This window comes from Heterodontus francisci, chromosome 40, assembly GCF_036365525.1.
Source record: "Heterodontus francisci isolate sHetFra1 chromosome 40, sHetFra1.hap1, whole genome shotgun sequence".
NCBI classification, from domain to species: Eukaryota; Metazoa; Chordata; class Chondrichthyes; order Heterodontiformes; family Heterodontidae; genus Heterodontus; species Heterodontus francisci.
The window spans coordinates 17175500-17319678 of record NC_090410.1 but is presented as its reverse complement, the minus strand read 5'-3'; the positions used below and the strand labels follow the sequence as shown (position 1 = coordinate 17319678).

Below are 144179 nucleotides of genomic sequence, written 5' to 3'. Positions count from 1 at the left end.
TCATCAGATCAAATGCGTCAGAGACAGCAGAGTTTCGGATGACCTCAAGTTTATGTAGGGAGGAAAATGGGGGGGGGGGGGGGGAGGGGCGGTGCGGTGGGTGAGCAGAAGAGCATTGGAATGATCGAAACTAGGGTTATCAAAGACATAGAAGAGAGCTTCAACAGCAGATGAGCTGAAGCAGGGACTGAGTCGGACAGTGTTACGGAGGTGAAAGTAGACAATGGAACAGATATGATATAGTATACCCTATGATATAGTGTAATCTATAACATAATATAATCTATGATATAGTGTAATCTATGTTAGAGGGATTGGTGCTGGGAGATGTACTGAGTGAAGTGTCCCGAGGATCGGTGCTGGGGTGATGTACTGACTCAGTTTGTGAGGGCCACACTCTTAGCTAGTTGCCCGTTTCTCTGATTTAAGTTTCCATTCAAGAACACCTTTTCAAATAGCTGAATCATCCTTGGAGGACAGAGATAAGGGGCCAGATTCTGTTGTCGAAATAACTGCGAGGCTCATGGTGTCAACATAATTTATGTGCTAATGCTTCAGAGCAGATGTCAGATGTGTAATTAACCGTGAATATTCGAAAGTTGCTGTCCAAGATGCACTCACTGTTCCACCCCCATTAGCTTCATGAAAATGGCATCTCGCTATCTGCCTCACCAGTGACTTGCATTGAACGCCGTGAAGTTTCTGTATTGATGTAATAGACACGGACTAAATTCGCATAGATATTTAGGGCTAGTAATTAGTAGCATGATAACTGTTAGTTACGGTCAGTCAACCCCTCTAGCATTGAAAATTAACTAACACAAGCATGGAGTCTCATTCCTTCAGCATTTGAAATTTTCTTTTTTTGTACATTTTTCTTACTGTTCCTTTGTCTTTTTTTCTCTATCCAATTTTTCTTTTCGTCTCTTTACTCCTCTTTCTGCACCTGATTTGACTCCAATTCACCCTCCTTCTACTTCACTGTGCTGTTTGTTTCTCAATCCATTTATCTCATTGGTTAAGGAGAGACACTGTTTTTCCAGTTGTCCACTGAAGTTCTAGATTCCCCGTTGCCCTTGCCACACTATTATCAGCTCCCACTTACAGCAAGTTATGGGGGTGGGGGGGGTGTAGGAAAAAGTCTAACTAATGGCAGATGCCATGAAATGCCTTGGTCCAGCACAGCCTGGCCCAATCAAGTGGCTTTGGTGCTCTTGACATATTGTGAGTGGTGAAAACTGAGCCAATCTCTTTCTCCACAGGGACGGGACTCATCTCTGTCTGTTGGGCTACCAAATGGAATTGAGAAACTACCAGAGAGAACCCCACGACCAGACAGACCAAGAGCGAGGGACAGACCTAAGCCCAGGAGGAGACCTCGACCGAAGGATCCAAACCAGCCAGTTGGAGAAGCTCGTCGGTCCCGCTCCGCACCATCTCCCCAGAACAGCGCTGCAGTACCAGCGCCGATAACACACACTGCAGAGCAGGAGGGGATCCTAGCTCGTAAACATGAACTGGAGGCTCCCAATAAAAAATCATCCAGCAGGTATTGTCAGTGTTGCACAGTCTGAACTCAAGATTACTGTCTGTGTCGCACAGTCTGAACTCGAGATTACTGTCTGTGTCACACAGTCTGAACTCCAGATTAATGTCAGTTTTGCACAGTCTGAACTCTAGATTAATGTCTGTGTCACACAGTCTGAACTCGAGATTACTGTCTGTGTCGCACAGTCTGAACTCCAGATTAATGTCAGTTTTGCACAGTCTGAACTCTAGATTAATGTCTGTGTCACACAGTCTGAACTCGAGATTACTGTCTGTGTTGCACAGTCTGAACTCCTGGTTATTGTCTGTGACAACTAGACACACAGAAGTTGGGTGAAACTGTCACTTCTGGGAATAGTTACTCAATATTGGTAATGCTGTAGTAAGGGGATTCCAAATAATGGCCAAAGTTCCGAGACCTGCCACTTGACCCCATAAAAGCTTAAGAAACTCCATCTGATTCCTAGTTATCATAGAATCATAGAGTAATACAGCACAGAAGGAGGCCATTTGGCCAATCATGCCTGTGCTGGCTCCTTGAAAGAGCTATCCAGTTAGTACCACTCCCCTGCTCCTTCCCCATAGCCTTGCAAATTTGTACCCTTCAAGTATTTATTCAGTTCCAGTTTGAAAAGTATTATTGAATCAGATTCCACCAGCCTTTCAGGCCGTGCATTCCAGATCACAACAAGTGTGTAAAAAAAATGTTTCCTCACGTCGCCTCTGGTTCTTTTGCCAATCACCCTAAATCTGCGCGATGTGGTTACCAACCCTTCTGCTGCTGGAAACAGTTTCTCCTTATTTGCTCTATTAAAACCCTGAAAGATTTTGAACACCTCAGCCAAATCTCCTTCTTTTTGGGCACTCCATGACCCACAGAGGGGGCCCCTCTGGCAGCAATGGCTGCCCCCGCGGTAATGGTGCTGCCTGCCCTTCATGGCCAGCATTTATTGCCCATCCATAATTGCCCTTGAGAAGATGGTGGTGAGTCGCCTTCTGGAAATGCTGAAGTCTGGGTGGCCTAGGTACATCCACAGTGCTGTTAGGGAGGGAGGTCCAGGGTTTTTGACTCAGTGACAGTGAAGGTGCGGTGATATAATTTCCAAGTCAGGATGAAGAACCTGCGGGTGGTGGTGTTCCCATGCACCTGCTGCCCTTGTCTTCTAAGTGGTAGAGGTTGTGGGTTTGGAAGGTGCTGTCGAAGCAGGCATGGCAAATTGCTGCCATGCATCGTGTAGGTAGTACACAATGCTGACATGATGCTCTGATGGAGGAGGGAGTGACTATTTCGGGTGGTGGATGGGGTGCCAATCAAGCAGGCTGCTTTGTCCTGGATGGTGTCGAGCTTCTTGAGTGTTGTTGGAGCTGCACCCATCCAGTTGAGTGGACAGTACCCCATCACACTCCTGGCTTGTGCCTTGTGGATGGTGGACAAGCTTTGGGGAGTCAGGAAGTTAATTACTCACTGCAGAATTCCCAACCTCTGACCTGCTTTTGCAGCCACAGTATTTATATGGCTGGTCCAGTTAGGTTTCTGGTCAATGGTGACCCCCAGGATGTTGATGGTGGGGGATTCAGCAATGTTAATGCCGTTGAATGTCAAGGGAAGATGGTTAGACTCTCTTTTATTGGAGATGATCATTGCCTGTTGTTTCACAGGCTGTAATATACTCCCAGTACAGTAACCTCCTGCTGTTTGACTGGTTGTAATATACTTCCAGTACAGTAACCTCCTGCTGTTTGACTGGTTGTAATATACTTCCAGTACAGTAACCTCCTGTTGTTTGACTGGTTGTAATATACTCCCAGTACAGTAACCTCCTGCTGTTTGACTGGTTGTAATATGCTTCCAGTACAGTAACCTCCTGTTGTTTGACTGGTTGTAATATACTCCCAGTACAGTAACCTCCTGCTGTTTGACTGGTTGTAATATACTCCCAGTACAGTAACCTCCTGCTGTTTGACTGGTTGTAATATACTTCCAGTACAGTAACCTCCTGCTGTTTGACTGGTTGTAATATACTTCCAGTACAGTAACCTCCTGTTGTTTGACTGGTTGTAATATACTCCCAGTACAGTAACCTCCTGCTGTTTGACTGGTTGTAATATACTTCCAGTACAGTAACCTCCTGCTGTTTGACTGGTTGTAATATACTTCCAGTACAGTAACCTCCTGCTGTTTGACTGGTTGTAATATGCTTCCAGTACAGTAACCTCCTGTTGTTTGACTGGTTGTAATATACTCCCAGTACAGTAACCTCCTGCTGTTTGACTGGTTGTAATATGCTTCCAGTACAGTAACCTCCTGTTGTTTGACTGGTTGTAATATACTCCCAGTACAGTAACCTCCTGCTGTTTGACTGGTTGTAATATGCTTCCAGTACAGTAACCTCCTGCTGTTTGACTGGTTGTAATATACTTCCAGTACAGTAACCTCCTGTTGTTTGACTGGTTGTAATATACTCCCAGTACAGTAACCTCCTGCTGTTTGACTGGTTGTAATATACTTCCAGTACAGTAACCTCCTGCTGTTTGACTGGTTGTAATATACTTCCAGTACAGTAACCTCCTGCTGTTTGACTGGTTGTAATATGCTTCCAGTACAGTAACCTCCTGTTGTTTGACTGGTTGTAATATACTCCCAGTACAGTAACCTCCTGCTGTTTGACTGGTTGTAATATGCTTCCAGTACAGTAACCTCCTGTTGTTTGACTGGTTGTAATATACTCCCAGTACAGTAACCTCCTGCTGTTTGACTGGTTGTAATATGCTTCCAGTACAGTAACCTCCTGCTGTTTGACTGGTTGTAATATACTTCCAGTACAGTAACCTCCTGCTGTTTCTGTCTTGGCCCCACACCCATGTTCTGCCCATATAATGGAATCTTTTATTAAAACTGTCATCCCTACCCCCAATGTTTCCAGTCTACTGTCCTGAACATTTTGTAACCAATATTGTGCTTGCAGCCCTTGCCTAGGCCTGCCCTAATCTCTCTCTTAGTCTCAGTCAGTGTTATATCTTTACCATCATACCAATTCATAACTGGTTTTCTCACAATACTGTGCAGCTACATACATGAAGTGCAAATCTCTCTATACTTGTCAAATTTGTTCATTTTAATCCCTCCTCCTAATGACTTATTATCATTTTCTCTCTCTAATCTTTCTAACTCTTCTTGGCCCTTTCCTTTCTCTTTTTGCTTTCTTCTGTCCTCTTTCATTTCAGTTTAGAGCTTGTCTGTGTCAGGATGTGCTTGTACGTTTGGGGCATGTATGTTTGTTTGTATATATGTATGTTAGCGTGTTGTTATGGCCAAGGTGAGGAGGGGGGGGGGGGGTCACAGGCTTCCCTCTTGTCCTTCCTCTTATTTGACCACAACAGGGTTTATCCTTTTAAACAGTGGTTGTGCTTACCTTTACCCCCACCAGATCATTACCCAGGAGCAGGTCGACCCCATCCACAGGTAGACTAGGGACAATCCCCACGGTCACCAGTCCTGAAACTAGGTTGCACTCCAAGTGCCCCGGTGTAAAGGTATGGGCATACACTGCCCTCTGATACCATTCACGAACTGTAGCATTCACTGCACTCTCTGGGGTAAAGGTCAGGTCTTTTCCCAGCAGAAGGGATTTGATGGCCCCTGTATCCCTGCGTATAACTATGGGCTTGCTTGCCCCACTCAAGGGGTATGGGGTCACTTTTCCTTGGGATACAAAATCCTGGTAACCTTCAGGGATTTTGTTAAATTTACCCGCACTCAGAGTGGGAGATTTATTGGGTCTTACTGCCACAGTTAAAGCCACAGCCTACTCTTCTGTGCTTTCTATCAGGGCCCCTTCTCCTGCACTGGTTGGGTGTGCCCTGATTAATCCTACAAGTTTTCCCCGTAATTTCGAGTGGTCAACTTGAAGGTGCCCTGCCTTGTTACAGTGGAAACACACAGATCTTCAGGTGTCACTCCTGCTCTTAGTACCGTCTTTTTTGGCTTAAGGAGGGCCCCCTGTCTGTCCAGATTTCTGTTCTCACCCTCCCACCTTTTATCCTTTTTGAGTTTGTGGGGGTGATTCAGGAAGGGTTTCCCTTGGGGTAAGGGCTTGTGTACAGGGGTAAATTCATCAGCCAGAATTGTGGCCTGCCTGGCTCTTTGAACCTTTTGTTCCTCTATGTGAGTTTTAATAGAAAGGGGAAATGAGTTTTAAACTCCCCAAGAAGGATCACCCCTCTGAGGTTTTCATATCTGGGCTGTATCTTAAGTGCCCTTATCCGCTGGTCAAAAGCAAGCTACTTAACTCTTTCAAACTCAAGGTAGGTTTGGTCAGGCTGCTTTTGGAGGGCTGGGAATTTCTGGCAGTACACTTCCGGTACTCTGTGCCCAGGTTAGTGTTTTTAGTCATCTCATAATCTGATGAATTTTCTTCTGGCAATAGTGAATAAACCTCGTGGGCTTTTCCTGTTAGCTTGCTTTGTAACAACTGAGTCTAGCTCTCTGCTGGCCATTTCAGCTGTCTTGCAAGCTTTTCAAAAGTGATTTAAAATGCTTCCACATTCCCTTCATTGAACTTTGGAATCAACTAGGAGAACTTCAAGGGCTGAGCAAACGGTCCTGAGCTAGGGGTAGCTTCCTCACTAGCCATGCCTTCACTGGGTGTATTGGGTCTCCCCCTAGTTAATTCAAGCTGCCTTAGTTCTCTTTCCTTCTTCTCCTTCTAGAAGGCTCTCTCTTTTTCCCTTTCTTCCCTTTCTTTTTCCCTTTCTTGACACTTTCTCTGCTCTTTCTCTCTCTGGAATTCTAATTGTAGTCTCCTCTGTTCTAATTGTGTTTGGTTGACCACAAGTCTTAGGATTTCGGATTTCTTAGCTTTTTAATGGAAAGTAATCCCAAACTGCCTAGATACATTCCTCAACTTTTCAATACGTAGGGCCTTTAACCTATCCCAAGTTACTTCACCCTAGTTTAGGAGGGTACTGGCCTTGAATGTGGACATGTTGGTACTCTAGCAGTGGAAAACTGCAAAAAAACCTGTACTGAAGTTTTAAAATTTTTTACTAGGGGTCAGTTTGGTTTCCCACTCCCTGTTTGTTGTTGGCTTACGATCACGGACAAGAGTCCCCAAATTTCTGTTCCAACCAAGGTGAGTGGGGGCGGGGGGTGGGGGGGGGGGGCGTCACAGTCGCCCCTCTTGCCCTTCCTCTTATTTGACCACAACAGGGTTTATTCCTTTTAAACAGTGGTTGTGCTTACCACCTCAGTGAGTTTACCTTTAATGTGATCATGAAAGATCCACTGGCAGGACCGTATCACAAAGTCCTGGAAACAGACAACATCACCAGCATCGAGACCATCCTCCTGCAAAGCCAACTGCATTGGGCGGGTCATGTGGCCCGGATGGGCGACAGTTGCCTGCCCAAGATTGTGTTGTATGGAGAGCTGACCACAGGTAAAAGGAACAGAGGGGCCCCATGCAGACGTTTCAAGGACTTCCTGAAGAAGTCCCTTTCTGTGTGCTACATTGATCATCGGCAGTGGAAAGCGCAGGCCATCGATCATGATGCCTGGAGATACTACATCATGAGGGCTACAGACTGAAGAACCAGCATGAAAGGGAAAAGGAGGAGGATAGATCCAGTTGCCCCCAGCAGCGACTACACCTTCACTTGCACCCCCTGTGGGAGAATCTGGTCGTGACAGATAAGCCTGACTAGCCACCAGCGGGCCTGCAACCGATGAGTACAACCTTCCCAAAATCGTCATCCACGAAGAAATGCCCAGAGAGAGAGATCGTAAAAGAACCAGTCGGTTCTTGAGGTTTTCTTGAGTTTAAACAAGAAAGAGGTAAGTTTATTATACTTAACCATCTAAACCCGATTTAAAAATAATAAAAAATATGCTGCACATTCACACGAGAATCACACACACACACACAGATTACAACGTGGAAAGTAGGCTTTTTGGTTGGATTAAAGTCCAGAATAAATAAAAGTTAAATACCCAATCTGAGGTTGGATGATTCGGTGGCCTTCCGGCTGGAGTTATATTCTTGAAGTTTTTGACTGGTCAAAGTGCACTTTGTGACTGGCCCACCTTACTCAGGGTTTTCTTGGAGGCAGTCTTGTAGGTGGCTCTCTTCCCCTGATCTCTGTAGCAATCTATAGGCTTGCAGGGTCCACTGTCACAGACCGTTTTCAAACTTGATGATTTCTAGAAAGAGAGAGAAAGGGCGGCACACAGCCTTCTCTGCTGCTGCACACTCAGTTACTGTTTGTCTCTTGTCTGTGTAACAAAACTCCCAGTTTTTTCAGAGATGGGCAGATGGTCACATGACTGCCTCAGGCTATTCTCTGGAAGCTTCTGATGTGGTACAAGGTTCAGAATTTGGGCGGCACAGTGGCGCAGTGGTTAGCACTGCAGCCTGACAGCTCCAGCGACCCGGGTTCAGTTCTGGGTACTGCCTGTGCGGAGTTTGCAAGTTCTCCCTGTGACCGCGTGGGTTTCCGCCCGGTGCTCCAGTTTCCTCCCACAGCCAAAGACTTGCAGGTTGATAGGTAAATTGGCCATTGTAAATTGCCCCTAGTGTAGGTAGGTGGTAGGGGAATTGAGGGGATGTGGTAGGAATATGGGATTAATGTAGGATTAGTATAAATGGGTGGTTAATGGTCGGCACAGACTCGGTGGGCCAAAGGGCCTGTTTCAGTGCTGTATCTCTAAGTATAAATATTATTGGCTCCACAGGCTCCAGGATGCCAAACTTTATACTTGGACTGGTTTGCTCTCTAAAAGTCAATGTGTCAGGATTGCTCTGACTGCTGTGTTAATGAAGCAATCATAGGTAATTCAATTACTTAAAGCAAGTAAAACCATTGTTCTGGGTCCATGGCTTCTCAGACATCTGGCTGCAGTTGGGCCTTGGAATCTGCAAAGGTGTTTGAAATGCAAATTGCAGAGGCCATCTTGGCTGCCAGTTTTTTTTTAAAGTTAACTGTAGGATTTCGCCTTTAAAAGTCCATTGTAAGTTTCCAGCCCATGAATTAATATTTCTCATTTGGTAAATCATGTTTTCTTGACACTGTATGTATGTTTGTGTTCCTCTGTGTTTGGGTGCATGAATATATACATCTTATTTGACAATGGCTTTCTAATACAATTTTAAAAAATGAGTGAGCAAACGTCTTATGGGTTGATTTTTCTCTGAGATGCCCTGACTGTGCTGTGTCTCAGTGTCATCCTCTGCAGGCAATTTTAATAACTGTTCCTTCTGTTGCCACTCAGGTCCTGGGTTAATGTATACTGCGTGGTTAGTAAAGGAGATCTGGGGTTTTATAAAGATGCCAAGAGCCATAAAGCAGGAGCAACTTATAACGGAGAGCCACTCATCACCCTGAGCGACTCCACCTGTGAAATCGCCAGCAATTATAAAAAGAAGAAGTTTGTATTTAAAATCCGGTGAGTGGGTCAAAACAGATGTAGCCGAGTTTGATAGGTTTCAGATTAAAGTTTTGTTTGCAACAGGTTTACCTGTCTACGTCTTGTGTTAAAAGAAACCTGACCGGGAGTAAGGATTCATTCAGCAGCTTTTCAGTTCAACATGGCTGCTGTAACTTGCATTCGGGAGGTTAGCCCAGCTGCTCATTCTCCATCCTCACCAGTGCACATTCATTTCTATTTGCACATTGAAAATTTTGGAATTTAATAATTGATGCATTGATGATGGAAGTTGACCAATGCTGCAAAGCAACTTCAAAACAAGGTTCAGCCAAACACATATCTTACATCGCAACTACAAATATTCCCCACCCGTTAACTGCAATGACCAAAATAATCAGTGCTTGGAATCAACATTGAATTAGTGCAGCTAGCAGGAGAGAATGCTGAGCATTTCAAGAAATAGTTTTATTCCATATTTGATCTGAGCCATTTCTTGTTCTTTTTAACACTTTTCTTTTTCATTGTGACAGGATGAGTGACGGCAGTGAGTACCTGTTCCAGGCCAAGGACGAGGTGAGCTTTGCACTGTCAATGTCAGGGCTGGGGTCAAGGCAGCAACAGAATGGAGCAATAAAATACTGTGAAAAAACATCAGAACAGATGAATGGGGTGCCCCAGGGATCAGTGTGGGGGAGGTGTACTGAGTGGAGTGTCTCAGGGATTGACGCTGGGAGGTGTACTGAGTGGAGTGTCCCAGGGGACTGGTGCTAGGGGTGTTATACTGAGTGGAGTGTTGATCCCAGCTGGACTGCATTTAGCCTCAACGCCTCCAATTATTATCCAATGGTGTGTGGACACTGCGTGGCGTCAGCTTGGCGGAAATGCCCCAATTATCATATAGGTTGCTTAGAGTGACAGCAGAGTCTCACACGTGTACGATGGTCACTGCAAAAAAACCACAGGTGCAGGGAAGAAGCACCGGTGGAAAAAGTGGAGGCCATAATTGAGTCACTGACAGTACAGAGATGGAAATATCCAGTGGTAGTTCTGGAGACATTGGGCAACCACATTGGGCTATCTCTGGACAATTAAGTAGTCGACATAACATATAAATTGCATGACAAACCTGTTATTTTTAGATGATGGTTTAATAAAATATATTAGATGTGTTTCAATGATTGCAATTGTCGCCTCGTCAATGTTCTCCATTTTAGGAGGAGATGAACAATTGGATCAAGACTGTTTCCACGGCCATCACAGAGCATGCACAAATTGCTCAGCAAACTGGCCAGATCCCCCTTACTACCTCCTCGACTGATGAAGGAAATCCTAAACGGGACAGTGAGCGAAGGTTCAGTCTCTTTGGGAAGAAGAAATGAGGACAAAAGATGCCATTGTCTTTCTGTTGTGCAGATTGGATCCTTGCAATCGGATACTTGGACGGATTCTCACTTGGTGATGTAGAAATTGTTTCATCTTGAACCTGAACAACTAATATTTTTAATTTTACAATTTAAACCAATGTTGGACAATTGGAGGTTTGTGATGATTTTCTATTAAAATACAGTTCAGCTTTTGTTATATGTTCATGAATCCAATTGGCTGTTGGCTGGAATTCTCTGACCTAATGGTGTGGGACCAAGATCTGTTTGGATGTTTTAAGTCCAACACATTGTCAGATTGTTGGGTTTTGGGTTGAGTTGCCTCCTATTCCCCAGTTCCAAATCTGTGTATTTGACTCCCATATGTTCAGCTTCATTCTAATTTAAGGATAAGTGTTATATGAAAAATGTCCACATGCATCAGCTCATTTTCTGTTTATTGAAGAAATGGCACTGTCATATCTTTCAGTTTTAATCTTCTTTACAAATACAAGCCCTCTGAGATAACACAATGCAATTTAACATCCATACAAAGCATCGTTGGAGATAAGTATTTAATAGGTACTGTTGTTAACTGGAATCTCTGCACAACATTGAAATGTAAAGTAACTATTTTTAAATGTGTTGTGACAGCTGATATCCCTTCACAGGACAATCGAATTTTTAGTATTTTACCAAAATGCCCATGGTCTTCCTGAAAGAATTAAAGTTGTAAGTCGAAGGACTAATGTCATGTTGAGGGGCTTTGGCTGAAGGAAGGGAACAATGCTTTATACTTAACTCAAACCATGTGGTCTGCACTGACATCCCTCAGAGTTGCTTTTTTTTGAAAAGAGAAAAAAGATATTCTAAATATTTGGCTAAGAATGCAGTGGCATCACATCTCATTACATGGAAGTACAAAGAAGTTGCAAAATTGCAACAAGTCATTTGGCCCAATCAGTTCGTGTCAACATTTACCCCCCCCCCTCCCCCTCCAAATGAGCAAATTGTCCTAACTACAGGTGCCTGCCCAGTCCCCTTCTTCATCCACCTATTGATACTGCGTAAACCAAGAAGGTGGAGAGTAAGCAAAACACTAAAATGATTTACAACAATCAATCTGACATTTGTCTGTCCCCAATGTAATCATTTTAGTTTCGTGATAAAGGGGAACAATGTCCTCACTCAAACCCATCTCCATCGATGGGGAAGTAAGTAGGGAAAATGATTGAGAGTGAGAGGCGAAGTTTCCTCTGGCATCTATTTCAAGGCAAAAGGCAGATCAAGAAGGAGCACGCATTCCTGAACCCTGCCTCTTGCCCCATTTGTGTTTCCTGTTCTGCAATCAGAGGTCACGTGCTAAAACTGCCCATGAAACTGGGCAGCCTGTATAGCAAGGGGACCTTTCCCATCCTCAGTAAAGAGATGAGCACCAACATGTACAGAGCATGAGGAGTGATGTTTGGCCACAGAGATGAACAATGTTTTAAAGTTTCTCGTTGTGGCAGAGCAGGACTGGCGGCAGAAACTGAGAATTTTGTGCACCCACCATCCCCTTAGGACTAAAGAACATTGCATTTAGAGGACGTAGAAGGCTGGATTCCAAGGAACTGTGTAGGGGTTAGGACCCTTACCCCACCATGACCTTCCCCACCACCCTTCCCCCAACCCACCCTTACCCTGCCAGCTGAATATAAAGGCCCTGTCTGAACTATCTGCATCTTGTAGAGCAGTAGTTACACTAAGTCAATTTATTGGAAAGGCAATGATGGACCCGTGTATTGAACAGTTGGAGGGTCTACAGCTATGCTGCAGCACAGGAATTGTGTTGAAAGTGGCCGTCAAGATTCTAATCACCTTGAATGTTTGACCCTTTCAAGGAATCGGCTTCCAGTGCTTTGCTTGGTGAAATGGGTGATTGATGCCCAAAATCAAACACTGTCTTCACCTTGTTGCAGGGATATAGGGTGCAACAGGTCCAAGCCTACACTTCTAAATAGCAGGATTCCCAAAAGGCCAAGGTGTCCTTGATAGTGCCTATGTAACCGTCCTGCTCCCACAGGCAGGGATGAACCATACATGAACTGCAAGAGCTTCTACTCAATTGACATTTATCTCATGCACTGGATGCTTTAATTTAATGCCTGACTCCTGGTCCTATCTTGCCACCATTGTTTATGGATTCCTACCAATTGGGCATTGGCTCCTGAGCTGCTAGGATACCCAATACTGCCGGCTCGTGAGCTGTCTATGGTGTCTCCGCACCAGCCCAGCACAGGTACGATCAGGCCCTTGACTCCACGAGATGCACCAGAGGAAGCATGAGGATTCCAGAGGATGAATTCTTCAGCATAACCTACCACAAGGGTCCTGGATCAGCACCGTCTGCTCTGTGAGACTTGTGAGAACAACTGTGTTATCTTATTGGGAGTCTTCAACCGCCTATGAAGTGTGAAACCCAAGTGGGTTAGAGTCAGCGTTAGTAAATGGAAAGCACAGTTGCCGCAAGGCTCAGTGCAGCAAGGAAGCTATGTGAAGCAGTGCTTATGCTGCCCTGACCCAGACAATACATAAGAAATAGTGCCATGGCACCCTGATGAATAGTGACCATAGAATCTTTAATATAATCTGAGATTCAGAAGTATCAAAGACAGGGACAAGTTATATGGCCTGCAATTCCTTTCCATTTTCAGTCTTTCTGGACCCTATATTGAGGGCAAATTATGGAAGAAGCCATTTCTGCTGGTTTTCCAGCCTGATTCCACGCACCCGAGTTTCCGATTGTCTTCTGGATCTTTCTGTGATCCGCCACCAAGACTCATTTAAATATATCCAAAAGAGGGCTAGTTTGTTTTTGCTGAAATTTACGGTTACACTCATAATGCACCGTGCGAACTTTGAACAACCTGGCGAGGTTTGCAGGAGCGAAAAGTTCCGAAGCTTTGAATGAGCTTTCAGAAAGTGTGTTTTGCTGCTTTTTTCATAGACAGCGTGAGACTTGCCTTGAACTGCCTGTGGGACTGTGACACCTGTACTGAGAAGTACTGAGAACCATGTTAGGGATTCCCATTGCAGCATGCTATAGACAGAGTGAAATGATCTCACAATTAACCACAACAACTAGCATTTATATAGTGCCTTTAAACTGGCAAAACTGAACAGATCAGGTCAAAGCTCTGCTGTATTCAGTCGCAAATTAAACAACTAACAGGAGGAGGTGGCTCCATGAGCATCAGCAATGGTCAAGCCCAGCACATGAATGCAAAAGACAAGGCTGGAGTGGTGGCGAGTTGATGCTTCTTCTCGGCCTCCTCCTGAGGTCCCCACCTCACAGCTGTCAGACCTCAGCCAATTCGATTACCTCCGCATGATATCAAGAAATGGCTGAGTGCACTGGATACAGCAAAGGCTACGGGCCCTGATAGCATCCCGGCTGTAGTGCTGAAAGACTTGAGCTTCAGAAATAGCCGCACCTCTAGCTAAGCTAAGCTGTTCCTGTGCAGATACAACATCAGCATCTACATGACAAAGTGGAAAATTGTCCAGGTATGCCCTGTCCACAAAAAGGTCTAACCCAGCTAGTTACCACCCCATCAGTCTACTCACAACTGTTACCAAAGTGATGGAAGTTGTTATCCACAGTGCTATCAACTGACACTTACACACCAATAACCTGCCAGGATCACTGGGCTCCAGGCTTCAATATAACCTCTGTTCAAACATGGACAAAAGAGCTGAAGTCCAGAGGTGAGGTGAGAGTGACTGCCCTTGACATCAAGGCAGGATGTGACCGAGTGTGGCATTTAGGAGCTCTAGCAAAATTGAAGTCAATTTGGGAATCGGGGAATACTCTATACTAGCACAAAGGAAGATGGTTGTGGTTGTTCAAGGCCAATCATCTCAGTCCCAGGACATCACTGCAGGAGTTCCTCAGGATATTGTCCTAGGCCTAACCATCTTCAGCTGCTTGATCAATGACCTTCTCTCCATCATAAGGTCAGAAGTGGGGATGTTTGCTGATGATTGCAGTGTTCAGTACCATTTGCAACTCCTCAGATAATGAAGCAGTCCGTGCCCACTTGCAGCAAGACCTGGTCAATATCCAGGCTTGGGTTGATAAGTAGCAAGTAACATTCATACTACACAAGTGTCAGACAATGGCCATTTCCAACAAGAGAAATTCTAACCACTTCCCATAACATTCAACAGCATTACCATCGCCAAAGCCTGCCCCACCATCAACATCCTTGGGGCGGTGGGGTGAGGGTTCACCATTGACCAGAAGTTAAACTGGACCAGCCACAGAAAAAGAAACCTAGAAAATGCTGAAAATACTCATCAGGTCAGACTGCATCTGTGGAGGGAGAAACAGGTTGATGACCTTGCGTCATAAATACTGTGGCTACCCCAGCGCAGATCAGAGGCTGGATATTCTCCGGTTCGTGATTCACTTCCTGTCTCCCCATAGACTTTCCACCACCTATCAGGCACAAATCATGAGTTTGATGGAATAATTTCCACTGACCTGAATGGGTGCAGCTGGAACAACATTCGAGAAGCTCGATAATATCGAGGACAAAATTGTCCACTTGATTAGCACCCCATCCACCACATTATACAACCACCCCAACGTAACTGCAGAGTTTACAGCAGGAATGCTCCAAGGCTGCTTTGCTAGCACCTCCTAAACCTGTGAGAACCAGGAAGGAAAAGGTCATCAGGCACATGTGAACAGTGTCAGCTTCATGTTCTCCTCCAGGTCACCCATCATCCTGACTTCAACACATATTGGAGCCTCTTTGTTGTTGTTGGGTCAGAATTCCCTACCTAACATCATTGGGGGAGTACCTTCACCATACAGACTGCAATTGTCCAAGAAGAAGGCTTACCACCAACTTCTTGAGGACAACTAGGGATGGGCAATAAATTCTGATCATGCCAGTCACGCATACATCCTGTAGATTAAAAAATAAGATGAGTAAACAATTCATTGGACCTTCGAAAAAAAGATGGGCCTATTCATAATGAACCAAACAATCATTTGCCTCATTAGTAATTCCTGAAGTCTATTAATGCTGTTTCAAGCTTTTCACCTTCTACTGTTCTGTCCACCCTTTCAGCCATTTATCTGAGATGTTGATAATACCAAAATCTTACTGGCGATATATCCCTTGTACTGTAACCCAATAATACCAAAATTCTCACTGTAGAGCCCTCTATCCCCAGTACTGTACTTGAAAAATAACAAGATTCTCACTGTATATCTCTCGTCCAGTAATGCACCCCAATAAGTCCAATATTCTCTCTATAGATTCCTCTTTCTGCAGCAGTGTATCCCAATATTACTCTATATTCACCAGTTCCCAGTACTGTACCCCAATTATTCTCACTGTATATCCATCTGTCCCCAGTACTGTATCCCAATAATCACATTTGCAAAGTAAATCCCACTGTCCCCAGTACTATACCCAAATAATACCAATATTCTTACTGTATATCCTCTAACCCCAGTACTGTACCCCAATAATTTCAATATTCTCACTGTGTATCTCTCTATTCCCAGTACTTTAACCCAATAGTAATAATCTCACTGTATTCCTCCCGCACCAGTACTGTACCCAAATATCACAAATATACATGCAGTATGTTCCTCTATTTCCATTATTATACCGCAATCATAACAATATCCTCTGTGTATTTCCCTCTATCACTGTTCTGTATGACAATATTAGCATATTCTCACTCAATATCCCTTTATCCTCAATATCAAATTCCAATAATACCAATATTCAGAAATAGGAGCAGGAATATATTATTCACTCAGTCAAACCTGCTCCACCATTCACTAAGATCATGGCTGATCTGATTGTGGTCTTAACTCCACTTTCCTGTCTGTTCCGCATAACCCTTGATTCACTTGTAGATCAAAAATCTGTCTAACTCAGCCTTGAATATATTCAATGACCCAGCCTCCATTGTTCTCCCAAAGATTAACGACCCTCTGAGAGAAGAAATTCCTCCTAACCTCTGACTTAAAAGGGAGACCCTTTATTTTGAAACTTTGCCCCCAAGTTCTAGATTCCTCCATGAAATTCCATTATCCCAGTTCTGTACCCCAAAATGACTAATATACTCGGTAATCTCTCCTCCTCTAGTGTGTACCCCAATAATACCAGTATTCTCGCTATATATCTCCCAATCAAAATTCACTATTCCAATTATACCAATATTCTGATTGTACATACCTCTAGTCCCATTTCTAAGCCCCAGTAACAACAATATTCGCATGGTATATCCCAAATGCCCCATCGGAATAATAGATATTCTCACTGTGTATCTCTCTATCCCAGTAATAGACTCAAATAATCTCACTGTATGTCTCTCTATCATCATTACTGCCCCCCAATAAAGTCTCACTGTGTATATTACTAATATTCTCACTCTCGCCCCTGTATTATACCCAAAAATACCAATATTCCAAAATATATATCACACAATTTCCCAGCACTGTATCCCAATAACAGTGTTCTTATTGGATTTCTGTCTATCCCCAGCTCTATACCCCAGTAATACCAATATTGTCACTATAGATCTCCCTAATACCTATTGTATCCCAATAACACCAATATTCTCATCGTATATTCCCTCCCTCCGGGACAGTAGCCCAATAATGTCAATATTCTCACTGGATATCTTTCTGTCCCCATACTGTACTATCAATAATACAAATATTCTTGCCAATGCTGCATCGCAATACTGTATCACACTAACGCCAATATTTGTATTGGAGGGGCCTGTCATGGAAATGGGATTGTGGAGGTCGGTGAGCATTGGGGAAGGGTGCATTTGGGAGAGGGTGAATATTGGGCAAGGTGCTGTGTCAGGATAGCTTGCATGTCAGGTCAGGGAGACATGTCAGGTTATGGGCCATTTCAGGGGACGAGGCATGTCAGGGCAGGCCATGTCAGGGCCGAGACATGTCTAGGGAGGGGGCATGTTAGAGAGGGGTGTGCTGTGGTGGGGACCTTGTTGGGAGAGGGAGGGTGTTGGGGGGTGGGGGGCGTCGAGGGAGGGGTTGTGTGTCGGGGAGGGTGCATGTAGGGGAGAGGGTGAAAGGGGAAGAGGCATGATGGGGTGGGAGCATGATGCAGGTAGGGGTAGGTCAGGGGAGGGAGGGTGTTGAAGAGGGTGCATGTTGGGGAAGGGCTAAAAGGGGAGGAGGTGTGACAGGGCGGTGACATGTTGGTGAGGGGTTATGTTGGAGAGGAGTATATTAGGGGAGGGGTGCGTCAGGGAAGGGAATGTATTGGGGGAGGAGGCATGTTGGGGCAGTGTCATGTTGGGGGAGCGTGGGTGTCAGAGAGGAATCTGTTGGTGTAGGGGCCATGTGAGGTGACTCAGAGAGGGGTGTATCAGTGTAAGCAGGGTAGTCAAGGTAGGAAGTGTGACAGGGCAAGGGCAGGGAGTGTGTTAGGTGAGAGGGCTTGTCAGGGCGGGGGCGTTTTGGGGGAAGGTGCAGGTTGGGGGAGGGGAGGGTTGATGAGGTGGGTGTTGGGGAGGGTCTTCGCCAAGACCTCAGAGGAACATGCCAGGTCAGTCCCTATGAGGCATTCTGAAGAACCCAAACCTATCCTAGAATGAGGTACTTGAACTTCGGGAACCCATTTCCTTCTTAACATGATACCCCAATGTTGCCCTTGTAGTAAACAGAGAATTGCAACAGACTTCAGGAGGACATAGAATCATTGAATATGAAATATTAAAGTATAAAAGATGGGGATGGCCATTCAGCCCATTGAGTCAGCAACAGCTCCTTCGAAGAGTAATTCAGTTAGCCCAAGCCCCTGCTCTTTCCCATGGATCTGAAATATTTCTCCCTCAAGTGTTTATCAAATTTCCTTTCAAAAGCTACAATTGAGTCTGAGGCCAGAATCTTCCCAGTCCCGCAGAAGGAGGCTTGCAGGAGGAACCGGTGGAATGGGAGGACGTTGGATCGGTGGGCCGACGAGTTCCCACCTCTGGCCAATCTTGCCGAAGACAGGGTGGAAGTGGCAAGGACTGTCCGCCTGGCAGGGGCACAGCCAATCTGTCTAATTAAGTACCCAATTGGGGGCAGATTGGGGACGCCAACTCCTGGCAGTGGATGGGCCCCCCCCCCCCCTCACCCGCTGGAGGCAACTTGCCAGCAGTAGGCCAGGGAGCTCCCGAGGCCTCTTTTAGTTTCCCCTCCTCCCACGGGAGGCACAGCTGCCAGACTTTATTTAAATAAAGTACAAACCTCTTTAGCGGGCACCTCAGGATCGAGGCACCCACGTGGTCTCCAACCTGTTGTGGCAGCGCCCATGTCTGCCGGTGGAGCTGCTGTCCCACCGAGGCCTGCAGGCACCCTGATCAGGAATCTGCCGGTCGTTGTTAATTGAACAGCGAATGCGGAGGCTACCAGATAGGAGGCTGCCTCCCATAAGACCACGCCGGTGGATGTGCTGCCAGCAACTGTGGGGTCGGGACCCGGAAATTGTCCCAACAAGCAATTATTTTTAAAGGGAATATGATCCTGCCTGAGTCTCAGGCATGGCTCAATTGGTAGCTCTCTCGTCTCTGAGTCAGATGATTGTGGGTTCAAGTCCCACTCCAAGACTTGCGTGCAAGAATCACAAAGCTGACACTCCAGTACAGTACTGAGAGGGTGCTGCACGGTCAGGGGTCCCACCTTTCGGATGAGATGCTAAACCGAGGCCCTAGCTGCCCCCTCAGGTGGACATAAAAGATTCAATGGCACTATTTCAAAGGAGAGCAGTGCAGTTATTCCCAATGTCCTGCTAATATTTGTCCCTCAATCAACATCACAAAAAACAGATTATCTGGTCATTATCACACTGCTGTTTGTGGGAGCTTGCTGTGTGCAAATTGGCTGCTGTGTTTCCTTCATTACAACAGTGACTACACATCAAAAGTCCTTCATTGGCTGTAAAGCGCTTTGGGACGCACTGTAGTTGTGAAAGATGCTATATAAATAAAAGTCTTTTTTTTGTACCCACCACCTTATTAGGCAGTGCTTTCCAAATCCTAACCATTCTTTACATAAAACAGTTTTTCCTCAAGTCGCCTCTGGTTCTTTTGTCAATCACCTTAAATCAGTGTGGTCACGTTATCGGTCATTCAATCACTGGAAACAGTTTCCCTTCATTTACTCTAGATCTGTCTAGATCTTTCATGAATTTAAACATCTCTATCAAATCTCCTCTTAGCCTTTTCTGCTGTAAGGAGAACAAGCCCAGCTTCGCTTGTCTCTCCACGTACCTTCAAAACCTTCATCCCTGGAACCATTCTGGTAATTCTCTTCTGTATCCCCTCCAAATCCTTCACGTTCTTCCTGAAGAGTGTTGCCCAGAATTCAAGACAATATTCCAGCTGAGGGTGAACTAATGTTTTAAATAGGTTTAGCATAACTTCCTGCCTTTTGTACTCTATGCCTCTATTTATAAAGGCCGGGATCCCATATACTTTACTAACTGCTTTGTTAACCTGTCCTGCCACCTCCAAAGATTTGTGCAAAAACACTGCCAGCTCTCTCTGTTCTTGCACCACCTTTAAAATTGTACTATTTAGCTGGTGTTGTCTTTCCTCATTCTTCCTACTTCACACTGTTCTGCGTTGGACTTCACCTGCCGTGTTTCTGTCCATTCCACCAGCCTGTCTGTGTGCTCTTGAAGTCTACCACTATCTTCCTCACTGTTTACTACACTTCCAAGTTTCATGTCATCCGCAAGTTTTGAAATTGTGCCAAGTCCAAGTCATTCAGGTATATTAAAAACAGCACTAGTCCTTGTACAGTAGTCCAGTAACCTGTCTCTAGATGCAGAAATCAACAAGTGCATGGGAAAGGCTTCCACTGCTATGTCCAGACTGACCAAGAGAGTGTGGGAAAATGGCGCACTGACACGGAACACAAAAGTCCGAGTGTATCAGGCCTGTGTCCTCAGTACCTTGCTCTATGGCAGCGAGGCCTGGACAACGTGTGTCAGCCAAGAGCGACGTCTCAATTCATTCCATCTTCGCTGCCTCCGGAGAATACTTGGCATCAGGTGGCAGGACCGTATCTCCAACACAGAAGTCCTCGAGGCGGCCAACATCCCCAGCTTGTACACACTACTGAGTCAGCGGCGCTTGAGATGGCTTGGCCATGTGAGCCGCATGGAAGATGGCAGGATCCCCAAAGACAACTTGTACAGCGAGCTCGCCACTGGTATCAGACCCACCGGCCGTCCATGTCTCCGCTTTAAAGACGTCTGCAAACGCGACATGAAATCCTGTGACATTGATCACAAGTCGTGGGAGTCAGTTGCCAGCGTTCGCCAGAGCTGGCGGGCAGCCATAAAGACGGGGCTAAAATGTGGCGAGTCGAAGAGACTTAGTAGTTGGCAGGAGACAGAGGCGCAAGGGGAGAGCCAACTGTGCAACAGCCCCGACAAACAAATTTCTCTGCAGCACCTGTGGAAGAGCCTGTCACTCTAGAATTGGCCTTTATAGCCACTCCAGGCGCTGCTTCACAAACCACTGACCACCTCCAGGCGCGTATCCATTGTCTCTCGAGATAAGGAGGCCCAAAAGAAGTCCTTGTACTGAACTCCGAGGAACACCACAACATACCTCAAGACTGGTGAAATGAGCAGACACATGACAGATGAGATTTCGCACAGAGAAGTTTGAAGCAATACATTTTGAAAGGAAGAATGAAAAGAACCAATGTAAACTAAATGGTACAATTTTGAAGGAGTGCAGGAACACAGAGATACCTGGGGCGGGGTGGTGGAGTATTTGCATAAATCTTTGAAGGTGGTGGGACAAGTTGAGAAGATTGTTAAAAAGCACTAAAATGAAAGCAAAATACTGCGGATGCTGGAAATCTGAAATAAAAACAAGAAATGCTGGAAATACTCAGCAGTTCTGGCAGCATCTGTGGAGAGAGAAGCAGAGTTAACGTTTCAGGTCAGTGACTCTTCTTCAGAACTGGCAAATATTAGAAATGTAAAAGGTTATAAGCAAGTAAAGCGGGGGTGGGGCAAGAGATAATAAAGGAGAAGATGTAGATAGGACAAGGTCACAGAATAGCTGATCAGAAGGTCGTGGAGCAAAGGCAAACAATATTGTTAATGGTGTGTTGAAAGACAAAGCATTAGTACAGAAAGGGTGTTAACGGACTGAAAATTGAACAGCCGTAAGTACAAACATGAAAAAAAAAGTGGGTAAGCAAACTGAACAAACTAAGATGAAGTAAAATAAAATAAACACAAAAACAAATTTTAAAAAGGAAAAAGAAAAAAATAACTAAACATAAAAGTAAAATGGGTGGGCTAATCATGCTCTGAAATGATTAAACTCAATGTTCAGTCTGGCAGGCTGTAGTGTGCCTAATCGGTAAATGAGATGCTGTTCCTCGAGCTTGTGTTGATGTTCACTGGAACACTACAGCAATCCCAGGACAGAGATGAGAGCAGGGGGGAGTGTTGAAATGGCAAGCAACTGGAAGCTCGGGGTCCTGCTTGCGGACTGAGCGGAGGTGTTCCGCAAAAGGGTCACCCAGTCTGCGTTTGGTCTCCCCAATGTAGAGGAGACCACATTGTGAGCAGCAAATACAGTATACTACATTGAAAGAAGTACAAGTAAATCGCTGCTTCACCTGAAAGGAGTGTTTGGGGCCTGGGATAGTGAGGAGAGAGGAAGTAAATGGTCAGGTATTACACCTCCTGCGATTGCAGGGGAAGGTGCCATGGGAAGGGGGTGGGGGTAATGGAGGAGTGGACCAGAGTGTCACAGAAGGAACAATCCCTTCGGAATGCTGACAGGGGAAGGGAGGGGAAGATGCGTTTGGCATTGGTATCACGCTGGAGGTGGCGGAAATGGCGGAGGATGATCCTTTGGATATGGAAGCTAATGGGGTGGAAAGTGAGGACAAGAGGAACCCTGTGGCAGTTTTGGGAGGGAGGGGAAGGGGTGAGGGTAGAAGTGCGGGAAATGGGCGGACACGGTTGAGGGCCCTGTCAACCACAGTGGGGGGGTGGGGGTGGGGGGAGACCTCGGTTGAGGAAAAAGGAAGGCATATCAGAAGCGCTGACATGGAAGGTAGCATCATCAGAGCAGATGCGTCAGAGACGGAGAAACTGTGAGAATGGAATGGAGTCCTTACAGAGGCTTTTTGTTAAAAAGCATATGGGATCCTTAGCTTTATTAATGGAGTAATAGGGTACCAAAGCAAGGGAGTTATGATAAACCCTTAAAGCATTGGCTAGATCCCAGCTGAATTATTTTATCCAATTCTGGACACCATAATTTAGGAAGGATCAAAGGGCTTTAAGAAAGGAGATTTACTAGAATGGTCCTAAGGATATGCAACTTCAGTTATGTGGAGAGACTTGAGAAACTGGGGTTATTCTCCTTAGAGCAGAAAAGGTTAAAAGGTGATTTGATCGGGTTGTTCAATATGATGAAAGGTTTTGATAGAGTAAATAAAGAGAAACGGTTTCCAGTGGTAGAAGGGTCAGTAACCAGGATAAATACTTGAAGGGGAAAAAATTACAGGGCTATGGAGAAGAGCAGGGGAATGGGATTAATTGGATAGCTCTACCAAAGAGCTAGCTCATATATGATGGGCCAAATGGCCTCCTTCTGTGCTCTATCACTCTGGAATTCGATGAATATTTGACAATTTTTCCAGCTCAGACAAGCCAAGAAACTTGTGATCAAAACCTTTACCAAAACCTTTACCAAAACCTTTACCTATCCCAAAAGAAAAACTGAATTTATCAATTCTGTGGGGAAATGCTATTAATCTTTAAGAGTAATCTAACTTGGTTGATAATAATTTCTCCATTATCATCAGAAATGGGAATTAAGTTCCTGCAAATGAATATTGGGAATGCGTGGGCAGAACGGAAGAGTTATTTCTTGGAACAGGGTTGATTTCTGCTATGTTTAGGGTCTGACCTTATTTATCGCACAGTCTTAATTCACTGTAACCACACAACAATGTGTTCTCTCTGCAAATTTCAAATCAATTCAATAATAAAGAACCTCTAAATGTATTTCAAATAAAGATTTTATTTTACATTGACCAAACATTTTCAAGTACTTATACTGTTATTCTTGTATTTATATAAATGGTTTGTACCTAGGCACAGTAGGAATGATATTAAAGTTTTGTGAAGAGATGCTAAATTAGGGTCAAAGCACACCAAGGAAGATTGCAGAACACAGACAGATTAAAGGAGGCGATTGGACGAAGGTACAATTGAATGCTGGAATATGGAAAGTGCATTTTTTGAAAAAGGGCAGTGAAAGGAAACAGTAAGGTTCTCGAAGTAAAGAAACTGAAGATGCCGAGGGCCAGATCTTCATAGGTGGGGAACAGCTAGTAAAGAGCATAAAAGATTGATAGCATTCTTTATTTATAAACAGGCCTTGAATATAAAAGTAAGTTATGGTGAATTTGTACAAAACATTGGCCAGGTTCCAGTTGCAGTAATGTGTACAGTTCTGGTACCCCATTGTAGGGAGGATATTAATCATGGAAAGCAATAGGGAAAGCTATTGTTATGAAGAAAAACTCAAAAAATTGGGGCTTGTTCACTAGAGTGTAGAAGGTTAAGTGGTGTATAAATTCTGAAATATTTTAGGAGGATAAGTAATGAAAGATTATAATGTTTTCATACAGAGTTTACCACAGGGGCTACTGAGGAGGAGACTAACGTTACTCAAAAGGAAAATTTAAAGGGAATTTTAAGAATATATGACATCATTCAAAAGGGAAATGGGTTGAACACACAGCTTTAGTTAAGGGGTTTATTGTAAAAATAATGGTGAGGCTAATGGCGTTGCCGTTATTTATGCATAAATGGTACAGCATTACCCCGGCGAGGGTCAGATGCACGCTAAATTGCGAATAAGCAGAAGTCCAGGTTCTATCACTTGGCCAGTAGCTTCACGCAAATGGCATCTCAGTGTTTGACTCACCAGTGACCTGCTCTGAACAGTGTGTAGTTCCAGTACTGACATCAGTACAGACTAAACTCACCACTGATATTTAAGGGTTGTGCAGTTCAGCCTAAGCACCCTTTTTAGTGTTGTGATGTCTTAATTACTGCCAAACAACCTCTCTGACACTGAAAGTTTCATGAGAAAGTTTACTTTTCCTTTCTGTCCCTTTTTTATTTCTCTCTCAATCCTCTCTTCCTATTTCTCTCTCCACTTTGCTTTCTCAATCTGCTTTGACATTGAATGCACTATTCGAACTTACACTTGCTGGTTCAAACACTGCTTTTCATTAACTTCAATCTGATTGATTAAACAGATACCAGTTGCTCGCCCTGTTCACTCAGGTCCCAGATGCCCTGTAGAAGACACTGCGCCATTTCCATCTCTCACTTGCAGCAGCACTTGTGCGATGAAACAGGCAAGGGCTGCCCTTCATTCGCCATTTATAGGAAATACTGGCCCAAATAGTTTGCACTGACAGAGAAGCAGTGCTATTATTTCTATGATTCAATGCAAAGTCTTTACAGACTTAACCACAACTGCGATTAATAAGAAAACATTGACTTTGATGTTTGTTAATTTGTGATGATCAGGTTTGTTTTAAAGGAACACTGGGTACATCCTGAGTCCACTTAGCCCACACCGGGTCCACATTGGGCTCACAGTGGACTCCCGCTTGACTCATACTCGGTCCATAATGGCCTCACTCTGGGTCCACACTAGACTCACACTCAACGTAAAGTGGACCGAAACTGGGTCCATGCTGGGCTCACCTGGGTCAATGGATTTCCCTACAATGATACAAGTGTAGGATGGAATTTGCTGTGTTGATGGGATTTGACTTGTACTCTTCTTATCAATCACTAAAGTGAAAGAAACTTAATTAACAGAATGAATAAAACTTGAGAATGTTTCTAACTTTAGAAAGGAAGAGTTTTAAAACTCTATTTACCCAAAACTGAGGCTGTTTATTTTGATGCTCATTATATGTAATACAGTACCTGTATGCCATCTAAACTGGTGTGTGAAGATGAAGGACAGGCCTGGGAGGGCTATCAATGCAATTCTGTTCTTTTTCTTAATACAAATGATATATTTAATGCTAGGCAGTGACTTTCACTAAATGTCTTTGTTTTAAACTGGGGAGGTTTTCACCCCTCCTGTCTTTGCTATAGAAGTTCCAAATTAATCCATTGCCCTATATCCTCCTCTATTTATATCTTTAGTTAAGGGATGTTATGGTCCCTGCCAATCACACGCTGTAGCAAAGTCTTGTGAGCTCTTTTTCTTCACTTCACCTGGAGTAATGAATGGAGACAGAGAGAGAATAATGGGTATGTACTCAAATTAGCAGGATGTTACTAGTGGTGTCCCCAGGGCCTTGGCTTTTCACTATATTTTTTAATGACTTAGTTGAAGAAATAGAGAGTCATACATCCAGGTTTCCTGACAAACTAAAGTTAGGAGGCACAGTCAATCATGTAGACGGGAGCAGGAAGTTGCAGTGAGATATTGGGCTGAAATTTATGTTGCGGGCTGCGCTTTGTGGAGCTGCCGCAATATTAAACGCGTTGGCTCATTTAAATGGCCAGGGCGGACCGCCGACCCCGATGAAGTGGAGGGGACGAGCAGTCCAGCCCCGGCAATGGCTTTAGGTGCCGCTGAGCAGGCGCAGAGCTATTTTTAAAGGGCTTCGAACCCTACATTGCCATTTAAATTTTTAAAGGTGTAATGATTCTGAAAAATAACGGAAAGTGATCCTGACCCACTCACACTCCCCCTCCCCCCACCAGTGAGCACAGAAGTAATTACCTGCCCTCTCCCCCCCCCCCAAAACACTTACCTTGTGCTCCCGATGTTTTCCCCCAAAGGTCATCAACTTTAAACTTTACCCCTTCCCACCACCCCCTAGACCAATGAAATTAGTTTGACCCTGCTCTTCCCCCCGACCCCCACACTGAAAAACATACCTACTCCCCCACCCCCCCCCCCCCCCCCCCGCCACCAGTGTCCCGCCTCGGATCCCCAGACAGGTATCTGAAGGTGTGGGAGTGCCGGCCATCAGCAGCAATATCACCCCAGAACGAACGGCAGGAGCGGGTAAGTCATTAATTCATTTATTTTAATAAATTATCATATTTAATTTTTGGTCCCATTGCCAAATGGCAGAGTGTGGGGGGAGAAGGGGGGTGGGTGCTGCAAAATCCAGCCCATTGTTAGAAGTGAGTGGGCAAATCTGTGTCAGATGGAGTTTAATGCGGGGAAGTGCGAGGTCATCTACTTTGGGCTGAAAAAAAACAGATCAGAGTATATTCAGTGGAACAGCAGGGAGATTTAGGGGTCCAAGGACAGAAATCACGACAAACTAGTGGATAGGTACAAAAAATAACTTAGAAGGCTAATGGAATGTTGGCCATTATCTCAAGACTACAAAGGAGTTCAAGTTATACAGAGCTCTGGTTCGATCCCATTTGGACTACTGCATTCACTTCTGGACACTTCACCTCAGGGAAGATATATTGGACTTGGAGGGGCTGTAGCAAAGATTCAGTAGAATGAAACTAGGCTTAAAAGGGTTAAATTACGAGGACATGTTGCATAGAGTAGGGTGGTATTCCCTTGACTGTAGAAGATTAAGGGATAATTTAATGTGATACAGAAGTTTTTATCCCTAAGGGGCAAGAGCTCTACTGGCCAAAAAAAACTGTCATGCTCGATTAAAGAGGAAAAGAAGGGTATACAAAAGTGCAGAAGCTAGTATAGATTCTGGCAACTGGGAAAAATACAAAGAACAACAAAGGATGACAGAACAGATAATATGAGCGGAATGTGAAAAGAAATTGCAAGGAGTATCAAAATCAGTACAAAAAAATTACATTACTTTAGGGAAAAAAGTGTGGTCAAGAGCAATGTGGACCCCTTGAAAACTGATAACGGTGATATTGTTAATGAAAATAAGGAAATGGTGGACATGTTAAATAATTACTTTGTATCAGTATTTATAGTAGAGGAAGAGGATAGCATGTCAGAAACTAAGGGAAACCAACATTGAATCAGAACAGGCACTCACCAAAATTAGCATCAGCAAAATAAACAACAATGATAAAAATAATGGCACTAAAGAGTGACAAATCCTCAGGACCAGATGATTTCAATCCCAGGGTTTTAATGGAAGTTGGTGAGAACATTGCAAATGTCCTAACTGTGATCTTCCAAAGTTCTCTTGGGAACCATTCCTTTCGATTGGAAAATTGTGCATGTCACTCCACTATTTAAGAAAGATGAGAGAGAGAAACCAGGCAATTATAGACCAGTTAGTCTGACATCTGTTGTCAGGAGGTTGCTAGAGTCTATAATTAACGTTAAAATGACTGGACACCTGAACATTTTCAGTTGGTCAGAGAGAGCCGGCATGGATTTGTATTGTGCAGGTCATGCCTGACAAACCTGAGTGAATTCTTTGGAGAGGTGACTAAATTAGCAGACAGGGGAATGCCTAAGGATGTTATTTATATGGACTTCCAGAAGGCATTTGATAAAGTCGCTCATAATAGACTATTAACTAAAGTTGAAGCTCATGGAAATAAAGGAACATTATTAACCTAGTTAGGAAATTGACTGAGCAGCAGGAGGCAACAGTAGGGATAACGGGCAGATACTCTAATTGGCAGGACATGACTAGTGGTGTCCCAGAAGGATTGGTGTTGGGGTCTCAACTATTCACTGTATTTATTAACAACTTAGATGTTGGGATCGAAAGCCACATATCCATATTTGCCAATGACACAAAGATAGATGGCATTGTAGACAGTGTTAGAAGGAAACATAAAATTTCAAAGAGATATTAACCATTTAATTAAATGGACAAAGGTGTCGGCAAATGTGCGGTCATCCACTTTGGACCTAAAAAGGTTAGAACAGGGCACTAGAAAAGCTACCAGAAAAGCTAGAAACATGGAGGCCCAAAGAGACTTGGGTCTCCAGGTACATAGATCATTAAAATGTCATGAACAGGAACAGAAAATAATCAAAAAGGCTAATGGAATGCTGATCTTTGTATGTAGAAGACTAGAATATAAGGAGGTAGAAGTTATGCTACAGCAATATAAAGCCCTGGTTAGACCATACCTGCAGTCCTGTCAGCAATTCTGGGCACCACGCCTTAAGAAGGATATATTGGCTTTGGATGCAGTGCAGCATAGATATACTAGAATGATACGTGGACTTCAAGGGTTAAGTTACAAGGGTTGAGATTACACAAACTATGGTTGTATTCCCTGGAATTTAGAAGGTTAAGCAATGAGTTGATCGAAGTTTTCAAGACGAGTTGGGTTGACGGGTGTTCTTGTGATTGGAAGGCTGTTTCCAGTGGGGTTCTGCAGGGCTCAGTACTGGGTCCCTTGTATATATCAATGATTTAGACTTAAATGTAGGGGGCATGATTAAGAAGTTTGCATATGACACAAAAATTGGCCTTGTGGTTGAAAGTGAGGAGGAAAGCTTTAGACTGCAGGAAGATATCCTTGGACTAGGTAGGTGTGCAAAAAAGTGGCAAATGGAATTCAATCTGGAGAAGTGTGAGGTACATTTGGGGAGGGAAAATAAAGCAAGGGAATACACAATGTATGGTAAGGAACTGAGAAGTCTAGAGGAGAAGAGGGACCTTGGAGTGTATATCCACAAATCCCAGAAGTTAGCGGGACAAATAGATAAGATGGTTAAGAAGGCATATGGGATACCTTCCTTTATTAGCCAAAGCACAGAATACATGAGCAGGGAGGTTATGCTAGAACTGTAAAAAAACACTAGTTAGACCACAGCTACAATACTGCATACAGTTCTGGGCTTACAGGAAGAATATGATCTCGCATGAGAGAGGGGATTTATAAGGATGTTGTAGATCATGGCACTTCAATTGCATATTCAAGTATTTTTAAATGTTATCAGTGTTTCTGCCTCTATCACCCCCGTAGACAGAGAGTTCTAGACCCCCCCCCCCCACTCCTCTCTAATCTTTCTACCAATTACTATAAATCTATGTCCTTTAGTTATTGACCTCTCTGATAAGGGAGCGAGAGTTGGAAAGCGGCATTAAGCTGGATAGCTCTTTTTTTGGCTGGCACAGAGATGATGGGCTGAATGGCCTCCTTCTGTGCTGTACATCTCTATGATTCTATCTTTAGGGGAACTGATAGGCTAGATAGAGAGAAAGTATTTCCGCCGGCTGGGAGTCTAGGACTAGGAGACACAGCCTAAAAATTTGAGCCAGACCTTTCAGGAGTGAAGTTAGAAACACTTCCACTCACGTAGAATGGTAGAAGTTTGGAACTCTCTTCCACAAATGGCAATTGGATACTAGGTAATTTGTTAATTTTAAATCTGAGATTGAAAGATTTTTGTTATCCAAAGGTACTAAGGGATTTGGGGCAAAGGCGGGTATATGGAGTTGGGTCACAGATGTCATTGAATGGCGGATCAGGCTCAAGGGGCTAAATGGTCAATTCCTGTTCCGAGTTTCCTAAAGGGTAATTTAACTGAGGTGTTTAAGATGATTAAAGGAGTAGATAGAGAGAAACTATTTCCTAATGTGGGGGACTCCAGAACAAGTGGCCATAACCGTCTAATTAGAGCCACTGCACCTTCCTCTCTCCCCAAACATCAGTCTCCGACTGCACTTTCCTCCTTCCCGAACATCAACCTCCCACTGCTCCTTCCTCTCTCACCCACCAGCATTTTAATTTATGTTCTGCATTTTTCAGTGAGCAAATTGCTATTACTTATAATCTTAATTTGTCCTACAGAGGAATAATAATTAATCCCCATTTATGCTATTTAAAAAAAAAAATCATTTTCAGGAAGTGCGTGTCACTGGCAATGTACATTTATTGGACATTCCTAGTTGCCCTTGAAAAGATGGTGGTGGGCCACCATCAACCATTGCAGTCCGTGTGGTGGGAGTGCTTCCACAATAAGGAGTTCCAGGATTTTGACCCAATGACAATGCAGGAATGGCCATATATGTCTAAGGGGAATGGTGTGTGTCTTGAAGGTGATGATGAGTCCGCGCACTTGCTGCCCTCTGCTGGTGAACAGTCAATGATTTTTTTTTTCCTGTATATTTCCATTCACCATCCTCCACCATCATGCAAGTCTTTGTTGGAACGTTCCAGTTAAATATGTTTTTGTTTGCCCCTTTTACCCCCTTGCGGATGTTCAGTTCTGCTGATGTTTCAATCCATAAAATGCATAATTCACTGAGACCACATTGTGACTGGAGGTTGCTGATGAAACCCTTGAGTAGATTTGTTCTTCTATTATTACCACAGAACTGTAAAACTTTCAGTTAATAAAATGCAGCCAGTGAATGGATAATATGTGGCGGTCTCTATAGACCTGAAATTGTAAACCTGATGGATTTTAAAAGGCATACAGTTGAATCTGAATAAACACATGTTAGTAAGCTGCAGTCATACTGTGTGCATCAGGGTTACACATGCTTATGTACTGCAGCCAATAACATACAACAACAACTTGCATTTATATGGCACCTTTAACATAGTAAAATGTTCCAAGACGATACTTAACAAAAACCTTATTAATAAAAAAGGAACACCGAGAAGCAGAAGGAGATATCAGGACAGATGACCAAAAGCTTGATCAAAGACGTGGGTTTAAAGGAGGAGAGGTATCAAGGTGGAGAAGTTTAGAGAGGGAATGCCAGAGTTTAAATCCTAGGCAGCTGAAGGCATGGCCACCAATGCTGGAGCGATGAAAATAGGGAATGCGCAAGAGGCCAGAATTGGAGGGACGCAGAGATCTCAGAGTTGTAGGGCTGGAGGAGGTTACAGAGATAGGGAGGAGCGCGGACATGGAGAAATTAGAAAACAAGGATGAGAATTTTAAAATCAAGGTGTTGCTGGACCAAGTCAGTGGGCACAGGGGTAATAGGTGAACGAGACTTGGTGTAAGTTAGAATATGAGTAGCAGAGTTTTGGATGAATTTCAAGTTTGCGTAGGGTGGGAGATGGGAGGCTGGCCAAGAGAGCATTGGAATCGTCATACCATATCTTACCATATCAGCCATTCCATCCTATCCTATCCCATACCATACCTTACTATAAGGAATGAGGCATATGTAATCAACTTACAATAAAGGGCTCAGGAAACATAATGGACTTCTCCAAAACAGTCAAGCTATGAAAGTTGGAGGAATGAGCAATAAGTGAGTTTGAGCAGGTTTCAGTGTGTATACCTTAGTTTATATGGGCAATACTCTGGGGTGTTGCTTGATTACACTGCCTCAATACCTACAACACTATAACTGCAACTCTAATGAGAAGTTATCTTTGGGGTCCTTCCTGTTCTGTTATAACACACTTATATTCACACTCCAGTGCCTAAAGTGACCCAACTCTTGGGCATTATGCTTCAAAGATCCTGCCTTGACATGTCACTAGTACCAGGCTGCTTGCTAATGTCCAACAGAACAAGTTTGTATAAAGTGGAAGTGCTATAAATAATTCCAGTCCAGAAGCCTGTTGTACTTTATTCTTGCTGTAAACATCATGTAGCTTGAAAATCATGGTGTAATAATTTATAAAGTGCATGAGAATCACGCGCAATCTCAGACTGTATATTATAAATCTATGCATGTTTACTACCAACTGGAACTCAATGTAAATGACCTGTTGGGTTTGGGATGTAAGTAATTGTATAGTTGGAAGGGAATAAAATGTAGAATTATATAGAGAATGAATTATAAGCAGAACTCTGAACTCCCTGCTTCTGTACAGTATTCGTAGCAGACCGCATTGCAAAATGTTAAACTGAAAAGATATATATTAATAAAACTTTTGAAAGATTAGTTTTGTTTATAATTTATTATCATTGTCTACAATACATGTGATATTTGAAGGTAGTGTCTGTTTTGTGATTGTGTGATTGTTGGTGATAAATTGCTGTTATTTGGTTATTTTCTATTCAAGTATGGATCAACATGCAGAATTCTATATGCAATAAATTACAATTATAGTTCCTTCTAATAAAAGTACCCACAACGTTTGATCTGCACTCGTTTTATGCATGTTTATTTAATATTCAAAGATATTAAAAGAAACATAACTGTGCTAAGTTCCAGCCCCTTCAGACACACTCCTGGGTGAGTCACATACACCATGTGCAGACTTTTTGTCTGGCCATACAGCAGAGCCTCCACCCTCCCCATACTAGGCCATTAAGCCTAGTGAAGCTACGTGTGGCAGGCCACCCATTGGGAGATGTGGGGCCCAAAGAGGAGGGTGGAAGGGGGGCATCTTTTCTGTCAGCAAATATTTAGCCAGCTCCCTCAGAAAGACACCTCTGGGGCCACATCTGACCTTTCAAAGGTTTTGGGGATCTCAGCCGACCAATTTTTAGACAGATTTTCCAACTGCCCCAGAATGGGACGGGATTCATTGCATTTCCAATGGTATTTGGGGGCTCGCCCCCTGTGAGGCCAGTGGCTCCTAGGGGTACAGTTGTAATGTAGGGACCAGAATTGTGCTTCTTGGATTTTTTTCCATCACTTCCTGCTATCACTGGAGTCTACCCATCCTCCCAAGTGTATCTTCCTAGAAACACACTTAATTATGAACAGTTGCTGCTTAATGTTTCTTGTATGGCCTCACAAACTTACTGGTAATGGCCAGGTGACACGCTTTATAGTTAGTGAAAGGAAGAACTGGCATTTATATAGCACAATATCACATCCTAAGGACATCCCAAAGTGTTTCTCAGATGACAATTTACATGAAAGTACTGTCACCATTGTAATGTGCATGTTGATATGTATGCATTAATATCCCATAAACAGTAAATGGAACAAAAGATTTGTGAATATTGGACAGAATACCAGGAGAACTCCCTACTCATGGGATCTTTTGCAGCTACCTGAGCAGGCAGCTGGGGCCTTGGTTGAATGGATCATCTGGAAGATAGCACCTCCAACAGTGAAGCACCCCTGAACTCCAGTAGTCACGCTACGTAATGTGCTAAAGTCTTGAATCCCAAAATTTAGTTGTGTTGCACCTGTATTTTCAGCACTACGGGTGCTATTTCATGTCCAAAATGTTGTCTTTGCCAATGGCACAGACTTCTGATGCTGGCCATGCCTGATGCCAGTTTGGTGAGATCATTAGTGCGAGCACTGGGAACATACAGACTGGGCTTATGCAGAGTAGACAGATCATGACATCAGTTAGCATGTGACACTGATTTGACTCTAGCAGTGCCATTTTTGACCTCAAAGCTCAAACTAACGCCCTCTTAATCTCACACAACTGAATACGCATTCAGCAGCAGGAAAGACTCCCACCACCAGCACTTTCTAAAGGAGCCATCAACCACTTTCAGGTTAGTTGCTGATTGTTTTCTACTGGCTGTTGAGTTAGTAGAAGTGTTTGGAGCTTTGTATGGTGACTTAAAGTCCTTGATTCTGACTTAAAGGGTTTTGCTCACATGACTTCCAGTCGTGGGTGCTGTAGTTTCTATCTCATAACAGGGAGAATGAGCAGAGGCAACACAGAGAAAGTCAAGCTGCTCGAAGAGGGAGGAGGAGGGGGAAAAGGGCCCTCAACAGGCAGCCATATACATGCAGAAACAACTATCCTACCTCAACCTCAGTGAGGAGCAATGTGTGCAGGGTCTCCATTTCACTAAGGTGGTGTCACTGAAATCTATCACTTCTTCTGGGCAGTCCTGCAGCTTCAGAGCAAGGTGAGAACGGCATTGCCACTGACTGTAAAGGTGACCATGGCCTTGAACCTCTCTACATCGGGCTCATCCAAGGCTGGAGCAGGTGACATCGCCAACATCTCCCAGTTAGCTGTCCACTGTCCACTGATGCTCTGTATCCAAAGAGAGGGGAATGCTAAGAGTGAGCACATGGCTTCTCCAGGAAAGCAGGCTTCCCAATGGTGCAGGGTGCCATTGACTGCTCACTTGTTGCTTTGAGGCCATCGTATGCAAATTCAGAGATCTATTGCAACCGCAAAGGGTTCCATTCCCTCAATGTCCACCATACACAGCACATCCTGGCAGCAGTCATGATGCCTTTAATCTGTGCCAGTGCACTGTACCATCAGCAGTCGAGACACCGCAGGAAACCAGAGGGTGGCTACTGGGCAACTAGGGCTATCTGCTGACCACCTGGCTCATGACTCCAGCGTGCAACCTACGCACGGATGGGCAGCTTGTATAAAGTAAAAGCCACACTGCCACACGAAATATCACCGAACAGACCATTGAGGTGATTAAACTTGGACCTCTCTGGAAAAGCCTTGCAGTACTCTCCAGAGTGCATCTCATGATTCACAAGCCCCTTTAAACACTGGTATCTGCAGTCCATGATGGCATCAGTCAGCATTTGGGACAGCAAGCTGATCCTGCATGGCTTCAATCTGAGCTTCCATTGCAGCACTCAGACATTGGTTGACTTCCACTTGCGTTGCAATGGAAGATGCAACATCAGTCATCAGACACTGCATCATGGTTGGGTCCAGAAGTGTGGTGATGGAATTGGCCACCAATGCGATGCTGGAAATGACCAGCTCCAAGCTCTGTGCAAAACCATTTGCGGAGCTGATGTCGGACTCCTCCATGCCCCTTGACGGTGACTACAGGTTTTATTGGCAGGCCTGCCAATATGCCAAGCATTTCTGCGTGTATACCCATCAGCCTTTTTCTGTATCAAAGTCCTCATCCAAGTCCTCTGGAACAGAAAGAAGGAAAGGCTTGCATTTATATAGCGCCTTTCATAATCAACGGATGTCTCAAAGAACCCTACCTCCAATGAAATACTTTTGAAGTCACTGTTGAACTCATGCGAACCTCGTCCTCTGCCAAGCTGGCACCTGCAGTACCCTTTCCCCCTGCCCTGGCTGCAGGCAGCTCATGTCTGATGTCTCACCACGTGCAGATCCCACCTCCAAGCGAGCCTCTAAAGTGCGTACAGTTCCAGTATCTGAGCTGGTGGCTGCAAGAGTGAGAACGATTGAAGGTACTTCACGATCATTAATGTCTTCCTGCTCTTCCAGCGACTACACAAAATGAGAGTTCATGGTGTAAGGGGTAACATATTAGCATGGATAGAGGATTGCTTAGCTAACAGGAAGCAGAAAGTAGGGATAAATAGGTCATTTTTGGGTTGGAAAGCTGTAAATAGTGGAGTGCCACAGGGATCAGTGCTGGGGCCTCAACTATTTACAATCTGTATCAATGACTTGAATGGAGGGACCGAATGTATGGTAGCTAAATTTGCAGATGACACAAAGATAGGTAGGAGAGTAAATTGTGAAGAGATCACAAAGACTCGTCAAAGGGATATAGATAGGTTAAGTGAGTGAGCAAAAAATTGGCAGATGGGGTATAATGTAGGAAAATGTGAACTTGTCCACTTTGGCAGGAAAAATAGAAAAGCTGTATATTATTTAAATGGAGAGAGATTGCAGAACTCTGCAGTGCAGAAGGATCTGGGTGTCTTGATACATGAATCACAAAAAGTTAGTATGCAGGTACAGCAAGTGATTAGGAAGACAAATGGAATGCTGTCATTTATTGCAAGAGGAATGGAATATAAAAGTAGGGAAGTTTTGCTACAGCTGTACAGGGTGTTGGTGAGACCACATCTGGAGTACTGGGTACAGTTTTGGTCTCCTTACTTAAGAAAGGATCAAATTGCATTAGAAGCAGTTCAGAGAAGTTTCACGCGACTGATTCCTGGGATGAAGGGCTTATCTTATGAGGAAAGGTTGGACAGGTTGGGTCTGTATCCATTGGAGTTTAGAAGAATGAGAGGTGATCTTATTGAAACATATAAGATCCTGAGGGGCCTTGACAGGGTGGATGTTGGAAGGACGTTTCTACTGATGGGCGAGACTAGAACTAGTGGACACAGCTTAAAAATAATGCCTCTCCCATTTAAGATGGAGATAAGGAGAAATTTTTTTCTGTCAGAGGGTCGTTAGTCTGTGGAATTCGCTTCCTCAGAGAGCAGTGGAGGCTGGGTCATTGACTATATTCCAGGATGACTTAGATTCTTGAGAGAGGGAGTCAAGTGTTATGGAGGCAGACAGAAAAATGGAGTTGAGGCCACATTCAGATCAGCCATTATCTTATCAAATGGTGGAGCATGCTCAAGGGGCCGAATGGCCTACTCCTGCTCCTAATTTGTATGTTTGTATGTTTTCTTCCACCACTGCCTGGCCAAGTGGCAGTTCTTGGGCATTTTAAAGGAGAAAGGCACAAGGGTAGGGTTGTGGTGAAGGGAGAGGGTTGGGGTGGTGGGGGGGAGTGCATGCTTGTATATCAGAAGGGCTTGTGGGATGAGAGGAAAGGGGGATGTGAGGAGGAGGATTAGGTATGAGGTACCATCATCTTCAATAGTTTCAGCCCTGCCACTGGCCACAGTGTCAGTCATGGCCACTCCAATGATGCCCAGTACCATCTCCTCCATCGGGGTAAGGACATGCAGCCATGCCAGTCCCCAACCGGTCAGTTCCTGCTGCCTGTGATTGTGCGCCATCTTGTCATGTAAGAGAGAGGGAGGTGTGAGTGTGGTTGTCATGGTTGAACAGCTGGCTGGGTGTGTAAGCTGTGAGATGTGGGCGTGAGGCTTGCAGCAGTGGCAAGTGTGTAAGGATGAGGTGAAGCTATGAATGTGAGGTATAAGTCCTGATTGATAGAGATTGTCAGTAGGTGAATGTTGGGGATGTGGTGCATTGAGCATCATCTGAAGCGAGTGGTTCAGCTGTAAGGATTTGCAGTTGAATTTGCAATCACTAACGTTGCCCACTCAGATCATTGAACTGCTTGCGACACTGCATCCAGGTCCTCGGGGCTAGATTGCTTCGCAGTGTCTGTCTGGAGGGCCTCCTGGTCCCCTGTGGATAGAAGACCACGGTCCACTTACTGCACTAAAACCTCCAGTGCTGTGTTGGAGAACCTCGAAGCCCACTCTCTCCCTGTTACTCCATTGCAGATCAGACATCCTTCCCAATTAAAATGCACCTCTCCTTTAAGAGCTGCAGGTTGGCTTTAAGTAGCGCAGGCTAGCTTTAACTGGTGTTAGCCTGTCATGACTTTACGCCTCCTGTTAAGGCGTGCAGCCATTCAAAAGTGGACTTAGTGCTGGCTGCACATTGCAATCATCTATTTGACCAGGCAGCACGCAATTTTCATGCTACATGCATCGGAAGCAATGGTTTAATCGTACATCGGGATCCCCACACCCGTTTTCAGGCCTCATCGAATTATGAGGCCTTGGGGCGGAGTTTGAAGCTATCTGACACATCCAGCCAATTTCAGAGAGCGTGTGGTAAATTTATGGAACAGGCTGTCTAGGGAGACAGCAGAAGCAGATAATTTTGACTCATACAAATGTAAATTAGAGAGATTTCTTTCAGAAAATAATATTTTTGGATGGAAAATATGAATAATTTGAGACATGATATGTGGTGAGTGTATTGTGTGTGAGAGGGGCAGGTGACTTTGGGCCTATGGGTCCCAAAGTTCTCCACCACTTGGGTTTTCCTCACCTCACGTCTGGGTCTGGTGTAGATGGATTGAAAGAAGTTGATTGCTATGATTAGCCAAGAACTCCATTATTGTATCGTGAGACTGTCAGGACATTAGAAAGTGAACCGGATGGACCTTGGTCTTGTTTTTGTCTAACAATCCCTATGTTCCAAAGTGCATAATGGTTGATTGATTTTTTTAATGTAGATATACGTAGGTCGGAATTTTACGCCCCACAAACGAGCGGGCAGGTGGCCGGGATAGTGGAGGGCATAAAATTGAGTGGGAGGTGGGGGGTGCGGGCTGTTCCCGATCTCCTCCCGACCCCCGTTGCCAGTTTATGTGGGGCGGTGGCATCGAGAAACGTTCCCCCCCTCCCATTCCCCCCAGACCAATCAAGGCCCTTAAGTGGCCAATTAACTGGCACTTAAAGGGCCTCTGCCTCGCCGCGGTGGGTATTTTACTCTTGGGTGGCTGAGGCCTCAAAAAGCCCACCAAATGAAACCAGGTGGCCTTCTTGCGGACTTGGTGGGGGGGGAGGGGGTGCCCTCCTGATCGGGCACCGACTTTTCGGCTGGTGGACCGGGACCCGTCCCCCACCCAGTACCCGACGAAAAATTCCAGCCATTGAGTCATTTATGGCATAGAGGTAGACCATTCAGCTCATCGAGTCTGTCCCGGCTCTCGGCTGAGCTATCCAGTTAGTTCCACTCCCCCCACTCGACCCCCTTGGCCCGACAAGTTTAAAAACAGGGATCACATGTCTGAACCAACAACCCAGCCCAACATCATGATGGAATGTAGAGAATATGTGCAGCGCGAGAGGTGCCCAATAACAATGGGAGAAAACGATTTGTATCTGATTATTGATCATAGCACATATCTAGTCAATGTGAACCTTTCTTTTTTTCCCTGAATTGGGCTGAATTTGCCTTTCCCAGCAGGTTGTGTAATTGGGGGTGCACCAGGGGTTAAGGGGTTCATTGTGTACATGTCTACACCATATCTGGATGGTATGATGGTCTTCCCCTGCTCTTCCTTTCATATGTTCTTCAAATGGAAGCCAAACATTTCCATTTGAATTGACAGGAAAAAGGAATGAGGGCACAGATTTAAAAAAAGAAAAGTCAACTATTACGTAAATTTAGACTTCAAAAGCTAGCGCAAGGAGGTTTCAAAGATTTGAAATGACAATCAAGAAAATTGTTTGAATTGTGAATAAGTTCTAAGGTTAATAAGAAAGCTTTGTGATAGATCAAAACTGTAAATTGAAAATTTAAAGGACAAGAAAAAGAGCAATTAGATTGTGAATTTGCCAATGAGGTTTTCATTGAGAACAAGATTCAACATTCACGTCAGATTTTAGTTGGGAAATGCATTGATATTACAACCAAAGTTCATATGTTGCATTTTTAGTATACATGGTGAATCATGTTGAGAAATGGGAAGGCAAATAGTACAATAAGGCCACCATACAGCCAGATGGGGAGGTTGTTAGAATGTTTAAGAGAGATAGGTGAGAACAACAAGGCAATGGATTTTGGGTAATTTTAACAATCTCTCGGACTGTATAAAGGTAATTCATGTGGTCAAAATCGGGAACACACTTTAGAATAGACTCAGGACTGTTTTCAAGATCAGGGTTGTCCAGTCTTTTCGGGCAGAGGGCCGCATTGCGATTTTTGCTCAGCCCAGAGGGCCGGTGAGCAAATTTTGAAAGATAAAGGCATTAAAGATTTATCTTATTAATAAAAATAATGACAAATGTGCACTTTTGTGAAGAAGCTTTAAATGAGAAGACTAAGTCATTGACTTACTTTCTCGTCACTATATTGAAAACTGATTTAGTGACATACCTGGCATTGTTTTTGTTTTAATAAGTAGTCAGTTTCTGCCCGCACACTTGATATAGCGATGCAGAGTATTCTGGATAGACGTCCACCTTTCAGGAGAGACCTTGATCTCTCTTGTCCCTCTCTCCGCGCTCTGTTTGTATGTGTGTGTTTCGTTCTCTCTTCCCTCCCCCCTCCCCCTAGGACTAGGGGACACAGATTGAACGTTTTGTGCAAACGATGCAGGGGGAATATGAGGAAGCACTTTTTTTAAAGCTGCAGGTGGTAATGACCTGGAACTTGCTGCCCACAAGGGTGGTGGAAGTGGAGACGATAAATAACTTCAAGAGGAAGTTGGATGGCCACCTGAGAGAAGTAGACTTGCAGGGCTATGGGGATTGAACCAGGGAGTGGAGCTGACTGCATAGCTCCGTGGAGAGCCAGCATGGGCTCGATGGACAGAATGGCTTCCTTCTGTGCTGTAAATAAATGAATCTCTTTTAAAAAAAGTCAGAACCCACCGGAAAACCCGGAGTCGGTTGGAAAAACGGCTGTTCCCGATGTCAGCGGCTGTTACCTGTGAAACTAACAATGATCTTTTTTTAAAAGAACTGACTTTTAAAGAACTTTAAAAGGGTGTTCCACTATCTGCAACTGTCACCTGTGAAACTGACAGCACAATAGTTTAAAAGCCGGACTAACAAAGGGAAATTTCTCATCTCCAGTCACGGTAAAGATGAAGAACGGCCTCGGGAACAGTTTACATCCGCGGGCGGATAGAACATTTTGGCGGACTGGATCCTGGCCCCTTGGCCATATGTTGGACAACCCTGTTCTAGATCAATCTGTTTCTAGTTCAACACAGCACTGTGGGGCAAATGATGGATGGGGGAGGGAGGACACAGTGAAGTGTAGAAATGCAGTAGTCACAGAGGATTCAGGAAGATAGTCAGATGTTCCTGCGCCTGCCAACATGAGTTTCACATGGTGTTGGTGCCAGAATAAGGAATGTCACGGAACAGGTGCAGATCATTCTGCAAGGGGAAGAAAAATATCCCGAAGTCGTAGTCTATGTTTGAGTCAATGGCATAGGAAGATGGGTTGAGGTCCTATTCACAAAGTTTCAGGAGTTAGGGAGGAAGTTAAAGGGCAGGATCTCAAAGATGGTAATCGTTGGATTTCTCCCAGTCCTTCGTGGTAATGAGTAAGGGAACTGCAAGAAAAAGCGGATTTGGAGAAATGTTGCAGGAGAGAGGGCTTCAGATTCCTGCAGTAGGAAGGACTAGTCTGGGGCATAACTCTATGAATTTTCAATGCTCCTTAAATTTGCAAATTGTGCAATGGGACAGAATAGTAGCCAATGTAACTCCCTTGTTCAGGAAGGAACAGAGAAATAAAAAAAAGTAATCAGAGACCAGTTAGTCCAATGTCATTTGTGGGAAAATTCCTAGAATCCATAATTCAAGATAAAAATCGAGTTATTAATCAAGAATAGTGGCGTGAATTTGTTAAAAAGCAAGTCAGGTTTGACAAATGTAATTGAACTTTTTTTGAAGAAGTGACTAATTGGTTAGATAATGGGAGTGTGGTATATGCTGTGTATATGGATTTTTAGATAACAATCTCCTCAGAAAGCCTGTTAGAAAAGTTCAGGAATGTGCTATAACAGGAAATGAAGCAGCATGGATAGAAATTTGGTTAACGGACAGGAAACAAAGTGTTAGGGGAAATGAGTGTTGCTCAGACTGAAGAAGGGTTGGAAGTCGAATCTTGGTTTGGTCCCAATTGTTTTCAGTATATTTGGATGATTTGGACTTGGGTATATGGAATATAATCTCAACATTTCTGGGATGGCAAAAGACTCCAAAAAGGTATTAATGGCCAGAATCTTACCCTCGTTGGATGGGAGCCGTCCACCGACCGACAAGTCGATGGCGATCCCACCTCCGCCTGGCCTGGGGATCCAGACTGCATTTTACTGTCCCCAGGCACTTAATTGGTCTGAGGCGGGACTTCCACCTCATTGAGGCAGGAGGTCCCATCTAATGGAACTGCCGGCCAATCAGTGGGCTGGCAGCACTTAGTCCCAGCAGTGCCACTGGGAGCAGTGACCACTGCCAGGACTGCAACCCAGCTTCAGGATGAAGAGGAAGGACGGCCCCGGGAAAAGGTATGCTTCCGGGGCTTCACTGGGTGTGTTTGGTCGGGCCCCAGTGAGGCAAGTGCGGTCGATTGGGAAGACGGAGGGACTATGTCGGGCACAGGGTGCCTGATTAGGAGGGCCCCCCCCACCCTCCCAGGCCATCAGGCTTTTCTCGGGCCTGGGCCGCCTGCTTGCCAATGGTAAAATCCCCGTGGCGGCGGGCGGAGGCCCTTATGTGGCTGTTAACTGGCCACTTAAGGGCCTTGATTGGCCTGGGTTGGGCGGGCTGTTTTCTGTTGCTGCCTCCCAGTGTAAAATGGAGGCGGAGTCGGGAGCGGGTCGGGAAGGGCCCCCTGAGCCTCCCACTTCATTTTATGCCTCCCATCCCCCGCCACCATCCCACACTTTGGGGGGTGTAAAATTCCGGCCGTAGAGCAGGTTAGAAAATTGTAATTGAAAATTGTGGCGGTAACAGTTTAATGTGGATCGGCGTGAGATGATCTATTTCAGGGGAAATGGGTCTGTGCACTAATCTGGCAGCGGGATTGCTCTCCATGCTGTTTCTTTAGAAGACCAAAGGAATCTGAAAAGGGTATAGTTAAGATGAAGAAATCAGCTGAAAAGTGGCAGATGGAATTCAGTGTGAGTATGAGGTGCTGCATTTGGGGCAATATGATAACAGAACTGTTAAAAATTATGAAAAGATGGAACATTGTATATAGAAGCAAACTGCTTCCTGTATATCATTGGTTTAGAAAGCACATACAAACATATGAATTAGGAGCAGGAGTAGGCTACTCGGCCCCTCGAGCCTGCACCGTCATTCAATAAGTTCATGGCTGAACTGATTGCGCCACATTCCCGGCTACCCCTGATAACCTTCCACCCCCTTGCTTATCAAGAATCTATCTTTCCCTGCCTTAAACATATTCAAAAACTCTGCATTCACCGCCTTTTGAGGGAGAGAGTTCCAAAGACTCACAACTCTCTGAGAGAAATAATTTCTCCTCATCTCTGTCTTAACTGGGCGACCCCTTATTTTTAAACAGTGACCCCTAGTTTGAGATTCTCCCACAAGAGGAAACATCCTTTCCACATCCACCCTGTCAAGACCCCTCAGGATCTTACATATTTCAATCACGTCGCCTCTTACTCTTCTAAACTCCAGCGGATACAAGCCTAGCCTGTCCAACCTTTCTTCATAAGACAACCCACACATTCCAGCTATTAATCGAGTGAACCTTCTCTAAACTGCTTCCAACACATTTACATCCTTCCTTAAATAAGAAGACCAGTACTGTACACAGTACTCCAGACGTGGTCTCACCAATATCCTAAAATTACATGCTGTACCTGCATTCTAACCTTATGCATTCATGCACTAGGACATCCAGATCCCTCTGCATCTCAGAGCTCTGCAATTTCTCACCATTTAGATGATATGCTTCTTTTTTATTCTTCCTGCCAAAATGGACCATTTCATATTTTCCCACATTATACTCCATTTGCCAGATCTTTGCCCACTCACTTGAACTATCTATATTCCTTTGTAGCCTCCTTATCTCCTCTTCACAACTTACTTTCCTACCTATCTTTGTATCATCAGCAAATTTAGCAACCATTCCTTCAGTGCCTTCATCCAAGTCATTTATATAAATTGTAAAAAGTTGAGGCCCAGTACGGATCCCGGTGGCACACCAGTCGTTACATCTTGCCAACCAGAAAATAACTATTTTTGACTACTTTCTGTTTCCTGTTAGCTAGCCAATCTTCTATCCATGCCAAATGTTACCCCCTACACCATGAGCTTTTATTTTCCACTTGATTGGCTTCTTGTACGACAGTGCCATGGTCAGTTTGCTCATCCACCCTGCTGTCCCTACTCTCATCCAAACAAGTTGATAATCATGTTAAATAATCACAAAGGCTGAGGCTTCTGCATTCCTGCTGTCTGGATCCCTTTACCTGCCCCAGCTGGACCCGCACGTTCCTGTCCCTGACCATGGACACTGATGGAGGATAGGACAGAGAATAGAGGATAGGATAGAGGATAGGATAGAGGATGGAGGATAGGATAGAGGATAGGATAGAGGATAGGACAGAGAATAGAGGATAGGATAGAGAATAGAGGATAGGACAGAGGATAGGGTAAATGATAGAGGATAGGATAGAGGATAGGACAGAGGATAGAGGATAGGATAGAGGATAGGACAGAGGATAGAGGATAGGATAGAGGAGAGGTTAGAGAAGAAAGGATAGGGGATAGGATCGAGGATAGAGGATAGGACTGAGGATAGAGGATAGGTTAGAGGTTAGAGGATAGGGGATAGGTTTGAGGAAAGAGGATAGGATAGAGGATAGGATAGAGGATAGGTTAGAGGATAGGATAGAGGATAAGTTAGATGATAGGATAGAGGATAGGATAGAGGATAGGTTAGAGGATAGGATAGAGGATAGGATAGAGGATAGGTTAGAGGATAGGATAGAGGATAGGATAGAGGATAGGTTAGAGGATAGGATAGAGGATAGGGTAAATGATAGCGGATAGGACAGAGGATAGGATAAGTTAGAGGATCGAGGATAGGACAGAGGATAGAGGTTAGGACTGAGGATAGAGGATAGGTTAGAGGTTTGAGGATAGAGGATAGGATAGATAGGATAGAGGATAGGTTAGAGGATAGGATAGAGGATAGGTTAGAGGATAGGATAGAGGATAGGATAGATGATAGAGGATAGGGTAGAGGATAGAGGATAGGACAGAGAATATCAGGTCCTGGGGACCCAGCCCCCAGCGAGTTAACATCTGTAGCACTTAAAGTAGCCAGAAGCGCTGCACAAAGAACAGCCAGGCACTGTGCAAATGACTACTGGCAACACCAATGCAGTCGTATTCAGCTGATCTCCAACACCGGAAACAGCAGATAATGTATGATGGCATTAAGAGAGCTTTTGGACCAACCATCAAGAAGATCGCCCCCCTCAAGTCTAAATCAAGGGACACGATCACTGACCAACGCAAGCAAATGGAACGCTGGGTGGAGCACTACCTAGAACTGTACTACAGGAAACATATTGTCACTGAGACCACCCTCAATGCAGCCCAGTCTCTGCCAGTCATGGATGAGCTGGACAAACAGCCAACAAAATCGGAACTCAGTGATGCCACTGATTCTCTAGCCAGTGGAAAAGCCCCTGGGAAGGACGGCATTACCCCTGACATAATCAACAGTGCCAAGCCTGCTATACTCTCAGCACTCCATGAACTGCTTTGCTGTGCTGGGATGAGGGAGCAGTACCACAGGACATGCGCGATGCCAATATCATCACCCTCTGTAAGAACAAGGGTGACCGCGGTGACTGCAACAACTATCGTGGAATCTCCCTGCTCAGCATAGTGGGGAAAGCCTTCGCTCGAGTCATTTTAAACAGGCTCCAGAAGCTGGCTGAGCATGTCTACCCTGAGGCACAGTGTGGTTTTCGAGCAGAGAGATGCATCACTGGATCTTCCTTCGCCAGCTACAGGAGAAATGCCATGAACAACAGATGCCCCTCTACGTTGCTTTCATTGATCTCACCAAAGCCTTTGACCTCGTCAGCAGACGTGGTCTCTTCAGACTACGAGCAAAGATCGTATGTCCACCAAAGCTACTAAGTATCATCACCTCATTCCATGACAATATGAAAGGCACAATTCAGCATAGCGGCGCCTCATCAGACCCCTTTCCTATCCTGAGTGGCGTGAAACAGGGCTGTGTTCTCGCACCTACACTGTTTGGGATCTTATTCTCGCTGCTGCTCTCACATGCGTTCAAGTCTTCAGAAGAAGGAATTTTCCTTCACACAAGATCAGATGGCAGGTTGTTCAACCTTGCCCATCTAAGAGCGAAGACCAAAGTACGGAAAGTCCTCATCAGGGAACTCCTCTTTGCTGACGATGCTGCATTAACATCCCACACTGAAGAGTGTCTGCAGAGACGCTTCGACAGGATTGCGGCGGCCTGCAACGAATTTGGCCTAGCCATCAGCCTCAAGAAAACGAACATCATGGGACAGGACGTCAGATATGCTCCATTTTTTTTTATTCATTCATGGGATGTGGGCGATGCTGGCCAGGCCAGCATTTATTGCCCATCCCTAATTACCCTTGAGAAAGCGGTGGTGAGCTGCATTCTTGAACCGCTGCAGTCCATGTGGGGTAGGTACACCCACAGTGCTGTTAGGAAGGGAGTTCCACAATTTTGACCCAGCGACAGTGAAGGAACGGCAATATAGTTCCAAGTCAGGATGGTGTGTGACTTGGAGGGGAACTTGCAGGTTGTGATGTTCCCATGTATTTGCTTCCCTTGTCCTTCTAGTTGGTAGAGGTTGCGGGTTTGGAAGGTGCTGTCTGAGGAGCTTTGGTGCATTGCTGCGGTGCATCTTGTAGATGGTACACACTGCTGCCACTGTGCGTCGGTGGTGGAGGGAGTGAATGTTTGTAGATGGGGAGCCAATCAAGTGGGCTGCTTTGTCCTGGATGGTGTCGAGCTTCTTGAGAGTTGTTGGAGCTGCACCCATCCAGGCAAGTGGAGAGATTCCATCACACTCCTGACTTGCGCCTTGTAGATGGTGGACAGGCTTTGGGGAGTCAGGAGGTGAGTTACTCGCCCCAGGATTCGAGGATTCCATCTATCAATATCGGTGACCACGCTCTGGAAGTGGTTCAAGAGTTCACCTACCTAGGCTCAACTATCACCAGTAACCTGTCTCTCGATGCAGAAATCAACATGCGCATGGGAAAGGCGTCCGCTGCTATGTCCAGACTGGCCAAGAGAGTGTGGGAAAATGGCGCACGGACATGGAACACAAAAGTCCGAGTGTATCAAGCCGGTGTCCTCAGTACCTTGCTCTACGGCAGCGAGACTTGGACAACATATGTCAGCCAAGAACGACGTCTCAATTCATTCCATCTTCGCTGCCTCCGGAGAATCCTTGGCATCAGGTGGCAGGACCGTATCTCCAACGCAGAAGTCCTCGAGGCGGCCAACATCCCCAGCTTATACACCCTACTGAGCCAGCGGCGCTTGAGATGGCTTGGCCATGTGAGCCGCATGGAGAGCCAACTGTGTAACAGCCCCGACCATTTTATCTGCAGCACCTGTGGAAGAGTCCGTCACTCTAGAATTGGCCTTTATAGCCTTTCCAGGCGCTGCTTCACAAACCACTGACCACATCTAGGCATTTACCATTGTCTCTCAAGACAAGGAGGCCAAAGAAGAAGGGGACTTACCAACCTTCAGCCACATTAATTTTTCCAATACAACCTTTTTGCTAATACTAATTTCCTTCAATTCCTTGTTCTCCCTAACCCTTGGATCTCTAATTCTGGGAGATTTCTTGTATTTTCCTCAGTGAAGACAGACACAAAGTAATCATTTAGCTTCTCTGCCATTTCTCTATTCCCATTATAAATTCTCCTGACTCTGCCAGTAATGTATCCACTTTTGTCTTAGCCAAACGTTTCCTTTATACATATCTATAGAAGCTTTTACAGTTCGTTTTGATGTTTTTGCTAGTTTACATTGATATTTTATTCTCCCTGTCTTTATCAGTTTCTTCATCCTCCTTTGCTATTCTAAAATCCTCCCAATCCTCAGGTTTCTTACTATTTCTGGCAACTTTATAGGCCTTTTCTTTTAATCTTATACAATCCTTAACTTCCTTGTTAGCCACAGTTGACTGCCTTTATCCTTGGGGATTTTGTGCCTTGAAAGAATGTATAGTTGCTGTATACTATGTAATAATTCATTGAAGACTATCCATTGTCTGTGCATTGTCGTACCTTTTAATGTATTTTCCCAATCCACCTCAGCCAATTTACCTCTTATACCTTCATAATTTCTTTTGTTCAAATTTAACACGCTGGCTTCAGATTGAGCTACCTCGCTTTCAAACATAATGTAAAATTCTATCATATTATGTTCACTCATCCCTCAAGGTTCTTTTATAACAAGATTATTAATTAGCCCTTTCTCATTACATAATACTAGATCTAAAATAGCCTGTTTTCTAGTCAGTTCCTCAACATACTGCTCTGGAAAACCATCCCTAACACACTCCAGAAACTTGTCCTCCACAGCATTAGTGCTCATTAGGTTTACTCAGTCTATCTGCAGATTGAAGTCATCCAGAATTACTGTATTACCCATGCTACATGCTTCTCTAATCTCCTGATTAGTACCATGCCCCACACTACCACTACTGTTTGGTGGCCTATAAACAACTCCTACCAATGTTTACTGCCCCTTACTGTTTCTTAGCTTCACCCAAACAGATTCCACATTTTGTTCTTTTGATCTGAGATTCTCCCTTACTAATGTGCTGATCCCATCCCTTATTATCAGCGCAACACCACCTACTTTTCCTTTTTCTGTGTCCTTCCTAAATGTCAAATATCCTTGAATATTCAGTTCCCAGTCTTGGTCACCCTGTAGCCACATTTCCATAATGGCAACTAGATCATACCCATTTACCTCTATTTGTGCCTTTAAATCATCTACCTTGTTGATAATACTGCGTGCATTCAGGCGGAGTGTGCCCTTAACTTTGCCTTCTTGACATTATTCTGCATTCTAAACCTAGTTGAAGCTTGCCTTTGATTCGCCTGCTTTCTAGTGTCACTTGCTACTTTTCTACCTCCGGTTACCAGCTTTACTTCCTTCCAATTTGAGCTACCCCTCAAGTTCCCAACCCCTGACAAGCTAGTTTAAACCCTCACCCTCAACTTTCAAAAGGAAAATGGCAGGGAAAACTATTTATTGGGCTACGGGGAAAGGACGGGAGACTAATTGCAGAGCTTTTTCGAAGAGCTGGCATAAGCATGGTAGGTTGAACTTTTGTACTTTTATCATTTATGATTCGAGATGAGGTGCTCAAAGGAGCAGAAGGTGCCACATGGGTTGAATGACAAAGGTCAGATTCGGTGCCAGAGCACCACCGTGACAGTTTGGGTAGTGAAAGGTTGACTCAGGCAGGGAGGCATCAGTAAGGCAGAAGGTCTCAAAATCCATGGTGAGCCACTATTGGTCAAAGCTATGATCTGGATGCAATGATTCACAATAAAATCATGGATTGCATGGGTCTTATTCGCAGGTGCAAGTATCTTCTAGAGACTGATGCAGTGATGATGCTCAGGCAGAATACACAGGGTGAGCAGCGGAGTGAGAATGGGCCCGAAAGAAGGTTAGTTAATTACCCCCTGCCCGCAGTGATTGGGGGAGGGGGAGGGGGGCGAGGGGTCGTTGAGACAGTGGAAAAACCTGATTTTCTACTGTTGGAGCAGTAGAATAATGGCCGCGCCATTACCCACACCGCCCCGCGGCTGGGAAAGCGCTCTATCCTTTACACTGACCGCAGCCGCGCATGGACCACAGGACCGGGCGGGAGGGCCCGATAAACAGCGACACCCCGGTGGCTTTACCGCTTTGTAGGGGGAAAACTTGCCTTTCAAATGTAAGTGTTTAGTGCTGGAAGAGTCCCGCGCTCGGGAAACTGTGAGCAGAGCCTTTCCGCCGGGATTAGTTAGAAACAACGTGAAGTTTTATCCATCGGACCCCGAGCAGCGGGAAATTCAAATTGAAAAATCAAACCGCCTGCTACACCAAGATGGCGATGATCACGTGATGGGGCGGGGCTTATCACAAGACGGCGGCCATTCAGCCCTTCGAGATTATGGCTGTCTTGTATTTTAACCTCATTACATTGGAATAGGAGGTCATTCACTCCGCTAGAACCTGTTATTATTGAAAAAAACACATTTATAGACTGGCTTTTGCGACCGCTGCACGTCCCAAAGCTCTTTGCAGCCAATGAAGTACTTTTTGAAGTGTAGTCACTGTTGTCATGTAGGAAATGTGACATCCAATTTGTGCACAGCAAGCTCCCAGAAACAGCAATGTGAAAATGCCCAGCTAATCTGTTTTTGTGATGTTGATTGAAGGATAAGTACTGAACAGGACACTGGGGATAACGCCCCTGCTCTTTGAAAGAGTGCTGTGCGATCTTTAGAGGTTGAATTTTATGTGGGTGAGCTTTGTAAATTTTATTGTTAGAGGACTTTCTCAGGGGGAGTTATTTAAGGGGTCCTTATGAGGCCAGCTTGCCTCCTCCCTGAGGGTACAAGGCCAGCTGTAGGCTGTACAGTACTAAGGGGATGCTGCACTGGCAGAGGTGCTGTTTTTTGGAGAAGACGTTAAACTGAGGCCCTGCCTGATCTCGCCGTTGGATGCAAAAGACCCTACGGCACTATTTTGAAGAGGAGAAGGGGAATTCTCCCTGGTGTTCTGGCCAATATTTACCCCTCTATCAACATTACAAATACAGACTATTCGGTTATTGTCACATTGCTGTTTGTGGGAGCTTGCTGTGATTAAAAATTAGCTGGCATGTTTCCTACATTACAACAGTGACTACACTTCAACAACATACTTCAGTGGCTGTAAAGCACTTTGGGATATATGGTGGTTGTGAAACGTGCTATATAAATGCAATTTTTTTATTTATAATCTGCCTGCTTGTATGCCGCCAGTGGTTGTTAGGTACAAATGCAAAAACCCCTTTCTCAAGATGGCAGCATGGCACACTACCCACCATGAGGAAACCGAATAGTGACTAAAAAAAGGGCAGAGACCCCAATTTCTCCCTCCAAACATGAAACCCCACCTGAGCCAGTATCAAAACAGTAGTGGAATTATATAATTACGTATGTAACCACTCTAGGACAAAGCAGTCTGCTTGATTGGTACCCCATCCACCACCTTCAACATTCACTCCCTCCACCACTGACACACAGTGGCAGCAGTGTACACCATCTACAAGATGCACTGCAGCAACTCACCAAGGCTCCTTCTTCAGCACCTTCCAAACCTGTGATCTCTTCCACCTCGAAGGACAAGGGCAGCAGATGCATGGGAACACCACCACCTGCAAGTTCCCCTCCAAGTCACACACCATCCTGACTTGGAACTATATCACTGTTCCTTCATTGTCGCTGGGTCAAAATGCTGGAACTCCCTTCCTAACAGCACTGTTGGTGTACATACACCCTAAGGACTGCAGCGGTTCAAGAAGGCAGCTCACTACCACCTTCTCAAGGGCAATTAAGGATGGGCAATAAATGCTGGCATAGCCAGTGACTCCCACATCCCCCAAACGAATTTTAAAAAATTCAGTTTGTGTAAATTATGTAACTGGGATTAAATACTATATTTCACTTTTCACATACATATCTGGTATAATCACTTCTCATTCATAAACATAACTGCTACAAGTAATCACTTGATACCTTTCAAAGACCAATCTTGGTACAACTAATTACTTGTAATGATTGAAATATGTCAATAATGATTCGTTTCCACTTAATACTTCTGTAAATTCTTTGTAAATGACTTGTGCTTGTTGACCTATATTGGTTTAAATTCTCATTCCAGTTTTCAAATTCCTCCAAAGTCTCACCCCTCCCTATCTCTGTAAGCTTCCCAGCCCTGCAACCCTTCAAGATCTCTGTGCTCCTTCAATTCTGGCCTCTTGGGCATCCGCAATTTTAATTGCTACACCATTCGCGGCTGTGCCTTCAGCCTCCTGGGACCCAAGCTTTCAAATTGCCTCCCCAAACATCTCCACCTCTCTAACTCCTTTAAGACGCTGCTTAAAACCTACCTCTTTAGCCAGGCTTCTGGTCACTTCTCCTAATATCTCCTTACATGACTTGGTATCAAATTCTGTTTAACAATATTCACGTGAAATGCCTTGGAAAGTTACTACATTAACGGTGCTATATAAGTAATTGCAAGTTGTTGTCTCTCTTTTGCACAATTTGAATAATCGCACCTATGAGAAAACGTGGTGTGAAAAATCACTGATTACCTTTCAAAAGTATAGCCACCTAAATAAATATTTTACTGAGGTAAAATTGACTTGTTACAATCAAAATTGTATTAAAATTATTTTAGCCAAATGGACTCAAATCTGAAGTGCAAATATCCAACTCTGGCTGACAATACAAGACTAACCAATTCCCTGGTGCAATGCATAACTAACTAATTTCCCAAACAACTTGGTCACCTCACCACATATGAAGCCTACAAATGTTTTTTAAATATTCTTCAGACTGAGCCCTGTGGAGAAAGGAGCAAAAACCAGATTGACGCAGCTCTTGAAACCAGCATAGAAAGCTGAAGTTTGGTTTGGTAAGAAAAAAACTACATGAAAAGTACGTTTTGCCATGAGGGGCAGGGATGTGGGCTGGACTCAATTCTGAGTTGTCAGACAAAGGCTGCAGGAGGGGAGGCAAAAGTTAATGGTTACGCATTAACTAATGATCTGCAGGACTGTGTAAAATGGCAGAGGACATTATTTGTTTCAACAGTCGAGGCAAAAGGAAATTGTATTTTAAACAGATTTTACCCAAAAGCAAAATATAGACAACCAGACTACGGGCGATGGAATTACAAATTCCTTGGTGTATCTGACACAGTGGATTAGTAACTCATCCCCGTAACCACTTTACAATTCACCATATGTAAGAGTGGCGAAATTGTTTTTCTATACTTCAAACTGAAGCAAAGTCCTGGCCTCTGGAGCAAAACAATTCTCTCTTCCTATCCCTTGAGGTCAGATGGACCACAACCCTTGAACCCAGAGACCAGCATGGTAGGTTAAGTTTTGTTTCACACAAAAACGGTAAAAAGCATGTTTTGCCATGAGAAGTACGGATGTTACATCAGACTTAGAAAGAAACAAGTCATTTGGCTGGTGGTTATGCTTCACATGAGCCTCTTCCCACTTTTCTTACTTTATCTCATCCTATCTTCATATCCTTATATTCAGTTTAATTCCAATTCTATTTAATTTTTCTATGGTTCATTTCTCCCTCATGTACTTATCTAGCTTCCCCTTAAATGCATCTATGCTATTCGTGTCCACCACTCTGTGAGGGAGCAAGTTCAGTGAAGAGGTTTCTCCTGAATTCCCTATTGGGTTTATTAGTGACTATCTTATATTTACATTCCCCAATTTTAGTCTGTTCAGTCTTTCCCGATATCTATAACCTCTCAGTTCTGGTATCATCTTTGTAAATCTTTTTATGCACTTTCAGTGCCTCTATATCCTTTCCAAAATATGGAGACCGAATTGTACATGTTGGGCGAGACTTAATTCTGAGATGTTGTGCAAAGGTTGCAGGAGGCTGACAAAAGTTGATATAAAAGCAAGAAATGCTGGAAATACTCAGCAGGTCTGGCAGCATCTGTGGAGGGAGAAGCAGAGTTAACATTTCAGGTCAGTGACCCTTCATCAGAACTGGCAAAGGCTAGAAATGTAATAGGTTTTAAGCAAATAAAGCGTGGGTGGGGCAAGAGGTAACAAAAGAGGTGTTGAATGGACAGGGTTACAGAGAATAACTGACCAGAAGGTCATGGAGCAAAGGCAGACGGTATGTTAATGGTGTGCTGAAAGACAAAGCGTTAGTGCAGAGAGGGTGTTAATTGACAGAAAAATAGAACAGCCCTGGACCAAAGCACAAACATGAAAAAAAAGCAGTGGGTAAGCACATGGTTAAAAAAAAATGAATGAGGAGACAAATTAAAACAAATAAAAAAGAAAAAAAACTAAAAAGGGGGCCAGTCATGCTCTGAAATTATTCAGTCCGACAGGCTGTAGCATGCCTAATCAGTAAATGAGATGCTGCTCCTCGAGCTTGTATTGATGTTCACTGGAACACTGCAGCAATCCCAGGACAGGGCATGAGAGCAGGGGCAAAAGCTGATGTTTTCTTAGCTTAAGTCTCAGCAGGACAGATCATAAAATGGCATGAGATGCAGCTTCTTTCCACTTTCGGGGGGGGGGGGGTAAAATCACTATTTAACTACTTTTACCCAATGCCAGCATGCAACACTGGTGAGAATAGCTTTCAAACCTTTGGCCTGCTTATCACGTTAACTTAGCCACTTGGCTACCTCAAGACACAGGATACAAAAGCTTTTTTTTTGTACCCTTCAAACTGAACAAAATCCCAGCCAGAGGAGAAAAAAATCTTTTGTTCTACTTCTCACACCCCCGAAAGCAGATCGATCACCAGCCTTGAACCCAGAGACAAGCAGGAAAAATTAATGATAGGTTTCATAAAATCCAAGTGTAAAAGCCTGTTTTGTCAGGAGAAAGAGAGATCCCTGGCTAGACTGAGGTCTGCATTGATATACTAACAATGCAGAAGTGCAGACAAAAGTTGATCTTTGTTTGATTACATTCGCTGCCCTTTAGCTGAAGCTTCTTCAGGGCAGAGGATGTGGTTTCTTTCTACAACTGGGAAAGAAAATCACTGGTTAAATGATTTTACTCAAATGGATGCAATGCTGACATCCAACACTGCTCTATTGGCAAGGATTGGACTCAAACTCTCAGCTGATTAATATTCCTCAGGTTCTGTGCAGCCTTTGACACGATCGTTCACACCACATTCCTCCAACAACTCTTTGATGTTAATTATCCACTCCTAGCCAGAGTTTCTCAATGAATGGCTTCCCTTTCCACTCACGTATCATCACCAGAGTGCTGCAATAATCTATCTTGGCCCTAAGCTCTTTTTCATCTACATGTTGCCCCTTGACTATGTCATCAGGACATGTGAGTCAGCCTCCAATATTAGGAACAGCTCTATATCAGCTCTCTCAATCCCTCAGCTATCACTGTGCTGTCTAACTGCTTGTCCAACCACCAGTCTTGGATGAATGTTAATTTTGCTGCACGCCTTCCCCTACATCCTGCCCGCTATTTCAATATCTTGTTCAGACTCCATGGCTGGAATTTTTTGTTGGGTGGGGAGCCCCGTGCACCGGCCGAAAAGTCAATGGCGAGTCCACTTCCGCTGGGTCTGTGGAGCCAGACTGGGATTTTTCATTCTCCAGGCCCTCAATTGGACTTGGGCAGGACTTCCTGTCTCCAGGAAGTCCCGCTTAATGGAGTTGCCGGCCAATCAGCGGGCTGGCAGCTCTTAGTCCCAGCAGCACCACAGGGAGCAGTGGCTACTGCTGGGACTACACCCAGTCAGCCATCACAAGGAAGATGAAGGATTGCCCTGGAATTGTGAGTTTTTAAGAGCCTCACCGGGGACAATTGATCGAGTCCTGATGAGGCAAGGGGGTGGGGGGGCCGGGAGGAGTGTTGTGCATTGGGTGTTGGGTCTTCAGGGGCAGCCCTCCGTGGGGCACAAGGTGCCTGATCAGGAGGGCCCCCCACCAGCCCGTAAGAAGGCCGCCTGGTTTTACCAGGCGGGCTTTTTGAGGCCTCAGCTGCCCACCAGCCAAGCGTAAAAAAATCCACCGTGGCGTTTGGAGGCCGTTAAGTGCCAGTTAATTGGCCACTTCAGGGCCTTGATTGGCTTGAGCAGACAGGCCGTTTCTTCCCGCCACCGCCCTGCATAAAATAGCAGTGGGGGTGGGAGGGGGTCAAGAATGGCCCCCGCTCCCCGTCTCCCACTTAATTTTAAGCTCCCCCTCCTGCCACCAGCCTGTTTTTTTTTTTGGAGGCGTAAAATTCTGGCCCCTATCTCCTCCATCACAACAACACCTACTACTGCCACGAACTAACAATGGTGGAGCAGGCCTCAGGGATTGAATGGCCTATGCTTGTTCCTATATCACTACCTTTAATCTATCTGGTGCTGAAACTTTCACGCTTGGCTTTATCATCTCCAAACATAATTATTCCAACGCTCTCCGTGCCAGGTTCTCACTCCATAACCTCCCCTCATCCTAAATTGTGATAATTGTCTCCTGTGTTGCACAAAATCCCACTCACCCTTCACCCAATCCCTGCTCATTGTCTGGGCAGCAATAGTAACATAGGAACAGGAGAAGATTATTCAGTGCCTCCAGCCTAGCAACTTAATTGGTCAGAAGATTTAAATAAAATTACATTCATATCTATTAAGCAACCTATAAAATTCTTGTCTATGTTTTTTAGTACCTTCAATAAGTTGTACAATTTTCCAACTAAATCAACCAGGTCCTCTCACTTAACGAGAGGCTGGGTTTCTGAATTTATTTTGATTTTCCCAAACAATTTCCACACAATCTTGAGAATGAATTGCAATTTGATAGAACAGAATAGCAAAAAAAAAAGTGTGCAATAAAGACAAAAGTATATTTGTCTAATTTTGGCAAGAATAGTTTTATTTCAAATTAAAACTATTTACAGCAGCAGCTGGATCTGGAGATAAGTTTTTCACAAGAAGCAAGATCCAGAGCACCAAGTGTTGGTATGGCAGCTAATGCTGACAGGCAAGGAATTGATAACTATGAAATATCCTATTAGAGTGCCAACTACTGACCCTAGAGAGAAATGTAACAGATAAGTAGTATGCTCATATGTAAGGTTAACACAAGAGACTCAAAGTGGAGTGTGTGACTGAGGTTAGAATTGGAATATAAATTGAACACCAATGATATTGTACAAGAGAAGTTAGCATCAAATATTGCCATCAGGTGAAGGCAGGGTTAGAGGGCGTGGACACACAGAGCAGGGATTACAGTTATCATTCAGTCCCTTTTTAAAGTCAAGTGTTCGATTATAATTTTGATATTATAGTTAAATAGCAAAACAAGTAGCAAATTGGCAAGCAGAGCAGTAGAGTTCCTTGGAGGACAGGAGTTCCTTTGTAGTACAGGCTTAGGAAGCAGTTAGGAAATTACATGTGTAATTATAGCATGCCAAATTTACATATGGACATGGAAATTTATAATGGGAAAAATGTGACAAAACAAGGCAACTGGTTTTGTAAATGTAAAATGTTGAATATGTAGTTTTCCTTCACGTGTGAGTACTCTGGTGCTTCTTCAGGTGGCTGGACTGCGTAAAGGCTTTTCCACACACACTGCATTCAAATGGTCTCTCTCCTGTGTGAGTGCGTTCATGATTCTTGAGGTGACTCAACTGTGTAAAAGCTTTTCGACAGATACTGCATTCAAATGGCCTTTCACCAGAGTGAGTGCGCTCATGATTCTTGAGGTGTCTTGACTGTGTAAAGGCTTTTCCACATACCCTGCATTCAAATAATCTCTCACCAGTGTGAATTCGTTGATGATTTTCCCACTCACTGGCTGTGTAAAATCGCTTTTTACACTCGCTGCATTCAAACGGTCTGTCCCCAGTGTGAGTGATCTCATGTTTCTTTAGATGAAAGGATCGAGCAAAAGCTTTTCCACACACACTGCATTCAAATGGTCTCTCTCCCGTGTGAATTCGTTGATGATTTGTCAGTTCACTGGCTGAACAAAATCGTTTTTTACACTCGTTACATTCAAATGGTTTTTCTCCAGTGTGAATTCGCCGATGCACTGTCAGGTAACTAGATGTGTAAAATCGCTTTTTACACTCACTACATTCAAATGGTCTCTCTCCAGTGTGAATTCGTTGATGCACCATTAGCTCACTTGTTCTGTAAAACCGCTTTTTACACTCACTACATTCAAAGGGTCTCTCTCCAGTGTGAACTCGCTGGTGCTGTGTGAGCTCACTGATTCTATAAAATCGCTTTTTACACTCAATACATTCAAAGGGTCTCTCTCCGGTGTGAGTTCGCTGGTGATTTACACGCTCGCTGGCTGTGTAAAATCGTTTTTTACACTCAGCACATTCATAAGGCTTCTCTCCAGTGTGAAATCGCTGATGGACTGTCAGGGAACTGATGGTATAAAATCCCTTTTTACATTCACTGCATTCAAAGCGTCGGCCTCCAACATGAATTTGACAATGGGTTTTCAGCTGGCCAGATGTGCGGAACATCCGGTCACACACCGTACACTGGAACCGTTTCTCTGCAGTGTGAATTAGCTGATGTCGTCTAAGGTTATGGTACCCTCCAAATCTCTTTTTACACACAGGGCATTCAAAGGGCTTCTCTCCGGTATGAACCCGTAGATGTATTTCTAAATGCGAAGGAGATGTGCAGGCTTTGCCACAGACAGAACACAAATACTCATGCCGGCCTCGGATCACAGTAGGAGTTGGATCATTCCCACTGACTTCAGTCACTGCTGTTGGATCATTCATTTCAAATTCAGATTTCTTGTGCATTGCCATAGCCAAAGTCAATACTCACGCTGCCTCATAAAAGAGCTACAGTAAATAAAACACAAATGTCAGTTCAACAATGTACCTGGTACCGTTCATTTACTTCTTTTGTATTTATTTACTGTCATTCATTTTCATCTTAAGCAGACAATCAACTTTTGTTTCCTCTCAGCTGTCTTCCACCAGGTTGAAAATACAACAGGAAGACGCATGCGTCATCATGCACAGTACAGATTCTCGGATTTTGCCTATATTTGTATAGAGTAGTGACACAAATGAAGCATTTTTGCCAGATGGAGAACATTGCATCTGGAGTACAGCATGCAGTTTTAGTCTCCATAATTCAATCAGGATCTTCAGTTATTGCAGGAGTGCAGGGAAAGATCTTCAGTTGTCGGCAAAAGCAAAATACTGCGGATGCTGGATATCTGAAATAAAAACAGAAAATGCTTGGAACACTCAGCCGGTCTGGCAGCATCTGTGGAAAGAGAAACAGAGTTAACGTTTCAGGTTGATGACCTGTCGTCAGTTATTGGAGGGAGTACAGACTAAAGGCCTGTTCAGGTCGGGAAAAAGAACCCAACCCAAACCTGACCGATCCACAGCGGACCCGAGCCCGACTGGCTCGAGTCCCTCCAATTTTGCCTCGAGCCCGACCCCGACCAGACCATCCCTTTACTTACCTTCGGACTCGGAACGTGCAGGAAGCTGCAGCGTATGCGTGGGGATGTCACTCGCTCACTGCGCAGACTCAGTTTCGTCCCGGACTCCCAGCTCAAGTAAGTTTTTTATTTTTAATACTTACCAGAAGAGCACTTACCATGTGTGCCCGGCCCGACCTGACCTGAGCACAACCTGGACTCGGCCCGAGCAGAGCCCAAAAGCCGGACCCAGAAGAGGGGCCCGACCCGACCTGAACCCGACACATGTCGTCGGGTCCCGTCCGGTCGGGTAGCAGGCCTTTAGTACAGAGAAGGGTATTCAGTTATTGGAGTGGGTACAGAGAAGGGTATTCAGTTATTGGAGGGGGGACAGAATTACTAAACATGCATGTCTGCAGTGATTAGGGGTCTGGGACAAGGGAACAGGACACACGTGGGAACCCCAGGATGCTTTATGTTCCAGGATAACCACATGTGCAGCAAGTGCCTTCAGTTGATTGAACTCAAGGCTTCTTGAACTGACGCAGCAGCTGGAATCACTGTAGGACATGCAGGAGGCTGAAATTTTCCTGGAACGTATGTTCCAGGAGGTAGTCATCCAGCAGCAACAAAGATTTTAGGCGGATAGCAAGTGGATGGCTATCCAGCAAGGTAGGAAGAGGCAGGCAGTGCAGGGATCCTCCAAGAGCGTGACACTCTCAATCAGTTTTCAGTGCTGAGGGTGACAACACCTCAGTAGGAGTGCAGACTAGAGAACCGTGAGGCAGGTGACTGTACAGAGGGGCACAGCAAAGTGTAGAAATGCAGTGGTCATAGTGGATTCAATAGTCAGGGGACAGATAGGCTTTTCTGCAATCCACAAGTTGAGTTGTTACATGGTGTGTTGCCTCTCTCCTGCCAGGGTAAAAAGAACATAGGAACAGGAGAAAGCCATTTAGCCTCAAAGTCTGATCTTCCATTTAACCAAAGGTATTAAAGGGATATGGGGCGAAAGAACAGTCACAATCTCATCAAATGGCAGAACACACTCCGGGGCTAAATGGCCTACCCCTGTTCCTATCACTAAAGAGGATGTAGCCAATATCACAGAAAAGGAGGAGATAAGCAGAATTTGGATAGGGATAAAATAAATAAAGAGGAGTTGCTTAAACGGTTGTCAGTCCTCAAAGTAGAAAAGTCACCCAGTCCTGATAGAATGAATCTGACATTGCTGAAAGAAGGAAGGTTGGAAAACACGGAGGCCTTAACCGCAATCTTCCAGTCTTCTTTGTATATTGGGGTGGTGGCAGAGAACTGGAGGATTGAAAATGTTACACCACCCCTGTTCAAAAAAGGGGTGGGATAAATGTGTTATCAACAGGTCAGTTGGCCTAATGTATGTGGTAGGGTAACTTTCAGAGACATTTACTTAAGACAAAATTAATTGACACTTGGTAAAATAGGGGTCAATAAATGAAGCCAGTACAGATTTGCTCAAGACAATCGTGTTTTACTAACTTGATCAAGTTCCTTGATGGAGTAACAGAGAGGGTTGATGAGGGTAGTACAGTTGATGTGTATCTGGACTTTCAAAGGGCTTTTGATAAAATGCCACAAAACAAGACTTATTAGCAAAATTAAAACCCATGGGATTAAAAGGGGCAGTGGCAGTGTGGATACAATATTGACCAAAGGACAGAAGCAGAGTGTAATGGTGACCAGTTGTTTGACAGACTGGATGGAAGTATACAGTGGTGTTTCCAGGGTCTTTTTGATGTATATTAATGACTGGACTTGGGTACACAGCACATAATTTCATCTTTTGAGATGGCATGAAACTCAAATGTAGCAAACAATAAGGAGGATAGTAAACTTCAGGAGGACACAGACTGGTGTAATGGGCAGACACATCAGATGAAATTTAATGCAGAGAAGTGTGAAGTGAAGTGATACATTTTGTTAGGAAGAGGACAGACAATAGAAAATAAATGACATAATTTTGAAGGGAGTGCAGGAACAGAGAGACCCGAGGGTGTCCATAGAGAAGTCTTTGAAGGTGGCAGGACAAGTTAAGAAGGCTGTTAAAAAGGCATACATGATCTTTAACTTTAAAAATGGAGGCAAAGTGCAAAAAAGCAATGGAGTTATGCTTAACCTTCAATTAGACCCTTCAGCTGGAGTATTTTGGCCAATTCTGGGCACCACACTTTAAAGATGTGAAGGCCTTACAGGGTGCAGACCCAATTTACCAGAACGGTACTAAGGATGAAAGATGTCTTTTCAAGTGTTTATCCAATACTCTACTGAATCTGCTTCCACCAACCTTTCAGGCAGTGCATTCCCTATCATAAAAACATCTTTCCTCATGCCACCTCTGGTTCTTTTGCCAATCACTTTAAATCTGGGTTCTCTGGTTACCGACTGTTCTGCCACTGGAAATTCTATCATAATCCCTCATAATTTTGACTATCTCTATTAAATCTCCACTTAACATTCTCTGCTCTAAGGAGAACAATCTCAGCTTCTCCAGCCTCTCCATATAACTGAAATCCCACATCCCTGCTACCATTCCTGGATTCCATATGCTTTATTAAACAGCATTCTCAACTTGTCCTGCCACCTTCAAAGATTTGCATACATGCACCCTCAGATCTCTCGGATCCTGCATCCCCTTTAAAATTGTGCCATTTAGTACATATGACTTTTCCTCATCCTTCACTGCATTAAATTTCATCTGCCATATGTCTGCTCATTTCACCAGTCTGTTTATGTCCTCCTGAAGTCTGCCACCATCCTCCTTGTTGTTTACCTAATATTCATGTTTTGTGTCATCTGCAAACTTCGAAATTATGCCCTGGACATCAATATGCATTAAAAACAACAGTAGTTCTAATTCTGGCCCCTGGAAAATACCATTGTACACTTACCCCAGTATGAAAAACACCCAGCCACCACTATTCTCTGCTGTCTATCCCTTAGCCAATTTTATGTCTATGTTGCCACTGTCACCGTAATCCCATGGGCTTTCATTTTGCTAAGAAGTCTATTGTGTGGTAGTGTGTCAAAAGACTTTAGCAAGTCCAGATACCCATCAATTGAGGAATTAGGTGTAAGTCTCAGTGATGGCGCAGATATGTTGCTGCAAGCTCATGTCACTGGCAAATTTGATACTAAGGTTGCAAACAGTCTGGTTCAACCTCAGACAGTTGCCGGGGAGAGGGCTGGAATTTGTGGCGAGGGAGCAGAGTTTGTGGCGGGGATCAAAGACAATGGCTTCAGCCTTCCCAACATTTAGTTGGAGGAAATTTCTGCTCATCCAGCACTAATCGTCGACCAAACAGTCAGATGATTTAAAGACAGTGCAGGGGGTTGGGGAGATGGTGGTGTTTGGATAAATACTTTTGTACACTTTGGCTTGCTGTACATGTGACCTTTGATATGATATGTAAATAAAGGCTTTTGGCAGTAGCCATTTTATACACCACATGGAACATGGATTCAGAAGTGAGTAGCTGGGATTGGAGAGGATTTTGATAGCTCTAAGACAAACAGTAGATATCTAAAACATCAGCATTTAAAACAACTCCTGTCTGCAACTTTTCACAGGATGCTGACAGCCGGATAAGTTATTATGGCTTCAAATTTTCCAGTACCTGCTCTGATGGACATGAAGGGAGATTTGAGAGGGAATTCTTCTAGTCTCAAAGGCAGAATTATGAGATTGCCACAAAGTTGGACAAGAAACCCGAACAGATAAAGAGTAGCAACTCTATCATCATTGATGGGGAAGGAATGTTACAGGCTGTATTGCACCCTAGATCTCACTAAGAAGAAAAGCAACACTTGGGAGATTTTGGAGGCCTTGAAGATCCACTTTGAACCCTTTACTAATGTCAATTATGATCGCTGTGTGTTTAACACTGGAGCTCAGGAAGAGAGGGAGAATATTGATTAGTCTGTGTCTCTACTGAGATGTCTAGCTGAGTCTTGAGAGTTTGGGAAACTGAAGGATGATCTCATCAGAGATAGAATTGTTTTAGGAACAAGAGATCCCACTGTGAAGCATGTCTGCTGAGAGAAGAGAAGCTTACTCTAAAGAAAGCTATTGGCATGTGCAAAAGCTCTGAGGTGGCCTATCAACAGCTGAAGAGTATTCTTGGGAGAACCGATGAGGCTGTGCACTGTGCTGAGAGGCAGTCCAAGTCTTCCAAGCACATGTCAATGATGAAAAGGAAGGACAACTTTCAGAAGGACAGCAGAAAGATCAATGCCAGAGTACTGGATGTAAGTACTGTGGGGACAACACAAGAAGGAAAAGGAAGCATGTCCAGCCTGGGCAAAGCAGTGCTCTAACTGTAAGAAGCTGAACCACTTTACAAGCAAATATTTTGCTAGAAAGAAAAGCAAGCCTGTAAAGATGGTTGGTGGAGAGATGTCAGATGATGTCACTGACGAATCACCCTACACACTAGAACATGAAGGCGCTGTCACATCTCGAGGTAAAAAGTGGTTTGTGACTATTGGAATGATGACTGCAGAAGGAGAGCACCAAGCTGATGTGAGGTATCAGGTAGACTCTGGTTCTAAGTGCAACATCATGAGCTTCGCAGATTTGTGTGAAATTGCACAAGATGGTGGCCTGAATATGAAGCCGAAGGTAAAGTTGAGGCTTCATGATAGAACGACGCTCAACCCAACAGGACAGACCAGGCTGAGAGTCCAATACAATAGGAAGAAAGAAGGACTTCGGTTCCAGGTAGCAGACAACAAATAAACTCCCCTCATCTCGGGTGAAACAAGTCAAAAACTTCGACTGGTAATCCTCCACATACCAGAAGCAGCTGTTGTGACTAAAAAAAAGCAAAGGAAGAAGTTGAGATAGTTCTGCCAAAGAAAGCTGGAAAGAGAAGCAGAAGCATAAGACTGAAAATGATGTGCCCTTTTTGCTATTTGTTGAAAATCTGAACTCTGAAAAGAACTTTGAGGAACTAAAAAAAGCCTCGAATGGATTCTTGACCAAATATAAATTTTCAGCCACAGATGACTGAATTGGAAATTTGGTTACATAGACTTTGAAACTGAAGAACTACTAGAAAAGGCATTAGAATGCAATGGATACAAAGTACTGGGACCAAGCATGCAGCAAGGAAAGTAGTGCAGATAGCAAAAGTGAAAGGGACTGCGGGGCATTGTCGATTCAAGGTAACTCAGGAGCACCTCAGAGATTTTTGAGGATCCTATTGACATTACAATTCCAGCTTCTTGTGATGGTTCAGGGACTCAGGGAATTGCATAAATTGAATTTGAAAATGAAGCAGCTGCAGATACAGCGTTGGGACAGAAACAAGGCACTGAAGTTGAGGGCAGGGCCATAGCTATTGATTTCACTGGCAATATGAGTATGTTAAATGTAAAGAGTAGACAAATACAATCAGATTCTGATACTCTCATTGTAAATAACTTGGCATATTCTGCAACAGAAGAGACCCTCCAGAGTAAAAAGCATCAATGACTAAAATACCAGAAAAGAATGGCAGACCAAAAGGATTTACGTTTGTTAAATTTGAATCTATTGAGGATGCTAAGAAGGCTCTTGAGAATCACAGCAATATAGAAATTGAAGGGAAAAGTGAGTGGTTGGATTTCAGCAACCAAGGGTACAGATGGTCGCAGTTTGTTCGTGGCCTTTCTAATGACACAAATGAAGAATTCAGACTTTTCATGAATGATTGGGAAATGCAAAACTACACATCATCTCCACACTATCCCCAGTCAAATGGAAAGGCTGCCGCAGTGGTAAAAAAATGCCAAAAGGATAATAAAGAAATCTACTAGATTCGGCTCAGATGTGTACAAGGCAATAAAGTGGAGAAACACACCTAATGAAGGCATGGGAAATATCTAGTCCAGCAACTGTCACTCCACACCCAGAGGACTCTTCCAGCAGCTAAGAAAGTACTGAAGCCAAAAGTGGTGGCAGGTGTGAGGGACAAGATCATAGTGAAACGACAAAGTCAAATGTTACTTTAATAAAACTCCAAATCATTGCCAGAGCTGGGAGTCAGAGATGGTCAGAGTGCAAACATTCAACACTCAATTAAAAATGAGCTCACTTGGAAACTTGGGACTTACACGAAGATGTTGTCACCTCGATCAGCACTCTGAAGGTGAATGACCTGATCTATTGGTGCGACTGCAGACAATTATACTCAACCAGAGAAGCTGCTCCTTCACTGCAAATGGCTGATGGGATAGGTCTGAGTTCACCAACTGAACAAGAAACTGAATGACCATAGTCCAACCAGCCCAACAGATGAACAGCAACATTCACCACAGCAACAAGATTCCCCAGAGAAAGAGCACCGGCAGCATCACCCAAGGAACCGGCAGACACCAGAAGAACAGCCAACAACAACTCGCCCACATAACAAAACGACCGGAATGCTTTAAAGATTATGTATGAAACACATTGTGTCAGTACAGACAAATTTGAAAAGACAAGTACAGACTTTTTTTATGAAAAGGGGGATAAGTGCTTTTGTATACTTTAGCTTGCCGTGCACATGACCCTGATGTCATATGATGTAAAGAAAGGCTTTTGGCAAGTAGCCACTTTATACAGCACATGGAACAGGTGGTGAGGTAGAGCTGGGTGTCATCAGCGTATATGCGGAAAAGCTGTGTTTTCAAATGATGTTGTGGAGGGGCAGCATGTAGATGAGAAATAGGTGGCGGTGAAGGATAGATCCTTGGGGGGGGGGGGGGTGGTGGGGGCAGTGAAGGATAGATCCTTTGGTGGTGGTGGTGGTAGGGGTGGGGGAGACGGGACGGTGAAGGATAGATCCCTTTGAGGGGGGGACGGGGCGGTCAAGGATAGATCTTTGGGGGGCTGGTGAGGGCAGTCAAGGATAGATCCTTGGGGAACATCAGAGAACCCAAACAGTACTCCCTGTGGCTAAATCCCGCCCCATCACGTGACCGCCGCCATCTTGGTGCAGCTGCTGCTCTCGCTGCGGTTGCATTCGGTTGATCGGCGCTTGTATTTTTCAATTTGAATTTCCTGCCGCCCAGGGCCTGAGCGGGCCGGTGAGTAAAAACTGCATGTTGTTTCTCACTAATCCCGGTGGAAAGGCTCGGCCCACAGTTTCCCGGTCGGCAGACTCCTGCAACACGAAAAAAAACTTACATTTGAATTCCGGATTCCCCCCCAGAGCTGTAGAACCGCCTGTGTCGGTGTTTATCCGACCCTCCTTCCCCGATTCTGTGGTGTTGACCAGTTCTCGGTGCCGACTTTCCGAGCTGCTGCATTGGCCGCTCGTGCTTTGTCTCCGTCTCCCATCGCGAGGGCCAGATGATGTTGGTGCGCATGCGCGTCCGCAGTGTGTGTCAAGGATAGAGCGGTTCCCCAGCTGCGGGGCAGTGTGGGTAATGGTGTGGCCATTACTGTGCTGCCCCCAACAGTAGAAAATTAGATCTTTCCACTGTCTAATGACCGCCCCAATCTTCACTGCAGGGGTGGGGTAAATACCAACCATCTTCCAGACCCATTTGCACTCCTCCACTCACCTTATGGATTCTGCCAGAACGTCAACAATCACCCGGCAACAGCCATTCAGAGACCCAGGACTGGATATACAATGTTGCAATTATCTTTTAAACTGGCTTTTTAGTTGAGACAGTCTGTTCTAACACGGGACACAGACAGCTGTGTGTTAGCACCTGAAAGAAGAGCTCTCAGCCCATTTCAACTGAAGGAAGAGAATTTAGTCTGTTTATTTATTATTATCTCTCACAATTCTAAAAATGTCAAGCCAAAACAGAGATCTCTGATAATTTAAACTGAAGAAAGGGATGTTAGACTGTGACAATCTTTCATCCCTCAAAAAATTCTAAAGCCAAATTGATTCATTTAAAAAGTGTTTGCAAGTCGTTAATCGTTAAAATTCATCGCTGGAGAAGGAAAGCATCACTTATGGCTGGAATTAGACTACAGACTGTTCTACTGTTGAAGAACCTTTTTTCCCCATTTTCCCATCGGATGGCTGTGAGGACTTCAAGCAACATTGGAATTTGCAAGGACTCTAATTTTTTCTATTTTAAATGTTGTTTATGTCTTAGTAATGTTTAAGAATTTAGTTTTTCTAATTAAACAGTTAATTTGTTGATTTAAAGACACCTAGTTTGGTTAGCCTCATTTGGGGGTTAATAGATGGTACAATTTGACTGGGTCTTTCTTTAATTTGGAAAGTTTTAAATGATACGTTAGGCGATCTGTGGAGGGACAGGATTGAATTAACAGTGTGTTTTTCCCACCACAATCAGAATCGTATATTTTGATTGGGGTCTTTGACTGGAGTAGTCGGTTGTAACACTTTTCAGATGAGACGTTTAACCAAGGCCCCGTCTGTGGATATGAAAGATCCCAAAGAACTATTTCAAAGAAGAGCAAGGGAGTTATCCCTGGTATCCTGGCAAATGTTTATCTCTCAATCAACATCACAAAAATACAGATATATGGTCATTATCATATTACTGTTTGTGGGAGCTTGCTGTGTTCAAATTGTCTGCGTATTTCCTACATTGCAATGGTGACTACACTTCAAAAGTACTTCATTAGCTGTAAAGCACTTTGAAATGTCCTGACGTTTTGGAAGGTGCTATATAAATGTAAGTCTTTTATTTTCCTCTACGGTATTACGTACCTGACATTTATCTTAAGCGCTCTTTTTCTTTAGTGATCCAGAGAGCTCTAGCTTTGGATGCCCTTCCTTTCACCCACTAGGGGTGTGTCCGGTCTGTACCCAAACTATCTTCTCCTTGAAGGCCTGCCATTGCACACTTCCCTCACCTTGGAGGGACTAAAGGATTATTCAGTTGACACTCTAGGGATCTTTCTGATTGTGAGATCTGTTCTCCTACTGTTGTTGCTCACCAGAAACCTGTTCACTGCACCAGTTGAGAGGTTGCTTCTCACAGCAGCACTGCAGAGGAACTTTCCATCAGCTCGCCAGAGAAATCTTCATCTTCACAAGTGTGTTGCCAAGGAGGCCATAACAGAGTCTGCCCATCCATAGCCATCACAGGACTTGGGGGCCCTAACAGAAGGGACCCCTCCATCCCAACATGCTCATAATATTTTGCACCAGATGTCTACATTCCTAACTCCAGTCCTTCAGGTGGCACAGAGAACAACTTAGAATAGGACAGAGAGAAACTTGCGGGGTCCAGGTACAGAAATCACTTAAAGTTAATGGACAGTTAGCAAAAGTAGTTAAAAAGGATAATGTCGTGTTGGTCTTTATCTCAATGGGGCTGGAATGCAAAATTATTTTACAGTTATATAAAGCACTGGTTACACCACATTTAGAGTAATGCATGCAGGGCACCACACCTCAGGAAGGATAAGCCTTGGAGGGGGTGCAGCAGTACCCACTGGACCAAGGCAGAAGTCACAGAATTTAGAACGAGTGATGTCACCCGTCCCTAACTCCATCTGTGTATGTGGCTGCCTGGGATCATGGACACTTGAAATCATCCTGAAATGGGATTGATGCCAGGGCTGTTCTCCGGTGGAATCTCAGCATAAAGAATTGACTATACCTCTTATTTTGGAATCAGCTGCAAATTTTGAGGCCATTGCTTCTAGGCTTATATCCAAATCATTGATATATGCAATGGGGTGAGGAGAAGTGATCTCAGAACTGAACCCCGGGGACACCACTATCCACTTTCAACTACTCTGAAAAACTGACCTTAAGTACTCCTTATAACCAATTTTTAATTCAGTTTGCTATCATACTCCTAATTCCAAATCCTTTTACCTTTTCTAGTAATCACTTTTGTCAAAGATTTTCCTAGACTGCATGTGCATGACACCCATCTCCCATGTCTTTTACCTCAAAGAGTACTATAAGGCTAGTCAACATTCAAATTCTGAATAAACTGGCATAGCTCAGGAAACTGGCCCTGGCTTGGTGAATTCCATTCAGGAGTCTCAGCGGAGATTTCTTCCCTATTAGGCTCAAATGATATAAAGTTAGTGTTATGAATGCTGGACTTTGTAGTGTGATTATGTTTTTAAAAACTGTGATTTTTAATCTAGTGGAGGAGACGTGACCTCACACCAACTCTACCTAGAGACAGGACAGGGATCCTGGCTACCATGCGAACAAGGAACCCAGGTCAAAGACCCTTTTGAAAGCAGAATGCAAAGTTGTAACACCTGAAGAACAATGAATGGGTTTCGCTCTCCCAGACTCTCAGATTGTAAATAGGGAGCCAGGGGCTCTGAAGGTGTAAACATGAGTTGACATTTTTAACACCTGAAAACAAAGAAAGGCCTGGGTAGTTCTTCTATGGCCAGGCTTGTGAACTCTGCAAATTGGAAAAGACAAATGACTGTTGACTTTTGGATTCTGGATAAATTCAACAGGCTTTCAGAAGTCTGCAAGGAAGACTGGAAGACACAAAGACAACAGCGGCAGCCTTTGAAGAGAGAGAAGGAAAACATCTGCTCTTAGAAAACTGATACAGCAAAAGGCTGCTAAGACTTGAACCCAATCGAAACCTGAGGTTTGTGGAAGAAAAAAGACAAACAGGGTTAGCAGAGATCTACTTATTCACAGAAGTCCAGGTCGAAAGTGCTTGGAAGAAGTGAATGAAGAGGACATTGACTTTGAGAAGGACTGGGAGATCTAACCCATTACAACTGGGGGGAGTTTAGGACTTTTAACTGCATCAATGAGGACATTGTATAATGTATAATTGTGGTGTGGGGTTTTCAAGTGTTTTAATAAGCTAAAAGAAAATACCTTTCTCTGTAATTAGCAACTTACAAAGTACTGTTTAGTTGATGTTGATTTTCAGTTTAGTTGTTATAGTAAAAGTGCTAAAAAGTGCAATATTGATGTATACTTCTTTAAATTGGTCTGGGGAGTTCATATCTTGTGTTTTAACATTAACAGTCTCACTGAGGTCGTAACAGTTACTAATCAGAGTGCTTTGTATGGATAATGATGCACAAATGCTGTATGAGGTACCCTTCTCATGGTGCTGGCTTGGCTGTCTTGTAGCCAATGTAGGAGTACTTGAGAAAAGATTTCCCCCTGCAAATGGCTATGTTTATAGATGAAGGGAAGCCACAGTATGTTTACTGATTCATTTTTTCTTTTTGTCCTTGTTTGATATAGGGAGTGTTCAGACACTTTGGAATGAATGGATGTTTTAAAAGAAATGGATATGTTGATGATGGCATCATTGGAAACAACTGGATCCAGCCAATTGAGAGCCCCCATTCAAAGAGGAGGCAGCTGTCAGTGTAATGTGTGTGGAAAGGGGTTCAGGTGGCCCAGTCTTTTGGACAAGCACTTGCGTATTCACACAGGAGAGAGGCCATTTGAATGTACAGTTTGTACAAAGCGATATTGCACCTCTGGTGCATTGACAGTGCATCGGAGAATTCACACAGGAGAGAAAGTGTTTTACTGCTCTTTGTGCAAGAGACGGTTTGAAACATCCAGTAGCTTGATGGTGCATCAGCAAACTCACAATGGTGTGAAAGATTTTGAGTGTGGAGATTGTAAAAAGCAATTCAATCGACGCAGTGATCTGAAACGACATGAATTAAGTCACACCGGAGAGAAACCATTTCAGTGTGCTTTGTGTGGAAAGCGGTTTGGCCAATTCAGTCATTTAAAGCGTCATCAGCAAATTCACACTGGGGAGAAACCCTTTGAATGTACAGAGTGTCAAAAATGGTTTAGTAGATCCTATGACCTGACGGTCCATCAGAGAATCCACACTGGAGAGAAGCCATATGAATGTGCAGTGTGTGAAAAACTGTTTTACAGATCGCGTGACCTGATAGTACATCAGCGAATCCACACTGGAGAGAACCCATTTGAATGTGCAGTGTGTCATAAACGATTTAATAGATCTAATAACTTGGCAAGACATCAGCTGTGCCACACCCGAGAAAAGGCATTTGAATGTACAGTGAGTAAAACACTGATTAATAACTCTGGTAACATGACACTGGATCAGCAATTTCACACTGGAGAAAAGTGTCCTGAAAGTTCAGTTTGTGTTAAGTGGTTCGATAACAAGCACTTACTTAATACAATGACAAAAAGTAATCAGTGGCCAGAAAAGTAGGTTTAAGTCTATTAATGTGTATATTAGAGAAATGTATCGCACGCTGTTTAAATCTGTTAACCTAGTAATAGTATCATGGTAACAGTTTCAGGCAGAGGATGTTTGACCATCTACCCAACCTATCCAGTGTATTCGCTTTGTGCATTTCTCATAACACGGAATCCCATTTGTTGACAGGAACCTGACTAGTTTGTTTTTGAAACCCGTTAGGGTTACTTGTTCCACCATCCCTGAAATATTCCTCCTGCATTTCCTATTTAACTGTTGTTAATTTGTAAATAAGACCACTAGTTTGGCCTCACCTGCAATATTGTGTCCAATTCTGGGCACCACACTTTAGGAAGGATGACCTGCTTTGCAGAGGAGCTTGACTAGAATGATACCAGGAATGAGGAGCTTCAGTTACGTCGAGAGACTGGAGACGCTGGGATTATTCTCCTTAGGGCAAAGAAGGTTAACAGGAGATTTTGTAGAGGTGTTCAAAATTATGTGTGTTTTGATAGATTAAATAAGGGAAAACTGTTTCCACTGACAGGAGGGTTGGTAATCAGAGGGCACAGATTTAAAATAATTGACAAATGAACGAGAGAGGAGGAAATAAGGAGAATTTTTCCAGTGTAGAGAGTGTTATGATCTGGAATGCACTGCCAGTAAGGAAGCAGATTCAATAATAATTTTCAAATTTGAATTAGAAATATATTTAAAAATGAGAAGTTTGCAGGGCAATAGAAATACCGTGAAGCATGTAATCAACTAGATAACTCTTTAAATAAGCTGACACAGACACCACAGGCTTACTTCTGTGATGTAAGATTCTATGACACTTTTGTGTTTACATTCTGTACACAGCAGAAATGTTTATTCGGATCTAATTTGTCCAAAGCTCTCTCAATTCTAAACATTTCTGTTACAAATCCTCTCAGTATTCTTGTTTAAAGAGGGAAAAGATCCAATCTTTCCTCAGACACCATCTCTTACATTCTAGGATCAACTATAGTATGATTCCTCCAATAATTGAAGATCTTTCTCTGTCCCTCCTCCAATAATTGAATACCCTTCTCTGTTCCCCCTCCAATAATTGAATACCCTTCTCTGCCCCCACTCCAATAATTGAATACCCTTCTCTGCCCCCCTCCAATAATTGAATACCCTTCTATGACCCCACTCCAATAATTGAATACCCTTCTCTGCCCCCCTCCAATAATTGAATACCCTTCTCTGCTCCCCTCCAATAATTGAATACCCTTCTCTGTTCCCCCTCCAATAATTGAATACCCTTCTCTGCCCCCACTCCAATAATTGAATACCCTTCTATGTCCCCACTCCAATAATTGAATACCCTTCTCTGCCCCCCTCCAATAATTGAATACCCTTCTATGTCCCCACTCCAATAATTGAATACCCTTCTCTGCCCCCACTCCAATAATTGAATACCCTTCTATGTCCCCACTCCAATAATTGAATACCCTTCTCTGCCCCCACTCCAATAATTGAATACCCTTCTATGTCCCCACTCCAATAATTGAATACCCTTCTCTGCCCCCCTCCAATAATTGAATACCCTTCTCTGCCCCCCTCCAATAATTGAATACCCTTCTCTGTTCCCCCTCCAATAATTGAATACCCTTCTCTGCCCCACTCCAATAATTGAATACCCTTCTCTGTTCCCCCTCCAATAATTGAATACCCTTCTCTGTACTCCTTCCAATAACAATATCTGTTTTGAAATAGGGAGACCAAAACTGCTGTATTCCAGATGATGTCTGACCAGTACCGTACAGTTTTAAAATAAGCTTTCTGAACTAACATATCTCTTGCTATGCATCCCAACATTCTGTTTGCTTTTTTAACAGGCTAAATACCTTGTGCTGATGGTTTTAGTGACCTCTCCAGTAAAACTCCCAAGATCGCTGTCCTCAAGTACATTCCCATTTCACACATAATCCACATCAGTTATTCCTCTGTAAAATCTCATAACCTTATGTTTCCCTGTATTATATAGCATCTCCATTTCTCCACCAACTGATTGAGGTTGTCCAAATCTTTTTGAATTTGATATTCGTCATTTGCCACTGCTCCAATTTGGTATGTGTCTGCAATTCTGGACAATTTGGATGTTATTCCTTCCTCTAAATCAGGGATCGCCAACCTTTTCTTTAGCAAGTGCTACTTCTGATAAAGGAAAAGAACCCGGTTGCTGACTGGTGGTGCACTACTCACACATGCACAAATGGCTGAAATGTCTGTGATGTCTCAGGCAGCTGCCAGTAGTAAAGATGGCACTACTCAATTTGGCACAGAAGGCAAGCAAACCCCTAAAACCCCTTCCCCCTAAAGCCGCTTCTCCTCGCAACCCCTTCACTGACTTCACCCTGCTCGCCGCCCGGCTTGCTGCTCATTTCCCCCACTTGGTACTGGTTGCTCCATGCTCGTGGCTTGAACACATCCTAGCGATTCGCTCCCCCGGCATTTGGCGCTGGGCTCATCGCTCGCTCCCTCACTTGGCCCCCCACTCCCTCACTGCTTGCTCCTCTGCTCGCCACTGGCCCAGCTCTTCCCACTGTGACATCAGCAGGTGGTAATGTTACTGCGCGGTGACATCAATACGTGATGATGTCAGGTTGTGCATGCATGGATTAATGCTGGCAGGATAATGTGAGCGATTGGACTACATTGTCAGGAGCATTATGCAAGCTACTCAAAGGCCGACGCGAGCTACCAGTAACTCTCAATTGACATGTTGGCGACACCTGCTCTAAATGCTTATATAAAAAGTAATAAAAGCAGTGACCACAACACTGAACCTTTTGACACTCCACTGATTCCTGCCCGTGCATTACTACTCATTGGCTATTAGCAACTATTTGCCGATTCATCTTGTTACGTCCTCATCCAACATGGGCTTGGGCCTATTGGAATAGCCTATTATATGGGACAGTGGCAAATGCCTTCCAGAAATCAAGGTAGATATTATTCATTTTTTCTTCCTTATCTACTAGGTCTGTTATCTCCTCAAAGAAATGCAATAAATTACTTGAATGACCTCACTCCTGAAACTGTGCTGTCTCAGATTAGTTCATGCTTCTTAAGCTGTATCTCTTGTCCCATTTTTGAAGATCGGAGTCACATTTACTATTTTCTAATTCTCTGGAATTTGGCCTGAATTCAGTGACTTAGAAGACGAAACTCGTTAGAATCAGGGTCCTCATTTACCTTCAACCACTTTCCTAATATGTCCTCTTGTGATTTAAACATTATTCAGTCTTTAAACTGTACCCCCAAATCTATTACTTCTCCCATTTGTTTTATGAGCACGGTTGAATAATAGTTAAATACTTAAGCAATTTCTCTATCTTCGGGCACCACTTTCTCATTGTCCATTTCAGTGGGCCGACCCCCCTAAGCACCCTTGTTTACTCCTGATGTATTTGAAGAACACCTTACTGCCCTGCTTTATGTTTCCAGCTATGTTTTCCTTGTGATCCTTCATCATATTCTTGGGATTACTCAGTCTACCTTTATACATCTCACTGTCCTGTCCCTTTCCTCAACGTTTAAATATTTTGTAAGTTTTCTCCTTCGCCTGATGCCTTTCACAATTTGGTTAGTAACTCAAACACATCTATCTTCTATTCTGTCCCTGACCTATTTCAGGGAAAAAAATCCTTTGGCATCTTGTGGCGCAGTGGTTAGCACCGCAGCCTCACAGCTCCAGGGACCCGGGTTCGATTCTGGGTACTGCCTGTGCGGAGTTTGCAAGTTCTCCCTGTGACCGCGTGGGTTTTCACCGGGTGCTCCGGTTTCCTCCCACAGCCAAAGACTTGCAGGTTGATAGGTAAATTGACCATTGTAAATTGCCCCTAGTGTAGGTAGGTGGTAGGGAATATGGGTTAGTATAAATGGGTGGTTGTTGGTTGGCACAGACTCGGTGGGCCGAAGGGCCTGTTTCAGTGCTGTATCTCTAAACATTCCACTTTCCTTCTGCATCTTTTCTTTCCAGTATATCTTCCCATATTACCTTTCCCATGATTTGCTCACACCCTTAAAAACAGCTAGTCTAAAATTTAGCTTTTTAATTGTCTTCCTCTTGGTTTCTACCCTCATGTCTATCCTGTCAAAACGTTATGGTCACTAGATTTGAAATGTTCCCGTTCTTCTACTTTGCTAATTGTTCCCTCCTCATTTGTTAGAACTAAATCCAATATTGCATTACCCTTGTGGGTCCCGTAACGTACTGGTTTAGAATTTCAATACATTCCCGTTTGATACAGACTGTCCCCCATTGTGTGCTGCAGTCAATCTGAGGAACATTGGATTCCTCCAGGATTATGACTGAAGACTTGCTTCTGATTATCTTATCATCTCCCACTGAACTGCATCAGCACTCTCTGATTATTTGGTGGCCTGTAGCATGTTACTGTTACCTTTTCCCTTTACTGTCCTTTAATTCAGCATCGACCTCTGTTGTAACTAGTCCCTATAGAGTAAATAAAGACACCTGCCTTACCTGTCTAGTCCTTCCTAAAACATACAAATCCTTCAAGTTACCTCTCCAATCAGCATTTGATTTCAACCAGGTTTCAGTCACCCCTTACAACATTGATTTCCTCTCTATGTACCAGCACGTCTAGCTGACCCATGCCTTATATTCCTTGCATTCCTATAAGGATAATTTAAGTTATCTATTAATATCTGTACTCCATCTTTCCTAATTCTTAATTTGCAGCCTACTCTGCTTTCTCCTCCCCTCTGCTATTCCAATTTAAATACAGACCCACTGCCTTTTTATTACACTTTCTGTAAGTATGTTGATTTGCCTCTGATTCAGATGAAGTCTGTCTCTGCTGGACAGTTTCCCTCTGTCCCAGAACTGGAACCAGTGTTCTGAGAATCTGAAATTCTGGCTCCTGCACCTTCTCCCAAACTACGCATTGATGGATCCAATCTGTCTTGGCCTATTGTTCCCAGTGTTTCACAGGAAGTAATCCTTGAAGCCTTGTTCTTCAGCCTTGACCGCAAATCCTCCTACTACCTCCGAAATATCTCCATAACACTTTATCCTATGTCACTGATCTGTACATAGACAATGACCTGGCTGTTGTCCTTCCTTTTCCAAAAGCTTTTCCACTCGCTCCCCTATATCCTTCACCCTGGCACAGGGAGGCAATACACATTCAGGACTGTGCATATGAGTATAGTATTTATATTAGCTTGCCCCTCCTATGCCCTGTTGTATTGAGCTACCAATAGCTTTATCAGTCTTTGTGGAAGGACAAAGCTATGTAACAAACTGATAGCAGCAGGTCACACTGTCAAAGTCGATCTGGTGCTGAGTGAGCCTTTTGAAGGATATGCCAACCTGGGGCAGCCAAATGGAATTTTGTTGCCTTGGTAACTGTTAAACAACAGAATTCAAGGCTTTCTCTAAAGCTGACACTGATTATGTTTAATTATATTAATGGTGCCTCCTCAGTTTGAAAGGGCACTTGTGCAGTAACCTATCTGTTGTTTTATTTAAAATAAGACCAGCCCAGCTTCTTGCAGTGAGTTTAACCCTTCAATGTTTTTGTGATCTGACTTCACCGGCCAGAAGATGGCATTGTAAAGTTGGATGATATTCAACCGCATGCCACAGTTTCAATAGCTGTAATTATCTTTTACACAATGAATTGTTATGCGCTGGGATGCACTGCCTAAAACAGTGGTGGAAACAAATTCAATAGTAAGTGTCAAAAGCAGAATTGGGTAACTACTTAAAGGGGAAATATTTGCAGGGTGATGGGGAAAGAGGAGAGTGGGACTAAATTAGCTCTTTCTAAGAGCTGGCACAGGCACAATGGGCTGAATGGCTATTTTCTGTGCTGTATCATTCTGTTATTCTGTGACAGCGGGGAATTTGTCATTGTCTCTTTTCCATCTATATGAAGCAGTAAATGGTTAATACATTCATAATATATATTTGTTGTTACCCTGTTCATTGTGAGTATCCCTCTGATTTTAAAATGACAGCAAATACTTTTGCAGTAGAGAATTTGTTTTGCAGGTATCACATTGTGAATACAATCTCTGGGTCGTAGTTAATATGATAACAACTAATCTGTTTTTGAGCAACTGAAACCTAGTAACTAAACAGAATTCACTGACGACAGTGAATCTGCGGGTGAGTTGCTTGCTGGCTCCCAAGGTGAGGGGGCGGTCCCTTGTTGCTGACCTCTCTACAACCCCCTCCTCCATAACCCCCACCCCGCAAAACCCTTCCTGCCATCACTCACCTTTGGCCTGGGTCTATCGACAATCCTGGGCCTCAGGTGGGTGCATTACCAGCAGCAGTCACTGCCTCTGCGCTGGCACTGCTCAGTAACAGAGCTGCTGGCCTCTGATTGGCCAGCTGCTCTCAGCGGGCAGGATCTCCATCCCCAGCATCCTTAATCCCGGAGAAGGCCTGCCGCTGCCCAGTTAACTGCCTGATTGGCACATAATGTGGTGGGCCTTCCCTAAAAGAAGCAACGGGGGCTCTTGGCATCGAGACCGCTGTCGCCTCCATTTAATACTACTCATATAGTCAATAACTTGCAGAATTGCATTAACAACCAATGTATCCTACAGCTGTATAGAAGAAACTGAAATGTGATTCCGCTGGGGAGTCTGCAGCTCAAAACTGTTGCCAGTTAGGTAATGATTATATGAAATGAGTATTCTGAGACCACAAGAGCAGCTGGTGTGGATAATGCACACGAATGCTGAATAAGGAAAGCTTTGCAGGTATCAGTGGGAAAGCAACATTTTGCAGCTGTTTTGTTGTTTTGTATCCAACACATGAGTGCTTTAAAAAAAACACAAGGATTATTGCTTCTTTAGGTCATTAAACCAGACACCTATTGAAAGGTAGTGAACATATTTGCAACTGAGGTGAACCCACAGTATGTTTACTAATTAACTTGTTTGTTCTTTGAGGTTTGGCAGACAGAGAATTAGCCGATACTCTGGAACAAAGGGTCAACATTGAAATATTACATACCGAGCATATGAATTAGGAGCAGGAGTAGGCCACTCAGCCCTTCCAGCCTGTTCCGCCATTCAATAAGTTCATGGCTGAACTGATTATTCCACATTTCCACCTACCCCGATAACTTTCCAAATTTCTTACTTATCAAGAATCTATCTACCTCTGCCTTAAAAATATTCAAAGACTCTGCTTCCACCGCCTTTTGAGGAAGAGAATTCCAAAGTCTCATGACCCTTTGAGAGAAAAAAATTCTTCTCATCTCTGTCTTAAATGGGCGACCCCTTGTTTTTAAACTGTGACCCCTAGTTCTAGATTCTCCCACAAGGGGAAGCGTCCTTTCCACATCCACCCAGCCAAGACCCCTCAGGATCTTATATGTTTCGATCAAGTCGCCTCTTACTCTTCTAAATTCCAGCGGATACAAGCCTAGCCTGTCCAATATTTCTTCGTAAGACTACCTGCCCATTCCTGGTATTAGTCTAGTAAACCTCCTCTGTACTGCCTGCAATGTATTTACATCCTTCTTTAAATAAGGACACCAGTACTGTAGACAGTACTCCAGATGTGGTCTCACCAATGCCCTATGTAGCTAAAGCATAACCTCCCTACTTTTGTATTCAATTCCCCTCGCGATAAACGATAACATTCTATTAGCTTTCCTAATTACGTGCCGTACCTGCATACTAACCTTTTGCGATTCATACACTAGGACACCTAGATCCCTCTGCATCTCAGAGCTCTGCAATCTCTCACCATTTAGTTAATATCCTTTTTTTTTATTCTTCCTGCCAAAGTGGACAATTTCACCCTTTCCCACATTATGCTCTATTTGCCAGGTCTTTGCCCACTTAACCTATCTATATCTCTTTGTAGCTCCCTTATGTACTCTTCACAAGTTACTTTCCTACCTACCTTTGTGTCATCAGCAAATTTAGCAACCATACCTTCAGTCCCTTCATCTAAGTCATTTATATAAATTGTAAAAAGTTGAGGCCCCAGCACAGATCCCTGTGGCACACCACTCATTACATCTTGCCAACCAGAAAATGACCCATTTATGCCTACTCTCGGTTTCCTGTTAGCTAGCCAATCTTCTATCCATGCCAATGTTACCCTCTAGACCATGAGCTTTTATTTTCTGCAATAACCTTTGATGTGGCACCTTATCAAATGCCTTCTGGAAATCTAAGTACAATACATCCACCGGTTCTCCTTTATCCACAGCACATGTAACTCCCTCAAAGAACTCCAGTAAATTGGTTAAACATGATTTCCCTTTCACAAAACCATGTTGACTCTGCCTGATTACTTGAATTTTTCTAAATGCTCTGCTATGCCGTCTTTAATAATAGCTTCTAACATTTTCCCTAAGACAGATGTTAAGCTCACTGGCCTGTAGTTTCCTGCTTTCTGTCTCCCTCCCATTTTGAATAAAGGAGTTACATTCGCTATTTTCCAATCTCATGGAACCTTCCCGAATCTAGGGAATTTTGGAACATTAAAACTAACGCATCAACTATCTCACTAGCCACTTCTTTTCACACCCTAGGATGAAGTCGATCAGCACCCAGGGACTTGTCAGCCCGCAGCTCCAACAATTTGTTCAGTACCACTTCCCTGGTGAAGAAACCAATATGTTAATAAATGACCAGCCAGGAACATTTGAATCACCTGGTCCCACTCAACAGACATTGGACATTCCAGACGGGATCAGCTGTCCATGTAATGTGTGTGGATTGGGGTTCAGGTGGCCCAGTCTTTTGGATAAGCACTTGCGTATTCAAACAGGAGAGAGGCATTTTGAATGTACAGTGTGTACTAAGCGATATTGCACCTCTGGTGCTTTGACAGTGCATCAGAGAATTCACACAGGAGAGAAAGTGTTTGACTGTTCTCTGTGCAAGAAACGGTTTGAAACATCCAGTAGCTTGATGGTGCATCAGCAAACTCACAATGGCATGTAAGATACTGAATGCGAAGAATGTAAAAAGCGATTCAGCGCAGTGATCTGAAGAGACATGAATGAACTCACACCAGAGAGAAACCATTTCAAAGTGCTTTGTGTGGAAAGCGGTTTGGCCAATCCAGTAATTTAAACCGTCATCAGCAAACTCATACTGAGGAGAAACCATTTGAATATACAGAGTATCAAAAATGGTTTAGTAGATCCTATGAGCTGACAGTGCATCGGAGAATTCACACTGGAGAAAAACCTTTTCAGTGTCTTGCCTGTGAGAAACGTTTTAATGGATCGCATGACCTAGCAGTGCATCAGTATACTGACAGTGGGCAGTAACCAATTGAATGCTGTGTCTCTAAAAATGCTTTAACACACAGTGATGTAAGAATCCATCAGTTATATCACAGGAGAGAGAACAGCACAAAGTATAAAAGCTGAGTTGCTCTTGCAGAGAGCTGGCACGGACAAAACAAGACGAATGGCTTCCTCCTGTGCTGTAACCATTCTATGATTCTATACTTTATGACAGCTTTAGTAACATGGCAAGAGATCAGAAATACCACATTTCAGATAAACGGCTTGAATCTTCACTTTATGCCACAAGGGTTGGGTGCATCATTCACATCTTCCAGCAGCAGCAAATGAAGAGAAAAGTAAAACCTTTAAATCTGTTCATCTCCATTAAACAAGAGATGGATGGTATAGTAGAGAAATATATCACACTGCTTTCTATTATTGCATCTCCTTGAAACAGTAAATAGAAATACGATGGAGAAATGCATCCCAAACACTTTAAACCTGCTCTGTCTTCTTAAAGTAAAAGAGCGCATGGAGAATTGTATACCGATCATTGGTTCACCAGGGAGGGCATGGAAGGAGCTACCTATCAGTTTTACAATGCCCTGCTACATGGCTCATTCTTAAGAATAAAATTAAATCATAAGATTGTACAAAAGATTTCAAGGTTTAAACTGTGTTTGTGCTTGGTTCATTTTGTCCAATTCAGTTGTCATTGATTCATTGTTTAATTTCCAGCACTCCCAGACATTCATAGAGATTCAAATAAGTATTATTTGTAAATAACAACCTGAGAAAGACTAATTGACCATTATAGTTATAAAGGTAATGGTATTTCTTCTGATATCTTAAAGATTCTATATTTCCTCACCCATAACTCTTTGGAGACACAAGTGGCAACTCCTGACCCCTTTGCTCACCATTCCTGTCAACACTGGGCCAGACTGGGGACCCAAAGCCCTGACCCTCCGAAGTACTTTGATGACATGTCCTGTGAGGAGAGATTGACTAGAATGGAGTTTAGATGAGAGATGATCTCATTGACACAGACAGTTTGAGACCATGAGCTACTTGGAAAAGCTGGTTGTGTTTCACCAGGGAACCTGTGGGTGTCGCTGTATCCAGGGTTTGTTTTATATTGAGGGAGTCTGCAAAAGAATTGATTTTCTTGTTTAGATATTTCAAGCAGATTTGTAAATGTCTGTAAATTACTGCATGTACTGTTTGTGCGCATTTCCCAATGATCTGATGGCAGTGGGTGATCTGATGAGAGTGATCTTTTTGTAGTGAGAGATCTGGTGAGCGGATGATCTGATGGGAGTGACTGAACTGATGAGTGAACCGATGGCAGTGAGTGACCTAACGGTTGTGAGCAACCAGATGGCAATGGGTTATCTGATGAGTGAGTGATCTGATGACTGCGAGTGGTTTGGCATTGACTGATCGGGTGAGTGAGTGATCGGGTGAGCAAGTGAACAGATGAGTGAGTGATCTAATGGCAATGAGTGATCTGATGAGTGGGTGTGATCTGTTGGAAGCAAGTGATCTGTTGGCAGCGAATGATTTGATGATTGAATGATCAGATGAGTATGTGATCTGATGAGTGAGTGATGTTAGATTCAGAGGAAAGCTGTCCCATCAAACACTGTAAGGTCATGTACAGCACAGGGTTAGATACAGAGTAAATCTCCCTCTACGCTTTCCCACCAGGTTCTCCAAGGGCAGGTGTAGCACATCTCAGATACAGAGTAAAGCTCCATCTGCCCTGGTCCAGGACAGGCACAGCACAGGTTAGGTAAAGAATAAAGGCACCTGCCCACCCCCCCCAACACTATCCTTTGAACTCTCCCAGGGCAGGTATAGCATGGTTCAGAACATGAGGGTATAAGAAATAGGTGCAGGAGTAGGCCATACGGCCTCTTGAGGCTGCTACACCATTCAGTAAGATCATGACCACTTTCCTGCCTGATCCACATTTTCCCTTCATTCCCTTAGAGTTCACAAATCTATCAATCTCAGCCTTGAATATACTCAAGGACTGAACATCCACAGCCCTCTGGGTTAGAGAATCCAAAGATTCACAACCCTCTGCGTTATAAATTTCTCCTCATTTCAGTCCTAAATGACTGACCCCTATCCTGAGAATATGACCCCTAATTCTAGGCATTCCAGACAGGGGAAACTACCTCTCAGCACCTACCCTGTCAATTCTCTCAAAATCTTATATGTTTCAATGAGATCATCTCTCATTCTTCTAAACTCCATTCTAGTCAATCTCTCCTCACAGGACATGTCATCAAAGTACTTCAGAGGGACAGGGCTTTGCGTCCCCAGCATTGACAGGAATGGTGCGCAAAAGGGTCAGGAGTTGCCACTTGTGTATCCAAAGAGTTATGGGTGAGGAAATATAGAATAATATAGATGGGCTGGTAAGATGGGCAGAGCAGTGGCAAATGGAATTTAATCCTGAGAAGTGTGAAGTGATGCATTTTGGGAGGACTAACAAGGCAAGGGAATATACAATGGATGGTAGGACCCTAGGAAGTACAGAGGGTCAGAGGCACCTTGGCATACTTGTTCATAGAACACTGAAGGCAGCAGTAGATAAGGTGGTTAGGAAGGCATATGGGATACTTGCCTTTATTAGCTGAGGCATAGAATATAACAGCAGGGAGGTTATGACGGAGCTGTATAAAACACTGGAGTACTGTGTACAGTTATGATTGCCACACTGTAGGAAGGATGTGATTGCACTGGAGAGGGTGCAGAGGAGATTCACCAGGATGTTGCCTGGGCTGGAGCATTTCAGCTACGAAGAGAGACTGGATACACTAGGGTTGTTTTCCTTAGAGCAGAGAAGGCTGAGGGGGGACTTGACTGAGGTATACAAAATTATGAGGGGTATAGATAGGGTAGATAGGAAGAAACTTTTTCCCTTAGCGGAGGTGTCAATAACCAGGGGGCATAGATTTGAGGTAAGGGGCAGGAGGTTTAGAGGGAATTTGAGGAAAATGTTTTCACCCAAAGGGTGGTTGGAATCTGGAACACACTGTCTGAAAGGGTGGTAGAGGCAGGAACCCTCACAACATTTTTAAGTAAGAAGTAGATGAAGGTGCTAAATTGGGGGAAGGTTAATTATAACAATATTAGGCAGGAACTGAAGAATTTAGATTGGTGGCGGCTGTTTGAGGGTAAATCAACATCTGACATGTGGGAGTCTTTCAAACGTCAGCTGATTAGAATCCAGGACCAGCATGTTCCTGTGAGGAAGAAAGACAAGTTTGGCAAGTTTCAGGAAGCTTGGATAACACGGGATATTGTGAGCCTAGTCAAAAAGAAAAAGGAAGCATTTGTAAGGGCTGGAAGGCTAGGAACAGACAAAGCACTTGAGGAATATAAAGACAGTAGGAAGGAACTTAAGCAAGGAGTTAGGAGCGCTAAAAGGGGTCATGAAAAGTCATTGGCAAACAGGATTAAGGAAAATCCCAAGGCTTTTTATACAAATATAAAGAGCAAGAGGGTAACCAGGGAAAGAGTTGGCCCACTCAAGGACAGAGATGGGAATCTATGTGTGGAGCCAGAGAAAATGGGTGAGGTGCTAAATGAGTACTTTGCATCAGTATTCACCAAAGAGAAGGACTTGGTGGATGATGAGCCTGGGAAAGGGAGTGCAGATAGTCTCAGTCATCTCATTATCAAAAAGGAGGAGGTGTTGGGTGTCTTGCAAAGCATTAAGGTAGATAAGTCCCCAGGGCCTGATGGGATCTACCCTTGAATACTGAGGGAGGCAAGGGAAGAAATTGCTGGGGCCTTGACCGAAATCTTTGTATCCTCATTGGCTACAGATGAGGACCCAGAGGACTGGAGAATAGCCAATGTTGTGCCTTTGTTTAAGAAGGGTGGCAAGGATAATCCAGGAAATTATAGGCCGGTGAACCTTACGTCAGTGGTAGGGAAACTATTAGAGAGGATTCTTCGGGACAGGATTTACTCCCATTTGGAAACAAACAAACTTATTAGCGAGAGACAGCATGGTTTTGTGAAGGGGAGGTCATGTCTTACTAATTTGATTGAGTTTTTTGAGGAAGTGACGAAGATGATTGATGAAGGAAGGGGAGTGGATGTTATCTATATGGACTTTACTAAAGCCTTTGACAAGGTCCCGCATGGCAGACTGGTACAAAACGTGAAGTCACACGGGATCAGAGGTGAGCGGCAAGATGGATACAGAACTGGCTCATTCATAGAAGACAGAGGGTATCAGTGGATGGGTGTTTTTCTGAATGGAGGAATGTGACTAGTGGTGTTCCGCAGGGATCAGTGCTGGGATCTTTGCTGTTTGTAGTATATATAAATGATTTGGAGGAAAATGTAGCTGGTCTGATTAGTAAGTTTGCAGACGACACAAAGGTTGGTGGAGTTGCGGATAATGATGAGGATTGTCAGAGGATACAGCAGGATATAGATTGGTTGGAGACTTGGGCGGAGAAATGGCAGATGGAGTTTAATCCGGACAAATGTGAGGTAATGCATTTTGGAAGGTCTAATGCAGGTGGGAGGTATACAGTAAATGGCAGAACCCTTAGGAGTATTGACAGGCAGAGAGATCTGGGCGTACAGGTCCACAGGTCACTGAAAGTGGCAACGCAGGTGGATAAGGTAGTCAAGAAGGCATACGGCATGCCTTCATCGGTCGGGGCATAGAGTATAAAAATTGGCAAGTCATGTTGCAGCTGTACAGAACCTTAGTTAGGCCACACTTAGAATATTGCGTGCAATTCTGGTCGCCACACTACCAGAAGGATGTGGAGGCTTTGGAGAGGGTACAGAGGAGGTTTACCAGGATGTTGCCTGGTCTGGAGGGCATTAGCTATGAGGAGAGGTTGGAAAAACTCGGATTGTTTTCACTGGAACGACGGAGGTGGAGGGGTGACATGATAGAGGTTTACAAAGTTATGAGCGGCATGGACAGAGTGGATAGTCAGAAGCTTTTTCCCAGGGTGGAAGAGTCAGTTACTAGGGGACATAGGTTTAAGGTGCGAGGGGCAAAGTTTAGAGGGGATGTGGGAGGCAAGTTTTTTACACAGAGGGTGGTGAGTGCCTGGAACCTGCTGCCAGGGGAGGTGGTGGAAGCAGATACGATAGGGACATTTAAGAGACATCTTGACAAATACATGAATAGAAAGGGAATAGAGTGATATGGGCCCCGGAAGTGCAGAAGGTGTTAGTTTAGGCAGGCATCAAGATCGGCGCAGGCTTGGAGGGCCGAGTGGCCTGTTCCTGTGCTGTAGTGTTCTTTGTTCTTTAGATGAGCACTTGAAATGCCACAGCATACAAGTCTACGGTCCAAGTGCTGGAAAATGGGATTAGAATAGATAGGTGCTTGATAGCCGGCGCGGACACGATGGGCCAAAGGGCCTGTTTCTGTGCTGTATAACTCTCTGACTCTATGAAAAACAGGAGAAAAATAATCTCTACAAATGTGCCCTGTGATTTAGTGTTGGCCAGTGTTAGCACATTGGTCGGCTCTGTGTCATCCACCTCTGGTGTGGAAACATTCTAATCAGTTGAATTTAAACAAATTTGGTCTAAGAAACAAAGCCCATCTAATGGGGCCAACCCACTCCATAAGCAGCAATGGGAAAGTAAAGGAGAGAGGAAACGTTGACCATCCTATTCAGTCCATGACACAGCACATTAGTTCTTCTGGATCAGCACCTTATTCCACCCTTCTCTTTTTTTCTTCCTTTCTGTAAATTTCATCTCCTGTCTACAGTTCACATCGTCGTATTGATCAATACTTAGGGCTAGTTATCTCTGCGATGTTTGGTTTTCAATCCCTTTGCAACAAGCATGGCATCAGTTAATCATGGTATACGATTTCAGTCCATTGTTGGGTTCATGAATTAAATGGCCCATCAATCACATCGAGTAATTCCATCCAAGAAGGAAGCTACTTACCCAAAATAACAATCTCCATTGCTTGTTGTTCATCTTTGTAATAGGTAACAGGATATTTAAAACCTGTTACTGAAGCTTTTCTCTCAAATAGTATTTCTATTGAGTGTTGGATCTTATCCTAGCACAAGAGAAAGGGCTGAACAATGATGTGGTACTCCCCAAGATGTACTGGGTCATCCTAACATTGGGCAGAATTCCACATAAACCCCCACTGATTATGGGAATGGGACAAAAATCTAAAGCAATAAATCTAAATCTAAAATAAAAGGCTTCTTTCCCGGGGACAGCAAAAGAATATTGGAAAGAAAAAATGTTTGAACCTCAAAATGATTGAAATCTGCTGCACAACACCAGGAACCTGTGGGTAGAAAGAGAAATTGCTTGTGAGGAAGAACTTACATTGTCAAACCTTCACATTTAGATATTTATAGCTTATAATTGTATGTTAATTAGTTGGCCTCCTTATTCGGACAAATGGCCCATTCCTTCACAAAATGCTGGTTCGGCCTCAGCTGGTGTATTGTGTCCAATTCTGGGCATGTGAATGCATTGGAGAGGGTGCAGAAAAGATTGACAAAAATGCTTCCAGGGATAAGGGACTTCAGTTATGTGGATAGAGTTTAGAAGCCGTGGCCTTTCTACTTAGAGAAGAGAAGGTTGAGAGGAGATTTGATAGAGGTTTTCACAATCATGAGGGGTCAGCACTGAGTGGATAGAAACTGTTCCCATTGGTGGAAGAGTCGAGAACCAGACTTAAGGTGAATTGCAAAAGAAGCAAAGGCGACATGAGGAAAATCTTTCTTGCGCAGCGAGTGGTTAGGATCCGAATGCATTACCTGAGAATGTGGTGGAGACAGATTCAATTGTGGCTTTCAGAAGAGAAAAAATTTGCAAGGTTAGGGGGAAAAGGAGGGGGAGTGGGATTAGCTGAGTTGTCTTGCAGAGAACTGGCAGAGACACAATGGGCCAAATGGCCTCCTGTGCTGTAATCATTCTATGATTCTATGATCTCTCAGAAGTGCAAGAACACAGCAGTAGGTACATTGAGGGAAGGACTCCAACTAAAGGCTGAGCTCAAGTTTGATCACAAAGGCAACAACCCAAGATCAAGTGTTATTGAGATGGGCCAGTAGGCTGAGCTGCTGCGTCAGATGACTTTTTTGGGAGGGAAGATCATGAAAGGAGAGATATATGACCGGAAGTGGAATAGAACAGTTTCCATCTTTGGTCACAATTGCAAGAATTGCATACAAATTGGTAGAAGGCAAATTCAGTACTAACATCAGGAAGGAATTTTTCATGCCACCAGTGATTAAGGTAGGCTAGTGGAGGCTCACACCAGGATGTCCTTGTGTTTTCTCTAGACCAACTGCTGGAACTTTGGTGAGATTGGTACAAGGCCTGAAAGGTGATCTGTGATCTGAAATCATTCTATTCCCTATAACGAGAAGAGGCATCAGAGGCAAACAGTGGAGGGATCATCAGGAATATCATGTGATAGGACCAAAGCGTGTATAATTGGAGGGACCATTGTGAGCAATAATGGGAAATAACATTAAAAACTGGTAAAATTCAGACTAAAGCTCCCTCTAAAATGTACAATCGACAACTCCCAGGTCAGGTAGAGCACAGGTCTAATGGAGGGTATAGCTCCTAATGCCACATTCCATCAAGCAATAAAAACAGGAAGTGCTGGACATACTCAGCAGATCAGGCAACATCTGTGGGGCGAGAAACAGAGTTAATGTTTCGGCTCTTGTGACCTTTCATCAGTTCTGATCGTGGCAGGCCCGGAAGATTGGAGATGAGTATTTTTAAATTTATTCATTTTAGTGATTTACATATTTAGGACCCGTCGCCCAGTGGAGGGGGAGGGAGGGAGAGGGAGGAGGGGGGGGGGGTGGCGCCACAGTGCCCCGCCACCGCCACCGGGAGGATTGGGTCGGGCTTCGTGGCAGGCCTCTGCCAGAACCATCTTCCGGCACCCCCCGCCACGGAGTCTGATGTGAGGGGCCCAATAAAATCCCGGCCTTGAATTGTGCACAGTTCTCCAAGTATTTCATCCTCTGACTGCTGACGGTCGCTCATTGGAAGACTGAATAGATTCCTGTAGTGCGCTGATTGGTGTACAGCACCTGTAAGGTAAACATGAGATCCGTATGTAATGAATTCTTGTTATGTGTGATTAGTGTGTAGCTAAATGGAATTAATACGTTAACACGGCAGCAGTCACAGACAGCTGCTGTTAATCCCAGACATGGTCATTCAACATGCTTGTTGTTCTCTGGGAATTCCTCACACATGGGCAACTACAGGTCTCCTTCACAGCCATCACTTTCACATCTCCTTCAGATATCTATTACAGTGATTCTAGACACTCTGGTACTGGTCCAACAATTAACATTCCATTCTCACACCAGCCTGCAGCTCACTTACAGGTCATCTGAGAATTTCAAACCTAAGATTGACAGGTTTTTGTTCGGCAAGGGGATTAATGGTTACAGAACCAAGGCAGGTAGATGGAATTAAGATACAGATCAGCCATGACCTAAATGAATGGTGGAACAGGCTCGAAGGGACCTACTCCTGTTCCTTTGAGTGTCTAGATATGACTTAATCTAGTTTAGACCTTAATATTATTCTAGCCAATCCCGCTACACAATTCTGCCTCTCTTACCGACTCTTACACCATCTCATAGCCGCTCTGAGAGAGATTGTTAATGAGAGCCAGATTTTCTGTTGTTCCCCCTTTCCCCTTGGAACTGTCACTGAACAAACTCATCCCATATGTGACAAATCACAGAGAGGTTGGTGCCAGTTATGACTGTTGTTTCCGGATGGTTGAGAGAGAGAGAGAGAGAGAGTTAGGAGAGGTCCTGTCCACGTGTCCATTGATTAAAACAGGCTACAGTGCATAATCCCATCCTACTGGGTGGGGGTTTGAGTCAGTGACGTTGGCTGCTGTGCTCCGCAAATTTCACTGACAACAAAGTTCCCAGATATGGATAGGTCTCCAGTCTCTTTTTTTGTGTGACTCAGTAATTACTGCCTATTTAGAATACACATTCAGTTCTGGGCGCGACCACTCAAGAAAGATATATTGGCCTTGTAGGGGATAAAGTGCAGATTCACTAGAAATAAACCAGGATTTAAAGGGTTAATTTATAAGGACAGGTTCCATAGACTCGGCTTGTGTTCCCTTGAGCTAGAAGATTAAGTGGTGCTCTGATTGAGGTGTTTAAGATGATTAAAGGATTTGATAGGGCAGATGGAAAGAAAATATTTCCTCTGGTGGGACGGTCCGGAACAAGGAGGCATAAGTCTTAAAACTAGAGGTAGGCCATTTGAGGATGATGTTAGGAAACACTTCTTCACACAAAGGGTAATCTGTAACTCAATCCCCCAAGTTGAGTGGGAGCCAATTCAAAGTTTTGAGAATGAGATTGATAGATTGTTGTTAGCCAGATATTAGAACCCGCTCTGTTATACTTCCTAATCAAATTGTTCTACGTTCTGAGTCAAACCATCCATTTTAAGCTGTTCACATCCTGAGACCTCATCAAGCTAGAATGGATATGAACATTGCAATTTGGTTGTAATGATGGGGGGCAGGAAGTCCAATGGATCCTGTTCTTTTTATTAGCCAGTCAGTTGTATCAAACTGCTACAAAGTCTAAGAAGAGGAATGAAACCGGATGAACCACCCGGCTTCGAACTAGGTACTGGACACAACAACAGCAAACACAGTCCTATCAACACTGCAAAGTCCTCCTTACTAACATCTGGGGACTTGTGCCAAAATTGGGAGAGCTGCCCCACAGATTAGTCAAGCAACAGCCTGACATAGTCATACTCATGGAATCATACCTTACAGACAATGTCCCAGACACCACCATCACCATCCCAGCGGCAGGAAGACCTACCAAAGATGGTGGCACAGTGGTATACAGTCAGGAGGAATTGCCCAGGGAGTCCTCAACATTGAATCAGACCCCATGAAGTTTCATGGTATCAGGTCAAACATGGGCAAGGAAACATCCTGCTGATTACCACCTACTGCCACCACTGCCCCCCAGCTGATCATTCAGTGCTTCTCCATGTTGAACACCAATTAGAACAAGTACTGAGGCTAGCAATAGCACAAAAAGTACTCTGGGTGTGGGACTTCAATATCCATCACCAAGAGTGGCTCAGTAGCATCACTACTGATCAAGCTGGCCGAGTCCTAAAGGCCATAGCTGGTAGACTGGGTCTGCAGCAGGTAGTGAGGAAACCAACGAGAGGGAAAAACCTACTTGACCTTGTCCTCAACAATCTACCTGTCACAGATGCATCTGTCCATGACAGTATTGGTAGGAGTGACCACCGCACAGTTCTTGTGGAGACAAAGTCACGTCTTCACACTGAGGGTACCCACCATTGTGTTGTGTGGCACTTCCACCGTGCTAAATGGGATAGATTTTGAACAGATCTGGCAACTCAAAACTGGGCATCCATGAGGCGCTGTGAGCCATCAGCAGCAGCAGCAGCAAAGTATTTAACCTCTGTATCCTCATGGCCCAGCATATCCCCAACTCTACCATTACCATCAAACAGGGGGACCAACCCTGGTTCAATGAAGAGTGCAGGAGGATGAAAGCAGCAGCAGCACCAGGCATACCTAAAAGTGAGGTGTCAGCATGCAATAGACAGGGCTAAGTAATCCCACAACCCATGGATCAGATCTAAGATCTGCAGTCCTGCCACATCCAGTCATGAATAGTGATGGACAATTAAACAACTGGCAGGAGGTGGAGGCTCCACAAATATTCCCATCCTCAACGATGGGGGAGCCCAGCACATCAGTGCAAAAGACAAGGCTGAAGCATTTGCATCCATCTTCAGCCAGAAGTGCCGAGTGGATGGTCCATCTTGGCCTCCTCCTGAGGTCCCCAGCATCACAGATGCCAGTCTTCAGCCAATCCAATTCACTTCATGTGATATCAGGAAACGACTGAAGGCACTGGATACTGCAAATGCTATGGGTCCTGACAACATTCCAGCAACAGTACTGAAGACTTATGCTCCAGAACTAGCTGCATCCCTAGCCAAGCTGTTCCAGTACAGCTACAACACTGCCATCTACCCGGCATTGTGGACAATTGCCCACGAATGTCCTGTGCACAAAAAGCAGGACAAATCCAACCCAGCCAATTACCGCCCTATCAGACTACTTTCGATCATCAGCAAAGTGATGGAAGCGGTCATCGACAGTGCTATCAAGCGGCACTTGCTCAGCAATAACTTGCTTGCTGATGCTCAGTTTGGGTTCCGCCAGGGCCACTCAGCTCCTGACCTCATTTCAGCCTTGGTCCAAACATGCACAAAAGAGCTGAAGTGAAGAGGTGAGGTGGGAGTGACTGCCTTTGACATCAAGGCAGCATTTGACTGAGTATGGCATCAAGGAGACCAGACAAAACTGGAGTCAATGGGAATCTGCTGGTCGGAGTCATACCTAAAACAAAGGCAGATGGTTGTAGTTGTTGGAGGTCAATCATCTCAGTCCCAGGGCATCACTGCAGGAGTTCCTCAGGGTAGTGTCCTAGGCCCAACCATCTTCAGCTGCTTCATCAATGACCTTCCCCCCCCCCCCCCCCCCCCCCCCCCATCATAAGGTCAGAAGTGGGGATGTTCGCTCATGATTGCACAACGTTCAGCACCATTCGCGACAACTCAGATACTGAAGCAGCCCATGTCTATATGCAACAAGACCTGGACAACATCCAGGCTTGGGTTGATAAGTGGCAAGTAACATTCGCGCCATCCAAGTGCCAGGCAATGACCATCTCAAATGAGAGAGAATCTAACCATCTCCCCTTGATGTTCAATGGCATTACCATTGCCGAATCCCCCACTGTCAACATCCTGGGGGTCACCATTGACCAGAAACTCAACTGGTCCATCCACATAAATGCTGTGGCTACAAGAGCAGGTCAGAGGCTGGGAATTCTGCGGCGAGTAACTTGAATTAAATAATTATGATGTGATAGTCGTTACGGAGATGTGGCTGCAGGATGACAAGGATTGGGTCCTGAATATTGAGCAGTATATGATGTTCAAGAAGAATAGGAAGCTAGGTAAAGGTGGAGGAGTAGCACTGTTAATCAAGGATAGCATTGGTGCAATAGTTAGAGATGACCTTGGTTCAGGAGATCAGGATGTAGAATCGGTTTGGGTGGAGATGAGGAATAGTAGGGGAAAGAAGTCACAAGTGGGAGTGGTCTACAGGCCCCCTAACAGTAACCACAATGTAGAACGAAGTATACAAGAAGAAATATTGGGTGCTTGTGATAAAGGGATGGCAATAATTATGGGTGATTTTAATCTACATATAAACTGGAAAAATCAGATTGGTAATAGTAGCCTGGATGAGGAGTTCATAGAATGCTTTCGAGATAGTTTCTTAGAACAGCACATTCTGGAACCAACCAGAGAGAAGGTTATATTAAACTTGGTATTGTGTAATGTGACAGGATTAATAAATGACCTCAGAGTAAAGGGATCTCTAGGTAGCAGCGACCACAATGTGATTGAATTTTGCAACCAGTTTGAAAGAGAGAAGGGTGGGTCTAAGACAAGAATTTGAAGCTTAAATAAGGGCAACTATGTGGGCATGAAAGCTGAGCTAGCTGAAGGGTTACTAGGCTAGGAGATAGATCAATGGAGAAGCAGTGGCAGACATTTAAGGGGATATTTCAGAATACTCAGGATAAGTATATTCCTACTATAAAGAAAAATTCTAAGGGGAAGGCCCACCATCCGTGGTTAACTAATGAAGTTAAGAAAAGCATCAAACTTAAGGAAAAAGCATACAATTGCTCAAAGATGAGTGGCAAGTCAGATGGTTGGTCAGAATATAAAGAACGGCAGAGAATGACTAAAAGGTTAATCAGGTGAAAGAAATTAGAGTATGAGAGGAAGCTAGCTAGAAATGTAAAAACGGATAGCAAGAGTTTCTACAGGTATTTAAAAAGGAAAAGAGTAAGTAAAGTGAGTGTTGGTCCTCTAGAGAGTGAGAATGGGAAGTTAATAATAGATGATGAGGAAATGGCAGATGAAATGAACAAATAGTTTGCTTCTGTTCTCACTAAAGAGGATACAAAAACATTCCAGTAATTGCTGTAAATCAGGAGGTGGAAGGAAGAGAGGAACTTGGTGAAATTACAGTCACCAGGGAAGCGGTACAGACCAAACTGATGGAGCTGTGGGCTGTTAAATGCCCAAGTCCTGATGGGCTTCATCCTAGGGTCTTAACATTGGTGGCTAATGAGGTAGTAGATGTGTTTGTGCTAATTTTTCAAAATTTGCCAGATTCTGGAAAGGTTCCATCAGACTGGAAAGTAGCAAATATAACCCCTGCATTCAAGAAGGGGGAGAGGCAACAAACAAGTAACTATAGGCCAGTTTGCTTGACATCTGTTGTGGGGAAGGTATTAGAATTGATCGGCAAGGAGGCTATAGCTGGGCACTTAGAAAAACTCAAGGTAGTTGGGAATAGTTAGCATAGTTTTATGAAAGGGAAATCATGTTTAACCAATCTATTGGTGTTCTTTGAAGGAGTAACATGCGCTGTGAATAAAGGGGAGCCCGTTGACGTACTGTACTTGGATTTCCAGAAGGCATTTGACAAGGTGCCACATAAAAGGTTACTACGCCAAGTAGGAGCTCATGGTGTAGGGGGTAACATATTAGCATGGATAGAGGATTGGCTGGCTTGCAGAAAACAGAGTATGCATAAATGGGTCCTTTTCTGATTGGCAGGATGTGACGAGTGGAGTCCCGCAGGGATCTGTGCTGGGGCCTCAGCTTTTTACAATTTATATCAATGACTTAGACGAAGGGAACAATGGCATGGTAGCTAAATTTGCAAATGATACAAAGATAAGTAGGAAAGTATGTTGTGAAGAGGACATAAGAAGGCTGCAGACCGATATAGATAGTTTGAGTGATGGGCAAAAATCTGGCAGATGGAGTATAACATGGGAAAATGTGAAGTTGTTCATTTTGGCAGGAAGAATAAAATAGCAGAGTATTACCTAAATGGAGAACGACTGCAGAATTCCAAGATGCAGAGGGTTCTAGATGTTCTCGTGCAGGAGTCATGAAAAGTTAGTATGCAGGTACAGCAAGTAATAAAAAAGGCTAATGTAATGCTGTCCTTTATCACGAGAGGAATTGAAAATAAAAGTAAGGATGTTATGCTTCAGTTATACAGGGCATTAGTGTGCGCATTTTGGTCTCTTTATTTAAGGAAGGATGTAAATGCGTTGGAGGCGGTTCAGAGGAGGTTTACTAGATTGATACCTGGAATGAATGGGTTGTCTTATGAGGAAAGGTTGGACAAACTGGGCTTGTTTTCACTGGAGTTTAGAAGAGTGATGGGAGACTTGATTGAAGTTTATAAGATCCTGAACGATCTTGACAAAGGTGGATGTGGAGAGGATGTTTCCTCTTGTGGGTGAGTCCAGAACTAGGGGGCACTGTTTTAAAATTAGGGGTCACCCTTTTAGGACAGAGATGAGGAGAATTTTTTTCTCTAACAGGGTTGTGCAACTTTGGAACTTTCTGCCTCACAAGGTGGTGGAGGTGAGGTCATTGAGTATTTTTAAGGCAGAAGTAGATAGATTCTTGTTAGGTAAGGGAATCACAGGTTATCGGGGTAGATGGAAGTGTGGAATTTGAGACACAAACAGATCAGCCATGATCTTATTGAATGGCTTACTGCTGCTCCTAATTCATATGTTTGTATGTGCCTCCTGTCTCTCCAATGCCTGTCCACCATCTACAAGGCACAAGTCAGGAGTGTGATGGAATACTCTCCACTTGCCTGGATGGGTGCAGCTTCAACAACACTCAAGAAACTCAACAGCATTCAGGACATAGCAGCCCGCTTGATTGGCATCCCATTCACCACCTTCAACATTCACTCCCTTCACCACTGACACACAGTGCCAGCAGTGTGTACCATCTACAAAATGCAGTCCAGCAACTCACCAAGGCTCCTTTAACAGCACCTTCCAAACCCGCGACCTCTACCAACTAGAAGGACAAGGGCAGCAGATGCAATGGGAACACCACCACCTGCAAGTTCCCTTCCAAGCCCCACACCATCCTGACTTGGAACTATATCGCCGTTCATTCACTGTTGCTGGGTCGAAATCCTGGAACTCTCTTCCAAACAGCACTGTTGGTGCACCTACACCCTAAGGACTGCAGCGGCTCACCACCACCTTCTCAAGGGCAATTAGGGATGGGCAATAAATGCTGGTCTAGCCAGTGACACTCACATTCCCTGAACGAATAAAATAAATCGTAGAGACAGTCATTATATCATAGTGTGGAGGTTTATACGGTGGAATCTCTTTTTCTTACTCATTGCTGAGCATCAGGTTGCAAGACTCAACATCAAAGGAGAAGGTTCTGGACACTTTAGTGGGAGGGATAAGTAGGGTTTCCCAAGAACATTTAGGAACCTTTGAGAGAAGAGCTCATGGGCAGTCGGAAGTAAAGCACCTACATAAGCCAAGCCCGATCACCTCGCATCTGCAAGAAATCAGGTGGTATGAGTTTATTGTGTAATTGTAATAATTACTGTATTTTTATGTCTGAATAATAAACTTGCATTTGGACAACACACTTGAGCCTGAACTATGAGGAATTATTTAACTAATCAAAGGACAATTCTTTACAGCAGGGGTGTTTAGGGTTATGGAACCAAGGCAGGTAAAGATGCAGATCAGTCATGATCTAATTGAATGGCAGGACAGGCTTGAGGGCCCGAATAGCCTCCTTCTGTTTCTATGTTCCTATTCTCCAAGTGCAAAACTAGATGGTGAGATTGAACAGACGGATAACCGGTGGGAGCTTCACATGTACAGTCGATCAGGAATGAGAATTCTCAGTGATTTTAATCTCTCCCTATTTTAAGGGTGCTGAGGTTAATTGTAGTGTCTCACTGATAATGCGTGTCACAACGAGCAAACTCGGCACTCGAATCGGGAACCTTCCGATCTGCTCTGCTCTGTTACACATTACCAGTGTCGGCTGGGGTTCAAAGAGTAACACAATTGCCAATGAGTTATAATGGTTGTGGGTTCAAGCCTCACTTGAGAGACTTTAACACAAATTCTAGGCTGATGCCCGAGTGCAGTATTGAGTATTGCTATACTGCTGGAGATGGCATTTTTTGCCTGTGGGCCCTGACCTCTCAGGTGGATAATAATGCTATTGAAGAAGAGCAGGGGAGTCCAGGCCAATATTTATCCCTCAACCAAAATCACTAAAACAGATTATTTATTTAGAGATACAGCACTGAAACAGGACCTTCAGCCCACCGAGTCTGTGCCGACCAACAACCACCCATTTATACTAACCCTGCGGTAATCCCATATTCCCTACCTACACTAGGCACAATTTACAATGGCCAATTTACCTATCACCTGCAAGTCTTTGGCTGTGGGAGGAAACCAGAGCACCCGGAGGAAACCCACGCAGTCACAGGGAGAACTTGCAAACTCCGCACAGGCAGTACCCAGAATCGAACCCGGGTCCCTGGAGCTGTGAGGGCTGCAGTGCTAACCACTGCGCCACTGTGCCGCCCAATATCTGGTCATTTATCTCATTGCTGTTAGTGGGATCTTGCTGTGTGAAAATTGGCTGCTGCATTTTCTACATTACGACAGTGACTATGCTTCAAAATTGATTATGAAACACTTTGGGATGTCCTGTGATCGTGAAAGGCACTACATAAATGCGTTCTTTCTTTACTTTTATCAGCTGAGCCACTGGGGGCGTTTATTCTCAGCATTTACAGCAGAACTTGCAGCACTTGCAATCATTAAACATCCACTTGCACATTCCCAGTTACGCCTTCGAAAATCTGATGCTGGTGGCCATGGATGACGATGATGATGATCAACCATGAAGTGCTGCATGTGGAATGAACTCAAGCTGCTGTCTTCTCAAACACAAGCAGATACAAGCATACAAATTAGGAGCAGGAGTAGGCCATTCGGCCCCTCAAACCTGCTCGCCATTTGATAAGATTGGCTGATCTGATTGTGGCCTCAACTCTACTTTCCTGTTTACCCCCCTATACCTTTGACTTCTTTATCAATCAAGAATCTATCTAATATAAAAGCAAAATACTGCAGATGCTGGAAATCTGAAATAAAAACAAGAAATGCTGGAAATACTCAGCAGGTCTGGCAACATCTGTGGAGAGAGAAACAGGTCAATGACCCTTCATCAGAACCTATCAGAACCTACCTTCATCATAATCTATCTAACTCAGCCTTACATATATTCAATGACCCAGCCTCCACTGTTCTCTGGGGAAGAGAATTCCACAGACTAACGACCTTCTGAGAGAAAACTTTTCTCCTCATCTCCGTCTTAAATGGTAGACCCCTTATTTTTAAACTGTGTCCACTGGCCCTAGTCTTTCTCATAAGGGGAAACATCCTCTCAGCATCCACCCTGTCAAATCAGTAAGATCACCTCTCATTCTTCTGAACTCCAATGGATACAGGCCCAACATGTCTTACCTTTCCTCATAAGATAACCCCTTCATCCCAGGAATCAGTCGAGTGAACCTTCTCTGAACTACTTCTAATGCAGTTATATCCTATCTTAGGTAAGGAGACCAAAACTGTACACAGTATTCCAGAAGTGGTCTCACCAAGGCCCTGTACAGCTGTAGCAGAACTTCCCTACGTTTATAGTCCATTCCTCTTGCAATAAACGACAGCATTCCATTTGCCTTCCTAATCACTTCCTCTACCTGCATACTAATGTTTTGTGATTCATGTACCAGGACACCTAGATCCCTCAGTACCGCAGAGTTCTGCAATCTCTCTCCATTTAAATAATATACTGCTTTTCTATTCTTCCTGCCAAAGTGGACAAGTTCACATTTTCCCACATTATACTCCATCTGTCAAATTTTTGCCCACTCACTTAACCTATCTATATCCCTTTGTAGCCTCCTTAAGTCCTCCTCATAACTTGCATTCCTACCTATCTTTGTGTCATCAGCAAAATTAGCAACCATACATTGTGCCCCTTTATCCAAGTCATTTATATAGCTTGTAAATAGCTGAGGCCCCAGCACAAATCCCTGTGGCACTCCACTAGTTACAGCTTGCCAAACTGAAAATAACCCATTTATCCCTACTGTCTGCTTCCTGTTAGCTAAGCTATCCTCTATCCATGCTAATATGTTACCCCCTGCATCATGAGCTCTTATTTTGTGTAGTAACCTTTGATGTAGCACCTTATCAAACACCATTTGGAAATCCAAGTACACCACATCTACATGTCCCCCTTTATCCACGTTGCTTGTTATTTCCTCAAAGAACTCTAAGAAATTCCTTTTCACAAAACCATGTTGACTCTGCCTGATTGCATTAAGATTTTCTAAGTGCCCTGCTATAACCTCTTTAATCACAGATTCTAGCATTTTCCCTATGACAGAAGTTAGGCTAACTGGCCTGCAGTTTCCTGCTTTCTGTCTGTCTCCTTTCTTGAATAGAGGAGTTACATTCACTATTTTCCAATCTGATGGGACCTTTCCAGAATCTAGGGAATTTTGGAAAATTACAACCAATGCATCTACTATCTCTGCAGCTAAGACCCTAGGATGTAGGCCGGCAGGTCCTGGGGACTTGTCAGCCTTTAGTTCGAACAGTTTTCTCAGTACCCTTTCCCTGGTGATTGTAATTGTTTTAAGTTCCTCCCTCCCTTTCACTTCTTGATTTACAAGTATTTCTGGGATGTTATTTGTGTCTTCTACAGTGCAGACAGACACAAAATATCTGTTCAACGCTTCTGCCATTTCCTCATTTCCCATTATTAATTCCCCAGGCTCACTCTCGAGAGGACTCACGCTCACTTTTGTTACTGTTTTTCTTTTTAAATGCTTGTAGAAGCTCTTACTATCTGTTGTTAGATTTATAGCTAGCTTTCTCTCGTACTCTAATTTCTCCCTCCTTTTTTTAGTTGTTCTTTGCTGCTTATTAAATTCTGTCCAGTCTTCTGACCTACCACTAATCTTCACAATTATGTGCTTTTCCTTTCAATTCGCTATTTCCTTAGTTAGCCACGGATCATGCGTTCTTCTCCTAGAGTCTTTCAGCTGAATCCTGCCGAATGGGGAAATCTAACAGTGCTGTTGGATGATGCTGTGCTTTGAAACATTTCATTCTTACTCAATGTAAATAAAAACAGTGTGAGAAAGATTGGGATGGAAGGTAACAGCGACAGAAAGTCGGGTCTTGCTCCGTTAGGGACTGTGATGGAGTAGCAGGAAGCTAGTACGATTCGTAGTTAGTACCGAGAGACTAACACAGAATTGTAGAATGCACACATCTTATATTGGCACAGTGGGTAGCTCCCTCAGCAGTGGGACAGAAAGTTGTGGGTTTAAGCCCCACTCCAGCGATTTGAGCACATAATCTAGGCTGACACTCTAGTGTCAGTACTGAGGGAGTGCTGTAGTGTCGGACGCGCCCTCTTTCAACCAAGACATTAAAATGATGTCCCATCTGCTCTCCCAGGTGGATATAAAAGATTCCATGGCACCACTCAAAGAACAGATGGGGAGTTAACCCCAGCATTTATTCCTCAACCAAAAACAGATTCTGTTCCTTATCTCATTGCGGTTTGTAAATTGGCTGCCACATTTCCTGCAGTACAACAGTGACTATACTCCAAAAGTACTTCATAGACTGTGAAGCACTTTGGGATGTCCTGAGGATGAGAAAGGCGCTATATAAATGCCAGTTCTTTTTCTTACATTAGTCCTAAATTTGTTTTGCTGGTCTTGCTTGTCTTACTGTCAGGAGTGTTCTGATGGAAGCTTTCTGAAAGTCCAGATCAAATCTATAATCAAAGTCAAAGGGAAAAAAAGAGGAAAAAGTGACAAAATAAATATATCATCAGTGGGTGTCTGTCACCTGTTGGTTCAATGGGATCAGATTCAACTCCAATGCCATCCCAAGTCATATACGGGACAGATTTTCCTCCGCGAGTGCTTGTGTGTAACAGGACCGTTTGGGAATGGAGGAAAATCAAGAATGGAGGAGAGATTGGACAATTGCAATGGAGCTCCCCATTCTTCTACCAGTTTACAGTACTGGGCTGAAGAAGCAGGTTCCATTAGAGGCTTGGAATTCTTCCTGCCCAATTTTCCTGTCTGTATCGTTACATAGAATTTGCAGGAACAGAAACAGGCCATTCGACCCGACAGATCCATGTGGATGTTTGTGCTCCACCCGAGCCTCCTCCCACCTTTCTTCATCTCACCCTATCAGCATGTCTTCCTGTTCCTTTCTCCCCATGTTCTTATCTAGCTTCCCCTTAAAGGCATCTCTGCCATGCACCTCAACCACTCAACATGGTTCAGGATCCACCTTCTAACCGCATTGAGCGCTGAGTAGACCCTTTACACTAAATTACAAGTAGAGACAGCTCTGCCCGTGCTGTCTGCTAATACTGCCTGGATTCATAGAATGGAAAGGCCACTTCAGTAAGGTAACCTGGATGAGTGCTATCTGGGGTCACAATGAGAGCCAGGAGGGGGTGGGGGAGAGTGGAACTGGGTGGGGTGGATGAAGGAGCAAAGGGAATGTTTAAAATTGGTATAACCGGTTCCTGGGAATGTCCCTGTAAAATCAGGTTCTTACTGAATCAGAGTTTAAAAAAAACACACAATAGATGTTGAAACTAAGGAGGTGAAGAATGTGCTGTCAAATAATCTATCGAATTCAAGTGATTGCATAACCACTGAAAAACATGCATTTAACAAAAGCTTATTGTTAAGTTACTGGCAGGAGAAATTAAACCCTCTGGAGCAGAAACCACTTAAGTATTGTGAAAGACAGAGGTTAGGGACACTTTGTGATAAAAGAAGGAAAGTGGGAGAAGTATGTCTGTATGTATTTGCATGTATGTCTTTCAAATTTGATTGAGCTTTTTGAAGATGTCACTAGGCTTGAGGATGAAGGAGATCTTATTGACATTGTCCATGTGGACTTCCAGAAAGCCTCTGCTAGGGTAACTCACTCTCGGATACTTCGCAAGATAGAATCCTGTGTGATCAGTGGGAATTTGAAACACTGATGGCTTGGCCATGTGAGCCGCATGGAAGATGGCAGGATCCCCAAAGACACATTGTACAGCGAGCTCGCCACTGGTATCAGACCCACCGGCCGTCCACGTCTCCGCTTTAAAGACGTCTGCAAACGTGACATGAAATCCTGTGACATTGATCACAAGTCGTGGGAGTCAGTTGCCAGCATTCGCCAGAGCTGGCAGGCAGCCATAAAGACAGGGCTAAAATGTGGCGAGTCGAAGAGACTTAGTAGTTGGCAGGAAAAAAGACAGAGGCGCAAGGGGAGAGCCAACTGTGCAACAGCCCCGACAAACAAATTTCTCTGCAGCACCTGTGGAAGAGCCTGTCACTCTAGAATTGGCCTTTATAGCCCCTCCAGGCACTGCTCCACACACCACTGACCACCTCCAGGCGCGTATCCATTGTCTCTCGAGATAAGGAGGCCCAAAGAAGAAGTAAGAAGTATTCAGAATTGGCTCCAATCCCACACTCAGAGAGTTGAAGTTAACTGGTGTGGTTCAGCCGGGAGACATTACCAGTGGTAGTCCCTGGTATGATCGTCCAAGGCCCACTGCTGCTCACAGTAACGACCTCAGCTGTGGTGCTGGGAGAATACTCACTATATAAATGCCAAGTCTTTTTTTACATTAGTCCTAAATTTGTCTTCTGCTGGTCTTGCTTGTCTTACTGTCAGGAGAGTTCTGATGGAAGCTTTCTGAAAGTCCAGTTCAAATCTATCAAAGTCAAAGGGAGAAAAAAAGAAGTGACAATATAAAGATATCAGCAGAGATTGTCTGCTGCCTGTGGGTTCGATGGGATCAGGTTTAATTCCGATGCCATCCCAGGTCATATAGGGGACAGATTTTCCTCTGCACGTGCTTGTGTGTAACAGGACCGTTTGGGAATGGAGGAAGATCAGGAATGGAGGAGAGATTGGACAATTGCAATGGAGCTGCCCACTCTTCTACCAGTTTACAGTACTGGGCTAAAGAAGCAGGTTCCATTAGAGGCCGGGAATTCTTCCTGCCCAATTTTCCTGCCTGTGTCGTTACATAGAATTTGTAGGAACAGAAACAGGCCATTCGACCCAACAGATCCATGTGGATGTTTATGCTCCACACGAGCCTCCTCCCACCTTTCTTCAGCTCACCCTATCAGCAGATCTTCCTGTTCCTTTCTCCCCCATGTTCTTATCTAGCTTCCTCTTATAAAGGCATCTCTGCCATGCACTTCAACCATTCCACATGGTCGCAGGATCCACCTTCTAATCGCATTGAGTGCTGAGTAGACCCTTTACACTAAATTATGAGTAGAGAGAGGTCTGCCCATGCTGTCTGGTAATACTCCTTGGACCATAGAATGGAAAGGCCACTTGAGTCAGGTAACCAGGACGAGTGCTGTCTGGGGCCACAGTGAGAGACAGTGGGGAGTGGGGGGTGGTGGGGGGGTGGTAAGTGGGACTGGGTGGGGTGGATGAAGGGGCAAGGGAGTATTTAAAATTGGTATAACTGGCTCCTGGGAACTGTCCCTGTGAAATCTGGTTATTATTGAATCAGAGGGCTGGATTTTACAGACCAACCCCGATGTCGGGGGTTCTGGCGCATGGGAACAGTAAATGCCTCTGGGAGAGGCCCGTCACGCTCCCCGACGCAAGGAAGACCAGGCCTCATATTGCCGGCAACAGAGAGGCCTCGTGGCATCCCCGCCACTGCTTGGTGACGGGAGCTAAATTTACATATGCAAAGCCCTACTTACCTTGCCGCATTGTGCATCCCGCTGCCACGTCGGAAACACTTTTGAATATTCAGGAGACCGGGCAGCTCTCATGTGCCTTCCCATTTCCAACTGATAAAAGCAGGCGGGAAAGAAGTTGCAGTGCTCGGAGCCTGTGAAGGTCAGTGTTGCAAGATGGGTCTCAACTCTGCATGCATGTGTACGGAGGTGGGAGGGGGTTGGTATTACCAGGGGCACAACTCTGCAGGCATGTAGGGGGGCACCGTGTACCCTCCCTCCATAAAGGAGGGCACTCTGCACCCTTGAATGTTTGTGGGAGTGAAGGAACGACGGCACTGCGGGAACCATTTGTATGGGTGGGTGCCATTAATGGTATGTGTTTAAAGGTAATCTGGCTGGTGGGCCAATCAATGCATCTGCTACAATAAGAATGTGGTCATGCTGTGCCACGCTTAGCGGAAGCTAAGACGGGCAATGCCATGCCACATGGTTGATGCATGAAAGCAAATGATTTATCAATCAACATCATTCTTTGCCTGTTAGATGCTTTTGAAGTAGTGAAGGAACCGAGTTTAATTGCAACTTGGAGATAGGCATGGTACATCCTGTATTCATTGATCTGCTTGTTGTGAGGAGCCATATGTGCCGCAGGCAGAACCAACAGGCAGTTGCAGCCCACGTAGAAGCCCCCAGTCCTGAGCAGCAGCTCCCAAGGCAAACCAGCTACTACTGATCATCGCACATCTACAGGTCCCGCATGACATACCTGCAGATGTCAGAGCGCCAGTGTCAGAAGCGACTGCGGATGTCGAGAGAGGCGGTGACACATCTCTGTGCCCTGCTCAACGATGACCTGCAGCCGATGGGCTTTGGTGAACATCCTATGCCTGTGGCCCTCAAAGTGACTGCGGCTCTTAACTTCTACGCCTCTGCATCAGTTTAGGGACCCATCAGAGACCTTTGTGGGACCACGCAATCAGCAGTGCACCGCTGCATCAGGGAGGTCACCAATGCCCTGTACCAGAGGGCTGGTGACTGTGTCTACTACAGAATAGACCCTGAGCCAGGCCCCGAGGGGCCACTGGTTTTGACTCCATCGCGGGATTCTCCCATGTGCAAGGGTCATAGACGTGCACCCATGTGGCCATCAAGGCTAACGCTGGGCAACCAGCTGCATACCTTAACCGAAATAGCTTCCGCTCACTCAACGTTCAGCGATTATGTGATCACCGTAATCGCTTTATGCAAATCTATGCCCGCTTTCCAGGCAGCTGCCATGGCGCCTTCATCCTGTGCCAGTCCCAGGTGCCCTTGTTGTTCACTGAACTAGCTCACATCGAGGAGTGACTTCTTGGAGTCAAGGGCTACCCCTTGCAGACATGGCTCCTGATGCCGGTGAGAAACCCCACCACTGCTGCAGAGGAGAGATACAACACCAGTCACGGACCTACAAGAGCCACCATTGAGCAGGCGATCGGCATCCACTGCATGGATAAGGTCTGCATGGCAGTGGCACACATGTGCTACTCTGTGTGTGGACACCCAGGTTCAGTGGAGCCATGAAACAAAGTGCCACTTACTTTTGCGCAGCGCAAGAGATCGCTCATCCTCTTGCGGCACTGCATCCAGTCACATCGGATGGCCCCACGGCTAGTAACCTCGTCTGCCACCTCTAGCCAGGCTTACTTGGTCAGGTGGGAGGGCCTCTTCTTACCATTGCTGGGGAAAAGGCCCTCCTGCCTTGCGTCAAAACCGCCCCCTCCAGGTCATTTGGGGGAATGGTGCGTCCTGGGCATGTTAATGAGCCACCACGCTGAATATCGCGGCAGCTCTGTGACGAGCAATCCGTGTGGGCAGACCACCATCTTTGAAGCTTTCTAAAATCCAGCCCAGAGATTAAAACAATGCACAATAGATGTTGAAACTAAAAAGGAGCTGTCAAATAATCTATAGAATTCAAGTGATATGTGCTGTCAGTTATATAAACACTGAGAAATATGCATTTAACAAAAGTTTATTGTTAAGTAGCTGGCAGGAGAAATTAAACAAACATAGTTTACTGTCACTTATTGTGCTGAAAGGGCTGGTGCCTCTGAGGCAGAAACCGTTTCAGTATTGTGAAAGACAGAGGTTAGAGACACTTTGTGACAAAAGAAGGAAAGAGGGATAAGTATGTCCGTATGTATTTGCATGTATGTCTTAGAAATTTGATTGAGGTTTTTGAAGATGTCACTAGGCTTGAGGATGAAGGAGATCCTGTTGACATTGTCCATATGGACTTCTAGAAAGCCTCTGCTAAGGTAACTCACACTCGGGTACTTTACATGATATAATCCTATGGGATCAGTGGGAATTTGAAACACTGGATTCAGAATTGGCTCCAATCCCACAGCCAGAGAGTTGAAGTTAACTGGTGTGGTTCAGCCGAGAGACATATTACTGGTGGTGTCCCCCAATGAACAGTCCAAAGCCCACTGCTGCTCACAGTAATGACCTCAGCTGTGGTGCTGGGAGTAGAGTCAGCAAATTTGAAGATTGTATCAAAATCTGTGCAATAGTTAAGCCAATACATAGGATTACTTAAGATATATGGCACAGAGACAGGCCATTTGGCCCAACTAGTTCATGCTGTCGTTATGACTCCACTCGAGCTTTCTCCCATCTTTCCTTATCTAAACATATTATGTAACCCTGTATTCCCTTCTCCCCTATATGTTTGTCTAGCTCACCTTAATGCATCTATACTATTCCCTTCGACCACTTTCTGTGGTAGCGAGTTCCACATTCTCACCACTCTTTGGGTGAAGAAGGTATTTTTTGAATTCTTGATTGGATTTCTTGGTGACTATCTTATATTGATAGCCTCTGGTTATGCTCTTCCCCACAAGTGGAAACATTCTCTGTTTTCACTCTATCCTAACCTTGTAGAGGAGTGCAATCTACTGTAAATAGATTTCGATGTTCTAGAGGAGAGAGCCACATAATGGCACACGGCACATAAACGTAGTGTCATGCATGTGGGTAAGGCCAACAATGAACACACGCAGTAATGACAACCCCACCATCTCATTAATCAGGGGACAAACTCTTAAAAATCAAGAGATTTTGTATTAAAATCACGAGGTTTTTTTTCAAACGTAACATAAACTAACATAAATTAAAAGTTGGTTTATAAGCCTCCATAGAATCATAGAAAGATTATGGCACAGAAGGAGGCCATTCAGTCCGTTGTGTCCATGCCGGCTGAAAAAACTAGCCGCCCAATCTAATTCTACCTTCCAGCACCTGGTCCATAGCCTTGCAGGTTACAGCACTTCAAATGCATGTCCAGGTACCTTTAAAAAGAATGGAGGGTTTCTGAATCCACCACTATTCCTGGCAGTGAATTCCAGACACCCACCACTCTCTGGGTGAAAAAAACCTATCCTCATGTTTTTTTTTATTCATTCATGGGATGTGGGCGTCACTGGCTATGCCAGCATTTATTGCCCATCCCTTAATTGCCCTTGAGAAGGTGGTGGTGAGCTGCCTTCTTGAACCACTGCAGTCCATTTGGGGTAGGTAGATCCACAGTGCTGTTAGGAAGGGAGTTCCAGGATTTTGACCCAGCGACAGTGAAGGAATAGCGATATAGTTCCAAGTCAGGATGGTGTGTGATTTGGTGGGGAACTTGCAGGTGGTGGTGTTCCCATGTATTTGCTGCCCTTGTCCTTCTAGTTGGTAGAGGTCGCGGGTTTGGAAGGTGCTGTCTAAGGAGCCTTGGTGCATTGCTGCAGTGCATCTTGTAGATGGTACACACTGCTGCCACTGTGCATCGGTGGTGGAGGGAGTGAATGTTTGTAGATGGGGTGCCAATCAAGCGGGCTGCTTTGTCCTGGATGGTGTCGAGCTTCTTGAGTGTTGTTGGAGCTGCACCCATCCAGGCAAGTGGAGAGTATTCCATCACACTCCTGACTTTGGCCTTGTAGATGGTGGACAGGCTTTGGGGAGTCAGGAGGTGACTTACTCGCCTCAGGATTCCTAGCCTCTGACCTGCTCTTGTAGCCACAGTATTTATATGGCTAGTCCAGTTCAGTTTCTGGTCAATGGTAGCCCCTAGGATGTTGATAGTGGGGGATTCAGCGATGGTAATGCTGTTGAATGTCAAGGGGAGATGGTTAGTTTCTCTCTTGTTGAAGATGGTCATTGCCTGGCACTTGGATGGCGCGAATGTTACTTGCCACTTATCAGCCCAAGTCTGGATATTGTCCAGGTCTTGCTGCATTTCTACACAGACTGCTTCAGTATCTGAGGAGTCACGAATGGTGCTGAACATTGTGCAATCATCAGCGAACATCCCCACTTCTGACCTTATGATTGAAGGAAGGTCATTGATGAAGCAGCTGAAGATGGTTGGGCCTAGGACACTACCCTGAGGAACTCCTGCAGTGATGTCCTGGAGCTCAGATGATTGACCTCCAACAACTGCAACCATCTTCCTTTGCGCTAGGTATGACTCCAGCCAGCGGAGGGTTTTCCCCCTGATTCCCATTGACCTCAGTTTTGCTAGGGCTCCTTGATGCCATACTCAGTTAAATGCTGCCTTAATGTCAAGGGCAGTCACTCTCACCTCACCTCTTGAGTTCAGCTCTTTTGTCCATGTTTGAACCAAGGCTGTGATGAGGCCAGGAGCTGAGTGGCCCTGGCGGAACCCAAACTGAGCGTCACTGAGCAGGTTATTGCTAAGCAAGTGCCGCTTGATGGCACTGTTGATGACACCTTCCACTGATGTCCCCTCTAATCCTTCTACCAATCACCTTAAATCTGTGCCCCCTGGTAATTGACCTCTCCGCTCGGGGAAACAGGTCCTTCCTGGCTACTCTATCTAGGCCCCTCATAATTTTGTACACCTCAATTAAGTCACCCTTCAGCCTCCTCTGTTCTAAGGAAAATAACCCTAGCCGATCCAATCTTTCTTCATAGCTGCAACTTTCGAGTCCTGGCAACGTTCTTGTAAATCTCCTCTGTACTCTCTCCAGAGCAATTATGGCCTTCCTGCAATGTGGTGACCAGAACTGTATGTAATGCTCCAACTGTGGCCCAACTAGCATTTTATACAGTTCCAGCTTACATCCCTGCTTTTGTATTCTATACCTTGGCCAATAAAGGAAAGCATTCCATATGCCTTCTTCACTACTCTATCTACTTGTTCTACCACCTTTAGGGACCTGTGGACATGCACTCCAAGATCTCTCACTTCTTCTACCCCTCTCAGTATCCTCCTGTTGATTGTCATAGAGAGATGCAGCACTGAAACTGCCCCTTCGGCCCATCGAGACTGTGCCGACCATCAACCACCCATTATACTAACCCTACATTAATCCCATTTCCCTTTCACATCCCCACAGTTCTCCTACACTAGGGGCAATTTACAACGGCCAATTTACCTGGCAACCCGCAAGTCTTTGGCATGTGGGAGGAAACCCATGCACCCGGAGGAAACCATGCGGTCACAGGGAGAACTTGCAAACTCCGCACAGGCAATACCCAGACCAAACCCGGGTCGCTGGAGCTGTGAGGCCGCGGTGCTAACCACTGCGCCACTGTGCCGTCCTATTGTGCATTCCCTCGCTTTATTTTCCCTCCCAAAATGCATTACCTCACACTTGGCTGGATTGAATTCCATTTGCCACTTTTCCGCCCACTCAACCAAACCATTGATATAATTCTGGAGTCTACAGCTATCCTCTTCACTATTAACTACATGGGCAGTTTTTGTGTCAGCAGCAAATTTCCCAATCATGCCTCCCACATTTAAGTCCAAATCATTAATATATACCACAAACAACAAGGGACCCAACACTGAGCACTGTGGAATGCCACTGGAAACAGCTTTCCATTTGCAAAAACGTCCGTCAACTACTACCCTTTGTTTCCTGTCCCTGAGCCAATTCTGGATCCAACTTGCTACATTCCACTATGTCCCATTGGCTTTCATTTTATTGACCAGTCTGCCATGCGTGACCTTGTCAAATTCCTTACTAAAGTCTATGTAGACCACATCCACTGCACTACCCTCATCAATCCTCCCCATCACTTCCTCAAAAAACTCAATCAAGTTAGTAAGACACAACCTTCTCCTAACAAATTCACGCTGACTATCCCTGATTAATCCGTGCCTTTCTAAGTGGCATTTTATCCTATCCCTCAGAATTGATTCTAAAAATTTACCTACCATCGAGGTCAGACTGACTGGCCTATAATTATTTGGCCTATCCCTCGCACCCTTTTTAAACAATGGTACAATGTTCGCAGACCTCCAACCATCTAGTACTTCGCCTGTATCTAGTGAGGATTTGAAGATGATCCTCAGAGCTTCTGCTATTTCCTCCCTGGCTTCCTTTAACAACCTGGGATGCAATCCATCTGGTCCTGGTGATTTATCCACTTTCAAGGATGTCAGACCCTCTCGTACTTCCTCTCTCATTATGCTTATCGTATCTAATATTTCACACTCCTCCTCCTTAACTACAATGTCTGCATCAACCCTCTCCTTTGAAGACAGAGAGAAAAAACTCATTAAGAACCCTGCCCACATCTTCTGCATCTACGCATAAGTTCTCTTGTACATCTCTGATAGGCTCTGCCCTTTCGTTAGTTTTCCTCTTGCTTTTAATGTACTGATAAAACGTCTTTAGGTTTTCCTTGATTTTACCTGCCAATAAATTTTCATGTCCTCTCTTCGCTTTTCTAATTTCCTTTGTTACTTCACCCCTGCACTTTCTATACTTCTCGAGGCTTTCTAACGTATTAAGCTATTTGTGATCGTCATAGCTTTCTTTTTCTGCTTTAACTTACCCTGTAGCTTCTAGATAACCAGGGGGCCTAAACTGTGTCTATAGTATCTCACCTTTGAAAGCCTCCCACTGGATTGCCAATGATTTTTCCTTCATGTAGCTGTATCCAGTCTACTTTCGCCAGGTCACCTCTCAGTTTCGTAAAATTTGCCTTCCCCCGATTTCGAACCTTGCTCCTATTTTATCCTTGTCCTTTTCCATAATTTTGCTAAAACTAACTATTATGGTCACTATCTCCAAAATGGTCACCCACTGTTACTAATCCACTTGCCCAGCTTCATTACTGAAGACTAATTCTAGAATTGCGTCCCCTCTCATTGGGCTTGTCACGTGCTGGCTAAAAAAGTTCTCTTGAACACAGTTCAAGAATTTTGTCCCCTCTGTGCCCTTCACACAGTTTGTATCCAAGTTGATATTGGCTTATGTAATTTCTAACAGGTCATGTTCTTTACAGGAACTGTATTACTGCATCTGAAAGTGCTTTACAGAAAACTTTGAAAAAAATCCTACCACTCTACCAAGTCGCTCTGCATCTCAGTTTAAGGTTACAATGACAGTGATTGGATGACAACTAGCCAAGGGTGATAATATTTAATTTTATAAGTTTCCTCTTATAGTTTTGTTCCTTATTTGTTATGCCTCTTAAAAAAAAGAGGGAATTTTTGTTTGATGGGGAAACCCCAATGTCTCATTATTGGTTTGTTAGAAAAAGTAACAAAGCAGATATTATTCAGCCTGCAGCTACAGTAATGCACATTGCGACCTGAACATTGTGTTACAGCCGAGGCGGGAGGAGTGCACTGTTTATTCTGGTTCCACTTCTCCACGGGTCACAACATATATTTAAATTTTTTCCCACTTACCATTACGGTCAATCACAGACTCTATTTTTATCCCAGAATATAACACACCAACCAGGTTTCTTTAATAAACAACAAAATTATCAGCTTATTGTAAAACAAGTCTTAATCAGTAATGAAGTAAAACATAGACACACAGATTGAAATATTAAAGTTCCCTTTTTACCTTAGCCCCTCACACTCTCACATACACACAGACACACACACACACACACATATAACAGTTGACCAGAAAAATAAAGGAATTTTAGGTTATAGAGCTCTATTACAGACAACAAGAAACATTTGGGTTGAATACTTGCTCCTTCTTGAAGAAACAGCAGATGAGATATGTTGTGTTCCAAAACTGGTAAACAATCTAGCCTCCGAGTACACATAGATGGGTCACTGGGATCTTTTGGAACAGTTCTTTGCAGGCAGCATTGATAATTAATTGAGCATGACTTTTCTTTAAAGATAGGACATGAGATGAGTTGACACAGTGGACTTCTCAGGGTCTTTTAGAGAGGTGCTGGAAAGCTAAGCTGAGTTGAATTCCTTGGGAATTCTCTTCTCTGCTTGGAACTTCTCTCCTTGGAAATTCTCTTCATTTTCATACAGTTCAACCCCAACTCAAAATAATTCAAAAGCGTAACTGATAACAGTAGATCAACCTTTTGACCTCCATCAATCTTGACCTGTCACTTCTTTGTGAACAGCTTCTCCAGGTGTCCAAAGTTCTCTGTTGTTTATTGAGCTTGAAGTCAGGTGGTTTCCCGGAAAGGGTTGTTGTTGCTGGAAGTCAAGTGGTTTCTTAGAAAGGCTTCTTTTCCTCACAAGAGCTCTCAATGCCCTTCTTAAAAACATTTCCAGGGACTGTTTTTCAAAGTCAAGTGGCCTTTACATGACCCCCTTTGAAAACCCCAAAGTTTAATATTTCTTCAATTTTTCAAAAATGAATCCTCAAAAAATACATTTAACAAAACAGAGGCACTTTTGTAACAATTGTGTGAGTTGCACTGCTGCTTTAAGAATTATAAATATGTGAGGTTGGGGGGTGGGCAGGCATGGAGGAACTGAATCAAAGGCTGGCAGAAATGGTCTCACCTTTCTTTGGGTGGCCATTGCTGATTGGTCAACGTAGATGTATGTCGAGGCATTATGCATTAAGGTACTGGGACGTCAGATCAACTTCCAGTGAAGGAACGAGACCAGTGGAGAAATGGATGCCATGTTTGATTGTGGAATGTAATCAGATCTCACTTGACTGTCTGCCCTCTCTAAGCTTAATTTCCAGAAATCAGGTCCCTCACTATAAATTTGCAACAGCTGTCATGTCTGTATCATTCACAGCAAACAAAACCAAAATTAGTTAAGAAACAGTAAAAGGATCTAGGTGTTGTGTACAGATCACTGAAGGCCCTTGATCAATGCAGGGCTTTATAATTGAGGCATAGAATGCAAAAGCAAGCAACTTACGATGAACCTTTATAAAACACGGGTTAAGCCTCAACTGGAGTATTGTGTTCAATTCTGGGCTTTAGGAAGGAGGTGAAGACTTCAGAGAAGATGCAGAAAAGATTTACAAGAGTGGTTCCAGGGACTTCAGGGATGTGGGTAGATTGGTGAAGCTGGGGTTGTTCTCCTTAGAGAAGAAAAAGTTGAGAGGAGATTTGATAGAGGTGTTCAAAATCATGAGGGGTCTAGATAGAGTAGATAAGAAGAAACTGTTCCCACTGGCAGAAGGGTCATGAACCAAAGGACACTGATTTAAGGTGATTGGCAAAAGAAGCAACCGCGATATGAGGAAAAAGTTTTTAACGCAGCCAGTGGTTAGGATCTGGAACGCACTGTCTGAGAGGAGTTGGAGATAGATTCAATCCTGGCTTTCTAAAAGGATTGTTGTTACTGGCAGGAGAAATGAAACAAACATAATTTACTGACACTTATTGTAGTTGGGATCAACTCGAACACACGTGTCCGTGAGACAGAACCTGTTCCAATATTACGCAAGACACACGTTAGGGTTATGTTAGTGAAGGAAGAAAAGAGAGAAAGAATGAAAGAAAGATTGATAGATACATACATAGTTTGGGATGTCCGGAGGTTGTGAAAGGCACGATGTAAATGCAAGTCTGTCTTTCCTTTCTTTCATGCTTCCCAACACAGCAACATCCATTGCATTCAAAGTGTCGGTGAAGCATTTGGAGATGTTTTGAGAGACATGGGCCTGGAAATTGGATAGTACCCGAATCAGGTGGAACCGTGGCAAATTAGTCCACCGGCTTCATTGGAATGGAAATGGTGATCTGTGGGAGACGTTCACCACCCGAGGGGCAGCTCGCCCCTCACGGGAGGCTCATACACTGATATCATCTTTTCACTTCCTCAAGATGTCCCAAAGTTTTTCACCATCAATGTGATACATTGATAAATGTGGCAGCCATATTGTGTACAGCAAGCTGTGACAGAAAGCAATGAGATAACTGACTGGATATGTGTCCTAATGAGGGAGCTAAGGTACAGTTTAGCCACAATGCCAGGGGAATTCCCCGGATCTTTGAATAGTGTCACCTGAAGGGCCTTCGTTTAATGTCTTATCCAACCATAACAGAAAGCATTTATATAGCACCTTTCACAACCTCAGGTTGTCCCAAAATGCTTTACAGCCAATTAATTACTTTTAAAGTGTAGCTGCAGCTAATCTACACACATCAAGGGTCCACAAACAGGAATGTGATAATGACCAGATAATCTGTTTTTAGTGATGTTGGTTGAAGAAACAATATTTGTCAGGCCACCAGGGAGAACTCCCTTGTTCTTCTTTGAAATAGTATCATGTGAATTGTTACTTCCACCTGAGAGGGCAGAGGAGGCCTTGGTTAAACATCTAATCCAAAGTCACATCCAACAGTGCAGCAGTCCCTCAGTACTGGTGCTGGGAGACCCAGCCTTGATAATGCACTCATGTCTCTGTAATGGAGCTTGTACCCACAACTCTGACTCAAAAGTGCGACCCACTGAGCCATAGCTACAATATAACATGACTCAGAAAGTGTTAACCTGGATTAGGGTCTTATTATCTTTGGTTTAGGGTTTAAATCCATACCTATTCTGACTTAGGAGGCAAGGGTGCTTTGGCTGAGCCAAGGCTGAGGCTGGAGAGTTAGAACCTGCAAAGCCTGTCCTTATGAGATGACACTTATTTTGTTGAGTCCTCAATCGAATAGATTGTACAGCGTCAATGGAATGGTTGGGCTTGTCATAGTCCTTGTCCCAGATGGATCAGTCGGCCAACGTGGAACTGAGCTGTATAGTTCTGGAAGGACAAGGTTTCGACACTCAGTCTGTGGTGAGTCAACAAGCTCTCTCAACCTCGGGCAGAACAGCTGGGGAGTTACAATCGAGCTCAGATCTCTGTCCAGTCATTCAATCTTCAATGTGTGTGGATGTCAGATGAAGATAAGTTTAGTCCAATCTGTGATGTTTTCCACAGTCTTGCAACAATAGATTGCACATATGTAGCTTCTTTAAAATAGCGAAATGTTCCATTATCAAACCATTATCAAAACAAAATTGACTCATAGGAAAATAGGAACACAGGAACTGGAAAAGGCCATTCAGCCCCTTGAGCCTGTTCTGCCATTCAATGAGATCATGACTGATCTGCGAACTCACTTCATATACCCACCTTCGCCCCACATCCCTTAATACCTTTGGCAAACAAAAATCTATCAATCTCAGATTTAAAATCAACATTCAATCAAGCATTAATTGCCACTTGCAGAAGAGAGTTCCAAACTTCTACCACTCTTTGCGTGATTTTAGACTATGCCCCTTAGTCCTAATGGAAATAGTTTCTCCCAGTCTACCCAATCTGTTCCCCTTAATATCTTCAACACTTTGAGCAAATCACCCCTTAATGTTTTAAATTCCAGTGAATACAACCCTATTTGTGTAATCGCTCCTTATATTTTAACGTTTGAAGTGCAGATATCATTCTAGTAAATCTACACTGCACTCCCTCCAAAGTCAGTATATCCTTCCTAAGGCATGGTGCCCAGTACTCCATCTGTGGTCTAATCAGGGCTTGAATAGCTGAAGCATAATTTCTACCCCTTTATATTCTAGTTTTAATTTAGAATTAATGTAGGTTTAAGGTGATTGGCAAAAGAGACAGAGGTGAGATTCTTGCACAGTGAGTTGTTATGATCTGGAATGCACTGCTGAAAGGATGATGAAAACAGAGTCAATCACAACTTTCAAAATAAGAATTGAATAAATAATCAAAGAGGAAATAATAGTTGAGCTATGGGGAAAGAACAGAGAGTGGGGCTAATTAGAAAGCTCCCAGTCTACAGAAACACAATGGACTGAAAGGCCACTTTCTGGAGCTAGGTGTTCTTGTGATTCCCCGTCCTCATTGAGTGACTGCTGAAGTAATGCCTTCTGGGTGACATTGATACCAGCTCGTCCTGAGCTGCCTCTTGTCTCAAGACTTGACAAACAAGTTGAACATGTGTTGAGGCGAAAAGCTAGGCCTGAGAGAACTTTTCCTCTCATGTGTACACAATATCTGTACTGTGTTTACTGTATTTCATTTCTTGTTCACAGGTGTGCAGAGACCTGAGGGGTTCCCTCCCCAAAAATATACTTTATCCATAACATTTGTAAAAGCACATCACAGAACAGTTCAAATTTGACTGCATAAAGCGTAATACAGATCAGTTGCTTTCAATACAGTACATGAGGTGCCTCACCACACTTGCCATTACAGGTTATGTTTACAAAGCACATTGAAATTTCATGTCATTGGTATATACAGCCCGTGGGGTTTTACATGGGTTCCAGCCCCTTGGTATACTTTGCAGGAGGACCTTACACAGTGGCCTTTCCCCATTGAGCCTTTGCGGCGGCTGCCTCAAGCTTTAGTGCGTCCCTCAGCACGTAGTGATGGACCTTGGAATGTGCCAGTCTGCAACACTCGGTCGTGGACAACTCTTTGTACTGGAAGACCAGCAAGTTTCGGGCAAGTTGATGATCCTCCAGTAGCAATTGATGTGTGTCCCTGGGAATAGCCTGTAGAGCACCTAAGACCTGAGGATAAATGGATTGGTGAGAGCATTGCTCTTTCATTGGTTACCTCTTCCCCAATACCTGAGGCAAATGTGCTATATAGAGATTCCTCCTCACCTCAAGGGCGGGGGAGCCAATAATGATACTATCCAGAGGGTCTCTGTTTCCCAGGTACTGTGCATTTGGTAGCCCATGCAGCTGACCTCACCAGGCCAGTACAAGCTCAGCTCATTTAACAGCTCAGCACAAGACTCCCTGTGCTTAGCGCATGGGCACTGGGAGCACACAGGGGTCAGCAAACTGGATGACCCGAGAGGCAACTAATCCACATAACAACAGCTACTGCACTCAAAACGTATGTGAAGCATTTTGACATGCTTTGGAGAGATGTATGCCTAGAAATTGGATAGCAGCCACCTGGCCTGGATGTTGGGGGCGGGGGGTGCGGCGGGTAGGGTGCGGCTGGCGGGGTATTGTCATTCACAAATTCAATGTTCCAAAGGCATCTGAAAAAGGTGGACACTGTCAAGAAAACATGCTATTCCAAATGAGGATTTTTAATTCATCATTTGGAAAGCTAACAATAAACTTTTAAAAGGAAAGCTGGGATCCTACATTTAACTTTTAAAAAACTGGCAGCCAAGATGGCCACCACAATTTGCATTGAAATACCTCACATTCCAGGACATCAAATTGGAGACATGTCAAACAATGAACCTATTCAGGACAATGGTTTGGATAACTGAGTAGATTATCCATTGGCAGGACATTCAAAGCCTTCTTGAAGCATTCATTAGTGGAGACGTACCTCCAGGGGGCACATTGAAACGATAAGACCCAAGAGAGATTGAGAATCCCTGGACTTGAATCTAATTAAATTGCAAACGAGGACGCTGGACAATCATGTGACCGCCTCCCCATCTGTGAAAAACTAGCAGCCTTTTGCTGCTGAGACTGTGTGTGCAGAAGATAAGAGGTGTCTCTCTCTCTCTCTCTAGGTGACCTTGAGGCATTCAAAGCTTGCCTGTTGGCTGGAAAAGATCCAAGACAAAGACCTCCCAGGAAGAAGACTACCTGCTCCACTGTCTCCAAGAACATCTACCAACCAAGAACGTCAGAACTCCAGATTCAGCTGGAAGACAACTGAATTAACAGACACCACAGACTGTATATTATTTTTATCTGTTCTGGACTCAAATCCAACCCAAACTATTCCTCATCACTCTGTAATCTATTTGTGTATGTGTAATTCTCATGTGTGTGTGTGTGTGTTTTATTTCGATTGGGTTTTTTGGTTAAGTACAATAAACTCACTTCTTTCTTGTTTAAACTCAAGAAAACCTGTCCAATTGGTTCTTTTATGATCACAACAAAGATAAAAGGTTAAACACTCACAGAAGTGGTTAGCACATCCACTGTTTAAAGAAGGAATATACCCTGTTGCAGTCAAACAAGGAGAAAGACAAGCCTTGCAACCCCTCCTCACCTGATCGTAACAATACCCTCGATGCCTGTGGAGGAACCTTGTCCAATATGGTGGCCAATGCACTTCTGGCATGGAATTAGCACTGCCCATTTTGAACGCTGAGGTGCTTGTCTTAGGCCTGTAAAATTGGGAAAAGTGCGATCCAATTTCTAGGCTATGAAGAGATAAGCTGCAATAGCTGATACCTAGAAAAACACCAGGCAAGAACTAGGTCAGCAGATTGACTGGAAAGGAACAGCAATGTCAGATAAAAGAGGAGACTTTTCTGGTTTATAAAATTCTATATCTTACTCAGATGTTGGTCTCTCCCTCAAGGCAATTTGCTGGCTCCACAGACAGCACTGCCTTCTTATCAAATTGCACATTTATAATGTGAAAGCTGCCTTCAAGCTCTTTAACTGTGGAGGACAGCATAGATTAGCCTAATCCACTCTTCACCTGGTTGGCATCCTTCCATCTACGAAAGATGATGGACATGCAGCAAACAGTCCATTTAGGTGAGGTGTCTTCTCTTGGTGCACCTTTGTTGATGGCTGTGAAGGCCAATCCTTGAGAGGCCCATTCTGCCACAAGGGCCGCACATGAATCTGTCAAGTAACACTGTGAGTTGTGGATTTGACGTTGGCATCTGTTGCCAAACTGCTGTAGTAACTGGTCGTCATGGTAGTGCCCGCCAGTTCACAGGATGTGTTGCCATTTCCCTCTTTTGCCAATTTGTGACTCCCAGATGCGATAGTTGACATTTAGGGCCTTCATGTCACGCTTTCAGGCATCCTTGAAGCAGAGCTTTGGGCGCCCTACTGGCCGTCTGGCCCCGGCTACCTCACCATACGGAAGGGTTTTGGGTATGCAACCGTCTTCCATTCTACGGATGTGTCCAATCCAGCAAAGCTGCCTCTGGTTGATTGGTGCCAACACACTTGGGAGCTCTGCCTTTGAGAGGACTGCCACATTTGTGATTTTGTCCTGCAAGATATACCCATTATATGGTCTTCATCTGACGTTCACACATATTTATTTATTTATTTTGAGATACAGCACTGAAACAGGCCCTTTGGCCCACCGAGTCCGCGCCGACCAACAACCACCCGTCCATACTAACCCTGCAGTAATCCCATATTCCCTACCACCTACCTACACTAGGGGCAATTTATAATGGCCAATTTACCGATCAACCTGCATGTCTTTGGCTGTGGGAGGAAACCGGAGCACCCGGCAAAAACCCACACGGTCACACTGAGAACTTGCAAACTCTGCACAGGCAGTACCCGGAATCGAACCCGGGTCCCTGGAGCTGTGAGGCTGCGGTGCTAACCACTGCGCCACTGTGCCGCAGGAATTACTAACCTTTGAAGTGAGCTGGATTGTAGCCTCTCCTTTTTAACTGAGCAAAACTGAATATTGAAAACTTCTTGTTCCTGGACAATATGGCTCTGTTCCATATTGGGGCAAGTACTATGTTAATCATTCAATGGCCTTCAATCCCACCCATTCTATTGACCATGTACAATCTTGTGGACTCTACAAAGTAAATATAATCTTGCGAGGACACGTTCTGCAAAGCTTCTCCTGCCCCAGATCTCCAGGATCTTCAGTGATAGCGCCCTTAACTCTAAGTCAGAAAGATTGGAGTTAAACCCCAATTCAGAGACTTCAACACATAATCTAGGTTGACACTTTCAGAGACACTTCCACCTCTGAGTGAGAAGGGTTGTGGACACTTGCCCTGTTCCAGAGGTTTCAGCACATTATCTCGGTCAGGACCCCCAGTGTAGTACTGAGGGAGTGCGGCACTGTAGAAGGTGACCTCTTTTGGATGAGAAATTAAACAGAGGCCATGTCTGCCCTCGCATCCCATGGCACTATTCTGATGAATAGTAGGATGGTTCTCCCGCATGTCCTGGCTAATATTTACTCCTCAACCAGCATTGCTTAAACAGACTGGGTGCAACAAGGCCCCTTAAGATTCCAAAATGGCATAGTCGCAGCGCATGCTAGCAAAACAACATGCAGAGCAAGCTGATTGTAACATTGATCTGTGTGCAACACTGATTTGACACCAGCGCTGCCATTTTGGAGCTCAATCCTCCAGCCTATGCCACCTCTTAACCTCCCACAGCTGAACATGCAGCACAGCGGTTAGCACCGCAGCCTCACAGCTCCAGCGACCCAGGTTCAGTTCTGGGCACTGCCTGTGTGGAGTTTGCAAGTTCTCCCTGTGACCGCGTGGGTTTCTGCCGGGTGCTCCGGTTTCCTCCCACAGCCCAAGACTTGCAGGTTGATAGGTAAATTGGTTATTGTAAATTGCCCCTAGTGCAGGTAGGTGGTAGGAGAATTGTGGGGATGTGGTAGGAAATATGGGATTAATGTAGGATTCGTATAAATGGGTGGTTGATGGTCGACACAGACTCGGTGGGTTGAAGGGCCTGTTTCAGTGCTGTATCATCATGAATTATCCCCCTCCACCACTATCTACAGAGACCAGAAAATACTTGCAGATTAGTTGCTGGTTGATTTCTTCTGACGATTGCACAATTCAGTGCTTTCTGTAGTTGTTAAAAGGTTCAAAGGTCGACAGGGAGTGGTGTAGCAAGTGCTGAATTATTTTTGTTTTTGCTGACTTCAAGGACTGCATTGCCAGTGGCTGTGAAGGTGACCGAGGCGTTGTATTTTTATCCCTCTGTCTCCTTCCTGGCTGCAGCTGGGGATATTTGTAACATCTCAAAATTTCCAATCCACTATTGCATAAGAGAGGTCACTGAGACTCTGTATGCAAAAATAAATTATTTTATTTAATTTCCTTTTGCAGAGATATGCATGTGAAGAAAGCCCAAGGGTTTGCAAAGATTGCAGGCTTCCCTATGGTGCAGGGTGCCATTGACTGCACACACATTGCTTTGCATGCACCGCATGTACCTGAACCGAAAGGGATTCCACTCCCTTAACGTCCAGCTGGTGTATGACCATCCTGCAGGACAATGCCTAGTATCCCAGGAGCAAACATGATGCATTCATTCTGCGGCAGTCCTCTATGCCAGCAATATTTCAGCCACCATGACAAACCAAAGGGTTGCTACTGGGCAACAAGGGCTATCTACTGATGACATAGCTCATGACCCTGGTTCACAACCCACACCGATGTGTGCAGCACGCATGCAACGAGAACCATGCCGCCAAATGTGATCTGATAGCAAAGACCATTGGCGTGCTCAGGCAAAGATTCCAGTGTCTGGACCGGTCTGGAGGGGCCCTGCAGTACTCGGCTAAGGAGAGTCTCAAGATTTCTGGCTGTATGCTGCGTGTTGCACCACCATGCTATCATAAGGCAACAGTCCTTTCCACCAGCTATCAGGGGAGAAGCTGAGGAGGAGGAAGAGGAGGTGGCAGAAGAGGTGCAAGCGAAAGGCAGGCTCTCATTTACATTGCCCTTTCCTGCCTGGCCTGTAGGTAAACGGCTAATTCAAGAACGAAGGCAGTAACCACGACCCCAATTCCCCATTCACCAACAATGCTGCACTCCTTACCTTCCCTCGATCACTGACCACCACTGTGTCCTCTTGACCACAATGCAAGAATAAAAGTCAATGCATAATACACATTTCAATCCAAATTTGGAAATTAAATCTTGCCATATTGCATTTAAATATAAACTAATCACCTTTGCGCATTCCCTTAGTGCCCATCTTCCATGTGACTTTGCTCGGGCTAGTGCTTCTGCACAGTGCTACCCAATGGCTGCTTGAACACAGGCTTTTTGGCAGGCTTCCCAATACATCAAGCAGTTTGGTGTATACAACATTCAGCTTTTCCCTCTAGCCTGGCCCCTTGAAGTCCTCATCTGAATCCTTTACAACAGAACTGTAAGAATACAGATTTGTTATAACTTGCCCAAACTTTACCAATATGATTTGCAAGACCAAAAGACGAAAACTTTTCAAAGTAAACTGTACTGCTGAATTCAGCAAGCTGTCTTTCACAGGCTTGGAAAATGCAGGACTGTTAATTAGTCTATAGACCTTAATGAAACACTTTATGTTTCAATAATCTGACTAGCGAGCATAAACACCTGATAACAGGCAGATATGAACAATTAAGCTTTTGAAAGTAGACCTGGAGGCTAAAGAACTGTGAATGGGAAGCAAAGAGATAAGGAAAGCAGTCCTGAACATTTTGCGTGTGCAAAAGGCTAATGTTGTATCAAAGAACAAAGAACAGATCAGCACAGGAACAGGCCATTCGGCCCTCCAAGCATGCGCCGATCTTGATGCCTGCCTAAACTAACAGCTTCTGCACTTCCGGGGCCCATATCCCTCTATTCCCTTTCTATTCATGTATTTGTCAAGATGCCTCTTAAATGTCGCTGTCGTATCTGCTTCCACCACCTCCCCCGGCAACAAGTTCCAGGCACTCACCACCCTCTGTGTAAAGAACTTGCCTCGCACATCCCCTCTAAACTTTGCCCCTCGCACCTTAAACCTATGTCCCCTAGTAACTGACTCTTCCACCCTGGGAAAAAGCTTCTGACTATCCACTCTGTCCATGCCGCTCATAACTTTGTAACCCTCTATCATGTCGCCCCTCCACCTCCGTCGTTCCAGTGAAAACAATCCGAGTTTTTCCAACCTCTTCTCATAGCTAATGCCCTCCAGACCAGGTAACATCCTGGTAAACCTCCTCTGTACCCTCTCCAAAGCCTCCACATCCTTCTGGTAGTGTGGCGACCAGAATTGCACGCAATATTCTAAGTGTGGCCTAACTAAGGTTCTGTACAGCTGCAACATGACTTGCCAATTTTTATACTCTATGCCCCAACTGATGAAGGCAAGCATGCCGTATGCCTTCTTGACTACCTTATCCACCTGCGTTGCCACTTTCAGTGACCTGTGGACCTGTACGCCCAGATCTCTCTGCCTGTCAATACTCCTAAGAGTTCTGCCATTTACTGTATACCTCCCACCTGCATTAGACCTTCCAAAATGCATTACCTCACATTTGTCCGGATTAAACTCCATCTGCCATTTCTCCGCCCAAGTCTCCAACCAATCTATATCCTGCTGTATCCTCTGACAATCATCATTATCCGCAACTCCACCAACCTTTGTGTCGTCCGCAAACTTACTAATCAGACCAGCTACATTTTCCTCCAAATCATTTATATATACTACAAACAGCAAAGATCCCAGCACTGATCCCTGCGGAACACCACTAGTCACATCCCTCCATTCAGAAAAACACCCATCCACTGATACCCTCTGTCTTCTATGACCGAGCCAGTTCTGTATCCATCTTGCCAGCTCACCTCTGATCCCGTGTGACTTCACGTTTTGTACCAGTCTGCCATGCGGGACCGTTGTTTAAAAAGGGAGGAAGGGTTAGACCAAGTAATTACAGGCCAGTCAGCCTAACCCTTGCTGGGCAAATTATTGGAAAAATTCTGATAGACAATATAAATCATAATTTAGAGAGGCACAGATTAATTGAGGATAATCAGCATAGATTTGTTAAAAGAAGGTCTTGTCTGATTAACTTGATTGAATTTATGAGGAGGTAACAAGGAGGGTTGCATGGTTAGAATTAGAATTAGAATTAGAACATTACAGCGCAGTACAGGCCCTTCGGCCCTCGATGTTGCGCCGACCTGTGAAACCATCTGACCTACACTATTCCATTTTCATCCATATGTCTATCCAATGACCACTTAAATGCCCTTAAAGTTGGCAAGTCTACTACTGTTGCAGGCAGGGCGTTCCACGCCCCTACTACTCTCTGTGTAAAGAAACTACCTCTGACATCTGTCCTATATCTATCACCCCTCAACTTAAAGCGATGTCCCCTCGTGTTTGCCATCACCATCCGAGGGAAAAGACTCTCGCTATCCACCCTATCTAACCCTCTGATTATCTTATATGTCTCTATTAAGTCACCTCTCCTCCTCCTTCTCTCTAACGAAAACAACCTCAAGTCCCTCAGCCTTTCCTCGTAAGACCTTCCCTCCATACCAGGCAACATCCTAGTAAATCTCCTCTGCACCCTTTCCAAAGCTTCCACATCCTTCCTATAATGCGGTGACCAGAACTGCACGCAATACTCCAGGTGCGGTCTCACCAGAGTTTTGGACAGCTGCAGCATGACCTCGTGGCTCCGAAACTCGATCCCCCTACTAATAAAAGCTAACACACCATATGCCTTCTTAACAGCCCTATTAACCTGGGTAGCAACCTTCAGGGATTTATGCACCTGGACACCAAGATCTCTCTGTTCATCTACACTACCAAGAATCTTCCCATTAGCCCAGTACTCTGCATTCCTGTTACTCCTTCCAAAGTGAATCACCTCGCACTTTTCCGCATTAAACTCCATTTGCCATCTCTCAGCCCAGCTCTGCAGCCTATCTATGTCCCTCTGTACCCTACAACATCCTTCGGCACTATCCACAACTCCACCGACCTTTGTGTCATCCGCAAATTTACTAACCCACCCTTCTACACCCTCTTCCAGGTCATTTATAAAAATGACAAATAGCAGTGGCCCCAAAACAGATCCTTGCGGTACACCACTAGTAACTAAACTCCAGGATGAACATTTGCCATCAACCACCACCCTCTGTCTTCTTTCAGCTAGCCAATTTCTGATCCAAAGCTCTAAATCACCTTCAACCCCATACTTCCGTATTTTCTGCAATAGCCTACCATGGGGAACCTTATCAAACGCCTTACTGAAATCCATATACACCACATCCACTGCTTTACCCTCATCCACCTGCTGGGTCACCTTCTCGAAAAACTCAATAAGGTTTGTGAGGCACGACCTACCCGTCACAAAACCGTGCTGACTATCGCTAATGAACTTATTCTTTTCAAGATGATTATAAATCCTGTCTCTTATAACCTTTTCCAACATTTTACCCACAACCGAAGTAAGGCTCACAGGTCTATAATTACCAGGGCTGTCTCTACTCCCCTTCTTGAACAGGGGGACAACATTTGCTATCCTCCAGTCTTCCGGCACTATTCCTGTCGACAATGACGACATAAAGATCAAGGACAAAGGCTCTGCAATCTCCTCCCTAGCTTCCCAGAGAATCCTAGGATAAATCCCATCTGACCCAGGGGACTTATCTATTTTCACACTTTCCAAAATTGATAACACCTCCTCCTTGTGAACCTCAATCCCATCTAGCCTAGTAGCCTGAATCTCAGTATTCTCCTCGACAACATTTTCTTTCTCTACTGTAAATACTGACGCAAAATATTCATTTAACACTTCCCCTACCTCCTCTGATTCCACACACAACTTCCCACTACTATCCTTGATTGGCCCTAATCTAACTCTAGTCATTCTTTTATTCCTGATATACCTATAGAAAGCCTTAGGGTTTTCCCTGATCCTATCCACCAATGACTTCTTGTGTCCTCTCCTTGCTCTTCTTAGCTCTCCCTTTAGATCCTTCCTGGCTAGCTTGTAACTCTCAAGCGCCCTAACTGAGCCTTCACGTCTCATCCTAACATAAGCCTTCTTCTTCCTCTTGACAAGCGCTTCAACTTCTTTAGTAAACCACGGCTCCCTCGCTCGACAACTTCCTCCCTGCCTCACAGGTACATACTTATCAAGGACATGCAGTAGCTGCTCCTTGAATAAGCTCCACATTTCGATTGTTCCCATCCCTTGCAGTTTCCTTCCCCATCCTACGCATCCTAAATCTTGCCTAATCGCATCATAATTTCCTTTCCCCCAGCTATAATTTTTGCCCTGCGGTATATACCTGTCCCTGCCCATCGCTAAGGTAACCCTAACCGAATTGTGATCACTATCACCAAAGTGCTCACCTACATCTAAATCTAACACCTGGCCGGGTTCATTACCCAGTACCAAATCCAATGTGGCATCGCCCCTGGTTGATGCAGTCTGCATGGATTTTAGCAAGGTTTTTGACAAGGTCCAGCATTACAGACTGATCAGAAAAGTAAAAGCCCGTGGGATCCAAGGGGAAGTGACAAGTTGAATGCAAAATTGGCTCAGGGGCAGGAAGCAAAGGGTTATGGTTGATGGGTGTTTTTGTGACTGGAAGGCTATTTCCAGTGGGATTCCTCAGGGCTCAGTGCTGGGTCCCTTGCTGTTCGTGGTATATATATCAATGATTTAGACTTAAAATATGGTGGGCATGATAAAGAAGCTTGCAGATAATATGAAAATTGGCGATGTGGTTGGTAGTGAGGAAGAAAGTTACCAATGGACTCGTCAAGTAGGCAGAAAAGTGGCAAATGAAAAAATTCAATCCAGAGAAGTGTGAGGTAATGCATTTGAGGAGCACAAACAAGACAAGGCAATGCACATTAAATGAGTAGGATACTGAAATGTGTGGAGGAACAAACGGTCCTTGAAGTATATGTCTACAGCTCCCTGAAGGGCGCAGGGCAGGTAGATAAGGTCAGGAGGCATATGGGATACTTTGCTTTATTAGCTGAGGCATCGAATATAAGATCTGGGAGGTTATGCTAGAACTGTATGAAACATTAGTCAGACTGCAGCTGGAGTACTGCATATAGTTCTGGTCACTGCATTACAGGAAGGAAGTGATCACAGTAGAGTGTACAGAGGAGATTTACAAGGATGTTACCAGAAATGGAGAAATTTAGCGATGAGGAAAGATTGAATAGGCTGGTTTTGTTTACTTTGGAACAGAGGAGGCTGAGGGGAGATTTAATTGAGGTATATAAAATTATGAGGGGCCTAGATAGAGTGGATAGGAAGGACCTATATCCCTTATCAGAGAGCTCAATAACCAGGGTGCATAGATTTAAAGTAATTGTCAGAGGATTAGAGGTGAATTGAAGCATTTTGTTTTCACCCAGAGTGTGGTGGGGGACTGGAACTCACTGCCTGAAAGTGTGATAGAGGCAGAAACCCTCATCACATTTTAAAAATACTTGGATATGCACTTGAGGTGCCGACACTTTCAGGGCTACGGACCGAGAGCTGGAAGGTGGGATTAAACTGGACAGCTCTTGTTTGGCCAACATGGAAACGATGGGCCAAGTGGTCTCCTATGTTTATAATCTCTTCAGCTATGTTCTCCCACTGCCTTCTCACTGTGTGTCTGTAGGGTCTCCTACTCTCCTGTGGAAACAGTGTCCTCCTTTCTGCTTCTTCCAGTGCAACATCTGAAAGCCTGGGTGTCCATGGTCAGCCATTCTTCTGTCTTTCCCAGGACAGGTTCAGTAGCAGAATGACTCCAGCCATAATGCACCTCCCCTTTAAGATGTAGGCTATCTGCAAGCAGTACAGGCTAGCTTTAAGTAGCACTCAGGGAATGAACAGTATGGGGTGCGCTGGATGCGTGCAGAAACCATTATAATTAGTAGGCTGCATGAAGGTGGCATGCTTCCTGCGTTCCACTCAACATGCAATCCCTGTGATTTCGCTCGCCCATTTTCGGGAACTAACCAATTTAACCCTCATTATATGGTCATTATCACATTATGTTTGTGGGATCTTGCTGTACCCAAATTTACTGCCATGTGTGCCTATGTTTCAACTGTGCCTGCACTTCAGAAACACTTCATTGGCTGTACAATGGGATTTGGAATGTCCTTGAGGTTGTGAAAGGCACTATATAAGTCTTTTGCTTATTGTTGGAGGTGCTGCCTTTTAAATGGGACAGTAAATCAAGGCACAGTAAATCAAGGCCCGTCAAGTAGCAGTATTAGAGGAAAAGCTGGGTAATATCCCTGATAACCTGGCTAAGCATTTATCACTCATTAAAACACATATCCAGTCAGTTATCTCATTGCTCTGTGTCACACTTTGCTGTGCTCAATAAGGACTGGGTTTAGTCGAGCCAATAGGAGTCCTGGGGCTGGGCCAAAAAGGTGAAGGGAACAGCACCTTGGTCCTTTGGTGCATTCCCCACCGCACCCCATGCAATTCAGCAGTGCTCAGGCAATTAATTGCCCAGTGTTGTGGTCCCTGTCCCTTTAAGGACAGGGATCCTGCATCCGGAAGCAGTGCCCATTGCCGGCACTGCACCAGGACTGCGACCAGGTCCAGTGCCGGAGCCCCGGACCCAAGGTAACTGAGACAGGGTTGCTGGGACCAGTCCAGTGCTGGGCCTGGGTCCAAGGCTCTGCAGTCCCAGCAGTGTCCACCACTCCCAGTGGCACTGCCGATACTGCTCAGGGCTACTGTTGATACTGCTCAGTCCTGGCCCTGTGATTGGCCGACAGCTCTTGGAGGCGGGATCCCTGTCTTTAAAGCGATGGAGATCCCGGCGCCGGAAATTTCGCCTCTGAACAACAGAGATCCCGGTGCTGGGAGTCCCACCTCCTCCACAAAATCCAGCCCAGAAAGTACTGGAAATACACAGCAGGTCTGGCAGCATCTGTGGAGAGAGAAAGAGAGTTAACATTTCAGGTCTGTGACCTTTCATTAGATTTAAGGTAATTGGCAGAAAAAGCCAGAGGGGAGACGAGGAGAATTATTTTTACACAGCGAGTTGTGGAATTCGCTGCTTGAAAGGTCAGTGGAAGCAGATTCCACAGCAACTTTCCAAAGGGAATTGGATAAATACTTGAAACAGAAATATTTGCAGGGCTGTGAGGAAAAAGCAGTGGAGTAGGATTGATTGGATAGCTCTTTCAAAGAGTCAGCACAGGCACGATGGGCTGAATGGCCTCTTTCTGTACCGTATGATTCTGTGATTTCCCAATCTTCACTGGGTGACTGTTGAAACAGTCTATAGATGAGATGACATGGAAACCAGCTCAACCTGTGCTGTCTTTTGCCTCAGGACTTGACAAAAACGCCAAATATGTTTCAAGACAAAAGCCAAGGTCGAAGGGGATTTTCACCATTTACAAGTTGACACAATGCCTGCACTGTGTTCTCTGAGTTTTGTTTCCTGTTCACAGGCTGTGCAGAGACCTGACAGTAAAGGGATTGACAGAGCACTGTACATTCATTGGGGACTTCTTGTATTACCCGAAACAAATATACTACAAGGAAGTTCCTCCTCACCTCATGGGTGGGGAGACAATAATGCCCAACAGCATAGTACCTGTGATGAGAGTCTTTAATTATGTGGGGGGACGAGAAGCGGAAATTGTTCTCCTTACAGAAGAGGGGGTTATGGGGAAATTTAATAGAGTTGTTCAAAATTATGAGGGATTTTGATAGAATAGATAGGGAAAAACAGTTTCCACTGGCAGGAGGGCAGGCAACCTACTCGTCCGTTCATTAGCCTGCTCAACCACTCAGCACAATGCTCCCAGCACTTAGTGCGTGGGGCACAGGGTGCACTGGGGGCAGCAGACTGGATATTCTGTGCAGCAGCTCATCTGCGACTGGACCAATTGTGAATTCTCTCAACACAATTAAGAGGCTGTGAGGTGCCAATTAGTGCAGCGGTACTGCTTCAGGATGTCCTGCAAAATAAGGTGAGCTGGTAAAGCTGAAGTCCAGGCCCACTCTCACTCTGCCATTCTGTTAAGAGCACTTCCAGAAGTGACATAAAGGGGCATACTGGAATTTCCTATCTAATAGCACTGTGGGAGTACGTTCACCACATTTTTTATTTGTTCATGGGATGTGGGCATCGCTAGCAATGCCAGCATTTGTTGCCCATCCCTAATTGCCCTTGAGAAGGTGGTGATGAGCTGTGTTCTTGAACCGCTGCAGTCCATCTGGTGTGGATACAGCCACAGTGCTGTTCGGAGCGAGTTCCAGCATTTTGACACAGCGACAATGAAGGAACAGTGATATAGTTCCAAGTCAGGATGGTGTGTGGCTTGGAGGGGAACTTGTAGGTGGTGGTGTTCCCATGCATCTGCTGCCCTGGTCCTTCTAGGTGGTAGAGGTCGCAGATTGTAAGGTGCTGTCTAAAGAGGCACAGTGAGTTGCTGCAGTGCATCTGGTATATGCTATACACTGCTGCTACTGTGTGTCAGTGGGGCAGGGAATAAGTATTTAAGGTGTTGGATGGGGTGCCAATCAAGTGAGCTGCTTTGCCTTGGATGGCGTCAAGCTTCCTGAATGTCGTTAGAGCTGCACTCATCCAGGCAAGTGGAGAGTATTCCATCACACTCCTGACTTTGTGCCTTGTAGATGGTGGACAGGCTCTGGGAGTCAGGAGGTGGGTACTTGCTGCAGAATTGTCAACCTCTGACCTGCTCTTGTAGCTACAGTATTTATGTGGCTGGTTCAGTTCAGTTTCTGGTCAATGGTAACCCCCAGGATGTTGCTGATGGGGGGATTCAGCGATGGTAATGCCATTGAATATCAAGGGGAGATGGTTAGATTCTCTCTTATTGGAGAACGTCATTGCCTGGCACTTGTGTGGCATGTATGGTACTTGCCACTTGTTTTAGGAATAGCTAACATGGACTACAGTGGTTCAAGAAGAAGGCCCACCACCACCTTCTCAGGGGCAACATGGGATGGGCAATAAATGCCAGCCTTGACAATGACACTCTCATCCCAAAAATGAATTTAAAAAGTCATACAGTCCACATATTTGCCCCAGCAGGGCCCTCCCCTCGCCCCCCCCCCTCCTCCAGCACTGTACAAGTCACTCCTCCAATCACAAAGTGACACTTTCTTGAGCTTATACTCTCAACATTCCTTTAACTGCACTCAAAACTGGCACAAACAACATTCTACTTTGATCTTGTCCTCACTGGAATAGATTCCACTTTTCCGGTAACTACTTTCACACTTCACACTAAAGGAAAGGCTTGGGTCTGCAAATGAAACCCGACCCGAGCCCAACAGAACCACATCTGACCCCGATCCCGACCTAGCCCGAGTCCTTTCATTTTTTCCCACACCTGACCTGACCTGACCCGACCCGACCCGACCCGACCCGACCCGACCCGACCATCAGTTAACCTACCTTCCATTTTTCACTTTGTTGCTTATCTGCACAAGTTTAAAAAAACTGTAACTAAGCTATCTTTCAAGTCCAAAAAGTACATGAACATTGGAGCCACTTACCGGAGGTGGTGATGGAGCGTGTCCGACCTGACCCGACCTGAGCCGAGCCCGAATGCCGGACCCGGAAGTGTAACCCGACCCGAACCCGACACGTCGTCGGGTCCCATCGGGTTCGGGTTGGGTAGCCATGCACTACTTCACACTGTATCTACTTTCTTAAAAACGTTTCCCCCTCTTGCACATACTCTACAATCTGGGGAGTGCACCTTTACCACCCAATATCTAATTAAACAATGGTATGGTTTACTAGACAAAAATCATGTTTGTTATTCTTGAATCAACTGGCATTGTGCATTTATACAACTAGTCTGTTACTAGGGAGGGGAGAAAGAATAAGTTACACAAAGAGAGTCTTTCCTTAACTCTGTGCAGTGAAGACTGTCCCATTGAGATGTCTTTCAGATCAGATATTAAACCAAGGCTCCGTTTGCCCTCACAGGGATATGTAAAAGATCCCATGGCATTATTTCGAACAACCAACATAAATTTTTTTTAAAATTGACCATTGTCTGTAAAATGCTTTGGAATGTCCTGAGATCGTGAAAGAGGATATATAATTGTAAGTTCCATCTTTCTATCACGTAAAATAAAATCCTTTAGGGAGAATACAGGTAAAGGTCCCAAAATATTGCACTCAGGCTTAGCTTGTAATGCAAACCATAGACTGAGGCTTTAGATGCCTTGGGTTCTTAGCAGCATAGGAACAAGAGGAGGCCATTTAGCCATTCGTGAGATCATGGTTGATCGGTGACCTAACTCCACATTCTGGCCTCTGTCCCATATCCCTTAATACCTTTGGATAACAAAAATCTATCAATCTCAGATTTAAAGTGAACTATTGATCTAGCATCAATTGCTGTTTGCAGTAGAGTGTTCCAAACCGCCACCTCACTTTCTGTGTAAAAGTGTTTCCTAATTTCACTCCTGAAAGTTCTGGCTCTGCCTCCGAGTCCTAGACTCCCCAACCAAAAATAGTTTCTTTCTATTTCCCCTTTTAATTCTCTTAATAGCTTGAAAACTGATCAAATCACCCCTTAACCTTCAGAATTACAGGGAATACAACCCAGGTTTGTGTAATCTCTCCTTGTGATTTAACCCTTGGAGTCCAGGTATCATTCTTGTAAATCTATGCTGCACTCCTTCTAAGGTCAATATATCCTTCCTAAGGTGTGGTGCCCAGAACTGCTCACAGTAACTCCAGGTATGGTCTGGATTCTAATCCTTTAGATATAAAGGCCAGGGTTCCATTAGCTTTTTTGATTATTTTCTGTACCTGTTCATGACATTTTAATGATCTATGTACCTCGACTCCCCACCCACCATCCCACATCCCCTCCCCCCCAACCCAGACTCTTTTTTCCTAGCTTTTCACCATTTAGAAAGCACCCTGTTCTATCCTTTTTAGGTCCAACGTAGATGATCTTACATTTACCTACAACAATTTACATCTTGGAGTAACCTTGTTGGAGAATTAAATTCAGACAGCAATGCTTCGTCAAAACTGCCCTGCTGCCGGCTCCCATACAGACCTCTGGGTTTCCCAGCCTCAAGGAAAGGTAGTGGCAGGCCTTAATGTTGGAGATATCGCTCAGGGATCTGTAACAGCAAGCTAACCTGGTCAAGTGACTCCTGATTGTTAAACAGTGATCAGGCCTAGGTAGCTAGCAGTAATGGCACCTGCAGATGGAGGGTCATCTATTAACCCAGCACAAGGAGATATTGGATCATTTCCATCTCTACAGAGATAGCCAGTGGCACCCTGCAACCAACTACTTTAGGTGCTAACTATGGCAGAGTGGGTAGCACACTCACCTCTCAGTCAGAAGGTTTTTGGGTTAAAAGTCCCACACCAAGAACCTAAGCACATAATCTAGGCTACACTCCCAGTGCAGTACCTAGAGATTGCTGCACTGTTGTAAGTGCTGTCTTTCAGATGAGATGTCGAACCTATGACCTGGGTAGATGTAAAGGATCCCATGGTGCTATTGGAAGAAGATCAGGGAGTCCTCCCAGTATCTTGGGCCAATATTTATCCCTCAACCAACATCATTAAAAAAACATAAGATCTGAATGTTATCACCTTCTGGGATGTTGCTGTGTGCAAATTGGCTGCCTCGTTGCCAATATTACAACACTTCAAAAGTACTTAATTGGCTGTAAAGCACGTTGGGCTGTCCTGAGGTTGTGAAAGATGTTATAACAACAGTAACTTGCATTTATATAGCACCTTTAATGTGGTAAAACATCCCAAGGTGCTTCACAGGATTGTTATCAAACAAAATTTGACACCAGGCCATATAGGAGTTGCCAGTTCAAGGCTAGGGCAAGGGAGGAACTTGAGAGGAAGTTTGCCTGGTTGGCTAAGGGGAGGGAGGGAAGCGGACTGGATGGTCTCAATCTTAGTCACAATGGTGTCCATGAGCTCCTCACAGTTGTTGTCGGAGGTGAAAGTGGAAGAGACAGGGGTTTAAGAAGATGGTTTGCAGTAGAGAAGCTAGGTGTTATCTTTGCATTCCAGGATGATTCTGGAAGAGTGAACAGTTTTGGCAGATGAGAGCAGAACTGAGAGGTGGTCCAGCCAGATCTGGGGTTGAATGGCTAAACCAGCTGTCCGCCATATCCATTCAAGTCTGCGTCTCTTGGACCTAAGGGTAGTAGGAGGAATGGCCATGGTGAGAGAGTGTAATGGTTTTAATGGGCATTAGGGCATCAAAGGTGAAAGTTGAGCAGATCAGTAGCTGCAGAAATGTTGTACAAATATATATTAATTATTAATATAATTACAAATCTTTCTTTAGTCTAATCGGCTGCAAATGAAAAGAATCCACTGATAACAGAAGATGGCCAGAGCTGTAGCCTTTAGGAAAGAAGAGAGACAAGGAAAGAAACGTGTGGCAAATATCAAAGACATACTCCATGCTTTGTTTTGTTAAAGCTTTAAGGTGGCAACTACAGGTAAAAAAATGTGGCTGAAAACCCAGAAGCACTGAATCATTCATCAAATAACACAACAATTTGACCAATTTATTTACCTGATGTCTGGTGATTCAGATAGGTGTTGCTGGAAAGATTCTGTTTTCTGACTTAATCACAAAAGAATGTAAATTTGGGAGGAGTTTCCAATGAGCTTGTTATTTAAACCTCTTCTGAAACCCTTCCTCATGCAACTTGAGGGGAGCTCAGAAGCAGAATGAAGATGCTGTTCCTTCTGTTCATTGTAGCTACTGTCCCACCTTCTGTAAGTTTACTTCTAATTTACATGAGCTTAAAATCACTTCAAGATATATGTCCTTTCTGTTTTGTGTCTTTCTGTGCTTAAGTTACCTTATACCAGTTGTGGCTCACTGGATAGCACATAACCTCTGAGTTGGAAGGCTATGGGTTTAAGTCCCACTCCAGAGGCTTAAGCATATAATCTAGGCTGAAACTCCAGTGCAGTATTGAAGGAGTGCTGCACTTTTGGAGATGCCTTCTTTCATTTGAAATGTCCTGTTTCCCTCTCAGGTGGCTATAGCAGGTCCCATTGCACTATTTCAAAAAAGAACGGGTGAATTCTCCCTTGACCAACATTTATTCCATAACCAACATCACTAAAAACAGATGATGTGATCTCATTGCTGAATGTAAGATCTTGCTGGTTGCAAATTGGCTACTGCATTTCCTTCAAAAAATACTTAATTGGCTATAAAGTGCTTTGGGAGGACCTGAAAGTTGCTATATAAATGTGAGTCTTTTCCGTTTCTCAACTGTTTCTCATTAATACTCCAGTCAATATAGCACGGTGAGCCTTGTAATAAGAAAACCTCGCAAGACGCTTACACTGAACTGAGCCGAGCTCCTCTCTGGTGTAATGTGTGAGTCAGAAAGCTTTAGTGTTTGATGGACTGGAGACACTCCTTTGATGCTCACGCTCAGGTTCTGTGTGTGGGACACCTTTTGTGTTCCTTACCCTCTATCTGACTGCGACCTGGCAGTGCTCAATGCTGACAATGAGTGGGAATGGGAGGATGCTGCTTTTCCAGCACTAACATCCCTCTCTTTGGTGCACTCAATAAAACGGTGTCTGGGCCAATTTTAAAGTTGCCGGCCTCGTTGGCTGACTCACCCAGCAGGTACATTTATTAAAAATAAAGAACTGTATTCACTCAGAGCTAGTTACTGTGTATCATGTTCGTACTAATGTGCTTCAGGAAGACTTGGATCAATGTGTCTTCTATCAAACTCTTAATTATATCAAATTGCTCCCACAGTCTGGGGCTATTCGGTAAGCAGCAGTGTGAGGTATTCAGGAAGCTTCTCTCCAGACATAACTGAGGTTATAAATACAGAATCTATAATTGAGTGGATGAAGAGAGGTACTAAGTGAGCTTCTTCCTCCAGTTCAACACACATGTAGATCAGAGGTAGGTCTATAATCTGGAGCTCCGACCCTCTGCCATGTGCTCACATCCAGTAACGCTCTACCGTAGCAACAGAGCCTCATGAAATGGTCATTAATATCAACATTTCACACAGTGACAATGAACTGTTAGAGAGAACACTAGCTATGATCTGTCAGCATTGCAGAATAAGTAGATAGATGTCATTTTGCTTTGACTTTTTACATAAGAGTGAAGTGTTTACAATAATGAAGGGTCATTACGGAGAAACTGTTCCCACTGCCAGGAGGCTCAGTAAGCAGAGGACACAGATTTAAGGTAAGTCGTAAAAGAACCAGAGGGGAAATGAGAAGAATTTTATTTTATACAGCGAGTTGTTGTGATCTGGAATACACTGCCTGAAAGCAGGGTGGAAGCAGATTTAATAGTAACTTTTAAATGGGAATTGGATAAATAATTGAAAAGGAATAATCACAGGGCTATAAGGAAAGATAAGTGGATAGCTTTTTCAAAGGGAGTGATGGCCCGAATAGTCTCCTTCTGTGGCGTATGATTCAATGGTTCCATGAAATTCCTGATAACATGGGGCTCTGGAAATATGGCGAGGCTTATTTTCACAATAGGTGGGGGCAGAAAGGAAATTTGGGTGTCTAGTTGGCAGCCAATCTGTTACTGTCAGTTTCCTGGAGGAGGGTAAAGCAGTGTTATCAGTTCGGGGGGAGGGGTAAAGCAGTGTTATCAGCACACATGAGCCCTGAACTTGCATTAATTCTGATTTCTACGGCTACAGTTTGGTGACCATGTCAATGGGACAATCAACAGCGATGGAGTCTGTGTCTGCTCTGTGATTTTGCCTGATAACTCATTCCCTGTGGAAAAAGTGGAATATTTGGAAAAAACATCACAGGAGCTCAGTATCAGCATACAGCATGAAATCAGCAAGGTACGGATATTACTAGTAAACTCCATCATCTTTCAGACTGCACTAACAAATTAATTGTTATATTAAAACTCCCTAGAACCAGAGTGAAACTAATGGTGAGACAATGCTGCTTGGCAGTACCAGTCCCATGATAGTAATAGAGTGAAACTGATAGATGGAGTATTTATTGAGGGCAGAAACTAATATGATGGAATGTTTATCAATGGGGATATTGGTGGGTGATATCGAAGGGATATTTATCAATGGGATATATTGGTGGGTGAAATGGTTGGGGGATTTATCAATGGAGCTACTGATACTTGTTAACATTCAACTGTTAGTCAACCTCCTTCATTCTATGGTTCAAAATAACACATTTGAATAGGCACAAGACGATTGATGATGAAGTATATGGAACAGACTTTATTAATATCTAATACACCCAATCAGCCCAACTAGACACAGTGATTAGCTTTGCTTTTTTTTGTTATCTTTCTCGTCCTCTTAAAAACTGTTGAAAACCATACACCTTTATGCACCATATTTTGCCTACATCATAGGTATACGCAACAGATAAGACCTCATGACGCATCTGCTCCTGAATCGCTTGAAAACAGTCTATTCATGGAAAGTTGTGTTGTTTACTCCAAAGCCACTTTCCTTAAACAAGATTCCCTGACTTAACTGTTCTTTGAATATTTTGAAGAATAGACTTTATTAATCGTTATCTTTCTATCCTGTAGTTAATAGATCACTCTACCTGTGTTTATTACCCGAGCCTCTAAAGTTATACTTCAATCTCTCATTGCTGATATCATTACTGTTCCTCAAGTCCCTGTGCAAGCATTTCTCGTATATAACACTCAGGGACTAAAGGCAAAAGACAAGACAGTTTTCCTCTCGCGAATCCTGTTTATCTTGGAAAGTCAGTTACTCTATGACACAAGGAAGTTTTATTAGTAACCCTTAACTTTTCAAGATGTCCAACATATAACCCTCCAGAAAGTCCACAATACAGCATATCAAAGAGGATTAATATTTGTGAAACTGATAAGCGATTTAATTATGATTTAAGAAATATACAAATTAAAGTGGGTATTAATTGTTAAAATTTAACATTTTCACAGAACCTTCCTCCACATGTTTCTCGGCATTAACTGCTTGTCAAAAAAAATTACCAAGAGAAATTTCTAGACTTAGTTCTTATCTGCAGTGGGTGAGAAAAACAGTATTTATATTTATTTAAGTTTTGTTAAACATGAGAAACCATGTGGGCGATGCACTACTATAGCATTACTCATCACATCAAACCAGAGTTGACAACTCTGAGTGCAGTGAGGTGGAAATGGTTCAGTGACTGTGGAGGTGTCTGTAACTGTGTGTTTGCTGTGATGCTCTATTCAGGTGCAGCAATATACGAGGACTCTGTCTGTGCACACAGCGAAGCTGGTGAATCTGACACGGCGTGTGGAGAGGATGGAGACCGGAGGCTCCTACACCCAGCTCGACTTTGAACTGCTGAAACTGGAGATCCGAGAGCTGGTGGCACTGACCAATCAGCTGAAAGTCTCATTCAATGGAAGCAACAGCATCATCGATCAGCTTTACAGTGAGGTCAGGAAGAGACATCAGTCATATAAAACACCCAAATCATTCAATTTATTGTATTTTTTTTTCTCTCCTATATTGGAGAGTATTTTACATATTTTGTTAAACCTCAGCCACAGATGAATAACTAGGGGAACAGACTGTAGAGAGTTACTGTCCTGATGGCAGGGAGTTATTAGCCACAACACTAACTTTCTTTCATGAAGCACCTTTAAGGTAGTAAAACATCTCGAAGTGTTTCATAGGACTGATATCAAACATAATTTAATAGTGAGCCACATAAGGCAAAATTAGAACAGGCAAGGGGGTAGGTTTTATGCAGTGGCTTAAAGGAGGAGAGAGAGAGAGAGAAACAGAGAGACAAAGAGATGGAAAGGTTTAGGGAGGGAATTCCAGAGCTTAGGTCTGTCAATCATGGAGGGAGGAGATGCACAAGAGACCAGAATTAAAGAAGCGCAGAAACATATTGGTAGTATCCAATAAAGGTACAATATTAGTTACAGGTATGATGGCCCTCGCTGTGCTGGGATTCCTATATTCTGTAATGCAGACACCTGCACCAATTATATAATTGTAACTGTGTATTTTAATTCAGTTCCTCACACTGTTGGGATCAGTAACTCCAGCCAGCTAGTTTCTTAGGAACTTCAGTCAATGTCATCAGTAACCCTTCTTAACCTGCAATACTCACTGATACAACTGAACAACCAAAGAAATGTTAGTCAATTATCCTCAATGTGATTTTTCAAAAAAATGGGGCTTAATGTTTAGAATTCTTTTTTGATTGAGGTCTTGATCAGGAGTTCTGAACTTAACTGAGGTACTGTTGGTAGGATACTCTCTCCAGTTAGGTTTCTGATGGTGAGACTGTCTCTCTAGTTGGGTTTGATGGTGAGAGACTCTCTCTAGCTGAGTTCCTGTTTGAGTGTCTCCTTTTCATTGGAATCTCTAGTTTGAATCCCTCAAATCCAGTAATTCACCCTTCCCACAGCACTCAAACAGCTCTAATCAAAGTCACAAATGATATTCTGCGTCACTGTGGTGCTTTCTTACTTCTCATGCTCCTTGACCTCTTCCCAGTTTTTACTAGAGTTGATCTCACTGTCCTCCTCCAATACCCCTTCTCTGTTGTCCATCTCTGTGTGACTGCCATCACTTGATTCCATGCTTCCCTCTCCAGCTGTAACCAGGGCAGTTCCAGTAGCTCATTTCCTATTCCCACATCTTTTCCTTGAGAATTCCCCAAGGATCAATCCTTGCACCCCCACCCCGAACTTCCTCTTCTTCTACATACTCCCCATTAACAATATCATCCATAGCCAATGATTCTAGGATTCTAACTGTTGCTCTCTTTAACTGCCCCGTATGTTTCAGATTGCGAACATATCACGTACTGTCATCCAGCTGGAGTCATTCGATAAACATAATGTGCTGGCAATCCGCAGACAAGTTGCGATGCTAAGGAAACGGCTACAGGACTGTGAGGAGAATCATGTTGCACCAACTCTTGCCCCCATTGACTACGGTGAGTTATTAATCAAGGTTAACGGTGACTGGATAAAACAAGGGTGCCACATAAAGAGGGAGGAAAGACATTAGCTCTGGATTGTTAATCTACCAATAAACATAAAATGTAATGACATCATTAGAGTCACATTATACATCATTGCTTTCAAAGTATGACACTGTCTCACATCCCTGCAACACCACTAGGATCACTGCCACTGGATATCTGCTAGTCCATTTAAAAGGTAGATTTTTCCTTAGGATTTCTCCTGATTTTGTATTATGAAATTTTAACAACAAACTATGTAATTTAGGCAAGAAATTCATTCACATCGCACCGTTTGTCATGGAAATGGGCTCATGCAGCTGCATCCCCTGGCAAACAATTCATCCTTTACCCCTAGCCTGCTTTCAGCCCACTTGTGCCCAGTGACTCACCACGTGCTGATCCCAAATCTATGCTAGCCTCCAAAGTAAGTGTAGTGCCAGTGTCTGAGCTGGAGGCTGTGAGTGACAGGATCTCTTCGCCAGTATTGTGCTCTTGCTCTCGCCCTTCATCCTGGAGCTGAGCAGGTGGCAGTTCTTGGGTGTCTGAAAGCAGGAAATCAGAAAGGGAAGGTTGGTGTGAGGGAAGGGGGAGGTTGGGGCGGAAGCAAGAGGTCCACAGTCACATCATCAGCAGCTTGCTCATCATGCTAGATAGCAGGATGAGGGTGAGCTGGGAGTTGAGAAGGAGCAGAAGGCTGGAACATTTGTCATCTTTCATGTTCTCAGCGACGTCAGATGACACAGGCTCTTGTCGCAATCGCCCACCTGATGCAGAACACAATCTCCTCCGTAGGGCTCCAGAGATGCAGGTCTACTTGTCCCCTGCAGGTTCTGCTCTGCTCTCTTTTACCTTGCCCCACAAGAGAGAGGACAGAATGTCAGTGGCTGTGTAGCACTTTTTGAGTGACATGCCCGTCATAGCCTGTCATGGCAGCATCAGTAGGTGTATGAGGGTAAGGTGGAACATCTGGATATTAGGCATGAGACCTTGAGTGCCAGGGAGTGCTAAGTGATGGGTGCATTGAGCAGTGTGAGAGGTTGGTGATGCAGTGGGCGTGAGATGTCGTGTTAAGATGCACTCACTGACATTGACAACCTACATACGATCATTAGACCTCTTGTGGCACTGCTACCAGGTCCTTGAGTCCAGACTCCGGGAGGTGACCTTCCTGACGACCTGCGCCCACTCCCTTCTGAGGGTGGTCCTTGAGGGTCTCCTGGTGCCCTGTGGGACTATGGCATCTCTCCTCCTGCCCACCAGCACCACTAATGCCTCTAGAGCTGCATGCATCAATCTGGATCCCTCTGCGTGCCCTGGGGTTCAGTTTGGAAGAATTTCCATTGCAGCAATTTTTTTTTCACTTTCCCTTTAAGATGCAGCCTGCTTTTAAGATAAAGCAGGTTGCCTATTACACGCATTCTGCAGCATACCTGTTGGCACCTCCTGTGTGTGCAAAGCTACCAGAAAGGAGACCAGCCCTGGAGGAAGTTGACCAGAAATCATTCATATGAGGTGTTTTGGTGAATTTTGTGTCTTACCCACCTCGATCTGAATGAGTGCAGGGCACACTGCAAATTACTATCCCCACACCCAAAAATCGAAGTGAATGAATTTCATGCCAAGAATCTTTTATTTAGAAGATGTCTGACTGCCACCTGCCCAAAACTATTGGAGTCCATCTTTAAATATGCAAATCAAGGTCTGATAACATCATTGAGCCTCAACTGCAATTTTAACTCAGGCCTGAGTGAGGAAGCCACTGTGGTTTTCCTGCCAGATTGGAGAGAGGTCAGAAAGTTTAGGCCTTGCCTGTCCTCTTCTGTCCACCTTCCCAAATCCCCAGGCAATCACTGACCTGAGTGCAGGCCTGACAAAAGTGGATAAGTTTCCACCTTATCACCTACCCTCCAAAAAAGTCAAAACCAGGCTCGTCAAGTAGAGTCTTTAGGTGATGCAGGATTAGAGTGTAGGGGAATAATTGGACTAAGGTGCTCAGATGCAATTCCATCCCTAACTTAAAGTCAAATATTCTGTCCGTTTTTATTGTAATACTTTGACTTTAGATTCTTTTTTATAACTAGAGAGCAAAACATACAGGAATTTGAGAAGCTGAGAAATAACGTTGGTTGGAGTGTAACAGTTTCTTTGAAATACAGGTAGAGATGCTGTGATGTACACATCGGAGATGTTACAGCACCAGCATGGGGTAGGAGGGTATAATTACAGCATGACAGTTTAACATAGGGAGTTTCCACCATGAAGGTGGAGATAAGAATTTATAATGAAAAAGGTTTTACACAAATATGTGAGAGCTATTTCACAACCAAAATATTTTAATACTTCACAGACATTGTAGTGTACATGAGATATAATGTAATAACTATAATGCCATAATCATTGTTTAGTACAATAGCACACTGCCTGGAATTGAAGCTTCAAATTTGAAAAATGTGAATACCCAAAGTTTAATTTGAGCTTACTTTTTTCAAACAGGGAGCTGTGAACATAATGGCCTTCTTAATATAACTGACCCCTTCGTAATACAACTGAACTGGAAAGGATTTCTTTATAAATTTGGAGGGTGGGGCAAAGATCCAGCTCCAGTCTCCAGTAAAAAGGAGGTGTATTGGGTGGCACCACTCAACACAGATGGACGAAGACTTGACACCTTCAGACTGCTTTCTTCACACGACGATTTATTGCTCTACAAGAATCCAATAGACAAATCACTTGTGATTTCAGGACGTTATCCAAACTACAGAAACACAGCACAGGGAAGTGGAATGGTTTTGTACAAAAACTTCTTGTATTACAACTGTTATAATAGTAGGGAGATGTGCAGGGTTAACATAGACACAAATGCTGTCGAAAGGCAGACTCTTAAAGATGCAGCTTACAATAACAGGTTTTCTTATGCGGGTGTCACATACCAGGACATGGACTTCTCTGTAGATGAAACTGGCCTGTGGATCATTTACTCCACTGATGCAAATGCTGGAAATATTGTTATTAGTAAGATTAACGTGACCTCCTTCACTGTGGAAAAGACATGGGTCACCAGCCAGTATAAACCTGGTGTGACCAATGCCTTCATAATATGTGGGACATTGTACGCAATTAGACCCGTGAGCACACGGACTGAGGAGATTTTCTATACGTTTGATACCAGAACTGGTGAGGAAGGTAGGATTGGTATAAAGATGCAGAAAGTGATGGAGAAACTGCAAAGTGTTAGTTATAATCCATCTGATCACAAACTCTATGTGTATAATGATGGCTACCAGGTGACTTACGATGTGATATTTAAACGTGATAAACAACCACTGATCCCACAGTAATATGGACAGAACAATTTTAACAATTAGCAAACTGATCAACTGGGTCTGAGAATCCCTGGGGGAATCTGGGTCCAAATTGGAATTTCTGTACCTGAATTTCAGGTTGGATTTAGACTCCATGTTACACTCTTCTTACCACCACAGCTTAACCTGTAGCACCAAAAATTCTGAAACTAAATTTACCCAAACCAGCTAGCAGCTGTCATCCAAGCTCTGATTAATTGTATCTGAAGATGTCCACAGTCCCAAGGTGAGTTAAACCAAACGGTGGTTCAACCCTAATTACAATTGCCAATGTAGGTTTTGTAAGGTCACTCGCTGTTAAAGTTGGTGGGCGGTGTCTGTACTGAAATTGAGGCCACAATGGACAGCTTTGGAAAATCAGCTAAACTCAGAAAGGATTAAGTTTTAATCTGCAATACAGTTGTTAGAATGATTATACAAATGAAAACGGCAGATGATCTATGTGTTGAGGTATAATTCGACTGAGTTCTCATTTAACCAATGCTTGCAACTATTGAACAAGTGATACAGTGAATGTGAAGAGGTTTTCTTCCAGGTAACATTCTGACTGAGAGAGTAACTCTGGATGTGACGGTGCACTAAATATCTGAACACTTGTCCAGCTGGATGGGCAGAGTGTAAATGTCTAACACAGGGACAAAGTGTTTTTGGTAGAAGACTCATTTCTAGGTGTTATATTCATTCATTTTCTGTCTTTGTCACTAATTACTATTGAAGTTATTTATCAGATATAAGATGACAAGTTTTGTTTGGTGCTTTATCCTGGAATTCTTAGAAAATTTATTAATAAACAGCAGCTACAAAGAGCTGGGTTGTCTGTTACTAATTGTGTTACTTTATTCAAAGCGTCTTTATTTTGTAGCCCTTTATTCCCATCTATAAACCTTTCTATTTCCCCCTCCCCATCTTGATCACAATCACTGAGAGTTCCTGGACTTCTGTCAATGTGACACTTGATCTCACCTGTAGACATCCTGAAGTCCCTGATGCAGTCAATTCTCTCTTTTCTCCTGGGAGCAACCTTGAGAACGGGCAGAAAACAGCAACAACTTTAGCAACTAGTTTTTATATAACGTCAAGGCACTTTACAGGAGCATTATAAAACAAAATATGACACCAATCCACATAAGGAGATATTAAGGCAGATGATCAAAAGCTTGGTCAAAGAGGTATGTTTTAAGGAGTGTCTTAAAAGAGGAAAGCGAGATAGAGAGGCAGAGATGTTAGGAAGGGAAATGCAGAGCTTAGTGCCTGGGCAACTGAGAGCACGGCCGCGATTGCTGGAGTGATCAAAATTAGGAATGCCAAGAGGCTAGAACTGGAGGAGCGCAGACAGCTCAGAAGGTTGTGGGGCTGGAGGAGTTTTAAAATGGAGGCTTTGCTTAACCGGGAGCCAACATAGGTCACAAGCACAGGGGTGATATGTGAATGGGGCTTGTTGTGAGTTAGGATGTAGGCAACAGAGTTTTGGATGAGGTCAAGTTTATGTAGGGGAGAACGTGGGAGGCCAGCCGGGAATGTGTTAGAACAGTCAAGTCTAGAGGTAATAAACCAGTGATAACAGCACCTGTTGGTGATTTCAGTGCTGTTTCCAAACCATTGCCATGTAATTACACTAATCTTCAGTTAGTTTAGCTTCCACTGTTCATGAATGCCAAGTAATGGTTCAGTAGGTGCAGTTTACTGAGTACTTTGATGAGGACAATATTCGTGCTCACGAACCTCTTCACCCATCAACTCTGTGCTCACTTATCTACATTGGCTCCTGATCCAGCAACGTATCTATCCTTGTGATCAGAGCAGTCCATGCCCTCACCTCTTCCTTTCTGTGTAACCTACTCCAGTCTTACAACAACAACTTACACAGAGCACCTTCAATGTAGTAAAATGTCTCTAGGTGCTTCACAGGGACAATTGTCAGACAAACAAATGACCATCTAAATTAGGAGCAGAAGTAGGCCATTCGGCCCCTCGACACCTGCTCCGCCATTCAATAAGATCATGGATGATCTGTTTGTGTCTCGAATTCCACGCTACCATCTACCCCGATAACCTTTGATTCCCTTGCCTAACAAGAATCTAGCTACCTCCGCCTTAAAAATATTCAATGACCCCACCTCCACCACCTTCTGAGGCAGAGAGTTCCAAAGTTGCACAACCCTCTGAGAGAAAAGAATTTCTCCGCATCTCTGTTCTGAAAGGGCGACCCCTAATTATAAAACCATGC

The 144179-nt window shown here is 44.2% G+C and overlaps 3 protein-coding genes across 7 annotated transcripts in view; 2 read left to right on the top strand and 1 right to left on the bottom strand.

The window, feature by feature from the left end:
- The window catches only part of LOC137353122 (spectrin beta chain, non-erythrocytic 1-like), a 194971-nt gene extending 184519 nt beyond the window's left edge, over positions 1–10452 (top strand). Inside the window, exons 32-35 of one of the 2 annotated variants that reach the window (XM_068019139.1) lie at positions 1263–1549; positions 8816–8989; positions 9502–9544; positions 10186–10452. In XM_068019139.1, the coding sequence (XP_067875240.1) occupies positions 1263–1549; positions 8816–8989; positions 9502–9544; positions 10186–10350 (669 nt within the window). In that variant the 3' untranslated portion in view covers positions 10351–10452. Of the gene's footprint in view, positions 1–1262; positions 1550–8815; positions 8990–9501; positions 9545–10185 lie in introns of those variants that run through there. The other variant, XM_068019136.1, reaches the window with a different exon arrangement.
- Positions 10453–52341: 41889 nt separating this feature from the next.
- Positions 52342–142711, top strand: LOC137353118 (olfactomedin-4-like). 4 transcript variants are annotated; one of them, XM_068019132.1, is made up of 6 exons: positions 52342–52581; positions 69830–70634; positions 135296–135448; positions 136832–137041; positions 138410–138560; positions 141084–142711. In XM_068019132.1, exons 2-6 carry the CDS (start codon positions 69855–69857, stop codon positions 141926–141928), a joined length of 2139 nt encoding a protein of 712 aa, XP_067875233.1. In that variant the 5' UTR covers positions 52342–52581; positions 69830–69854; the 3' UTR covers positions 141929–142711. The 4 variants fall into 4 exon arrangements, with proteins under 4 accessions (XP_067875233.1, XP_067875231.1, XP_067875232.1 ...); XM_068019130.1 differs by lacking the exon at positions 52342–52581 and adding an exon at positions 65567–67307; XM_068019131.1 differs by lacking the exon at positions 52342–52581 and adding an exon at positions 65640–65726.
- On the bottom strand, positions 56082–66006 carry LOC137353121 (zinc finger protein 84-like). The gene is made up of 2 exons (XM_068019135.1): positions 65827–66006; positions 56082–58044 (listed from the first exon to the last, which is right to left on the bottom strand). The coding sequence occupies exon 2, from the start codon at positions 58006–58008 to the stop codon at positions 56737–56739; it is 1272 nt and encodes a 423-aa protein (XP_067875236.1). The 5' UTR covers positions 58009–58044; positions 65827–66006; the 3' UTR covers positions 56082–56736.
- Positions 142712–144179: the final 1468 nt, after the last annotated feature.

Excerpts from the sequence above, each read along its gene's own strand:
- LOC137353121 (XM_068019135.1), bottom strand. The coding sequence starts at position 58,008 with ATGGCAATGCACAAGAAATCTGAATTTGAAATGAATGATCCAACAGCA.
- LOC137353118 (XM_068019132.1), top strand. The coding sequence starts at position 69,855 with ATGGATGTTTTAAAAGAAATGGATATGTTGATGATGGCATCATTGGAA. Across the intron at positions 135,449-136,831 it reads TACAGCATGAAATCAGCAAG|GTGCAGCAATATACGAGGAC; the intron begins GTACGGATATTA and ends TGCTCTATTCAG. Across the intron at positions 138,561-141,083 it reads TCTTGCCCCCATTGACTACG|GGAGCTGTGAACATAATGGC; the intron begins GTGAGTTATTAA and ends TTTTTCAAACAG.